We start from the raw sequence: 124,310 nt of genomic DNA on the forward strand, positions 1-124,310 counted from the left end.
GGGGGGGGCTTTAATTAATAGTCTGTTAGCCATGTTGGCTATCCCATGCCATTTCCGGGATCAAGAAGCAGTTTTCCACTGAATGACTGCAATGCCTATCATCCCCAATCACCACCACTGTTGATGCTGTAAGCCGTGGAGGGGCAATGTAGTCCACCACATCTGAAAGGACACCAAAGGCAGAAGGTGGAAATCACTAGTTACAAAGAACTACTTATTTGGAACTAATAGTTTCCCAGTGATGAGACACTGGATCACCAGTGCAACTTTAACAAGGGGGAACTTCACTCCTTGGTAATGTAACTTTTTCAGTTCGAGTTACTTTTGAAAACTATGTTAGTTTTTTAAAAGAAAATTTATGTATTTTATTTATTTATTTAACTTATTTGCCGCCCACTCTACCCAAAGGTCTCTGGGCGGCTTACAACAATGTAACTATCATGGTAACCAATTCCTTTTGGGAGACTTGGAACTAAACTGTAACTGACTGGAATTTTCCAGATTCTGAGCCGAGGTGTTTTTCCTAAAGCTTTCCTACACTTTTAGATGCTCCCATCTCTGCATAACTGAGTTTTTGAAATATAATTTATATGTACAAATAAACACAAGGAAAGTAAATAAGATCAAAGATCACTTGCTTGGGTTTAGAGAGAGGAGCAGAAATATTATTTAGAGACCAAAAGAAATGATTGCATAAAATCATAATTAATGTTTCCCTTTGCTCTTCTAGAAAAGAGGGAAGGTGAGAGACCAGCTACTTCAAAAAGGACAAAAGAGAGGAATTCTCAATACGATACTGACAGTCCATACAGAAGGACTGGAGATGAGTGGAACGGTTCATTCATTAGACTACAATTTAGAAACAAGTGGGGGGAAGAAGATGAATACAGTGGTGCCTCGCTAGACGAATGTCTCACGGCACAAAGACGAATGGCTCTGGCTAGGTTTTATGTGCCTCGCAAGACGATCGTTCCTATGGCCCTGCTTCACAAGACGAAGCCCCAGGAGGCTTATCCAAGGGGCGCTTTGCTGGGCTAGCCTCTGCAAGCATCGCTCACCGGCTTTGGGGGTCCCCTGGGGCTTACCTTGCACCATCCCATTACTTGCGGGAGTCTCTCCGCGCAGCGATGGATGTTTGCAGAGGATTGCCCGGCACCATTTTTGAAGTTCCTGCCCTCTCCCCCTGCCTTCCGCAAGCCTTGGAAGGTAAAAAGGCTTTCTTTTTTTCTTTTTACCTTCCGAGGTAAACACCCATTGCCACGCGGAGAGACCCCCACGAGTCCTGGGATGGTGCAAGGTAAGCCCCAGGGGACCCCCAAAGCCGGTGAACGGCGCTTACAGAGGTTAGCCCAGCACCCCATATGGCAAAGTGCTGCTTTCAGAAGCCTCCCAGGGCTTCGTCTTGTGAAGCAGGGCCATAGGAACAATCATCTTGCGAGGCACAAAAAAAACTATTTAAACACTCCTCCATGTTAGAAAGGACGGAAAGAAAGTAGAGAACAGCCCAGAGAGAGAGAGAGAGAAATCTAACACTAGTTAGACTTAGTTTTGTTAAAAAGGTTGGCTGTCGGTTTAGCGTTCTCCTTTTAGATGTGGCTTTCTTTCTTTAAGCTAGCGTTCTGTTTCTCCACTTCATTTTCTATATACAGGGCAACTTTGTATGGTGAAGCTTAAAAAAAAACAACCCCAAAAACACAACCCTGGATAAGATTCTGCCATGAGAATCTGCAAGGCACATGAAACGAGCCATGGCTGGAGGATCCATGCGCTTACTGCCCTGTATGCCTGCGGCTCTGTGTGGGTGTAATATGTCCCTGAGCATGCACAGAGCTGCATTTTAAGGTACTAGTTTGGGAGTGAAACACTTAAAAGGAACTCAGCGTTACTCAAGGCAGAGGACGTTGAGTACTTGAAAGATAAAACAAAGGCCGCACCCTTCATCCGGTAGGTCTGTTTCTGGAGGTCTGTTTCTCCACGTACAACTGTACTGCTCAAATTTAAAAAATAATAATATTATTATAATTATCGCACAAGTCCAAAAAAAAAAATTGGTTGAGGGAAGACGCAACGAAGGCGTTCGCTCTGTTTTGTGCAAAACTACGGTTAATGCTAAAAAGTTCTTATTCCCTTTCTCTCCACCGAGGGAGAAGCCGAGACGAGGCTGTGCTGGTTTTCCTTTCGTTCAGCCACCTTCGGAAATTTTAAGAGTCGTCTCCCAGAATTTCTGTGACGAAAGAGACCATATCAGTCACTTTGGTGTCGTGCAGAGTGAAGAAAGGGTGTGCCTGTAAGGGAAGGAAGGAAGAATAAGTTCAGCTCGGCAGGCGCGATGGACTTGGATCTTGGTAAGGAACGGCTGACAAAAGAAGTCGCAAAGCACTGTGGGAAGGTCCTGCTCCCACCGATAGCACACACTCACTGTACTTTAACTGCCATGGTGGCGCCATTAGACTGCACAATGCTGCAGTCTGTAAATAATGTTGTTGAGCATGCATACACATCCTAGCAAAAGGAAAGCTGCCCATTAATACCTGGTATTGACACGTAAGAACATACAGTGGTGCCCCGCATAGCGATGATAATCCATTCTGGAAAAATCGTCGCTATGTGGATTTGTCGCTATACGGAACAAAAAAGCTCATAGGAATGCATTAAAACACGTTTAGTGCGTTCCTATGGCCAAAAACCTCATCGTTATGCGAAAATCCTCCATACGGCCGCCATTTTCGCTGCCCGACAAGCAAGGAACGGGTGTGAAAACACAGCGGGTGGCCATTTTAATTACCCGGTGGCCATCTTGGAACCGCTGATCAGCTGTTCTAAAAACATTGCTATGCGAAAATCGTTAAGCGAAACAGCTTACCAATCATCGCATAGCGATGTTTTACCATTTAAAACATCGCAATGCGATCACATAAATGATCACAAAAAAATCATCGCTATGCGGATTCGTCGTTAACCGAAGCGCTCATTAAGCAAGGCACCACTGTACTTGAAGGGTGCACCTTCTGGATCTGAAGAAGTGGAATGTACTCCCCAAAAACTTGTGCAATGATAAATCTTTTCATCTTAAAGGGGCCATGAGTATTTTTTTCTCTTTTATTTTGATATACAGGTTACACAGACTATGAGAAAACCATATAAATACGTATGAGATCCAGTGTGGTGCCGTGGATAGAATGGTGGATTAGGCCCCAGGAATCCTGGGTTCAAATCCCTACTCAGCCCCAGAAAATCACTGACGAGTGAAAACTACCCCTGAAATATCTCCCACACCTTTGAAAACCTCTCTTAGGGTTGCCATAAGACCGAGTCAGCTTGATGGCACATCACCCAGAGAGCAGAAATCCGTCAATATGTATGTGGCAGGCGAAAAAGGGGTCACGAAGGGAAGAGACTTACCATAAGTTCCAAGTAGCTCATTCGTTCTGCAGGGTTTTTCCTCAAACTAAAAAAAGGGGGGAAATAAAGAATCTCTGTCACATTCTAGTGTTTAAAAGTTTTAAAAAATCAACTGGAGAAACAGAGTGCCACAGTTCTCCTAGCACTCAGGACTCTAAGCTGCTATTCTATTTTCTCCAATTCTCACACTTCCCAAAACTCCCCAGATTGATCATGGATAGAGGCGGGCACGAACTGCGGTTCAGCCCAGTTTGGCACAACGCCTGCGCAGGTGTTCTCGCGGATGTCACATGCTGCATCCCTCCCCAGGCAACCGCCCACGCACTGGCAACGGTGCACTTCCCTCCTCTGCCTCCTCCATCAGCTGCCCACTCAGATGAGGAGGTGAGCCAGGGAAGCCCACGGCAGCGCCTCCGAGAACGATCACCCAAGGAGGCGGAGGAGGGAAGCGTGCTGCCGCCAGGGAGCAGCTGATCACCTCAAGAGGGAAGCACACGGTGCCCACGGAACACCCATGTGGGTGCCGTGCTGAACCACAGTTCACGCCCATCATGACATCTTTCCTTTTTTTCTGTGACTAGGCGTGAGTTGGATTGCTTGGATTCACCAGTCTTGAGGCTCAAAGCCTGCAGTGCGGTGGGATCAAGGGAGGAAGTCTGCAGGGGAAAGGACGGCGCACAGTAGTGGAACCTTGCATTCTTCAGGGGGTCCCCAGTTCAATCAGCTGCTTCTCCAGATTTTTTTTTTAAAAAATATTATCTGAATGCTGGAGACCTATGGCTGCTGGTTAGCATTGGCCACACTAGCATAGCTAGACCTGAGGATCTCGGTATAGCTTTCTACGTTCTTAAATCTGAGGTTGAGGGTGGGAGACGCAGCTTGCCTCCAAGACCAACGAGCGCCGAGGTACGAACATGCCCGAAGACGGAGTTGCCGCCAGCGGCCATTTCACTCGCTGGTAAAGTCTCTCCATGAATGGCTGTTAAAATGGTGTTTCTCCAGCTCATGTAGGGAACATCAGCAAAAAGGGAGCCCAAGGGAGAAGCGAAGAAGGCGTTATCGGCCCACTTAAGAGGGGAACCCGGAGGTCTCTAGGAGGAGCATAACCCCCGCTCCTGAAAAGGTTTTACGAGGCCAACGTCGTGATCCAGGTGGAGAAAGGAGGGTCCCAGGCCTGCCAATGATTTGCAAAATGCCATTCATGCCGTTCAGCATTGGAACATAAGCCCACGCTCTTCCACAAAAATAAAAAGGTGGAAAATGCTTTGGTTTCGAGGTGGCCGGTGGGAGAGGAGAGTTCCTGGAGGCAACCCAGGCTGAGCTGCGGGGAGAAGACAACAGACTTCGGACAAACACGAAACCTACCAGTGTGCGGTGAAATCCACAAAGTCCTTCGAGAAAGAATCCGGGAGCTGAGGCGAGGGCTCTTCCACCACCTGTTTGAGTTGCTGGAAGGGGGTCCCCCAGGACTCGTAGGGGAAGCGGAGAATGGCCAGTTCAATCTGAGAAAACGACAGATAGAGCATCAGATCGCATCATGCGACATATGCCCCACTCAGGCAGGCCAAAGCAAAGGCTCGCCTTACAGAGACCAGTGGATCGCCCGATGCCTCTGGAAAGTGGATTCCTCCCCCGCCGTAAATGGGATCCACTCTTCCCCTTGCCCAACAAACTGGGGCTTGCTGGTGCGCTACCTCTGAAACTCACACACCCCATGGAATGCAGCAGAGACCCTTCCAAACGTTAGGGGTCCCGTAGCCCCCTTCAAACCATTGGTGGGCTCCCTCTCTGCTGCCACACTTAGGATGGCAGGGGTTAAAAAGTCAGTGAGGGTAATAAACGTTAAAATAAAACAACTTGAAATGTGCATTAGGTTTCTTACCAAAGTAATCCCCAAGCTCCAGACATCTGATTTCACATTGTACCCTTTGTGATTCACTTCGGGGTTTATTCTCTCAGGCTGCACAGGTGAAAAGGAAAAGAGACCAAACGTTTGAACCATGACCAGGGAGAACTGAGTTCTAATATCAACTCCGTTATGAAAAACAGTGGGTGATTGGGCTGTTGACTGTCTTTCTCCCCCTTCCCCCAGCAGCAGGCAGGTCGTCCTTTTTCCTTGCAGGAGTGGAACATCTCTTTTGGCCCAAGGTCCAAATTCAATTTTGGAGACGTTGGCCGGGGGGGGGGGGACACACCAACCCAGGGATGGGCAGAACCAATGGGCAAAAGGGGTGAAAGCAAAACTGCCCGTTGAAAAGCGCAATCTGTTAATTTCTAGCTCTCTGTTCCTGCTAGCTGGGAGCTTCCTTTCTAAACAGGAAGTAAGACAGAACTAGGCCTAGTTAGGGCGCAAAAGCCTTCTGGTTTAGGCCTTTCTCCTAGGCGAGTTGTATTTCGGTGTCTGCAAGATGTCTGTCAGGTAGCACTCGCAGAATGGAGAATTATCGGGCTTGTAGTCCCAAAGCGCCCATCCCTCCTGGGTTTTGCAGTTTGGCAAGGGACTTATGCTAGAAAGATCTAGCAAAGAGGTATTGCAACAGGAACTTTTTAGGACCTCAGCACGCTAGAAATCCCAGGCTTCTATGGGACTGAGCCCTAACACTTAAAACTGGTATCACACTGATATAACTCTGCAACATACAGATGTTCTGAACCCACTGATGCTAGTTCCATTGGAAAAGAAAATCTAAACATATGAACAAGTGAAAGAAGGGATGGATTTACAACGGATAAAATGCCCCGTTGGCAGAAAAACTCACAGCCATGTACGGTTTGCAGCCAGCATCCATGGTCTTGGCAACCGAATCCACCAAATAACCACTGATTCCAAAGTCACACATTTTCACGTGCCCCTGTTTGTTGACAAGGACGTTGGACGGCTTGACATCTAGAAGAGAAACATATAAGGAGCGCATTAATACGTCCTTTTCTGGATCAGACTGGAGCCTTTGCTCTAACACGGGGGCGGGGGGGAGAGCACGTCTGCATACAATTTTAGCCAGATGTTCAAAAAAGCACAGCTGGAATTGTGGGGCAGCCAGCTACAACGTCCAGAAATCCCAGGCGTTTGCTAAAACATCAGACTATGACCACAGAAAGTAATAGGGGTACAGATAACTATTGGAATCAAAAAGGGTGTTTCTTGGGGGGGGGGGTTCCACAAGAATGGCTTCAGCAGGCTGCATGGAGCCTGCAGGCAGCCAGTTGCCGACCCCATCTTACAAAGCACACAAAGAGCAGAATATTCATAGACAATACCTACCTCGGTGAATTACGGAAAGCTTGCTATGCAAATGTTCCAGTGCTCGTACAATCTGGGAGAAAAATGAGAGGAGTGGTAAGATGCCTCTTAGCTGCCAGGCAGAACTTTTTTAAAAAAGATATGCCCAATAAGTTTTCAAAATGTTTTAAATAATACCCATGTGCCGTCAAAGTCAATTCTGACTTATAGCAACCCTTTTCAGGGTTGTCTGGGTAGAGAGTACACGGAGGTGTATTACCATTCCCTTCCACTGGAGGCACCCTGGGGCTGTGCAGCTTGCCCAAGGCTACCCAGGCTGGCTCTTCTGGGAGACGCAGTGGGGGAATTGAACTCCGAACCTCTGGCTCCACAACCAGAGACCTAAATGACTGAGCTATCCAGCTAGCTATTGCTCAGCAGGCTTAGGCAACGACATTTATATTCTTCCCTCAGGGCCTTGTCCCTGGAATTGATTCGCTGTCTCCCCGAGGCAAGATGTGCTACTCACAGACACGGCTATTTTCCCAAGGATATCCTCAGGGATTGTCTTCTGCTTTTCCAGAACCTTCTTATAAAATTTATCCAGGGACGTATCCATTAATTCCATGCAGATCCAGACATCCCCCTGAGAACAAGGGCCAAAAGAAAGAAAACTTTCAGACTTAGATTGCAATATATATTTTTTTAAACAATAGCCTAATCTGCTTTTCCATACCTCAAAACGGTATTTAAAAGGCATCACCTCAAACCACAGAGTTAAGGAAACAGAGCAGAGTTTGGTATAAAGCCTGCACTGAAGAACAGAATGGGAAATCGCGGTCTTGGGTCACTAAGGGAACGTTTTTACCTCGAGAAAGGCTATTAAAAAAACAACAACCTAAAAACATACTTCAACCATGTCAAAAACCAAACAGTAAAGTCTAGGGATCTCTCTTGTGAAACCAGACCGGCTTTCTCAGGCCCCGAACGACGGCTGCATTTTTCCTACCCCTCGCGCCTACCTCTCGGAAAAGGGCCCCGTAGAAAGTCACAGTGTAAAAGCAGTCCACTGTCCTCATGGAGATGTCCAGATCCATCAGAAGCCTCTTTTGTTCCTGAGTATTCACAGTGGCTCGGATCCTCTGGGGGAAAAAAGAGAGAGAGAGAGAGAGAGCAAGAAAAGCTAACCAGGCAATGCAAAAATCAAAGCTCTTCCCAACTACCAGACTCAACAGCTCCTCAGGGTGGCAAAACGCCTGGGAATGTTCCTCCCATTATTTTCCCCTCTCGTCCCTTCTGTCTTTCTTTCAGCTGCTTCTCCCCTTGGGGGGAAAAGTGTCCACTGTAAGCTCCCTGGGGCAGGTACATGATGGGTGCTCTTTGCATTACTTTGCACTGCCCCTCTTCCGGAAGTTCACTGAAATCCTATTGTGGACCTTAACACCAGCCAAGCGGGCAATGTCATCCATTGCAGGGGTGTATTTACTGATTTTTGTAAATTAAAAATTCCCGGGGTCCCTCCCACAGGATCGGTTTCAGGTGTGCACGGGGGACATGTGGCTTGTGGTTTCTGCGTCACCTACGCCTGCTCTACCTAAAGAGTCTCACGCTCTCTTTCAGGCAGAAGGCCCGAGGGCTTGGCCTTACCTTCACGGCCATGGTGGTGCCACTCTGCGCGTGGTGCACCTTCTCCACTACACCGTAAGCACCTCTCCCTAACTCGACAAGGCTAACCAGGTCGTCAGCCTCCACTTCGAAGTTCTGTTGATCGGGGAAAAAGAAACGACAAACGAGGCAGCAAGTTAAGAAGGAGAAAAGGGGACGAGGCTGAGCGGGGACCTTCGTCCAGACTCACTTCATCATCAGGCACTGAAAAGATGACTCCATGCATCAGGCCAAAGTAACACAAACGAGGGGCCTTGTTGTGCTCCTGTCTTGCTTATGGGCTTCCTGGGAGAAGCTGATTGACCACCCCAAGCACAGAATACTGGGCCAGATCTGGTGGTTTGATCAGTGGTTTCATTCATTCATTCATTCATTCATTCATTCATATCCCACCCAACTAATGGCAGAGCAGAAACACAAAATGCCCAACAGACTCCATAAAAAATCGCATTAACATCTCCACAAGGTCAGGAGAATAGAGCAGATGTGAACTCCTAACTAAGAGATGGAACGATACCTTGGGAAGAATCTCTAAATTAACCCACAGGTCTATTTCCAGCATTTTAGAGTTTTAGAAGAGGCAGCCGTGCGAGACCGTGCAAGCAGATCAGGCAAAATCTAAAGAAGCAAAAAGGCATAAACACATGGGCACTTTAAAGATGAATGATTGTATTTTAATGTGAGCTTTCGTGGCAGACTTGTCCACGAAAGCTGACGTTAAAATACAATCGTTAGTCTTTAAGGTGCCACAAGTTTTTGCCTTGTCTTGTCTTGTCTTGTAGTGTTTGCAAGGGCTCCCTTGACCCCTTGCAAAAGCTACAAGCACTTTTAGATGGGGTCTCTCCATCAATGCCCTTGGAAACTGTCACCTCGGTGGGTAGAGTAAGGCAGGGACTCTTGTCACTGAACTACAGTCCGTGAAAAGACTCACATCTTCACATCCCAGCTGCTTCTCCATGACCAACACGTTGCTTTTGAAGGGAGAGCCCATGGCCAAAAAAATATATTTGGAATATCGTTCTAAGTAGCCCAAAGACGCTTTGCCTTCAACTGTTCTACGTTGCCGACTTTTGGACCATGAACTATGCTAGCTGGATTCTGGACAAAGTTAGCCAAGAAGATAAAAGAAAACAAAAGAGGAAGGAAGGAAGGAAGGAAGTAGACTTTCCACAGTGTTTCTCCTTCAGAATTCTCACTGCTCTGACAGTGGCTGCAGAAGGGCCCCCAGATCACTATACTTCTGCATTTCTTATGGCTTCCTAAAGTGGCACACCATCCATGTTTGCCCTCTGCATGTGCCCAAACTACAAATGGATAGAAAAGACCACATCCCAAGAGCCTCTATTTCCTTTTGTCCGGAAAAGCTAAGTTTCTAGTCCTTAAGACTTGGAGAAACAAACCGATGTGTGGCAAAATTTTAGCAGCTGCAAAGAGGAGGGATCCCTAGCCTTCATAATGGGCTCCAAGCTACAGGAAGCCAGATTTAGGCTGAATTATCAGGATAAACTTCCTAACTGTTAGAGCAGTACAACAATGGGATGAATTACCCGAAAATTGGACAACCATCTGTCAGATCTGCCTTGATTTGTATTCCTGCACTGAGCAGGGGGTTGGACTTGATGGCCTTATAGGTCCCTTCCAATTCAATTATTATATGACTCAATGAGTTGGGGAGCATATACTCAGCACAGATGTTTGCTCCTCCATGTACTCTACAGAGGCTGACTTTGAATGGACTTTGTTCGTTCATTTACTCATTCATTCATTCACTCATTCATCCATTCAATCATTCATTCATTGTTACATACTGCCCCATAGTGCTTGGAGTACTCTCTGGGAGATTTACAACAAAATTGCACAAGGAACACTTTGTCTCCCAGCAAGCTGGGCATTCATTTTACTGACCTTGGAAAAATGGAAGGCTGTGTCAACCTTGAGCTTGAACCTGCCATGATCAAACTCAGGTTGGGGGAAGAGGCTTCTCTCAGTTTGGCTTAAACCTGAAACACACTTGGCTGACCCAAGATTCTGTCACCAGAAAATCTATTTCCCATGCACAGCCACAGTGCAACAAGAGGGCTTCAGTCACCATCTTCAGCTTCATAAACCATAATTAACCATAAACCATGGTTAACTATAAACCATGGCTAACCATAAACCATGGTTAATCATAAACCATGGCTAACCATAAACCATGGTTAACCATAAACCATGGTTAACCATAAATATGTCACTCCTGATTTCACCAAGTACAGCTTCAGCAAATGGGAAAAAAAACTACTTCTTTGCATTGCATGCCCCTGAATCTTCCAGCCGGCAGTCATGCTGAGTGAAGGATTCTGGAAATTGCCCCTCCAGTAACTTTTCCATACTCTTTCCTCTGCTATCAAAGCAAAATAACAGAAGTACAGAATCCTATATGTAAAACAGTGACAGACAAAAAACAGCCACGTACTTTATCACCAACGGTAATAAAAGTCCTGGAATCCAGGTTCCTGGGAGGTCTATAAAAGAGACAGAGAGAGAGTAAAGAATTGGACGAGACAGCAGCCACTGGTGAGTATCCAACACATATGCAGTATTCAAGGAAATCTCCATTAAGCCTATTTATTTAGTCAATAAATCAAGGGAGAAATCCAACCGTGGTGAGCATCACTATTGTACCAAATAAGCACTGCTCAATCCTTGACCAAAATATTTCAGATCACCTGCATTTGGACCATCAAATCTTGGCCGGTCTAGATGACAACGTAGGACTTAATACACTAGATAGAAGCACAACTAGAATATTCCCTTTGCTCAAGCTAGCAAGAAAACAAACTGGGAGGTCCTCCTTCCACAAGTATCTTCCCCGTTTCGTCTGGACTGTGAATCCAGGATCAGACCAAACTGGAAGAAGAAACCAGTTTGAAGTTGGTTTAATATTCTGGCTTGCGCTAGATCGGTTGGCCATGGTTTTCCAGTCTATACGAAATGGGAAATAAGAACAAAGGAAGATCTCTTTGTTCTTTCCTTCGGCCCATAAAAGAAGACCAAAAAAACTGTATCAATATTTTTTTATTTAAACTATTTATACTCTGCCTTTCTTCCCATAGATATCAACTGGTACTGTTTACATCACGGCTGATTAAATCGAGAAGAGATCTTAGCAATAACAGAACACTACGTTAGTTGCTTCTCTATTAAACTCAGGGGGAAAGGAATTGATGTATCTGAAACAGGGCTTCTCCACCGTAGGTCCCCAGATGTTCTTGGACTACAACTCCCAGAAATCCTTGCCAGCCCAGCTAGGGGTGAAGTTCTTCTGGGACTTGTAGTCCAAGAACATCTGGTGACTCAAGGTCGGGAAGCACCGGTGTAGAGTAATGCTTGAAAACAATTTTAACCCTAGCCTACTCTTTCTGAAAAAAGGGACGTGGTGGCACTGTGGGCTAAACCGCAGAAGCCTGTGCTGCAGGGTCAGAAGACCAAGCAGTCGTAAGATCGAATCCACATGACGGAGTGAGCGCCCGTCACTTGTCCCAGCTCCCGCCAATGAAAGCATGCAAACGCGAGTAGATAAATAGGGACCACTTCGGTGGGAAGGTAACAGCGTTCTGTGTCTAAGTCGCACTGGCCACGTGACCACGGAAGATTGTCTTCAGACAAAACGCTGGCTCTACGGCTTGGAAATGGGGATGAGCACCGCTCCCTAGAGTCGAACACGACTGGACAAAAAATTGTCAAGAAGAACCTTTACCTTTACCTTTATTCTTTCTGAAACCTTATCTTCTTAAACCTCAATGAACTCCTCCCTATTGTAATATGCAAGCAGCATTCACTTAACGCGATATTTCCAAGCTCTGGTTGGTATTGCAAGTCTCTGATCGAACCCACTGTGTCTGATGGGACTGTCAGAAAAATATTAGGAATAAAAAAACCCTCCTTTTTAAGGAACCTATGATAAGGAGCCAGACCCTTGGTAGAACAGCTTAAGAACAGGCAACAGCTTTTTGAGGCTTCAGGAGGAGGTCTCCTCTCCTAGGACTTTCCTTGAACACATTTTTGCCCCCTTTTTGTCCCATCATCAGCCCCGCCATCAGGTGCGGATTTCAGTGACCCCATTCCTTCTGTGCATGAGGGTGAGGGACAGCAGCATCCTCCCCCTTGCACAATCTCGACAAGGAGTCTGCAAGCACTCTTTGGAGATTGTTCCCCGCAAAGGGACGCACGACAAATCATGCGCAAATTTGTACAAGCTGTGTAAACCGTGCAAAGTGCAGACACGACGTGATTCATGTCCAGGGAAGACCACGGGTGTTTTCTTGCACAGGTATTTAAAAGTATGTACCTTGCCTGATCTGATGAATGCCCTTGTTCTGAAAGGACCGATACATTCTATGGAAAACCGAAAGGATGCTGACTATTTCTGTTTTTGCCACCAAGTGCATGGAAGAAAATGGGGGGGGGGAATCAATAATGTTAAAGAAGCAATAAACCTGCCCGCTACCATCACGGATCTGTGCACCCTGCACCTTTCAGGTTTGCTTTTCTGAACAACAAGACCTGATGAGCTGAAACAATTTATGTTCCGTCAGATCCGATCTCTGCTCTGAGTCTGAATCAGTTTGCAAATTCCTCTTTTGGCTCATCCCGGAGCCAAATCTCTCCATTATGCTTCAATCTAGACACGTCGGACAAATTGCTCTGAATCTGGCCCGCTCGGTTTGGAATTTGGGACTGGTCCAAAGCCAGTGCATAGCTCAACCTGGAAACAGTATTTCTGGGTGAGAAATCCTGCACCCAGCAAAGCTGGTGGGTCGGCAGACCCCGGGAGCTGCAGACCCAAACAAGAGCACCTTTTCCAAACTCTGGCTTAATGGGCGGGCGGTGTAGCTTCCCCTGTTGCTTTTTGCAAATGCCAAGAAGCCTGTGCAAAAGGTATTGCTCGCCTGTGATCACAGATCCCGTCCTAGAGCTTGCAAAACAAAGCAAAAGCAGATCTTACGTTGCAGGGACGGAGGGCTGCTTGTTGGCTGAAGGCATTCTCAGGATGGGAGGCCTTTTCTTCTTGGTTCCTGGAGGTGAGGAAGAGGAAGAAGAAACAGGGTGATGAAGGAAAAGGCCAGCCAAAGGGTCGCCATTTGGTAGGGTGCTGCAATTCAACTGGGCAGGTCCCCCGTTCAAATCTCGACCCAGCTACAATGCAGCAACCTCTGCCTTGCAGGGTTGTGGGGAGGAAAACGTAAGGGGAAGGTGGACAACTGTCTTCCGAGGAAAGATGGGAGAACACAATGCAATCAATTTGCAGCATGTACCTCTTGAGTATGCCCGCAGATGGACAGACGGACAAACAAGTGGGTTCAAATCAAGCCTGGCCACTCTCTAGAAGCAAACATGATGAAATGGAGGCTCTCCTCCTTTGGGCACATCCTGAGAAGGTAGGCTTCTCTGGGAAAGACAGTAAGGCTGGGAAAGGTGGAAGGCAGCAGGAAAAGAGGAAGACTTAATACAAGATGGACTGACTGCCTAAAGGAAGCCACAGGGTTGAGTCTGCAAGAGCTGAGCAGGGCTATTGAGGACAGGGCAGGATGGAGCGTGCTCATTCCTAGCGTCCAGGGGACAACAACAGACTAAGCCTTGCGATGTTCTTTGGGGGCAATGTCCAGGAAACTGGGAGTACAACTACAGCCTCAAGTCTTCGGGCACAGTTTGAGCATTGCTCACGATGGGAGTTAATGCCAAGTATCCACTCGGGGGCCATGATCTTGCGGGTGCAGAAGCCAAACGGAGCATTTTCAAGACTGGCAGCAGCCAGAAATGCAATCTGCTCTCCACAAACACACTGGCCAAGACGCGTCTCTCCTTCTTGACGGACATCCATTTGAGCCTTCCTCACTGCTCGAGACTCAAGCTTGGAAAGAGACCGAGGTCACAGACCGGCCTCTCTGGATCGGGAAGCAGAAATCGCACGCCCTGCATGAAGTCATCAGGGAAAGGCTAAGTTAAATCCTTCCTTGCAAAGGACTGAGATGACCAGGGAGAGAAGAAAGATGGGGTTACAAGGATAATGACGTGTTTAGGAAGTTTATAGCTGGCCAGATAGCTCAGTAGGTTAGGTATCTGGCTATGGAGTCAGAGGTTCAGAGTTTAATTCCTCACCGTGTCCCCTGGGAGGACAGCCAGCCTGGGAGGCCTTGGGCAAGCTGCACAGACCCATGGTGCTCCCCCCCCCCAGAGAAAGGGAATAAGAAACCACTTCTCTGTATTCTCTACCTGGAAAACCCTCCACTATAAGCTGGAATCGACTTGATAGGATGCAATTATTGTTATTATAGGAAGCTTATGCCTTACCTCCTTTTCGCTTCTCCAGGGATCCTTTCGGATCTAGAAAAGAAAAGGAGAGAAGACATCAAAGATTAAGAGAGCAATCCAAACACACCAGATCTCCCAGCTGGAGGGGGCACCACTTGCTGATGCTATGTCTTTAGCCTACAAATCCCAGAACCCTTCAAAGACATCATGGCCATCCTGACTGGGAGATTCTATAGTGGCTGATAGTTGTTGGTTTTTTTTTTAGTAACTTTCCCAAACTCCAGTGCGCCCCAACGCTGATTTGCAAGTCAGCTTCCAACCATGCTGGTTTGACGGCCATTTGCAAACCATGGTATATCAAGGAGATGCTGATTCATATGTCACAAGAAACCATGGTTTGGCTTAGCAAACCATGGTTTGGCCGTTTTCTCTGTCTTAAAAACTTGCCAGCAGGTTAAGGGTTAACCAGAGAAAGAACACACACACACACACACACACACACACACACACACACACACACACACACACACACACACACACACACACACACACACACTCCCCACTCGACTCCTCGACTCCTCTCCGAAACTTTCCAAGGATTTTTGGACTTCAAATCGATTAGACCCACATTGCTTCCTTTTGCCATGTCTGTGGCACCTGAAGCCAAAAGAAGGGTCTATTTTAATTTTAAATCAAGGACCTTCTTTAGGAACCTTTCCTTAAAGCCAAAATGTAACTCCCTCCCCCCTTACGATTATTTCAGTGGCATGGCCATGCATGTGGAGACGGCTGTCGGAAAAAGATGGGCCGACAAATCAGAAAAAAATTTTTCTTGTTGAAGCCAGTTAGTGTGCTCCTGAACTGACACTGCGTAGGGAGTGCAACCTTTTCTCTTTGCTCCAGAGTTAACGTAGAGTAATACATAGTAAAACAAAAGAAAAATTAAAAATAAAGAAGAAGAAAATATTGTGGCACTTTTAACTGCTGTCCTTCAATGTGAGCTTTCGTGGATAAGTCCACTTCTTCAGACTCGTCCACAAAAGAGCACACTGAAATTATAGTTGTTAGTCTTTAAGGTGAGATGACTTTTTTGGTTTGTTTGTTTGAGAAACTAGCATAGACGAAGATGGCAACCTCTTCTAAAACCACAACTAATAAAAACAGAGACTTTCTCGCCGGTGGGAAGCAAACAGATCCTAAACAATGGTCATTTAAATCTAGAATATGGGGAGTGAAATCAGGAGTGACTATGGATTGAAGGAGGATTAAGACAGGACGTGAAGATCCGGTCCCCAAAAAGACTGGATTTCTCCCCTCCATGTGCACCTGGTTTTAATGCAGGGTAACTTCCACAGGCATGCTCTTTCTCTGCATTGTTTAAATAGAAAAGAAACAATGAAGCCAGCAAGATATTGCCAGCATCCTGAATTTCTGCACCCTGAAGCAGCACATATTTATTTATTTATACATATGCTTCCTGGAGGAACAGACACCTGGACCAAAATGTTTTTTTAAAAAACCCACAAACAAACAAACTTATTTACAACTTCTGACTGTGTTGAAGCTACTTTTTAAGTGGCTGGTTTCTGTTATGGAAGAGCACAGTGCCTCGCTAGACGATGATAATCCGTTCCACTGAAATCGCTGTTTAGCGAAATCATTGTCTAGCAAAAAGCATTTCCCCATTGGCCATAGGAAAGCTGCTTTGCGAACCGCCAATCAGCTGTTTAAATCGCTGTCTTGCGAAGCTTAGGTCCCGAAAACACCCGTTTTGCGAGCGCGGAGGGAGCTGTCAAAATTGTCGTCTAGCAAAAATCAGTTTGCGAAGCAGGGACCAAACATTGTCCAGCGAAATTCCCCCATAGGAATCACTGTTTTGCGAATCGCTATAGTGATCGCAAAAAGTCAATGTCTAGCGAAAAAACTGTCATGCAGGGTATCTGTCTAGCGAGGCACCACTGTACATGCTCAGAAATGGAGCTCGGTTGCAGAATATTCTCTGCAATTATAAAGGTACAGTAGAAACCGGTACAGGTTTAGTTTACCACTAACGGAGAAAGTAAGTTGCCCCCAGAGTCTCCTCCTATGATTGCCCGCCAGGCTGGTCCAGGGAATAATTTTCCCTGTACGTCTTCCCACAGTGAAAGTCACTCATTTGCTGTTCCGGCTTTTCAAATGCCAAGAAAAATCCTTTCTATTACCCTGTATCCAGCTGCTGGTATTTCAACTTAAGTGTGAAATGCTGACCTATATTCAGAATTCTCATCGTAAGGCCATCGGCCACATTGGGCAACCTACAGGAAGAAAGATAGGCAAAGACGTTCGGAGGGTTTAGCAAGCCTCACCCACAAGCACCGCCTCAGAAACCTTGAGGTCTAGAAACTTGTGATTCCTTGTTGCTGTGCCATGCAGGCAGCTTTCCAAATTGTCTCCGCTCGGGGTAGGCGAGGCAGGAATCTTGAAAGTCGGCTGCTGAATGTATTAAGCGAATGAACGAGTGAACGGACGGTTCGCCCTCTTCCTGCCCTTCCTCAGAACCCTGTCTCCTCCATGAGGCCTAGCCTCGTGTTTTCAGACAAAAAGTCTAAGGGCACGATCCGACAGCTGCAAAGGCGCAGGCTTGATTGCCACCAGAAAGCGTCGCTGGAAGGGGAGCAGTTTTCCATCTGTAGGGGACTCACTCGAACCCAACCCCCAAAAGTAGAAGCCCTATAGCCGGCCCAAAAAACATCTAGCTAGGCGTAGATCGGTGTCGCACCGGACTGCAGTTCCCCATGCGTCGTGTGGCTGCTGGGAAACAGATCACATACTGCGACCTATTTCTCTGTGTAATCACGCCCTCAGTCTTCTGGTTTCCAAAGTTTAGATTGTTGTTTTGCGTCATCCAGTCACTTCTGACAGGAATAGGGTTTTTGAGGTCTGTGCGACATTCAAGGCGTGGCTTGCCACCTCCACCCCTCCCCAATGAGTCTTCATGGCTGGTCAGGATTTGAACCCAAGGCTCCTGAATCCTGGGGTCTGACACGGCATCCGCTAGACCCCGCCATCTCTCAAAAAAAAAAAATTCAGATGAGAGCCATCGTTATTCTGCAGAGACCACGGCTCACGAGCCTCTCGGTCTCCATTTACTGGTTCCACTTATTTCTTCGGAGCTCCTGCCACAGAAGGGAGTCAAGAAGATGCGCTCTGACCTTTCGTTGCACAGCCGTCTCCACCCTCCTGAACCCAAAGCACAGTGCAAACACCGCCAGCCAGCCTGGAGCATGCATGAAGACGGGCACATCGGCCCCAACGCTTCCTAACCAAACAAGCTGTGCTGGAAATTCCACCTTTTCACCCTGCAGCCTTTCCAGCAGGCCAGTCTCGAGTTGTTACACCAAGCAAACTCCGCTGCAAACTTCCTCCTGGGGAGACAGCCGCACACACATGCACACACACACACACATGCGCTAGGTGAAGTTATAAATAGCGCAAGGAGGTTTGCACTCGGCTGACACTTCTCCAAAATAATCGGGTGAGCCAGAAACAACCCAGGGGAAGAAACGGGAGGAGGGAAAGGCAGGGGGGATTTAGCCGGTCAAAATTCCCCTTCCAACTGGAATTGTGCATTCACTTAAAGCCCCTTTTTAAAAATAGATCGCTACGGAAATCACACAGCTATGAAGGCCGTCCTTCCGTTTTCTAACCCGTTAGCAGACCCTGGAAAACACCTTTTCTCCAGCCCGCGCCCTACAGATGCGGCGGACTGCAATGCCCATCATCCTTGGGCCAGAACCGCCCGCAATTGGGGTGATAGCAGGAATGGGGGACTCAAGCTTTGTTGTCAAGTCAGACTTAAGTTGCACCAGTGACTCGACTCAGGTTTTTTAACGAATGACTCGCAACTCAGAACCTCCCCATTCCTCCTTTTTTCTAGGGGGGGGAGTTTGTAATAGGAACTTTGCAACAAAGACTCGAACTCAGGACTTGGACCCCAAAGTCTTGCCAGCCTCCTTGGCATTTCTTCTGCCTTCCCAGCTTCTACATGGCCCCTCAACAGCTTCTGAGGATTTATTGACAGACTTCCAATCAACCTCTCCTTCCCACGACCTGACCCAGCTGCCAAACGACATCTTTCCCTAGTCATGCAAACCCTCCAGAACTTTTGAAGCCATGGAAAGAATCCAGGTTTTCTTTCTTTTTTTCTTAATGAATAGGGGGGGCAGAAATTGTGTGCGAGAGAGAAAATCGAAGTATATGTATTACAGTACTTGTTTCCATATCAAATTGAAACTTCTTTTACCACTTAAAGCCACACAAAAGCCAATATTTAAGATAACAGAACAAATACGTGTGTGCAAAGCAACACAATAAATGTTGATTTAAATGTAATAAAAGCAAATAATGAATCAAGAAATGAAAAGGTGTCGTTCCTAACGTAGCATGTGAAAAACGGCAGAGGTATGAAATGTAAAAATGGAAAGGCCTCGGTTTCACATGAGCAAAATTGGGAGGAGATTAAGAACAGAGCTAAAAGTTTCCCAGCTTTTCTGTGCATTGCAATTTACAAGTAAGGAAGTGTGTGTAGACACACACACACACACACACACACACACACACACACACACACACACACACACAAAGGAAGCGAGGAAATCCTAACAAGGTTTTCACATACCTTGTTCTGACTTTCCCCCCTAAGCTTGGAAAAGGGATGAGAATCAATAGGGAACCCACCCCTAGCTACACCTTCAAACGTCACCTTCCAGGATCCTGCCTCATCGCCTGGCAGCAATACTCAAGTCGCCCTAGGAGACCAGTCCAGCTATCATTTTACATGCCTGGAACCTGCAATTCTACTAGGGTTAAGCTCTTCACGAATAAACAAGCTTTGGTCCACTGACTAGTTAATTACATCATTCAAGAATATCTAAGCTTTTTACAAATGTAGCACATTAGAAGGAATAAACATACAGATCTTAATCACCAAAGACGTTGATGCTCACATTGTATTATTAGTTGAACAATGGCAAGGAGGACATCTATTCAAGCCATGGGCAGAGCACCTTGAATTAATTAATTAATTATTGCAAATTAATGTAGTTAGAATATAACTTACAATCCTGTAAGATCACTGCCCATAAAACTGATTCAAAATTAAACTATAAACATGATGCAATGTACAAAGTCCAAGAGCAAAATCAGATTATTGAGTTCCATTCATTCATTCATTCATTCATTCATTCATTCATTCATTCATTCATTCATTCATTCATTCATTCATTCATTCATTCATTCATTCATTCATTCATTTTTGGTCCTATGAATACGTGTTTAATGATAGCTTGAAATGTATCAAACATAGAGCTACCATGTTTCCCTAGGGCGGGAGGGACACTAGGTATCAACCGTACAACTAAAAATATGTTGATTTTTTTTTGTGAAAAATTGACTTTTTTTTTTTTTAAAGAAAAACAAAATGAATTCTCAAATAATATCTGATCTTCTCAGGAGCTTCGGCGATGAGGTAGAAGATATTTGTAAGGCTCTCACCAAAAGCAAGATACAGTAACTATCTTATAGTCTTCATCATCATCATCTTAGCACTGCAGAGCTAGGGGCAGTTTTAGCAAATGTACCATTGCTAGAGACACATGTGTGCAGTTTACAGCAGACAGTCAATTCAGGAACCTGTGTACGCTTAGGAGGAAAGCAGCGGAGCTTGGAAAAGTTATTTTCTGGACTACAGCTCCCATAATCCACCAAGCAGCATGGTCAAGGACTATTCCTGCTGGAGAACTGGGTCTTTGATCATGTGCAAATAACAGGAAAACTAACAAGCAACATCGGATCAGTCCACCGGCTGGTATACCCATTCCTAGATCAGATGTAAAAACGCAGGTGGCCCTCTCTATGCGGTTGGATTACAACTCCCATCAGCCTGGATTTGCAACAAGAAGGCGGCCTGCTGGGAATTGCAGTCTAAAAATATCTGGAGGACCTTGTGTTCTCTACCCTTTGGTCTTGCAAAACCTGTCCAAAATATGGCAGTCAGTGTTCAAAGCATACACTTGGCCGTTCCGATTTTGCTTCCGATCTACTACCTTTTCTTTCGCCCAGCTCCCAAGAGTCTGACACCTCTTGCTCCAGGAAGCTGCAGAGCCTCCAGGAAGGCACCTCAAAGCACACAGACCACATCCTCCGGCTTTTGTATCCCATTGCTGTCAGGCACACAATCAGAATGTTTGCTCCAACTCCTAAGAGTCCAGAATTAAACACTTTCACGGCCAGTATCCACTGCATTGTCAAGTTTTTTCCAAATTCCTAGAATTTTTCTTGTTCGGCTTTCTGCTTTTTGTCTGCTTTCTTTAAAAACAAAACAAAACAAAACCACCAAGCATGCATTTGGATTTTTTTCCCTCCAGTCTTCCTAGGAGAAAAACCACTCCAGAATATTACCGCCAGGAAAGATCTGTTATTTATTCTGGGAAAGGGATGTCGACAGGAGCTGGGTTGGAGATTTTGCTTGGCATTTTTTCTCCCGCTTGCCGATAAAATGAACTCATGGGAAGGTTCTGAATCACAGCACGGGACCACAGCCATGCTCATCCACTCCTCATGTGATCGGAAAAGATCAGTAGAGGGCAGGAGACTGCTGTCACCCACTTACAAAAAAAAAAAATCGAAAAATCAAACACACCCTTAGCACAAGATCCTGGGTTTCCAAACAGGTAGACTCTGGCGACTGCAAAGAAAAAGACAGACAAGGCGCATGTGTGCGCATGCATGCACCTAAAAACAGAAAGAAGCAGCAAATATTTTGCTAAAAAAGCAGAAAAATCGGGGCTATGCTTAGCAAATCTGGACCATGAGAGTACAAAACGAGCAGGAGAAATCTTAGCGAAACAGGAGACCTGGGTTCAAGTTCTGGGTTCAAAATATGCCATAAAGCTTCCCAGGGTGATTTTTGGATCTGCTACATCCTCCCAGGACTGCTGTAAGAAAAAGTGGGAAACTGCAGCCTGCGGAAGATGAACGGCGGCAGGAATGACACCAATAGAGAAGCATGAAGTGTCCATGTTCAGGATCTCAGCCAGTCTTATCATCCTCCAGAGAACTCCATACCATCTGCCCACCCTGCCTAACTCTGGCTCCCATTCTGCTAGTGGTCAACACTACTCTACAGCTTCAGCTGCTTGGCAAGGGGCAATAAGGGTGTAGTGAAAACTTACAAATTTGCAGTCCTGCACTTTTTTCTTTTTGAATGCATTGCATTTTTTATTGCACTGAGTTTTTTTGCATATATTTTGCATTTGACCAACTCTTGTTTTTTGGCACAGAGAGCATTGGTTTTTTTCAGCATGCTCTGCAAAACAGTAGGGGTTTTATGCATGCACACACACAGGGGTTTTATGCATGCACACACACCTTTTTGCAAAAAAAAAAAGGGAAAAGGAAAAAAGTGTAAGAAGAAATATATAAAAACCCTTACAATCTTACCCAGAGAAAGGGAAAAAAACAACTTTTGAATTTTTCATAGGTGACGATTTACATCACTAATGGAAAATCCTGACAGAGAGGTTTTCTTGGTATCCCCTTAAAATGTTTTCAAGTTTAAATAAAATAAATAAAATCATGTACCTGGAAAGGGGTGGGTGTGGGTGGGGAAACAAGATACTTCCCAAATGTGGTTGTATCAAGAGAACAATGGTTTTTTCCCCCTGTTTGGGGCCTTGATACTAACTTTGTATCAAGGAAGAATTACTGTTAGTGCAAGAACTCTGTAGCATTCTAAGGCTGACACAGGCATCGTATTGAAAGACTCACAGATCTCTTCACCGATTTAGCTGCTACAGGTTGAAACAATTTACAAGGACATGCTTTATATGGTATTGCTTGGGTGAAAATGCATGATGCAACTTAAGAACGAACAAACAAATAAACATCACATTTAAAAAATAAAACTGTTTTTTAGATACCCCAAAATGTCTGAGATGCTGGCTGGCAGGACGCCAGCTCTCTGCTGGTTTGGTGGTTTAGGGAGATCAGGGATTCCCCCCCCCCCATTTTTTTTTAAAAAATCCACAAGGTCTTTTATCTTGGATAACTACAAATTTGATGTTTATGTACTTCAATTAACTTTTTTTTTAAATGTCCCAGAATTTTTTGTTTTTTTCTGGCGCTTGCTCCACCACGTTTGTTCAGAAGGGGGCAGAGTTTCTGCTGACTGTCCATTTTCCAGAGTTTCCTCAACCAGGACTAGAAGCCTAATGGGTGGGAGCAAATAATAAGAGAAAGCTAATCACTTCCTTTGTTGCAGAAATTCCCCCGAAAGGATCACCATCCATTGTGTAGGGCAGCTGTAACCCAGATGCGTGGATTCGTGTGGTGGTCAAGAACATGGGTCATTTTGATGGAGAGACCTTCTGTGTCTAATCTCAGCTGTCCATAAGCCCACAGGCTGAGCTTGGGGAAAACTGTGCCTCCCAATCTATCCGCTTGTAGCAGGAGAATAAGAAGACACCACGCTCCGGAAGAAAACACATAGCAAATTTATGACAAGTCAGATTCTTTGTGATGGGACCCAGTTTTGCCAGCTCTGACTGGCAGCCGTGACTAGCCTGGATCTCAGTTGGATTCTTTCCTAGCTGTAGCCCTAGCCGGAAATCCCTGGTACCCTCCCATTCAAATACCACCCAAGTCCGAACCTGCATAGCTTCCAAAAGATAGAGTTTAGCCAACTTGACTTGCCTTTGCAGATGGACTTATGCGTCCTGGCAGTATTTCATGAGAGGCATTCAGGACAATAAAACCACTTCTAGAAATGCAGCCCATACAGAAGGTCAGAAAGGGACACGGCAGAATAAAAGCAAAGTGCTTAAAGTACTCTCTAGGCGGTTTGCAATTTAATTATGCAGGCTACACTTTGCCATCCCTCTCCCCCACGCCCAGCGAGCTGGGCACTCAATTTATCGACTTCAGAAGGATAAGCCAACTACCTGGGATTGAACTCAGGTTGTGAGCAGAGTTTTGGCTGCAGTACTGCAGTTTAATCGCTGTGCCATGAGGCTCAAACAAGTCAAAACAAACCTCGGTGAGCCTCCTACACAATCTGCAGCTTATGCATAGCCCGCACAGCAGTGTCACAAGGCCCACGGTCCAAGCAGCTGTGCCACCTCTGGCCACTAAAAGGGGGCCGACAGAACTTTATTAAGACCATGAGTGAAATTTCCGGAAGGCCCAGGACAATTCTAGGCACGCCTACTCAAGAGTAAGTCATTGCAACCGTCCATGCATCGGCTTTTCTGCTTGGCAACAACAGCTCAATCCTATGCAGGATTTTATTGCTGCTGCTGGTCTTCAAAGCAATTATACGCAGCTGCTGATCTGCATCCTGAAACCCCCAAATCACCGATTTTGCAACCATGTTATCCGACCCCACTGATTTTTAGGACCTGAGTCCTGATTTCGGGGCTTGATGCATCAATCTGCCCACAACCACCATCAATGCTTAGGAAAAGGAAGTAAAATACTAACTTATAATGCTTTGTTATTCACACCGACAAATTACCGTGGTTAGCAGCTGCAGGAGTTCATAATGCGGATTGGGATCTATGCAGGCCGGCAAAATTTCTCCAACCCTGCCTTACCAACATCACGAACTTCCTGTGTTGTGTTTCGCATCATGAATGGGGCAAGCCACACACTTTGGAGCATCGCCCTCTCCTGCTTCGGCTACGAGAGCGGGAAATTTGGCCAGCCCCTGAAAACGAACGTGCCACAAATTCTCGAGAATTCTGCCACGGCTACCTAAGGCTCTGCAGTTCTGTACTCCTTTGGCAGAAGGGCCACGGCTGCGCACAGCTTGGAGCATCAAGAGGGTTGGGGGCAAAGAGGCTAGACTGTTCTGCGCATCGGCTTTTCCAACGTGCCCTGTCAAAGAGCACGACCCTCACCACAAAAGCTCAGCGCAAACGTTCAGGCCGCGAGGCTGGCGTAGAACCACTTGCACCACAGTCAGGAAGGCCTCCAGATTTCCAGCGCTGGTAAAGGGGGAAGGAGAACAGGTTCCAGCCAAAAGAGCCATTTTAATATACAGTGGTGCCTCGCTAGATGATGACAATCCGTTCCACTGAAATTGCTGTTTAGCGAAATCATCATCTAGCGAAAAGCATTTCCCCATTGGAATGCATTGAAAGCTGTTTAATGCGTTCCAATGGAGAAGAATCGTCGTTGTCTAGCGAAGATCGCCCATAGGAAAGCCACTTTGTAAACTGCCGATCAGCTGTTTAAATCGCTGTCTTGCGAAGCTAAGGTCCCGAAAACACCCGTTTTGCGAGCGCGGAGGGAGCTGCCAAAATCGTTGTCTAGCGAAAAACGGTTTGCGAAGCAGGGACCAAACATTGTCCAGCAAAATTTCCCCATAGGAATCACTGTTTTGCGAATTGCTATAGCGATCGCAAAAAGTCAATGTCTAGTGAAAAAACTGTCATGCAGGGTAACTGTCTAGCGAGGCACCACTGTATTTAAGCATAAACCAAGAACTGTAAAATTGGTGTTACATCCCACTGCCCTTTTAAGATCTTAAATGACACAGATCGCTGTATAATTTCTTCTCTTTATCCAACTGCACGGGGTTTCTCCCCCCCCTCCGGCTCTGCACCTTTTGGGTCCAACTGCATGCTTTGAAAAAAAAAAAATTAAAATGCATGTCAGAGTTCCTCTCTCTGATCATGCACACCTGCATAACGAAGGTGCGGGGCCTCGCATTCTGCAGCCAGCATGTTTTAGAAGTGAAGCAAATACCCGGTCCTACAGCCCATGCAACTAGCACGGCCCAGAGACATCCTGGATGCTGGGGCAAAAGAGGGAGGACACCAGACCCACCGCCTAGGTGACCCGGTCTCAGTTTTAGACTCTGGAGGTGCCAAAGGCACACGGCCTTCTGGGTGGGGCAGAGCGCTGGAAACGGTTCTTTCTCACTGTGCCTCCTGCCCCTGTTAGAGCCTGCCAGCTGTCAAAGTTGTCCTCCTGCCCTGCCAAAAAAAGGGTCTCTCTTTTGCAAAAGTTGCTAAAGGGGGGGGGGGAGAGGAAGGGGGAAGGACTGAGAGAAAAAACACAGGTCATTTGAGAAAAAAAAACACACAACACAACCCACCTCTCTCGGAGTCACCCGTGGCCTGTGTGGCAGAGAGAGGCGTCCATGCACACACACACACACACACACACACACACACACACACACACACACACACACACACACACACACACACACACACACACACACACACACACACACACACACACACACACACACACACACACAACGGCAGCTGCAAAACATGACCTGTCAGTTTACCGAGTTAAAATCCAAACTTTCATGAGCCCTCCCCTCCCCCCCACTGGCAGATGCTTTGAAGGATGGAGGGGGGGGCTTGTGCAATGCCAAGCACCGGGAAGGGGGGGACCCTCACGAGAAAGCACACCGCCCGATCTCTGTGCAAATATATATACTGCACACTCCTGTTGCAAGGCCGTGCACGCCAGGCTGCTCCCCCGTGCAAATTTTTTTTTGGGGGGGAATAGCAAAACAGTGCTGCAAAAGCAGAAAACTAAAGCAAGCGAGGCAGCGATTGCACGGGGGGGGGCTGCAATGATTTTGAAAAGTAGCCAACTTGCACTGGATCGTCTCCCTTCCCCCCCCCTACCCTGCAGCTTTTGAGGCTCTTGTTCTGCACAAACCCCCCCCCCCCCAAGGCACAACCCGTTGCAACATCCCTCCCTACCTTGTTTTCTGTCCATGGTGGTTTCCCAGAAGTCACAGAACAGCAAACGGCACGCCTCGGACTGGCAGGAGGAGGAGGAGGAGGAGGAGGAAGGGGGGGGAGGTGGGGGGGACCTGGGGGGGGGGAAGAGACTGCCGGTCTTGCAAAGGCAAGCGGGGCTGGGTGGGCCAGTTGCAATGACAGCAGGGGCCGGAGGGGGGGATCCTCTAGTTTCTTAGGGACTAGGATCTTGGCAGCCCATGGAGAATTCCCCTTTTGCTCCCCTTACTGTCTTCCCTCCCTCAGTTCCGCCATGCAGGCATGCTCAGAGTGCAGAGGGATTAAAAGGGGGGGGAGAGAAATCCAGGATCAACCCCCCCAGGAAAAAAAAGATAAAGGTCAGAAAGAGAAAGAGGGTGCCGAGGGAAGGGCCCGGGAGCTGGGGAATTTTAAAAAAACTTCTCTCTGCAGTTGCAAAGTGCAGCTTGTTCTTCCCAGGCAGTTGCTGAGAGTGCCCCCGATTGGCAGGAGCGCGCAAGGGGGGGGAGGCGCGCCCCCGTCTCCGGTTACAGCTGAAAGGCAGCCCAAGTTGTAAAAAAAAAGTGCTGCCCGGGCAGCAAGAGCAGCAGCAGCCGCCCAGGGAGGCCGGCCAAGCGGGTGACGTCAGGCAGGAAACTGGAGGGCAGCCCACGGAGGGAGGCGAGCCCGGGAGGGCCAACAGCCACCCACTGGAGAGAGGAGGGAGGCCTGCAACCATGGGGACTCTCCACAAAAGCCCACCCTCCTCATCATGGGATCTCCCCCCCCCCCAGGATGGCCAGGATCCAAGCTGGATGGAGTCCAAAGATAAATCCATGCAAGGGACTTTGGCCGGGCCTTCAGCCCTGCATGCATCTTGTGCAAAGAAGGGAGAACATGGGGTTTTTTTTGGGGGGGGGGAATGGGAAGGCTCTCAAGACACCCCTGTCCTAGGAGCAGGACCCCCCCCCAGGGAAACCAGCTGTGCCTGCATCAGTGTCGGCCCGTTTGGTTTGAGTCCACCCATTCATTCTCCATTAATTAAACTTGCCTGCCGATAAAGGCAAGAGGCGTTTGTGGATCAATACTTGGGTTGCGTGCATTCATTCACCGGGGAGCTTTTGTAAATATAGTGGTGCCCCGCTTGACGATTACCTCGTTAGACGAGGAAATCGCTTGACGACTAGTTTTTTGTGATCGCTATTGTGATCGCAAAACGATGATTGAATGGGGTTTTTCGTTTGACGATCAGTTCCCTGCTTCGGGAACCGATTTTCGCTTAACGACGATCAAAACAGCTGATTGTTGGGTTTTCAAAAAGGCCACCCACTGTGCAAAATGGCTCCCCGCTGTGTTTTAGGACGGATTCCTCGCATTACAGTCACTGGAAAACGATCGCCCTATGGAGATCTTCAGGTATTTTGCCCATTGGAACGCATGAACCGGGTTTTAATGCATTTCAATGGGCCTTTTAATTTTGCTTGACGACGATTTTGTTGTACAGCGATTTTGCTGGAACGGATTATCCACGTCAAGCGAGGCACCACTGTAGCTCGATTGTCTCCTGATCGCTTCGCCCATGCAAAAAGTGACTGTGACCGGGAACCAAATCCAGAGAGGTTTAAGTCATAACTGCAAGAGAGAGCCAAGATTGTGCTGCCTTTGGATAGGCCTCTCCTTTAAACCTAGCCGGGGGGGGCAGCCCTCCAGATGCTGATGGACTACAGTTCCCATCAGGCTAACATAGCCCATGGTGAGCAGTACTAGGACACACACACACCAAGAAACTCATATTCTGCTTTAAACTTGTCCTGGGTTACTTTTTGAGAATGAAAACGTGTTTTAAAGAGGTTCAAGATTTAAAATAAATTCTGGAAGGGTGTTGCTTTTTTTCTTTAAAAAAATAAAGGCATTTAAAAAACCGCTACCCCTGCCAAAATTCATGGCAAAGTCGCTTCCTGTCCTTCCTTCCCTGTTTGGTTAGTTGAAAGACTGGTATTACACAGATGTAATTCACAATTCGAGGAAGGCCTCCATCCCATGCTTTTTCATGATCGTCCTTTTCACCTAGAGAATATTGCTATTTTCATCCAGAAAGAGAGCATCAAGTGGTACGCCATCCAGCATCTAGCAGTCAACCTTGACAATAACGAAACTGAACTTGTTAAAAGATTTCATATATTTTGGTTCATCCATCCATCCAAAGGGAGGCTGCAGCCAAGAAATCAGAAGAAAATGGAGACACGGAAGGAAGGGTGGCAGTGAAGGAACTAGAAAAGATCCATCAGGCGGAAGGATGGGTCACTAGAGGCCAAGATCATCCACACTCTTGTATTCCCAGTTACTATGAGAAAGCTAGACAGTGAGGAGGGATTCCCACCCTGGAACACCACTCAAATGTCTTCTTCCTGCCCCAGTGTTTGCTGGGAGCTTTCCCCCCCCCCTCCTAAGCAGGAAGCCGGGTGGAGCTAGGCCTAGCCAAGTTCAGGCCTTTTCTCCAAGGTGAGCCACAGTCAGAGGCCTACCAAGTGGAAGTTAAACAAAACGGTCAAAACGGAGAATTTTGAGACTTGTGGTCGGAGAAATCCTGTCCCTACTGATGGCCCATCACTTCATCTTCGAACAGAAGAGAAATAACAACCGATAACACAAGTTGTGCAACAGTCAGAAGGGGCAACACAGAACGACAGTCCAGGGGCTGCAACCGTGCATATATGAATCTGGGGGTAAGAACCCCAGCACTCAATACTTCTGAGCAGACATGTAGAAGATTATATCACAGTCAATCTTTTGACACTTTGTTAGTCTGTTGACATCAAAAGGAGGAAAGAGTTTCAAATACAAGGAATACAGATTGTCCTCCACGCATGTGAAAAAGCACCGCAGTTCCACAAAACCACATGCTAAATAAAGCTAATTAGTCTTAAAAGTGCCACAAGAGCCTTTGCGGTATACACTCTTCCCACGCTGGTTACCATCATCCTCAACTCCCTCTGTCACCTTCCCGCCAGTGAAGTCTTCCAACTGTAGACACCTTGGGGCACAGACCTGCCGCTGTGTGCTGTATACAACACCCTCCGCACGCCTGATGTGGCAAGAAATTAGTCCTGTGGATGCCGCACTTAAATTGCTTTACCCAGAAATGAGGAGGATGCTTCCAGATGTTGTTGGGAGTATAACTCCCAGCACTGACGCAGGCTGTGGCTGATGGGAGTTGTAGTCCAAGAGCCATCTGGGAGCCCTTACTTTGAAGGAAGTGGTAGATTCACGCCCTTAAAACACTTTGATGGTCCTCCATTCAAGAAGCATGCAACTTTTCCCCGCTTTAAATTCTACCCCAATGGCTTAAAAGAAGCCGATCTCAAAAAAGCAGTGGAGACATCTCTGCATTTTATTTTAAACCCTGTGTGCATGAAAGGTTTGGTTTATCTGTTCAGCCGTAACTCAGAGAGCCACGAAACCCCTCTGGGGCAGAGAATTTTCCTTCAGCTGACCGCAGGTTGTCGGTCGGTTTGTGCCGGGGGGCCCCCCCACCTCACCCTTATCCCAACCTGCGTCAGAAGAGAAATAGGACCTCCTTTGGAACCAGGATGAGGCAGCTGCCAGGAGGGGGGGGGGAAGGAACGGTAACCTGATGCCGGCGTCCTTGTGTTTTGAGTGGGGAGAGAAGAGGGAAAAGCAACTAGGACTGGCCGGCTCAAAATTAAGACAGGCAGGCCGTGGAGTCCTGTGTGACGTGCAGAGGATTTCAGCCGGGAGGATCTGCGCTGGCCTTTATTACCAGAAATTCCACTCCGGACAGGTTGCATGCATGCGGACGAGTGTCATCCAGCCGTGTGCCCTGAAGGTGTTCACACACATACCATTCAGGACTTTTGGGCTGCCTCTAAGCGCCATCACCACAACAAACAAGAGACACTCTGCCTGGATTACTCTACGAAAGGACACGGCTCTCCGACAGACGGCCACTCCGGAAAGACAGCAGAAGAGTAGTGTTGTAAGCGGCCAACTGAGAAGCAGAAATCTAGCCTGGCTCTTCCGACTCTCATTATTTAAGGCTGGAATGTTTATCATCTGGAAGAATTCCAGAATTGCAATCAAACAACCATTTAAAATCAGCTAAAAGAACTGGATTGCTCAGTGGTTTAGGTCTCTGGCTGCAGAGCCTGAGGTGAAGAGTTCGATTCCCCCACTGTCTCCAGGAAAAAGAGCCAGCCTGGGTAGCCTTGGGCCAGCTGTGGCGTCCCAGAGCTCCCCCTAGAGGAAGGGAAGGGGAAACTGTTTCTGAGGACTCTCTGTCCCTGGAAAACCCTGGAAAGGGTGGCCAGAAGTCAGAATTGAATATGATGATGATGATAGTGCTTAAAACACTCTCTGGGCAGTTGACAAGCTAATTATGCAGGCTACACATTGCCCCCACGGTGAGAAAATCATAATTATTATTATTAACATTTGGAGGTGTGCAACTGTTTGGTTTGGAGTACAACTCTCAGATGCCTGGGGGATTTTGGAAGTGGTAGTCCAAAAACACAAATCTAAACATGCCAAAGCTCTATCTTCTGCAGATCTACAGAGAAATAAGCCAGACAGAATCCAACAAGGTCTGCTCCTACGTAAATGGGTACAGGATTTTACCCGAAGACTGCAATTCAAAAAAAAAACATGGGGTGGGGTGCAAAACGTATTGAATGCAGCTGCCAGAATTGAGTATTTCCAAGCCAACCTGTATTCTGCCTTGAAGTCCTATGTCCGGTGTCGCGTTTATAGTAATAGAGTGAGGAAACTTGGGAGATCTGGGTTCAAGTCCTCCATGAGCCGTCAAAACATATGGTTGGGTGGTACCTGATCTGCTGCAGAACCAGAGGTTGGGAGTTGACAGGGGCTGGACTTGATGACCTCTAGGGACCCTTCTAGCCCTGCAGTTCTAAGAGGAGGATGAATGCAGAAAAGCAGCTCTCTGCCACAGCTCGTGACGCATGTGCAAGAGCTAGATGAGCTATGGATCTGGAAAATGGGTTAGCTCCTGGCCTGGCTCCAGTTTTATCCTAGCCTAGTACAGTGGTGCCTCGCAAGATGAATGCCTCGTGGGACGAAAAACCCGCAAGACGATTGTTTTTTGCGATCGCTATAGTGCTTTGCAAGACGGCTTCTTCGCAAGACGGGTTCCCCCCCCGAGACCAATGCTTCGCAAGACGAAAAAATTCATTCGTCTTGCGAGGTTCCCATAGGAATGCATTGCATTGCATTCCTATGGTAAACTGCTTTTCGCAAGATGATTTTTCGCAAAACAGCGCTTCTTGCGGAATGAATTACATTCGTCTTGCGAGGCAGCACTGTACTCTGTAGCTAGGTTGGGCTACCGTTTGCATCAGGCTCAGCCATAACAACAATCAAAGAGCAGAAAATCTTAGCTGGGGCCAGTTCTCCTGCAAACAGGGAGTCTTCTCATTTCAGAACGGGTGTCAGGAGGCAGAATTTATTTCAGCTCGCCCAAGGCTGACGGGAAGTCAACTCACCACCCTGATTAAAGCCCAGAACTCTGAGTTTCAGTCCAACTGGAGAAACTTGTCCATCTTAGACGAAAAAGAGGGAGAGAGCCTCTTCTCAGATGAGTCAGTCTAGGAAACTGGGAACTAAAAGTGCTTCAGCTTCAAAATGAAGGGGCAAAAGAAAGGGGGCTAACATTGGGGGTGGGAAGGGGTTTTCTCATCTCCAAAACATGCCGTAATTACATCATGTTCAGTTAAGCCATATCCACGGAGTCTTGGGGCAGAGTAGGCGTAAAAAGAAGATTAGGGCTGAGGTAACCACAACATTCTTCTTCCATGAAGCGCTGCGTTCGAGCCCCTTCATAATGGAACCCAGATGGGCCAGAAGGAAGGAGATGTCCGTATACAGAGGAACCAAGGTTCGTAAAGCATGCCGTATTTTGAAAGTGGGTATCGGGAAAATTCCCCTAAAGACCGGCCCCATCAAACGTTTTTGCTGATGGGGTTTGGGGACTGTCAGCGAGCAAAGGGAGGAAGGAGGAAAGGATGATGGCTCCAGTTGGAGAAGAAAACCTGGAAGAAGAAAACTCTCATTGAATCCAGAAGCTTTTGTTAGAACTTGAAGATGGAAGGAAGGGAGGCCTTCCCTTCCTCTAGGGGGCAACCTTGGGACTGTGCAGCTGGCCCAAGGCTATCTAGGCTGGTTCTTCTCCCAGAAGGCATAGAAGGAAATCAAACTTCTGACCGTTGGCTCTGCCATCAGACACCTAAACCACCGAGCTATCCAACCAGCAAAATAATCGTCTGTCGTCAAGTCAATTCTGCATTGTGGCAACCCCTTTCCAGGGTTTTCCAGGCAGAGATGACTCAGAAGTGGTTTGCCCTTCTCTTCTCCTGGGGGCGCCCCGGGACGGTCCAGCTTGCCCAAGGCTACCCAGGCTGGCTCTTCTCGCAAGAGAAATGGAATCGAACCCCCAGCCTCTTAGAGAAGGTGACCCGGGGCAGAGTTCAAATCAACGGCTAGCACGGCTTTGGTTTCGGAAGGCCTCTCGTATGTGTTTGGGTGCGAGGAGTGTGGGATCCGAGTTGAACACAATTTCTCAGTCCTTCCAAATGAAAAGAGAAACTCTGAAGAAGCAAAACTGAAGGGTGGTACCACCCGCTCGGGAAGGAGAGGAGAATGAAACAAAAGCCAGCTTGGAGTGAGATGCACCGAAGTCAGATCGTCAAGAGATGAAAGGCGGGCAGACAATGACTCAGCTTCTTTCTCTGCAACTGTTACGGACACAATTCAAGGAAAGCAAGCTATGGACGGAAACAGCCATTCATTACCAAAACGGTGTGCCTCCGCCCAAGAGTTTGGGGCAGGTCTGGTCTTCTTCTGCATCTGATGTTTTCCGTCGGATCAAACACTGGCATGGAGAGAGGATCAGAAGCCCGTGGCCCTTGGCACCTCCAGTCCTCTTTTGCCCGTCCGTGGACACCATCTGTAAAGACGGAAGCCACCTAGAGTGGCATTTTAGGCCAGATGGGCGGGGTATAAATAAAATAAAATAAATAAAATAAAATAAATAAAAAATAATAAATAATGAATGAATGAATGAATGAATGAATGAATGAATGAATGAATGAATGAATAAATAAATAAATAAATAAATAAATAAATAAATAAATAAATAAATAAATAAATAAATAGGGCTGTGGTGAACACCTTCTCTCCAGGTGACCCAAGGAAGCATCAGGCACAGGAAGCAGGAAAGAGGCCCATTTCCCGCGTGTCATTCCATTCTTCACACTGATCAGTGCGCCAGGATTCCAGACGATCCCAATCCATGGGGGCGGCTTCATGCCACCTTTTCTTTCCATCTTGACTCCTCGAACCAGGGGAGAGTAACTAAGTCACAAGCAGGCCCCAATGCGGCCCCGTCCCATTGTTATGGATCTTGTAGGGGCCGCCAACTTCCTGTTACCACCACGGCCAAAAATCTGGGGATGTGTGGAATGAGGTGAACTGGGCTTTTGACCGAGTAATTCTCTTGGGAAGCCAGTTTTGCTGTCTTGCTTTTCCTGAACATCTGAAGGAGGCTTTTAAAACCAGAAGTAAATTTACATTAGGCATCCTTCAGTCTTGAGAGACTAGGGTAACGTGCTCTGTACGGAGGACTTGGAACAGCGTCTCGTGTGGCTGAGAAGGCCAATTCAGGAGTGACAACCCCTTCCACACTGAAGACAAATACAAGTAAACAAAACAAAACAGAGGGGAAATGAAGAATACAAGCTGTAGCAGGTCCAGGGGTGGGGTGGGGTGGGGGTTTTAACATGATTTGATTTTTATACTAGAAGAGGCAAGGCGGCTAATATTAAGTCTACAGCTATCAAACAGCAGTAACCCCTCTGGTAAATGATATTCAGGTCAAAAGACACAGCAAATGTTTATTGCATCAAGAAATCCATGTAGATATAGTGCAGGAGGGAAAGAAAAATCCATAAATGTCATTACAGAAACCCCTGCGAATGACTTCTTTGCAGGGGAGTATGCTGGTACCCCAGATGGAGTAGTTAATGTGTGATGAGCTTTCCTCTAACACACACAAAAGGAAGTTAGTGCATGCTCACTTGAACACACGCACATGCACATGCACATGCATGCACAGGCACACACACACAGAGTGAAAAAGATAAGCAGGAGGGAGAACTTCAGCCTGTTCCCATTCACAATTTTGCCACCCACACAAAGAGCCCTTTCGTCTAGCAACTGGCTCACATCCTCTCTTTTTATAGTGTTGCTTTATTTGGCTGTCTAGGAAATACCCCGTTCCTCAGCCAATCCGGGAGGGAATCAACAGGAAGTGCAGGCGGCGAACCTGAGTTTTGAATTAAACGGGCAATGTCAGGAGGAAACTGAGGCTGACTCGCTTTTACGTCAAGCAAGGAGCTGGCCCCTCCGCCACTGCAGCAGGACACGCTTCCTAAATGATTTTCTAAACGGATTCGACGCCAGTCCTGGGAACCCTTTTTACAAATATGCTCCATGAAACCCATGTGGAGCATCTGCCAGATATGTCTCACATGCTTTCTAAGCTTTCTCAAACATTTGTTAACTATAAGATACTATTTGTATATTTGTTAGCTATAAGACACTATTTTGCTAATGTTTGCAATTGCCATCTTTTGATTCCAAACACCAGTCTCTCTCCTCTGGGCTTTGATGTGCTCTGTTTCTAATGCTCATCAAATGTTTAACAACGCTTGCTACCTGTTTTCAAGTTTGTTTAGCTCTCTGTCTTGATCCAGACACTTTCCCCAATCTCTTTATATGTATTTCTTGCAAGAGTTGGAATTTATCTTTTTTTTTTTAATTCCTTTTTTGGAACATGAACAGGGCTAAGGGGTAAAAAAAAGCCTGCTCTTTCTCCTCTCTTTCTCTGGACAACCTAAACAGCTCAGAAAGAAGATTATGAGCACCAACGTTCAGAGCAACCTCCACACCCATCAGCCACAGATAAAGGGGAAGGAAGAGCCAGTGAGTTTCAAGAAAAGCCGCAAGTGCATGCTGAAGGGTTTGGGAGCCCTCCTGTTTCTTAGTCTTTCCTGTCTTGCCAGAGAATTTCAAACCACGAGAAAATGCGTTTCCACTATTTTCAACCGCCATCGTCACCAAAATGGATCTTAACCCATCTCCGGCGCAGTTCCTCTGCCTCTCCTTCTACCCTCTGATTTCCTGTTCACAGACTATCAAGTTGGTTCATCAAGTTCACTCGAAAAACATCTGCTGTTCTGCGCACCTCTTACGGATGGGAAGCAGAGCCCAAAACGCCTGGATCGGAAGGCACCGCATTGCCCGTTCCTTCATGCCACGCATTCCTTCTAGAAAGTCCCTGCCGGAGTTTCCCACAATGCACTGGGGTGATGCTGAGCCAGACAATTCCAAAGGCATTGTGGGAAACGGAAGAGTTACCTTGACTGGGTGAGACCACCGGGGGAGACTTGCTGACATCAGAAAGGGAGAGAAACAGGGAACATTTGCAAGGAGACAGACACCCTTATTCTCTCCGTCTGCTCCCATGCGCATTCTTATGAATTTAAGGGTTAAGCTACACGATCAAAAAAACCAATGTCTGACCTGGGTGGGTGAACTTGTACAGTCCAATACACTTCCAAGCAGAAATCTCTGAGCCTCAGAAAACCAACATGTAATGAAACAGGCATACACCGAGTAATTATCCTAGCATGCCATAGCTCTTGGTCTGAAGATATTTTTATACCAAGGGAAGCTTCCAAAAATAGAAAAACAAAACCCCATCACATACTTCACCCCAGCCAGAGTTTTCCCCCATGTGACCCTACTGTTCATGCAATAGTCCTAAACAGCAGCCAGCATTTACAGAAGTTACTCTTTGAAGAAACCTTGCTGCCACCCCCCCCCACTAGCTTCCGACGTTGTGCAGAAATCTGACATCCGTGGTACACTGTCTACGCGTTCTGCGAAAGGAACCTTTCTTTTCTGCTAGGTTTATGAACACTGGTCTATTTGGGCTGGGGGGGGGGGTAAGAAAAGAAAAGGAACCCCACTTCTCTTCCATTCTACCTGCCACCATTGTGTCCAGAAACCTGCAATGAGACCATGTCCGAATCCATTTCTAAAAGCTGCAGAATATGAGCATGCAACATAAAAGGTCTACTGGAATGATTTGCTGTCCAGAGTCGCACAGGTCTGTACAGCTGAAATGTTCTGCCCATCCTTTGTCTTACACCCTGATGAGACTCAAGCGCAGGTATTGGCAAATGAGGGGTATGAGGAAGTACCCCAAAAAGCCAGCTCATATGGCTCTGAGCCTTTCTTAGGGGTGGTCTCTTCGTTCCCAGGCAGAACAGGCTCAAGAGCCCAGATTTAGCAGCTCCAGGTAAAGGTGGGACAGAAATCTGGAGATATGCTGTTGCCTGTCAAAGCTGGCTATCTTGGGCTACAGGGACCAACTGTGTGACTCACGTTTCCTGCATCCTCCTTCCTTTGGATCTGCCCAAAGAGCACATCTAAAAAGAATTCTGCCCAAGCCAAACACGGAAAACAGACAGCATCTTAACATCACCTCTTCTCAAGTGCTTGTCCTTTGGTTTAAATACATGTTCATTCTGCAACAGCAAAAGCACTCAAAACAAATCCTAAAGCTGTAGAAAGAAGAGTTACAGTGGTGCCCTGCATGACGATGCTAATCCATTCCATAGAAATCGCTGTTTAGAGAAATCATCGTCATGCAAAATCCGTTTCCCCATTGGAATGCATTGAAACCTGTTTAATGCGTTCCAACGGGGAAAATACCTCGTCATCCTGCAAAGATCGCCCATGTGTGTGTTGTGTGTTTAGTCGTTTAGTCGTGTCCGACTCTTCGTGACCCCATGGACCAGAGCACGCCAGGCCCTCCTGTCTTCTACTGCCTCCCGGAGTTGTGTCAGGTTCATGTTGGTTGCTTCGCAGACACTGTCCAGCCATCTCATCCTCGGTCGTCCCCTTCTCCTCTTGCCATCACACCTTCCTAACATCAAGGTTTTTTCCAAGGACTCTTTTCTTCTCATGAGATGGCCAAAGTACTGGAGCCTCAGCTTCAGGATCTGTCCTTCAAGTGAGCATTCAGGGTTGATTTCCTTTAGAACTGATAGGTTTGTTCTCCTTGCAGTCCAGGGGATTCTCAAGAGCCTCCTCCAGCACCACAATTCAAAGGCATCAATTCTTCGGCGGTCTGCTTTCTTTATGGTCCAGCTCTCACTTCCATACATCATGACAGGAAAAACCATAGTTTTGACTATTCGGACTTTTGTTGGCAAGGTGATGTCTCTGCTTTTCAAGATGCTGTCAAGATTTGTCATCGCTTTCCTCCCAAGAAGAAGGTGCCTTTTAATTTCAGGGCTGCTGTCTCCATCTGCAGTGATCATGGAGCCCAGGAAGATAAAATTTGACACTGCCTCCATATCTTCCCCTTCTATTTCCCAGGAGGTGATGGGACCAGTGGCCATGATCTTAGTTTTTTTGATGTTGAGTTTCAGACCGTTTTTTGCACTCTCCTCTTTCACTCTCATTACAAGGTTCTTTAATTCCTCCTCACTTTCTGCCATCAGAGTGGTATCATCTGCATATCGGAGGTTGTTGATATTTCTTCCGGCAATCTTAATTCCGGCTTGGGTTTCTTCCAGTCCAGCCTTCCGCATGATGTATTCTGCATATAAGTTAAATAAGCTGGGGGACAATATACATCCTTGCCGTACTCCTTTCCCAATTTTGAACCACTCAGTTGTTCCATGACCAGTTCTAACTGTTGCTTCCTGTCCCACATATAGGTTTCTCAGGAGACAGATAAAGTGGTCAGGCACTCCCATTTCTTTAAGAACTTGCCATAGTTTGCTGTGGTCCACACAGTCAAAGGCTTTCGCATAGTCAATGAAGCAGAAGTAGAGAAGCCATTTTGCGAGCGCCGATCAGCTGTTAAAATGGCTGTCCTGAGAAGCATGGGTCCCAAAAACACAGGGAAGCCATTTTGCAGAGCCACCAATCAGCTGTAAAAATCATCATCTTGTGAACAAATGGTCCGCGAAACACAGACCAAATCATCGTCCAGCGAAAATCCCCCATTGGAATGATTGTTGTGCGAATCGCTATAGTGATCGCAAAACCTCATCGTCGTGCAGATTCATCGTTTTACGAGGTTGTCGTCTAGCGAGGTACCACTGTATTCTCACTTTTTTCATGGAAGCATAGAGCTGGGGATAACCTGGGGTCATCAAGTCCATCCCTTCACCAAAGCATGGTATGATATGTTCCCTGATCATATCTTCTGCAATTAGCAACCTCATCTCTTCCTCCCAAAGGGTAGAGTGAGGAACTCCCAGCCCTGGGGGGGTCAATCCAGACCTCCAGAGTTCCCCGGGTGGCTTTCTCTCACACAGTTCATCCATCATCTGGTCGGTTCCTTAGCTTTTGTCCCCGAGGTTCGCCCCACCCCCTGTAGAAGCCAAACCATCTCTTTCAAGAATCAGTTCTTGTACCAATCTGAACTTTAAATTAAACCACCAATTTTAGTCTTATCTCCAAATGGGCTGTTGGATTGCTCATTTGTTTTATGAAACAATGCATTTTCTAAATTTGGAAGATTTCCTACCCACACATCACTGATTGTGCTGGACTGCAACAGAAAGTTCACATCTCTTTTAAAAATACCTTTACACAAGCAGAAATATTAATGGCATTAAACAGCGCATTGGTTTCCATCCTTGCCTGCTTTTTTTAACAACTGTATTAAAAAAAAACATTGTTGTTGTTTTTTGTTTTTGAAGTGATCAAGAATAATTACTCTGTCTCGTTAAGTGCCTTCCCATACCCTACTGAGGCATTCCCATCAGTCTACAAGATTTTTACAAACATGTCAGAAGTGGGTGAGGACAGGGTCTCCAAGTATGGGCTGAAAGCATCTATGTCACAAAGTACCAACACAACACCCACTTGCTTTTGATCACAGCAACAGCTGCAACATGACCCGATCTTAACCGTTATCTCAAATCAAAAATGTACACAACAAAGCAAGAGAAGTTAATCCTAGAACTGCAGACCCGGAAGGGACCCAGTGGATCATAAGGTCTAGCCTGCCCAGGAGTCCCACAGGGGAATTGAATTCCCAACCTCTGGCTCCACAGCCAGAGACCTAAACGACTGAGCTATCCAGCAATTATTCTGGCTAGGATTTCTCAGAGCTTCAGTCCAAGAACATCTGGGGACTCAAAGTTGGGAACCACAAAAGCAAAATTTTCCCGAACTGTAAGATAACACGGAATGGCCAGTCAGGGCATCAACTGAAGACCGACACGAGTTCTCAAACGTCACGGACTCTTGACACCAAACAAGTGGTACTGCATGCTAAAGAAAGCATCCGCCAGGTAAAAATATTTATTGGATTTTAATTTGGCTTAAATTGACTGTTCCTGGCGATTTCACAGAATTCCTAATCCCAACTCTGTTAGAGGCAGGCTATGCTCCTGGGAATTCTTTCCTCCTCTAGCCAAAAAGAAATTCCTTGAGTTTCAAAAAGGCAGAAAATGGGACATAAATTCCAAGCCGCTAGCTGAAACCAACTCGCATTCTGCACTATCTCCATCTAAGAAGCGAACCTGGCTTAAATATCACCAGCCGTGTGGATCTGGGACATTAATAATAGCATATGTGTTTGCAACAACCGACAAGAAAACAGCTTTGAAGATTTATGATTGAAAATTCACTGGTTTTGGTTTTGTATACAGTGGTGCCCCGCATAACGAGCACTTCATGTAATGATGAATCCGCATAGCGATTAAGTTTTTGCGATCGCAAAAGTGATTGCATTGCGATGTTTTAAATAGGGAAAAATCACTTTGCTATGACCGGTAAGCTGTTTCGCTTAACGATTTTCGCATAGCGATGTTTTTAGAACAGCTGATCGGCGATTCCGAAATGGCCGCCGGGTAAAAAAAATGGCCACCCACTGTGTTTTCGTGCCGATTCCTTGCTTACCGGGCAGCAAAAATGGCGGCTGTATGGAGGATTTTTGCTGAACTGTGAGTTTTTTGCCCATAGGAACGCATTAAACGTGTTTTAATGCATCCCTATGGGCTTTTTTGTTTCGTATAGCCACGATTCCACATAGCGACGATTTTTCCGGAACGGATTATCGTCGCTATGCAGGGCACCACTGTATATATTCTTAATAGTGGATTAAAAATATCACCTGCTCCTGTTTTTGTCCGGTTTCCATGATCATGTGGCCTTTTCTTGATTTTTCACTGTTTTAAGACAGTGGCTTCGCCAACCACCTCTTTTTAAAATTAGGGAGACTGCTGTATCATCTGGGCCAAAGATCCATTGAGTATATTCGTTCAGCCAAGCAGTGGTGCGGGACAGGGTGAAATCCATCTCCCACGTGTTTTACAACACACCTACCAAAAGTCCTTCTCATGGTTGAGACTTGGAGGGAGGGGACTCATGTTCTGCTGTGCAAAGCATCTGGAAGATCAAAGCTCCCCTACCTTTGGTTGAGTTCCACAAGCCAGGAGTAAGCCATTTAATTATTTGAATTATAGACTGGTGGAGCGGGGGGGGGTGTTGTACCCCTAACAATCATCTAGTCTGACAAAAAAAAAAAAACCCCAGCAAAGAAGAAAATTCACAATGAAGGCATCCCAACCCATCTTTCAAAATCTCACTGGCATGTCCCACTTGATGTTCAATGGGAAAAGTTGATCTCAACCCGCAGATTACACTGCCAGCTTCCTGGTGGCTAAACCAATAACTCTCAGTCCCTGGGCCTCAAGATTTAGGGAATTCAAGATCCAGAAATGTCAGCCATCGGAGTCATTGATCCAGGATTCCGGTAGCTGCAGTTCAGAGTCTGTAAGCCGCTAAACTATTGGGCCGCATAAAACAGTCAGATTGTAGTGTGGTTTAGAAGATGGCTCAATAGCTCCGTGGTTTAGGTCTCTGGCTGTGGAGCCAGAGGTTGGGAGTTCGATTCCTCCACTGTGCCTCCAGGGAGCAGAGCCAGCCTGGGTGGCCTTGGGCCAGCTGCACCGTCCCCGGGATGACCCCAGAAGAAGTGAACGATAAACTACCTCTGGGTATTCTCTACCTGAAAAACCCTGAAAAGGTACACCGTAAGTCAAAATTGACTTGAAGACACGTAATATTTTTTAATTAGACTCAAGACCAAAGAATAGTTTGACCTTACCAGGGGGTCATCTGTCTGCCCATGCATACCTAGAAGTTGAATCCTATAATCATTAATCTAGAATTAGCTTCCATTTTAACTCAACAGGGTGGACTACTTCTCAGAAGGCACGTATAGGACTGGACTGGGTGGCGATGCCCTAAAATAAAACTGGAACACTCCTCCAGTCTTCCCTAGTTTCATCGCCCGGAGGAGTATTCGCAAGTTAATCGGAAAAATCGTTATTTAGTAGCCGGCCATAAAGCAGGCCTTGGCAACAGGCAACCCAAAACATGAGAAGCGTTTCGGGTATCTTGACAACTATCTTCTCCCGAGTTACATAAGTAGTAATTACTCTATTATGCTTAACTATGCAAACAATGTGCGTTCCATACCTCAATAGTCATTAATCCAGTACTTTAAAGGGTTTCCTGGCCTTTGATGCGGGAAGCAAGCGAATAAGAAAGCACTTCTAACTTTAAATTCCAGGCGAAGGGACATTCCCTTCCAGACAATAAAAATGATTCAACACAGAGAAAAAAGAAATAAAATCTCTTGCCTCATCAAGAGCATAGCTCCAGCGCCTGGCGCAACGCTGGCACTGAATCTCTCGCTTTGTTGACAAGAAGATGGCCATGTTACTCCGCACCTCTGCCCTGAGCCCATTCGTGCCTCAAGCTAGGGAGCGGGAACAATCGATCGCCAGCTCCTGAAATTCCACACCATGCAGACAGGTGAAGCGTTTAGGAGAACTCAAAGGCTTGTCCCTTTTGTGATACATTCATCCTCATCGTCCTGTGCTGTCAAGTTGATTCTGACTTGTGGCGACACTCTTCCAGGGTTTTCCAGGTAGAGAAGACTCAGAAGTCATTTCCCCTTCCCTTCCTCTAGGGGGAGCCCTGGGACGGCGCAGCTTGCCCAAGGCTACCCAGGCTGGCTCTTCTCTCTGGAGATGTCCAATGAGCTGGGGTGCTGCCCCTTGGTGCAAACATTGGCAACAATTTGCTTTTACAGTGACGCGAAACCTTGTCCTTTATGTCTGCTGCCAGAAGGGGGCAAACCTGCCCAATTTTGAGCACAGGCATCCCTTCACGGATTGCTGCCTTGTCGTGGTGAAGGGGCTTAAGTAATTCAGAGAAGCTATGGGCTATGCTGTGCAGGGACACCCAAGACGGACAGGTCATAGTGGAGATTTTGGACTAAACGCGATCCACCTGGAGCAGGAACTGGCAAGCCACTCCAGTATCTTTGCCAAGAAACCCCCATGATCAAAAACAAAAGGCTAAAAGATATGACGCTGGAAGATGGGCCCCTCAGGTTGGAAGGCGTCCAACATGCTACTAAAGAAGAGTGGAGGACAAGTAGAAGTAGCTCCAGAGCTAATGAAGTGGTTGGGCCAAAGCCGAAAGGACGCTCAGCTCTGGACATGCCTGGAAGTAAAAGGAAAGTCCGATGCTACGAAGAAAAATACTGCATAGGAACTTGGAATGTAAGATCTATGAACCTTGGGAAGGCGGATGTGGTCAAACAGGGTGACGTGGTTGGACAGTGTCACTGAACATGAATTTGACCCAACTCCAGGAGGCAGTGGAAGACAGGAGGTCCTGGCGTGCTCTGGTCCATGGGGTCACGAAGTGTCGGACATGACTTAACGACTAAACAACAACAACCCCATCCAACCACTTCATCCAAGGGAGAAGGAACTAAAAACCCAGCTGGGCAAGTCATGCAATCCATACAGCCATGTTCAGCTACAACACAGAATTCATCTCCGTTCTTTGTCACCTTCCAGCATCTGTCAAGAAGGCAGCCAATCCCCAGGTACCAAAAGGATTGGTCACCACTCTGTCCAAGACACTGGGAAACAGCTGAAATTCCCCTGACAATCCATCTCAAACCAGTTTGGACTGGATTAACCATTAAACCAGATTAAATGAAAACTACAGGTCCCATCATTGTTTGATGGTGCAGCCAGGACAGTGAAAACTGAATTTAAATTTCTGGTACAGTGGGACCCCAATATCCAGGAGATCCCCATCGCTGACTCGCTTATTCACTGCCCGAAAACAAATGACAAAACCTCTTCCCCCTGCTTGGAAAGCCCTCGCTGACATGCAGACCACACAGAGACACGGTGGACCCGTGGGCAAAGATACAGCTGGCTGGGATGAGGCATCCCAGGCCGTCTGAAGATCCCTTGCCTGGCATGTGGAGAGCGATAGATTCAGTCCTGGGCATCCTTGGCTAAAGGAGGCCACAGGGAGGACTACGACTCCTATCATCCCCAGCCACTTGCTTTGAGGGCTGGGACCCAAAATGAGCCAGACAACATCTGGAGAACCATAATGGCAACACGCTTAACATCAAGCAACGGTTCCAACGGAAACGACGGCTCTCCCAAAGCAAAGCCGACCAAGAATCCTGTAGCATCTGAAAGCTGAGACAGTTTTACTTGGCAGAAACTTTTATGGAAGTAGAGCTTTCTTCTTCTGAAGGGAGTGGCCATCACAACAGGCACTCATTGCCTTCAGATCACACCCTCCACATCAGTTGGGCTCTCCAAGAAGCTGGCTCCCAACACAACCAAAACAAAAAGCTTGTGTTTTTAACACATACACCCAGGAAGGATTTCTTTGTCATTTACAGGCATTTTATCATTATTGTTCTCATTTATGGTGAATGGGTGGGTAGGGGGAACAGAGTTTAGGAGAAACAATGAGTCATCATCATCATCATCATCATCATCATCATCATCATCATATCCAATGGTACTACTAGTGTGCCCTAAAGTCACAGATGAATCATCTGTAGCAGGTTGAAGACACAGCATATAAAACATGTAGGAAGAAAAATGGTGGCTGAAGAGAGAGTGGATTTTTCATTGTGGTTATTAAACGCCTATACCCAACTGTGGTGTTTCTGTGCCCTGCCAGAGGAGAATGTCCCATGGATCACAGCTTGGAAATGTCGGTCAGGATCCGATTGCTGGTCTCACCTAGACAGCAGATCCATAGGACTAAGCAACAGGATCCGGGCATTTCTTTCTTTTGGACTACAGATCCCAGCATGCCCCCCCAGCCTGCAGGACCATACGGCTGGGGACTTTCTAGCACTTTGTAGCCCCCCCAAAAAGGTAATCTGCCGCTCATTGAGGATCATGGATACAAATCTACCGAAAGGATGCTTAAATACAAATGGCCCTTTTGTCATAAATACAGTGGTGCCTCGCAAGACAATTGCCTCGCGGGACGATTAATCCGCAAGACGATTAGTTTTTGCGATCGCTGCTGTGCTTTGCAAGACAATGGTTTCCTATGGATGATTTTTGCAAGACAACGATTTTTCCCCATTGGAACGCCTTAAATAAATATCACTGCATTCCAGTGGGGAACTGCATCCCGCAAGACAATGTTTCCTATGGACAATCGCAAAAACTTAATCGCTATGCGGATTCATCGTTAAATGGGGTGCTTGTTAAACGAGGCACCACTGTACTCAGAAGTGGTTTCCTATTCCCTTCTTCTGGGGGAGCCCTGGGACTGTGCAGCTTGCCCAAGGCCACCCAGGATGGCTCTTCTCCTAGAAAGCACAACAGGGGAATCAAACTCCCAACCCCTGGTTCCTCAGCCTTATGCTCCAACTCCTGAACTATCCAGCCAGCTGATTTTCTTATAATTGCACATATAAATCCATGTTTTCAATCTTTCTCCTCATTCCAAAGGCTCAGAAAGGTTCTCTCAGTCTGGTTCACTTCTGCACCAACCCTGTTCATTTTTGGGGTGTTTACACAGCACAAGAAGAATGAAAGAATGCAGTTCAGTGTTTGGAGAACCAACTAGGAAAATCCAGTTTTCCATCTCTCTATGTGGCCTACCTCACAGGACTGTTACAGGGAAGAGTGAAGTATGTTTCCCTTGAGCTTCACACCCACTTTTTCAACATAACAAACACACACTTATGGGGAATTCATTTTTTGCCTTGGCCATGCAGAAGGTCCACAGATTTAAATGAATATCTGGGGGGGGGGGAACAAAAGGGAAATGAACAAATAAAGGATACGAAAACTTTGTGGCACTTTAAAGACTGACTATGATATTTCAATTGTGAGCTTTTGTGGACAACAGAGCAGTTCATTGGTCTTTAAGGTGCCACAAACTTTTTATCTGCTTTATAGTTCCTTTTTTTGTTTTGGCCTGATATGCTAGCACAGACGTACACGCCCACCACTTCTAAAACTACAACTGAATGAAATGACGTTTACTCCTACGTAAGGGATGCAGGGGCTTGGTACGGCTGCCGTTCACCATCTTTCCATCCAGCCGAGGGCAGAGAACAAAACCTACTGCGGGGAATGTATTGGATACCATTTAATCTCGAACTCAGAGCTTTCTACCTTTCTTGGATTGTTGCAATATCATCAAATGGGCAAGCTTTCAAGTTGCACAGGGCTGTTCTTCAGGCTTGGACCCCGCGGAGCATGCAGGAAAGGGGACCGAAAATTGTAAAAATCAGGACAGTTAGATAATCATCTAAGGGCTTTCCTCTTCTCCTCTCCCACTGTAAAGACCAGAGGCACACATTAATGAAGATTCCTGGGACTTGATATTTTTTAGCGATCCTACAAAGGCATCATCCGGCCCTAATTTTTGCATTTTGCTCACAGACCGTAAGTTTGGGTCTGGGGGTTTTTTAAGACATAAAATACAAGGCTTACAACCAGGTGCAACCCAAGAGGAAAGATGCTCAACCTGTTCCTCTAAAGAGGATGCTGGTCTGAACAGAGAAAGGGTGATGCCCGCTCCATGTCTCTCTGCTCAAGCCTGCAAAAAACGCACTCCAAACTTTTTAAATCAACGAGGCCGGGGGGGGGGGGGAGGATTCATGGCCCTCTCAGCTGTTGTTGATTCCCGGCTCCCATCAGCCTCTGACAGCAGGGTGACAGGTAATGGGATTTGTAGTCGAAGGCTCCGCCTTCGCCCCCCCCCCTTTGCTTTCAGGTAACCATGCTAACGCCCGGCTTTCTAAACTCCATCCGAAGGCCGCCTAAAGCATCATCACAACGAGGCAACAAAGTAACAAGGGCAAACCACAAAAAAGAAACAAACAGGCGTTTTTTAAAAAAACACCAATTAAAAACCAGCCTCAACGCGGGCAATGTAACTGATTTGAAAAAAACGAGGGGAGAAATGAAAGGCGAAAGAAGAAGAGCGGAAGCAGGTCCGTCTGTAATAGGTTTTTTTTTTCATTTCCTTTTTGCACGTTGTTTCTAATTTAATTTTAATTTAAATTTAATTTTAATGTTTTTTTTAATTGATTCGTGAGCCGCCCTAAGCCTAAGAAAGGCGGCAGAGGAGCAGGAGAAAGAGGGTGAGAGATGGAGATAGAGATGTCCCAGTTTCCAGGCTTTCAGATGCCTTAATAGGGTGACACGGAGAGGCGCTCCAACCTACCGAGTTGAGTCCCGACTTTCTCTCTCCCCCCCCCCCTCCAAGCCCCTGCTCACCTTTGGGCAAAGACATCGCTGGGAGACTAAGTCCAAGGGTAGGTCGGCCCAGCGCGGGGACTTGCTCGCAGGCTGCGCCTTCTTAGATCCGGCTATAAACGCCCAGGTAAGGCGGCAGGTAAAAACGGGACATGTCCAAACACCGTCTCGGGCCCCTGCCAAGCCTCGGGAATCCAACACTATCTTCTTCCGACTCAACCTCCAAACAAACAAACAAGACTCACAGCCGACCGTCCTACTCAGGCTCAGCCCTCTCTCCCCCTCCCATTGGCTAATTTATTTAAAGAGGTGCGGCTTTTGTAAAAAAAAAAAAGTTTCAGCTACGAAGACTCTTGTGTCATCTCAAAGCCTACACATCTCCCTACCATGTAAGGCATTCCGTTCTTACTCATACCTCTGGTGCTATTCTTTAGTGTGTTTTTTTTTCTTGCTAGCCCTGACCTTTGGTTGAATATTTGAATTTGCTAACGTCGCCACTTCTTGCTTCCTTTTTGGCTCTTTAAAAAAAATATGAAACAGTGGTCGTGTTCTGGTTTTTATTATTTTTATATAGTTCTGCACCACCCGCGAAGGGGGGGGGCTTTCCCAGTTTACATGGCCAAGCAAAACAACTTAAGCAGAGACAAGATGTTAAAATATTGGATCTCGAGGAGATGAGAATTAAATTCCGTGCTAGCAGCAAAATGATGATCTGGATGCTTGATGTCATCATCAAATATGTTAGGTTTCAAAACGCCACAAGACTCTTTGTGGCTTAAAAAAAAAACACATTGTTGCTGTGCTTTTTGCAGCTTGCGATCCATTTTGGATACTTCAGCAGAAACTCTCCAGGACACGATCCCATGCACGAAGCGCCACCTTTTGAGTCACACCTTGCCTTTTCCGCCTGCCTTTTGCCTCCACCCCAAATTCTTTCTCAAGCGCCCTTAGAGGAAATTCCAGCTGTCATCCTTGGGCTTGTTACCATTGTTGTTGAGCTTCACTAGTGACACATCAGAACGTGCTCGGCCTCAGGGCGTCACAGGAGTCTTAGTCAGTTTCATGGGCCCGATCCATCCGTAAGTGCCTGTTGACTGTTTTGTTTTTGACTTCTGGGGCCGGCCGATGGCTCACTAAGGTCAAGTTTGTGTGTATAGGACACCAAGAAGCATTTTCTTAGTGCTGCAGCCACTGGGCAGAGTCTGGGAATGTTATTTTCTTTTTTGGACTACAAGTCCCATTCTCCATGCCTGCTAGACAATTCTGTAAGGAGCAGCAGCATCAACCAATCAGTCAGCATTCTAGAATCAGCACCAATTCTAGGTAGCCCTTTAGAAAAGTGGCTGGATCCAAGTATTCTTGTACAGCTGAACCTGATTTCCATAGCATTGCACGCACGCACAAGCATGCACGCACCAAGATACATGGGTTAAACAATTTCCAACCTCAGTCCACATTGTTTCTCTTGGTCTTGTGACTTCTCCTTGCACTAGAACGGAGTCACTTTTGCGTGGGGAGGGGGGTTGAAATGTCCCGATTCCTTCACAACAGCTTCCCCTTGGCTGTTCGGATCGGCCCGTTCAGTGCACAAACACAAATGTTATTGTCTGTGGCACACTCGCTGGATGTGTCTGACACACCCCTTATGGCGCTTTGTTTGCCCCCAAATGTCAACATGACTCAGGTTTAATTCACCGTCTCTCGCACACAAAGAGGATGACTGTGACTCCTTGAAATCTATGATGATTTTATGTGTCGTTTTGTTTTTTCGAAACAACTTTCAGATGGTATGCAGGTTCAGTAGAATTTGCAGGCATGCTGAGCGTGCCCCCACCAGAGCATGGAAAAATTATTTTTTAAAAAAACTACAATTCCCAAAATCACCCTGCTTTGGCCTGGTGTCACCCTAGGGTGCTTTTAGAAATGTGTGTGGTGATCAGCCTCCAGACAAGCCAGCCCAGGTTAATCTGGGTGAGCAGCAATAAGAATAAAGATGATTGGTTTAAGGGAAAACATATCCATGTGTAATTGCCATGACAGTCATAGAACTGCAGAGTTGGAAAGGGACCCGGATGGATCATCGAATCCAACCTCTGTCAAGTAGACCCCGTGGGGGATTCAAACTCCCACCCTCTGGCTCCACAGCCAGAGATCTAAGCCACCGAGCCACCTCATTACTTCTAAACGCATTCCTGATGTGTCATGAGATTGCATCACTGTCGAGCATCCTGTTTCAGGACGAGCATCCCATTGCGTCCACATATATCACAGCCCGTCGCGGTGCAACGCATGCGAAACTCCTGTGCATTGGAACAGCCCACGGAGATTCCACCCGAATGTCCCTTTCAGCGCATCATGACTTGGGAAAATGTTGCTTCCCAATCGAGGGGCCGGTCTGGCAGCATGGATGAGTGCTGGAGCAAAATATTCTGTTTCTCATGACACATCCATCATCCTTTTTTACTCACTGGAGGGTGTTTCTGTGTGCTTTCAAAAGGCCATTCCAGCCAGCTATGGGGAATTCCAGTGAGATTCCAGAACCAGGTGCATCAGTACCGTGTTTCCCCGAAAATAAGACAGGGTCTTATATTAATTTTTGCACCAAAAAAATGCATTAAGGCTTATTTTCTGGGGATCTTTTATTTTTTTCATGTACAACCACCTACATTGATTCAAATACAGTCATGTCATCTTCTGGTTGTTGCACAAGGGTGGAGGTTGGGGTTTCCCTTAACTGGGGCTTATTTTGGGGGTACGGCTTATATTACAAGCATCTTGAAAAATCATACTAGGGCTTATTTTCAGGTTAGGTCTTATTTTCAGGGAAAAAGAGTAGAAAACATTTTCAACTTCTGGGCTTCTGAAAGGTGGGGTACATTTATGCAGTGGACCTTTCTTCATATCAGAGAGTTGCACAGCTTAAAGTTACGGACATATATGAAATACGGGTATAATTAAAAACAAAGTTAAATATTAATATAATTAGATAATCTGGTGTTTTTAACCAGAAGCAAGCAACATCAACAATACTATATCAGCCCTTTGCTGGATCTTCTTTTGTACACGGGATGGGGCATAAATTGTGTGCACACAAGAGTCGCATCGATTGAATTTCTCCCCAGTCACAGAAAAATTGCCCTGTATCCAAATAGCCCCGTTTCACTTGACTATTCTTTGATCTTCTTACTTGTCTTAACACAAAAAAGGCTTAAAGAACACTAATTAGTAATAACGGACAAATAAACCAACCAGCACTTAAAGCTCTCTCTGGGTGTTTTACAATCTAATTCTTCAGGTTAAACATTGCCACCACCTGCCAGCAAGCTGGATACTCAATATATAGTGACTGGGAGGATGGAAGGCTGAGTCAACTTCCAGCTGACTACTTGAGCCATTGGATTTGAACTCGGCTCCTGAGCAGAGTATTCACTGCAGTACTTCAGTTTAAGCACTACACCCCAAAGCTCTTCTAAATAATTGCCACCTAGTCAGTCCTTTACTGAAAAAATGTGTCACAGTGACCACACTCCTCTGCGATACGACAAAGTCTGCTTGTGTGTCATCAAGACGCAGAAAGGCAGGAGAAAAATTATCTAACGGGATATCCAGATAACTTCAAAGAGACTCTTTTCGGTCTGTGACCTAAAATACCTGCACCGTCGTGGTGAAAATGGACAACAGAGCTAAAGATCTCTTGCACCCACCACCCCAGACACCTTGCTCTAGAGTTTGGCAAAGCTGTGGATCTGCCGGGTGGAAAATTTGGAGTATCAAGTCCACGAGAGAACTTTCCAGAACCCTGCCTCTTCCATATTGGCAGATATTCATAAGAACATTAGCTGCAATATTTTTATTTATTTATTCATTCATTAGATTTCTACCCTGCCCCCCTAGACAGCGTCTACTCGGGGCGGCTTACGAATATCATAAAATATTATTTTAAAAAATATAAAGACATCAAACATTAAACAATTGAATCAATAAGATGGAATATTCAAGATGGGAATAATAGGAAAAAAAGATAGATCCTTTTTTTAAATCTGATTTTTAACCTAGGCATATTTTCCTTCTATATTGAATGTGATTTATAGAGGCTGGGAAAGGACTTTTTTGAATTATAACCCCCCCCCAATCATCTAATGATAACAATCTTAGAACTGCAGAGCTGGAAGGGTCCCTCTGGGTCATCTAGTCCAGCTCTTCTCAAAGCGGCATAGTGGGGAATCGAACTCCCAACTTTTGACTCCACATCCAGAGATATAAACCACTCCCTCCACCAGTACTGCCATAGGCTACATTGGCTGGTTTTGTTTCTTGGGAGTTTGCCCAATATGCTTACACAAACTAACACAGCTACCTCGTCTAAAACTATTGGCAAGACGTTCTGGAAGCTACGGTCTTAAAAATGAATGCTTTCAAGATCTGCCTCCTTTTCCAAAAACAAAAAGCTAAAGCCAAAACCAACCCCCCCCCCACAGAGAACTGTGAGATCTGAAGCACAGAGTAATCTAATGGAATAACCTCATACAGTATCCTTTCTAATTCCTCCTTCTTCTCCAAGTCAATCATCATCTCAATGCAAATTCAGCATGTATGTATGGAGCAAACGCTCCCTCTTGTGTAAAATGCAAAGCCTGGATCAAGCGGGCGAGAAACAGCATGCACTTGCCTGCCAGCTTTTTCACTCTTTTTGGACCGAACTGGCAAGGAAGGTTCGCCGGAAGAAGGGAGAAACAGGGCGAGCCCAGGGTGGAAATGGTATCCGTGGGCGTGGAATTACTCACTACAGGAGGAAAGGTAAGGAGCGGGTGGGATAAGCTTTTAATTTGCAAGTCTGTCGAGTCTTTGCCTGTCTTCTCGTAGCTAAGAAGAGGGAATTGTAAGTGATTTCTCTTCACTTGCAAGAGGAAAATACAAGTGGTGCCCTGCATAGCAACGATAATCCGTTCCGGAAAAATCATCGGTATATGGATTCGTCGCTATGCGGAACAAAAAAGCCCATAGGAATGCATTAAAACATGTTTAATGTGTTCCTATGGGCAAAAAACTCACCGTTATGTGAAAATCCTCCATACGGCTGCCATTTTCGATGCCCAGTAAGCGAGGAATGGGCGTGAAAACACAGTGGGTGGCCATTTTGTTTACCTGGCAGCCATTTTGGAACCACCAATCAGCTGTTCTAAAAACATCGCTATGTGAAAATCGGTAAGCGAAACAGCTTACCGATCATCGCAAAGCGATCTTTTACCATTAAAAACATTGCAATGCGATCGCAAAAATGATCGCAAAAAACACATTGCTATGCGGATTCATCGTTAAACGAAGCACTCGTTATGCGGGGCACTACTGTATACTTTGTGTTGGACCCTGCAAGAGTTTCTCATTCACACAAACACCATTAATGCAAAACTGGGATAGACGCTGGTCTTCTTCAAGGGCTATTCAGAGTTTGAAGCCTCGGATGGGCTGCTTGAGTCTTTCCTAACAACTGCCCACCCTTTTTCGCTCACTGCTTTGTTTCCAAGGACTGAATGGGTTGTTCGAGTCCTTCTGAACAACAGTCTATCCTTTGATGGTTACTCTGTGCACGCATGTGTATATAGGTGTGCTGTGCTTTTCAAAGGGAAAAGATACCAGCATTGTGCAGAAACATTTGGTGCAAATTGCAGAGACTTCGAGGGCCAAGGGAAAAAACTTCTCCTTTGGCTCTCGTATTCCAGGCAAAGAATCTCACGGGGCTTGAAAAATCCTTGTTGATGCACCCCAGTGTGCCAAGATGGCCCAGATAAATAAAAGGTAAGGAATTTAGCAAGCATTTGATCTTCTAGAAGTCATAGACTACGTAAACCCTATTCAGTTGTTTAAAATGTGGAAAAGGTCTCGCGCATAGAGACGAATGGTCTAACTCCACCAGATCTTTCCACATTCCTGTTATCTTCCTGTATATGGAGACAGATGTCTATGAAAAAAAAAAACACCCTCCACTATTTCTGAGGGTTCTGGATGTGAATCAGAATCAGTGTCTGCTGGTGAGGAACCCGATTTCTCGAGCTGATTTTCAGAGGCGATTACACTCTATTTACATTCAACATTTTTGTGGTCAAGTAAAGATGTCTCTCACCCTTAATTCTGGATTTTGCACAAGGACTAGAGTTTTGATTTTTTTAAAAAAAGCATATATCATTACTTACTTACTCCATTAATTAAGGGCTGCCAAGTAAACTCTGACTTATGGCAATTGGTACCAGGGCTTCCTAGACATTCCTTTTCTTCTCCCCCCCCCTTTCTTTTTCTTTTCCAGTTCTCCCCAGATCTTCTGAAGGAGGCGGTAATACAGCCTTTAGCCCTGCTTCGCCCTTAAACACACGGACCACAAGATGTCTCTTAGCTATAAAGCACTCAGAAGCGGTATGACATTCGGGGTGTGCTCTGTGACTATACAGCTTGCCCAAGGCTACACAGGCTGGTTTTTCTCCCGAAAGGAACCGTGGGCAGTCAGATTCCTGACCCTGGTGCTCCATCGCCAGCCAGCTCTAGAAAAACACCATCACTGTCATTCATTGCCTAATTTCGGATGCCAGGATTCGTTACGCTGCATCCTCATTTCCCCCCCCCCCAAAAAAAGTAACACATTTCTTCGGAAATGTATTTTGTTTTCTTTGGAAATGAGGGAATAGCTATTTTAACTCTTTTTCACCCCCAGTTTGGACTCCACATGCCTGATTTAAAAAACAAGAGAAGAGGAAATAGTATTTGCTCGAAGGTGGGTGCTGGGGGGGGGGGGGAAGGCCATGAATGATTCTGGCGGAGGTGAGCAGTTCAAGTTCAACACTTCCTACCTTGCTGTGGCCTTCCAGAAAGTCCCTTTACTGACACTGGTGTTTTGCAGAAAGTGGAAATCCCCAATATTAAGGTATCATATTGATGCTGTTGCGCCACTCCTGGGACCTGTAGGGGACATAATCATCATCACTGCCTTCTCTCCTCAACCCCACCCCCAGCCGAAGCATGAGCATTAAGTTACACTCAGATAGCGCTGCTGTCTCCTACTCCCTCCCAAATACCTCCCGGGCATGACCGTCCTCTCCTGACCCTTGCTCTCTCGCCTACTCTTTTTGCTTTCCCCAGGCTGCAATCCAACTGGTTCGGTGGTTGAGACCCGTGATAAATTATGAAATGCAGGCACGCACGGTGGACAGCCACCTCTGCAAGGAGAGTGGCCAGAAAAAGCGCAGGGGGGTGGGTTGGTCCTTTCCAACAAAATCCCCTCTTGCTGTTTTTGGCCACCACCCCAGGCAGGTCTTTTGGCAAGCTAATGGGTCATAATTGCCCAACCAGGGACCCGAGCACGGAGGGGGGGGGCTTTCTTGTGGTGGCACCCTGATTATGGAGCGCCCTCCCTCCCTTAGAGAACCAGGAATCTTGCTTAACAACACCTTTTTTAAAACCTAGTTTGCTAACTGCCGTGAACTACTAAGGAGGAAAAATGGGGTGCAAATTAAATTGATGGTGAGGATGATCGTTTGTACAGCTGTTGCAGGAAAACAGCAAGCCAGAGGCCATAATTTGCAGGCCCTGCTGTTCATTCTTGAAGAAAAAAGGAGGGATCAAGGGGAGAGTAGGCTGAAACAACCGAGAAAATACATTTATTTTTTCTCCAGTCGACTTAAGGTGTGATCACCTAGGGAAACAGGTGGCATTTGGGCCCAACCTCGCTGTGTTCAAGCTGGACTTTTTTTTTTGGTCCAACTGTAGGGATGCTACTTCTTGGAGGTGATTCCCTGGCAGACTGAGGGGTCATAGTAAAAGAGAGAGCACTCCCATTAAAACAACCCTTTCTCGTGAGATCAGCTGTGGGCTTTTCCAGCCCCTTTATTACTTTTGCTGTCAGGCAGCTGTTCACCTGTAAAATGGAAACCTTCGCAATCTACCCTGGAGGGTTGTTGTTGGAAGGACGGGAAAAATTAAGACTTAGAAACCCTCCTTTCCTGTTGCAATTTAAAAGGAACATTCTCCTTGGGAGAGACGAAGTTATTTTTATAAGGGAGGCTTTTTTTAACAACCCTTTTCTCTGTTGAGTACACTCTGCCACCTAGTGCTGAATGATTGATTGATTTAATTAATTTGCTCCACTTCCCCAACTTTTTTTGCTGGGAATGACCAGATTTCTTGCTGAAAGTTACCGCCAATGTTTATTCGATGTTAAGATGGAGAAGCTTTCGAAAGAGGATCCAAATCTTTGGCAGGACGAAGTGCTATGGAAGCTTCACATTTGAAGCTTCTGGTCTTGAGCCTTTAAAACTTCCTATGTATTTTTTTTCCCTGATGGGAGTTCATGATTTGTTTGTGTGGTTTTCGCTTTGCCATTTCCCCCCCAAAGTTTTGGGAGCAACCCCCCAGGAGGGTAACGTTTCTTACGCCCCATCAGATGTGCCTCTGAGGGTGATGGAACTGAAGGGATATGATCAAGAGTCTCTGAACACAATGGAAGCTAAATTAAAGCAGGGGGGGAAGGAATATGGGAAAGAAATTTTTAAAAAATGGTAAAATAGCATTTCACTATGAATACTAGCAGCAACATGAGCTTTCATGGATCAAAATCCACTTCTTCAGGTGCAAGAAGTGCAAATACTGGCCCTTTATACATATCCTTATGGTGGTAATGGCTGGCTGGATAGCTGAGTGGTTTATTTTATTTTATTTTTACCCCATCCAATTAGTGCCAAAGCCACCACTCTGGGCAGCTAACAAAGCAGGATCAAAATAACATAATATAATAATAATAGAAGCAACCATAAAGATTCAGATAAGGTATTGTATAAGGCACGATCCCTAAAATAACAATAACTTTAAGGACGATTAATTATAGGAATAATGGGGGACGGGTGGCAGAGAGAGGTCCACAAATAGAAAGGCTTGCAAAAACAGCCAAGTCTTAATTTATCTCCTAAAACCAGGTACTGTATGTCACTGGTTCTTAACGTTGGGTTACTCAGGAGTTTTGGACTGCAACTCCCAGAAGCCTTCACCACCAGCTGTCCTGACTGGGGTTTCTGGGAGTTGCAGTTCAAAAGCATCTGAGTAACAAAGGTGAAGAACCACTGCTGTATGTGAATTTGAGAGTTCGATTCCCCCACGGGGCCTCCTGGGAGAAGAGCCAGCCTGGGTGGCCTTGGGCCAGCTGCACCGTCCCAAGGTTGCCCCCTAGAGGAAGGGAAGGGGAAACCACTTTGTTGTGTTCTCTACTACGGCTATTCCATAATCTTCCCAGGGAATTCTGGAATTTGACATCCAAAGATGCTATGCTTCCAGCTACACCAAAAGGGATACCCCACCTCTGAAAATAGATGGAACCCGGGGAAATTCTAGCCCCCTCCCCGTTCACAGGGGAGAAATGCGTTTCTTGTTAGCCACTTAATAGGCTAGGAAGTGGAGTTGGCAGAACCAAGGTGAACTTATGAAAATGCTGAGTTTTGCAGGGACCCAGTCCCTGGGAAGCCCAGAGAAGACCCACCGAAGTTCACACCAATGTCTCTCGAGATGCACCTTGGAAGCTCTGCGTCCAGCGCTCTTGATGTCGCCCGTGCTTGGGCGAACTGCCGGATAGAGATCAGTGGTTTAACGCAGTGGTTCTTAACCTTTGTTACTCTGATGTTTTTGAACTGCAACTCCCAGAAACCCCAGTCAGCACAACTGGTGGTGAAGGCTTCTGGGAGTTGCAGTCCAAAACTCCTGAGTAACCCAAGGTTAAGAACCAGTGGTTTAACGCAGTGGTCCCCAACTTTGGGCCTCCGGATGTTCTTGGACTTCAACTCCCAGAAGCCTTCACCACCACCTCTGCTAGCCAGGAGTTCTGGGAGTTGAAGTCCAAGAACATCTGGAGGCCCAAGGTTGGGGACCACTGGTTTAACGCATCTTCCAAAGGTTGGGGGTTCGATTCCCAGCTGCGCCTCTTTGACGGGGGCTGGACTCGATGACCCGGAGGGTCCTCATTTCTGAGATGCAGAAAACTACCCGATCTGTAACCGTGGGGCGGGGGGGGGGGAAGAGGCTTCGAGAGGGACAAAGCAAAGCACGGCGGGACCCCCCCCCCCTTTGCAAACAGACGGACCCCCCCCCGGTCCCTTTAAGAGTCGAAAGGAATGTATGAAAACAAAACAGACAGGAGGCCATTGGCTGGCTGGGGGGCACGTGAGCCCACAGCTGATTTCCTGGCTTTTTATGTGTGTGTGTGTGTGTTTGTGTGTGTCTTGTGTTCTCCAGCCGCGGTGTGTCAGTTTCGGTGGCCGGAGTGGGATGCTGCGCCGGGGCCGCCGCCGGTGGGCTCTCCGGGGACTTACCTGAGCAGGTGGAGGAGGAGACGCAGCCAGCCAGGATCGATCCCCAGCCTCTCCCCCCTAAAAAAAAAAAAATCTGAATTAATCTTTGATTGGGGAGATCAAAGCCCCCCACCCCACCCTTTGGTTATTATTATTATTATTATTGATTGGCCACGGATCGAGGGCTTGAGGAGGGGCATCCTCGGGAGGAGAGCCGCCTGCCCCCTCCCTCCGCGACCCCCCCCCAGCCATGGCCCAAGCGGGGGCTCAGCTCAACCTCCTGGAGCCCACTTGCCCCATCCAGGTGGAGCACGACCGGAAAAGGAGGCAGTTCACCGTCAGGCTGAATGGTAATGAGAGGGTGTTTTTTTTGGGGGGGGGGTGAGTTTTTTTGGGGGGAAGCCCAGGAGAGTGGGGGGGAAGAGAAGAAAAATTGTGGCTTGGAGGAATGCGCATGCGTGAGGGTTTTTTTTTGGGGGGGGTCTCGCTCCTTTTGCTGCCTTGCCAAAAGAGCCGCACTTTTGGCAGCTCTGAATGTCCCCCCCCCCAAAATCATCTGTGCAAGAATCCAGAAACCCCCCTTGCGATCTCTCTCCCTGCATCTCCGGCGTGGGTTTTGTTTGGGGGTGGAAAGAGGGGGCTTCTGAACTATTTGCACTAAATTGGGGGGGGGGTCCTTGCTTGGTGAGATCCCTCTCTCTTCTCTCCTTCTTCTTCCCAGATCTGCCTCTTCTTCCTCCCCCCCCCAAAAAAAACTCCTCCTTCTGCAGCAACTGTGGTTATGCAACAGATTATAGCTCTGGTGTCAGCTGGAGGGTGAGGAGAGGGTGGGAAGAGAAGGTGTCAGCAAGAATTTTTAATTTCTAGACCCCCTTCTCTTCCCCCCCCCCCACCGTCACCCCAGCCCAAAGGGCCCTCCTTTTTTTTTTGGGACCCCAGCCGTCCCTGGCAGGTGCCCACCCTCTCCAAAGATGTGGCTGCTGTGTTGGTTACTCTCCGGTCGGTCACTCGGTGAACACCTGTCCTGGCTGGAGCTATTTTTAAATAAGCTCCCGAAGTTGACACGAAAACCCACCAACACTGTTTTCTTCCTCCCGTTCCTTTTGCGCAAACCTGCCAAAACTGGGTGGCCGCCTCCTTTAAGCTCCTGAATTGAATAATGATGTAAAAACCTAATTCTATTTTTTTTAAAATCTGATTTCTTTCTTATTTCTCTTTTAGGGCCCCAGAAAGTTTTTTTTTTTTAAAAAAAGTTAATTCCGGGGCTTAACAGAACTCTGTTTGTGGCCTACACCCACTGAGATGTGTTTATTTGAAAGTCAAATTGTCCCGACGTTTAAAGAGCCGTGCTTTTGAGTAAGTGGGCAGAAAGAACGCTAGTGGAAGCAGCATGACATGTAGTCATAAATGGAGTGTTGTTCCCTTCTAGGCCAGTTTTGACCAGATCTGAAGACCTTCTGGGGTTATCAGAAAAGTTGCGTATTCACTGCTTCTGGAGGCGAAGCTAAACAGACAAAAGGGTTTTGGAAGGGTTCGCCATCTGTAGCTAGTCAAAGGTAGACTGTATATGGAAAATGAACCAGTAATCCTGCGTAGCTATTTATTTATTTATTAAATTTATACCCCGCTCCTCTAGACCATGTCTACTCGGGGTGGCTTACAACATAAAAATCAATATAAAATGTATATAATCATTAAAAATACAATTACTATATTAATTAAGACAATTATTTTAAGAAAAAAAATTGCCAAGATGGGGTAGGATAAGGAAAGAAGAAATAAAAAGACTTAGCTGACTGGAGGGAAGGCCTGCCTAAATAGCCAAGTTTTTAAGTGTCTTTTAAAAACCCCCAGCGAGGGTGCCAGCCGAATTTCTGTTGGGAGGGCGTTCCACAGGCGAGGGGCCACTGCCGAGAAGGCCCGGTTTCTAGTTTTTTCCTTCTGAGCCTCTCTCGGCATCAGACCCCTCAGCCGTCCCTGCTGGCTATGGCGGGTGATTTGGGTAGATCTGGGCGGGAGAAGACGATCTGCCAAATACTGAGGTCCCAAACCATTTAGGGCTTTATAAGTGATCATTAGCACTTTGAAGTCGACGCGGAAACGGATGGGCAACCAGTGCAAAGCAGCCAGGGTGGGGGAGATGTGTTGGTGTTTTCTCACCCCACTAAGGAGCCTGTGAGTAAATCCGCGTTCCTATGTCCGAGGTTCTCAACTATGAAAAAAAGAAATAAGTTAACAAAATTACATTGGATTTTACTTCTGCTGGCTGATTCAAATTTTCCCCATCTAGCTAATCACAGTGAGGGTTGGGCAGCAATGACTTAATGGCCTTGGCCAGTGAGGTTAGACGCCCCAGTCTGAGCCTCCCCAGATATGGTTGGATTATAATGTCCATCATCCCCAGCCAGCAGGCTCAAGACGATGGGTATAGAACTGCAGAATGGGCCCTTGAGTGCTTGCTTGGCTTCGGAGCCTTTTCTCAGTCAAAGAGTGGCCGGTCTCACAAGAATCCATTTCCACACAAACGTCACCCCCTGTTCCTAAAGTTTTCTCAAATTTAGACTTGACCGAGGGTCTTTACAGCATCCTAAAGAGCGCTAGGCTTTTATCTAGCATAAATTTTTAGTGGATTTCTTCAGAGGTGGAGACTGGCACTTCAAACCAACATTTATACCCACTGGGGTGGGAATCGGAAGAGAGAGAGAGACGCAGAAAGGATGAAAGCCAGTGGAGGGTCTTATCCGGCAACCCTTCAGGATTGTTGAAAAGTCCAACAGAGATCTTAACAGTGGTTTCTTAAGAATCGTTCAGAAGTTGTTGGTGGGTTACAAGCAGAACTAAACAGAGACTCTTCCGAGTATGGATGAGGGGAAAAAAAGGTCTTCATGGCCACTCTTAAGATCATCATCAGTATTCTGATAATCTTTTGGATGGGGTATCAATGAAAAAAAAACCAAGAATACCACGCTTGCTTGGGCTCACGCGTGTCGAGGCCACGGGTCAGACGATTTAGGTTTAGGGCAGTGGTTCCCAACCTTGGGTAACCCAAATGTTCTTGGACTACAACTCCCAGAAATCCTGGCCAGCACAGCTACTGGCGAATGCTTCCAGACGTTTTCAGTCCAAAAAACACCTGGATGACCCAGGGTTAGGAACCACAGCTTTAGGAATAACCAGAAAAGAACTGTGGATCTCTTTGGGTTCCTCTTTTGGAGGAAAGGCAGGGTGGAAATAAAGTATGTACATAAATAAATAAACTTGGTAGAGGAATGCAAATGCAGGAGCAGATGATATCTTTCTTAGACCACTAAAAAAAATCAAGCAAACAACAGACAGCAAGCTTTCAATGATAAGTCATCTTCCTCAGGCTAAACAAGTACCGAGTTCTTGTTCAGAAAATGGTGTACTGTACTTTTATTAGAGTCCCAAAGTTTCATGGCCGTTGTCAGGGCCAGGTTAGCTTTTTGAGATGTTGAAGCCACATCCTGCAAGCTTTTTGCAGACTGCATTGGTATCCATCTAGGGAAGCTAACCTGGCTCCCGCAACAGGTTAGCTTTGGGATTCTAATAAAAAGCCTATAAATCTCTGAACTAGCCACAAGAACTTGCTGTACAGCCTGAGGAAGATGAATGTCTCTTGAAAGCTTGCTGTGTGTTCGGTTAATTTTTTTTAGTGCTGTATCAACAGATGTGCAAGGCAGTCTGTCTCTGGTAATGGAGGTAATCTATAAGCATCCTGCATAGTAGCCACTGGTGATTCTAGCCTCTATGAATTTATTGTTTTTATGTGCCCATTTATGGCGATCCTAATAGGGTTTTCCAGGTATATTACATGTTCAAGGACAGGTTTTACCATTTAACACCCTATCTCGTGAGGTTTCAAGGAAGTCAAAAGTCAGGATTCCCAAATCCTAACCTGACACACACTCCCCTGAACCATACTGACTCTCATCCATCAAAATGTATTTCATTGGCACAGATTTATTCCTTTCAAAGCTGCCCCCGTTGACAACCAGCTGTTACTCCAACTGGTGGCATTGAATTGTGGTCTGGGCTTAAAAGGGCCAAGTCAACCTTACAAATCAATTAACCGAAGCTATTAACATGCCTGATCAGAGCTGGATTTGAGTGTTCCATGGATAATCTGGAAAGGAAAAGAAAACTCAACTTCCCTCTGGTTCATAAATATTTCCTACACTGGTCGCCTGTAGGAGATTGTTCCTCACCATAGGCAATCAACTACATAGCGAATTATCATTAGCTTGGGCAAATATGTAAGTTGCATGGCTGACTTTTTTACTCTGCAAAAATCTGTGTCGTACATTTACAACACACCAATGTTCTTCTCCCTTTGCTAACATCTGTTTTTATTTTTAAGCAAAGAACCACAGTTTTGGGGGGTAGTTTTTTTTAAAAAAAAGACAAAGTGCTGGGTCTCACTGAAATTGCAGGGTATGTTAAAATGGATAAACAATTCAAAAATTATATACCAGACTGCCTGGTATGAGACATTGTTCATAAACTGCTAAGAATAGGAACACTGATTTTAATTTTTTGGGTTTTTCTTCCCTCCCTCCCCCCCCCTTTCCTCTTTTTAAACCTCTTCCCTTTCCACCCCAAGTACGATGTACTCTTTTTCAGGCTGAACAATGGGTAAAAGTAAACAGCAAATGAATCTTGCATTAGGCTGGAGAAAAGACATTCAAACCAAACAGACTCTTTAAATAGCACAAGGTTAAAATTGTTTCATAGTGGTGGATTCCCATAGGAAATCTGCTGAGCCGTAAATCAGTTTTAACACACACACACACAAGGGGGGGGGGGGGAAAGGATTCAAAGTAAACAGTATTGTAATAGGGGGTTTGTTTCTCTCTGTTTCTGAAAGGAGATTGTGAAAGAGTGTGGGAAAAGTAAGATATATTTAAAGAAGAATGGAGAAAAACTGGAGATAGAACAGATGTTAACATTCACTTAAATAAAACAAGACATGGAAGGAACACTACAAGAATGATGTATATCTGCTTTCAGTAGTTTTTCCCTCCCATCAAGCATCTGTTTCAGCTGTGGAACTCAGGGCCACATGATAACCAAAAGCTTAGCTGGATGCAGAAGAGGAGTGCATGCAGTTACCATGGGCTATAACAGGCACATTTTTTTTTGTTGAAAAGGCAGTTCCCTTGTTGGGAATGGAATATTATATTATGGACTGTTATCCCTTTCATTGCCTTTTCGTTCTTAGGGTTTCAAGGAGAGATGTTGTCGATGTGAGATAGGTGGGGTGATGGGGAAGAGACATTTCCAAATGGAGATTCTTTGGAAAGATGCAGTCCTTCAAAATGTGGGGGTTTTGGACTGCAGCTTTTAGAATTTCTCAGACAACGTGAATGGGCACAGCCTGACTTTAACTGTAAGCGCTGGCTTTTCCTTCCTCTGACTTAAAGGACTTAAGGTTTGCCATTTCTCTAGAGGGGTGGGGTGGGCATCCTATAGCCCTTAAGCTTTTGCAGCCCTTTTCCAAAACCCTCGGAAGGGTTCACGAATCAGCAGGAGTGATGGCTCTGTTTCCCAGCAGGCTTCTGGGTGGAGAGGAGAGTGTGAAAAAAAAAGGGAGGGGGAAGAGTGGGGAAATTTAATTTATTTGTTATGTGCCATCAAGTTGCTTCCGACATATGGTGACCCTGCGAATGAGCCATCTCTAAAATGTCCTGGTCCTCTACAGCTTGAAACAGCTCTTGTAGATTCAAGCCTGTGGCTTCTTTTAAGGGATCAGTCCATCTCGTATTGAGTCTTCCTCTTTTCCTGCTGCGTTCCACTTTTCCCAACATTATTGTCTTTCCCAGAGAATCTTGCCTTCTCAGGATATGCCCAAAGTAAGACAGCCTCTGTTTCAACATGTTTGCCTGCAGAGATGGTTCAGGCTAGATTTGATCTAGGACCCACTTGTGGGTCTTTCCTGCAGTCGAGGGTATCAGCAAAGCTCCCCTCCAGCACCACATTCCAAGTGAATCAATATTTTCCTGTCAACTTTCTTTATTGTCCAGCTTTCACACCCATACATGGTGACAGGAAACACAAGAATGTGGATGATATTGGTCTTGGTCTCCAGTGACCCATCTTTACACTTGAGGATCTTTTTATAATTCTTTCATTGGCTGCCTTTCTGAGTCTTCGTCTTCTCCTGATTTCTTGGCTGCGGCCTCCCTTTGGATGGATGATTGAACCAAGGTATACAAAACAACTATTTCAATTCCTTCATTGTCACAGCATGAAAGTTATGTAGTTCTTCTGTAGTCATGAGTTTGGACATTCATATCCCATATTTTCTCCAAAGCCACACAAGATGGCTTAGAAAGTGATTTTTAAAAAATGGATTGAAGAATATAACAGCATGGGAGAGGGCCTTCTCTGTGGCTGCTCCCAGAGACTCTGGAACTCCCTCCCACTGGAGGCCATGCTGGCCCCGTCTTTGCTGTCCTTCTGCAAGCAGGCAAAGACCTGCAAGCAGGCTTTCAATGAGTGATTGTCTGGGAGGGGTTTTTAAATGGACTGCTGCCCTTTGTTGCTTTGGATCTGTTTCTGGTGTTGAATCTGTTTATCATTTTAGTGTGCTATTTGTTTGAGTCCTTGTAATAATTATATACAGACTGTTTTTAGCTTTTAAGCCACCTTGGATCCACCTGAGTTTGTGAGGAAGACCAAGTACAGAGAGAGAGAGAGAGAGAGAGGCACTGATCTCTGCCTACTCGAGAGCTTCATTACTTGGTGTGGAGATTAGAACCCAGGTCTCCTGGGCCAGAATTGCTCCACCCACTGTACCACACTGCCCTGCCAGCTTTGCAATGAGCTAAATGCACCCAGTGTGGATTAAATATGTCATTGGTCTGTTCCAGCATGCCTCTTCTTATCTGTATGCCAAGTCCGGCATCATGTATCACAGAGTTTTAAAATATAGTTCCCGAAAGTAGTTAATTACAATTTTGAGTCTGAGATTCCAGAAACCACGCTTACACAACTTGTAATAGTTTAAAAATGGTGTGTAATTATGTTTGGTGGCTATAAGAAGTAACCACAGATTATTTCTTTTCTTTCTATCGTGCATGTCAACAGTATTTTGTCTTATTTTTTATGGTCTGATTTCCCTTTATTGTAAAGGAAGGGTTGATTTATAAAGAAACAACTCTTCTGAAAAGTAGTCCCTAAAAGTAGTTAATTACTGTTCTAGTCCTAATTTTTCAAGTAACCACACATGCCCATTTCCCAGGAGTTAGAATAATTGCTTCCAGATGTTTAAAGCATCTAGAAACACCTGGATGTTTTCATTCAAAGCACAAGTTAACACTTGAAGTATCGGGTTATCCCACCTCTGCCCTTTAAAAGTAACTTGAAGTTACCATTATACCAAGAAAAGGGAAGTAAAACATAAGAATTTGGAATTCTTAAAACTGGCTAGATGTTTTTGTCATGAGATTGACAGTTAAACCAGCCCCGGGTAGGAATTTGCGGAAATTACTGCTAAGAACAAAGTTTTCAGAGTTGTAGCTACCTTAGTCTGTGCAGGTACAGTATTTCAACAAGAAACACGAAACAAGAGCAAAGCCAAAAGGCAACTTAAAGACTAACTGCTATCTTTTAATGCAAGCTTTCATGGAACTTGGCCCACTTCTTCAGGCCTGTGAATTAGAATACGGAGACGAACTGGTAGAACATTCATGCAAGTGAAGTTGACCTGGAGGCATCAAAAGGTACCTCACTAAGCTTGTCAGAAAGGAGGGAATATAGTGGGTTCTCTCACCTGGACAACACAAACGGCTCACAGATCTGTCTCTTACTGTAGGCCAAAACACACAGGTTCCTGAGGCGCAGTGTTCAGCAGAAGCACAAAGAAACAATCCTGTCCTTATGTAAGCAAACCTGGAGATTACCTTGGAGGTAGTGAATTATGTCGAAGTGTCAATTGAGGCCAACAAGAGAGCACTGCCTAGTGGTTAGTCGTTGCCTTTTCTGAGGATGGAAGAGCTCTCCTCAAGGGCGAAGGAGTAAAGCGATGCCTCATTAAGTTACAGTGGCGAGGCAGTTATGCCTTTGTTAGTGGGAAAAGGAATTAATTACAAGGGAGTTGTTATTAGTAAGGACTTACTTCCAAGGTCAACCGGATACCTGTAAGAAGCCATGTATCAGGCAAAAAAAAAAAAAAGCTGTGGACTTCTCCTGTAGCTTTCTCAGTTCTGGCACTCAAATATGTCATGTTTGTGACTCTGGAGTTGCATGCATGTATCATAGCTAGTCATGTATATCATGGCAAGTAGCCAATAGTATGGGGCTATCTGTATTTCTGTTACAGCTGGCCTGCAAGGAAACCTTTTTATTTATTTAAACCTATTTATTTATTTTAAATATTTTTAACCCATCTTTCTCCTAAAAAGGACCCAACCTTAATAACTGTGTGCTGTCAAGTCAAGTCTAACTTACGGCAACCCATTTCAGGGTTTTCCAGCTACAGAATACAGTGGACCCTTGACTTACAGACGGCTTGACTTACAGACTTTTTGAGTTACAGACTTCTCTGGCCGCAAAATTTAGGTTTGACTTGCAGACTGAGATTTGACTTAGAGACCAGAAAAAAACCAAAATGGAACAAAAACGGCCTGTTTCGGGATTAATCGGTTTTCAATGCACTGTAGGTCAATGGAGACTTGACTTACAGACTTTTTGACTTGAGAACCGCCTTCCAATACGGATTACGTTCTCAAGTCAAGACCCCACTGTACTCAGAAATGGTTTCCTATACCCTTCTTCTGGGGGTTGTCCGGGATTGTGCAGCTTGCCCAAGGCCTGTTTCCTGGAAAATAAGACCTAACCTGAAAATAAGCCCTACTATGATTTTTCAGGATGCTTGTAATATAAGCCCTACCCCAAAAATAAGCCCCAGTTAAGGGAAACCTCGCCCTCCACTATTGTGCAGCAATCAGACGAACATGGCATGACTGTATTTGAATAAATATAGATGGTTGTAGATGGAAAAAAATAAAACATCCCCTGAAAATAAGCCGTACTGCATTTTTGGAGCAAAAATTAATATAAGACCCTGTCTTATTTTCAGGGAAACACTGTAGTTTATTGCTTGTCATCTCCAAAGACCTTGCTGGAGCTTTTAACAAGTTTCTTGCTTGCTTGCTTGCTTGCTTGCTTGTCATCTCCACTTGCCTTCTCTGATTTGAATGTGGTTCATCCCCCGAAGAAGGAAATTTGCATTGTAAAACATGTCCTCTTTTTCAAGCCAGTTTTTTGTTACTGAAATTCTTGGCTTTTGGCTTACTCCCTCCTGCCAGTCGCTTGGGACCCAGCAGAAATAGCCCTCTTAAAAAAAGTTTTGTACTAAATCTCATGAAGGAAGCGGAGAGCTTCTCAGAACAAAGTGTTTCTCCTTATTCTGCAACCTGACCCACCTTTTTTCTGCCCGTGTTGTTTGCTTCTTGGATTGCATTTTTTGGCCGATTAGAAATAATCTGTGCCTGTTGCTAGTACTCAGTAAGGCAGGACTTCTAATTTGTCATTTAAGTACAAACAAGGCGAAGCTTGCACGTATAGGAGAGATAAAGTACAACAGCGGTTAAGCAGCACACATTTAAACCATCTTGGGAAAGTTTTGCTTGCTCTGCTGTGCTGGGCTCACAGTCTTTCCTGTTCAATGGCCGCTGAACTGAACTGTGTCATCCCACACACATCTGGGGCTTGTTCAGCCTTTGCACAGGCGAAGTCATGGCCCTGATCCTCGAGGGGGTGGTACCAGCCTCCTCCACCTCCTCCCCCCCACCCCGTATCTTCTCAATACTGGATGGACAAGAGTCATCGTGGTACGAGGATGCCATTCAGTGTGTGTGTGTGTGTGTTTCTCTTTCTGTGTATGCGATCTGAATGCTTTTTTTCATTCAGCCGGGAATAATTAATTACAGCAGATAGATGTCTGCATCCCATTCACAGCCCTCTTTCCTCCCTCTCCCCCAAAACCTGCGCCCTTCTGAGTCAGTACAAAGTGTGCTTTTACACTGAGTTCAACCCGTCGTTTTCTTTCTTTGCAGGGTGTTTACAGGGTCTCTGTGTCAGCTAAAACAGGGATTTCATTTTAATTTTATTTTGCAGATGGAGTTAAGAAACCAGAGGGCTCTCCAAAGTAGTTCTCCCCCCTCGCCCCCGGCAATAGTCACTTTTGAGATCCATATAGCAATGTGTCCCAGCAGGAGGAAGTGTTCTCAAATCGGTTTCTCTCTGTAGTTGTGACTCCTGAAGTCAGATTTCGGTCTATTCGTTCTTTTGTGCCGAAATTGTCCCGTCGGTCTCGTGTTGCGAGGAGGGGGCACCGGTGGCAGAAGAGGGCGTTAATCCCAATGCGGGAGGAACTAGTAAATAAACCTGAGGTGTTGAGGGTGACATGATCGAAATGCCAGTGTGGATCTGGGGGGACACCTGGCGTCAAGATTTCCGGTTGGGGCTCCTTCCTGTCTCCGTCCCCATGTTGTGTTGTCCGTTGGGTCAGTGATGGTCTCACCCGGAGGGATTGTGTAGGCAGGTTTTCCGTGTAAGCTGAGAAAACATCTGATGTTATTGTAGATTGAGAACTGCTAAAAAGGAAGGTAACTAACAGGGTGTGAAAACCCTCTGTAAAAGTTCCTAAGGTGTGTGTTTTTGTGTGATGAGTGGGTTTCTGTATGTCCATCCCCGAAGGAAGAAGACATTTGCCTCTTGTGGAGATCAAGAACCCTTCTTGGTTTGCCTGGAAGATCTGTAGGTTGAAAATGGAGAACAGCTTTGTTTAGACATGTTGATAAGCTGCCCCGAGGATCTAAATATTTCTTATTAATTCAAGAGTACTTGCCCTTCTGGTTCAGCTTATGTTGTGTTATTATCAGCTGTGTTTATTTGTCATATTCATGCCTGCTTTTCCTTCACTCAGCTAAAGGCAGCGTGCACTTCACCTCCTCTTCCCACTCGGTCCTCACAATGGCCTTATAAGGTAGGACAGGTTGAGAGAGAAGTCACGCAGCACAAGGCATGGCTCAAGGAGTGACCCCAACCTGGGTCTTTTAACCCCACGCCATAGGCTGCCTCCCATGGAAGAAAGACGCCATGCCAAGTTTAGAAATGCAGGCGTATGAAGCATGTCAATAACCCAGTGAATAAGTAGATAGAAATCAAAGTTAACATTAAAGCTGCAGGAGAGTCAGTAGGGCCAATCAACATCAGGACCAAAGATCTGATGAAACAAACTCAGAAAACGTCCTCGGTAGCAGTGCTATTGGAGAGGGCCAAAGGGATGTCCTGAGTCAGGGAGTTCCACAGTCTGTTGTTATGTTCCACCCCATTGCCTGTGACTTATGGTGACCCCAGGACTGATGCTCAGTGCTTGGCAAGGCTGTGGCTTCCTTTAGGGCAGTGGTCCCCAACCTTGGCCCTCCAAATGTTCTTGGACTTCAACTCCCAGAAATCCTGGCCAGCAGAGGTGGTGCTGAAGGCTTCTGGGAGTTGAAGTCCAAGAATATCTGGAGGGCCGAGGTTGGGGACCACTGCTTTAGGAAGTCAACCCGTCCCTCAAGCCTCCTGATCTTTACACACAGCCTGTCCTGCCCCCCGAAACCAGTGTGTTGTTGCCAGACGTAGTTGGGGACCCAGTCTCACTGCTATGTTGAGGTGAGGTTCACATGTTTTCGGACATGACATGGAAGGGAGTGTCCGTGTTCCTTTTGCCAGCTTTTCTGTGTTTTTCTCCCACTTGTCTTGTCTTCTTTCCACGGAAAGATGGAGTCGCTGCACGGCCTCGTTGCAGTTGTCGGAGGGTGAAAAGCCCTCACGTGTGAAAAACCCTCACGGATCTGTTGGTGGGCACGTGAAATGCTTTCAGTCCTTCTCTTTCATCCCGCAGGTTGCCACGACAAAGCCGTACTCTTGTACGAGTATGTGGGGAAAAGGATAGTGGATTTGCAACATACGGAAGTACCTGATGCCTACAGGGGGAGAGGAATAGCGAAGCATCTTGCAAAGGTACGGACTGTCGGTTGTACCACTGCTTTACAATCTGGGTCCAGGTTGCTTTAGCCATTGCAGACACGGTGTGTGTGTGTATGTGTGTGTATGTGTGTGGGGGGTTCAAACAAGGTGATACACCCTGGATGTCATTGGCACCACAGAGGTGAAAAAGAGGTGTAAAACATTTGCCTATCCTAGCATGAGCTTTCCTCACCCCCGTATGGTGCAAACGAAAGTTTTGTGTTGTGATTGGTCACTGGGAAATCAGCACAGACTTCATGTGCAAGTCCAATGGCTGAGGCACAGAGCTTTGAAGGAATGACGTGCATAGAGGTAACACATGCTGATGGCTTTCTAATTGTGATGTGGGAGTTGGTATGGCTTGAGTCTTATTTTATTTTGAAATTGGGTTTCGAGCGAAGCTGTGAAGGTTTGTGTTTTTGAACTACAACTTCCAGAATGTTGTTTGAGTTCCAAGCTGTGCCCAGGGCATGGAAGTAACGTCACTTACAAGTTACTTTTTTGGGTAACCAGGACACAGTTACCAAAAATAATACACAGTTATTATTTTTGACTTATCAACAATAATTATATGAGTAGGAACGGGGCTTATGAATGATATTTCCTTGGCACTTTTGAAAGATACTTCAAGAGAGTACTTATAGAGGGTTTTACCATCATTTTTGAAAGTTGGTTCCATTTCCCTGTCAATCCTAATATTTTTTTTAAAGGAATAATGCAAAAAGAAAGCTGAATACTGTTTTATTTGGTGTATTTTTTTTTCATGGGCTGCTGTCAGCTTCTTTGGGTACAAACAGGGTGCAGCTATTTGTAAAAGGTATAGCAATGGGCAACAGTTCCTCATACAGTGGTGCCCCACATAGCGACGATAATCCATTCAGGAAAAATCGTCGCTATGCAGATTCATCACTATGCGGGACAAAGAAGCCCATAGGAATGCATTAAAACATGTTTAATGCGTTCTTATGGGCAAAAAGCTCACCGTTCTGTGAAAATCCTCCATGCGGCCGCCATTTTCACTGCCTGGTAAGCGAGGAAAGGGCACGAAAACGCTGCAGGAGGCCATTTTATTTACCCGGCGGCCATTTTGGAACTACTGATCAGCTGTTTTTAAAACATTGCTATGCGAAAATCGGTATGCGAAGCAGTTACCGATCACATCGCAATGTGATCGCTTTTGCGATCGCAAAAAACACATCGCTATGCGGATTCGTCTTTAAACGAATCTTTATGCAGGGCACCACTGTAAACTGAACTACAGAGCTGGAAGGGACCCTATGGATCATCGAGGCCAGCCCTTTTCAAGGAGGCCCGGTAGAGAATCGAACCCCCAACCTCTGTCTCTGCAGACAGAGATCCTAAGCCACTGAGCTAAACATCTTTAAGACCCACACATTTTCTTTGACACAAACTTTCATAGACCTGGTGTTCTTCTTCAGATGCAGGGTTTCCTCTTGTATTATGAGACTGGGAGCCCATGAATTCAAAAAAAAAATCTCTCCCTACTGCTCACCTTGAGATTTGTCTTTCTGCACTGGAGACCTGGACAAGTATCATTACTTCCCAAGGCTTCAGCCAGTGTCTTGAGATCTGATAAGCTTAGAATCATAGATTCATGGAGTTGGAAGGGACCTATTGAGTCAAATCCAAGTCAAATCAGATCTGACCAATGGCTGCCCAATTTCTTCCTCAATGCCTCTCGTGCTGGAGCACCCACAGTTTCCTGAGGTCATTGGTTCCGTTGTCGTACTGCTCTAACAGTTAGGAAGTTTTTCGAACCAGTGCTCTGACTCGGCATAAAGCAGGTTTCTGTATTCAGATCAGGTGGACCATAGGGACATAGGCTGAGAAGAAAGTCGGCTGTAGAGGTGTAACATCTGGATAGCCAGGATGGAGAGAGATATCAAGAGGGTGAAGGAGGCCATCAGTAGGAGGTGAAGGATGTAGGGAGGGCCGTATCTCTGATTACTGCCTGTACTAATCAACCCTAATGAACATCCATGCTCCTTCTCCATACGCTCTTCCTCTTTGTGGCTCTACAAATACTATTTTTAGCCACCCCGTTTAAGAGAAGTGTGGCTAGGTGGCTTTGGGAGGAGCACCAAGATGAACACTGTGGCCATGCATCATGAAAATCGTGCAGATATGATCGCACAAAACCAGCATAACTCCCAGGAAGGGGGTGGTAGAAGGCTTTGATGTCTTCATGCACTGTGTATTTCTACTCTTATTTTGTTTTATCTGTGTGGGAGTATAAGAATCCTTCCTTGAGATGCCTTTGTTGTTTAGTCATTAAGTCATGTCTGACTCTTCTTGACCCCATGGACCAGAGCACGCCAGGCCCTCCTGTCTTCCATGGCCTCCCGGAGTTGGGTCAGATTCACGTTGGTAGCTTCGATGACTCTGTCCAGCCATCTCATCCTCTGTCGTCCCCTTCTCCTCTTGCCTTCACACTTTCCCAACATCAGGGTCTTTTCCAGGGAGTCTTCTCTTCTCATCAGATGGCCAAAGTATTGGAGCCTCAGCTTCAGGACGTGTCCTTCCAGTGAGCACTCAGGGTTGATTTCCTTCAAAATGGATAGGTTTGTTCTCCTTGCAATCCAGGGGACTCTCAAGAGTCTTCTCCAGCACCACAATTCAAAAGCATCAATTCTTTGGCGGTCAGCCTTCTTTACGGTCCAGCGCTCCCTTCCATCCATCCCTACTGGAAAAACCAGTAGCGATGTATGGAAGTGGGATGCCTAGAAATGGCTAATTAAGCTGATCTTCTACAGTCAAATCAAAGATGCCATTTTGCATCTTTGTTTACCGAACCTTTTGCCTTTGATGGCCACTGGGCAGGTAGAAACGAACTAGGGCGGAGTATTCTCTCACTGAAAATATAATATGGTGATAAAAGCATTACCTGTTGACTTTCTGCCACTTTGGATATCATTATGACGGCACCGAGTGAGATCTAGTGCAAAAGCTTGTGAGTCTGTTTGAAATAACAGCTTTCAATTACAGTGGGGTCTCTACTTAAGAACTTAATCCGTATTGGAAGGTGGTTCTCAAGTTGAAAAGTTCTTATGTTGAATCTGCATTTCCCATAGGAATGCATTGAAAACCATTTAATCTGTATCTGCTCTTTTCCGTCCATAGAAACTACAGTGGAACCGCTACTTAAGAACTTAATCCGTTTTGGAATGGTGTTCTTAAGTTGAAACGTTCTTAAGTTGAAGCAAAATTTCCCATAGGAATGGACTGAAAACCAATTAATCCGTTCTGGCTGTTTTTTGTTATGTAGAGGTGCGTTCGCACATTGAAGCATTAGTTCCCATAGGAACTAGGGGGAGAATTTTTTTTTAACCTAAGATGACCTAAGGTTAAAAAAAGAACAGGAAAGGTTTTTTTCCCTGTTCTTATCTTGGATTTCTGTTCTCAAGTAGAAGTAAAATTTAGCAAATGGAGCTGTTCTTAAGTTGGATTGTTCTTAAGTAGGGACGTTCTTAAGTAGAGACCCCAATATATATGGTTGTGTGTTGGTCTTTTTAGGCCATTTAGTGTCTCTGTCTCTCTGTGTGTAAAAATGAAGCCATCTGGTGTCAAGAGAGAGATTATAAAGTACCTTCATTTTTCTTGCGCAGAAAGTGAAGGAATTTTCCGACTGTTGGAAAGTGCTTTTTCTGTGTTTATTTTTTTAAATGTAATTTTAGGTGGTTTTTTTTTTTTTAAATGTCTTTGTTTCCACTGCTCTATTTTTGACAAGTGAAGAAATCCTGCCCTACTTTATTTACAAAGTGACAGTTAAAATTTATTATGTGAGAGTTTAAATTCCCCCCCTTGCTGTCTGGGTTCATTTTGTCAACTGAGGCAAGTTTTCCTCAGCATTGGAAAATTTATTTTTAGGGAATACTGCTTCTCATTCTCTTTCCCTCGTCAGACTGAAAGATCATTTAGCAAGAGCTGCGAACAAGTTAATTTTTTTTGGTTTTTGAAACTTGTAGCACTGAAGCCTTTAAAGACCATCTCTTTAGAACTTTAGGTTGCAATCCTAAATATGCCTGCTAGGGTTGAATCCAGTGAAATTTTCTTCCAAGGCAGCACAAAGCAGTATGGTATAATACATTAAATATTTTTTTTCCAATAACTTTAAATAAAACTTTGGGTTGAAAGCTTTACCCAAGGAAGGGAATTCTTAGGAGGGAAATCTGATCAAAGGGATTCACAATTTTTTATACATTGCTGTCTATGCCAGTGGTTCCAACTGTGAGCCCCCAGATGTTCTTCCAGAAATCCTGGCCAGCACAGCTAGTTTTAGTCCATAAACATCTGGGGACGTTTTAGTCCATAAACATCTGGGGACCCAAGGCTGAGAACCAGGGCTCTATCCTCTATCAAGAACTTCATGATGGAATCATGGAGTCGGGAGGAGCCTACGAGGCCACTGAGTCTAACTCCTTGCTCAACACAGGTATCCAAAGCCTAGTGTCCCTCTTTCCTCACCCTGGGGTATTGCTCTTCATGTCCTATATTGCACCTTGGAGATGCTTTTTTTATCAGCGTGAGTAGCTAATGGTTTCTTCCTTCAGCTTGCAGCCATCTTTCTTGAGTCTTGAGATTTTGGCGGGCAGGCTTCAGATTTGCAGCATCCTCCGCTTTGAGTGCGAACCGTCTGATGGCTCCAGAAAGGGTTGCTTTGCTGGGAGCAATCTCCTTTCTATCCTTGCAGGAAACCATCCAGCCCAGCCTCCCCCCCCCTAAAAAAAGACTAGCCCCTTTGCTGGACTGCAGTGGTCTAGCTTTGGTGTGAATCAATGTCAGGTTGCTTCACAATCTCCCAATGAGTCATGCAACCACTGGAAAATCATTCCTACCAGCAGTTTCAAGTGTTATGATAAAAAGCCACACACAGAGTAAAAATTGTGTTCTCTCTTGTGTGTGTTTGTGCCAGCAGTTGAAAGTAAATAAAATGATCACTTGGTTTTCTTTAATAACATGAAATAACTGTTACTGTTTAAAAACACAGGCAGTATAAAATAAACTCTTAGACATTTTTAGTACTTGTGACAGTAGCTTGTACATTCGTGCCCCGCTGAACGATTACCCCGCTCTATGACGAATCCGCTTTACGTTGACGTTTTTTCAATCGCAGATGTTTTAAATGGGTTTTTTTTCGCTGTGCGATGATTGGTTTCCTGCTTTGGGAACCGATTTTCGCTTTACGACGATCAGCAAACAGCTGATCGCCGGGTTTCAAAATGGCCGTCGGCTGAAGAAAATGGCCCCTCGCTGTTTTCTAAGACGGATTCCTCGCTTTAAAGGCACCGAAAATGGCCGCCATATGGAGGATCTTCGCTGGACGAGCAGGTATTCAGCCCATTGGAACGCATTGAACGGTTTTCAATGCGTTTCAATGGGGTTTTTAAATTTCATTTGACGATGTTTTCGCTCTACAGCGATTTTGCTGGAATGAATTAACGTCAAGCGAGGCACCATTGTACTTAATTTAGTAACATTAGTATATCATGGTTACCTGAATAAACAACTAACCCTAACACTATTCCATATTTATCCCTGTTTACTATCTCATTTGGTCCCTATTTGCCAGAAAGCTATCCTATCACAGATCCAACCCTATGGCATATTCTAAATATTTTGCTAATTGCCACTTGCTTTGTATACCTATCTGGCAAATATTACACTCAAGTCCTTCCCAGACAGATGCATATACACACACATAAGGTCCTTGATCCTCCTCCTCCTTTATTTTTAAATCAGACTTGGATGGGACTGCCTTTTCAAATGAATAAAACCTTCATGGAATCATATCATAGAAAAATAGAAAAGTGAAGTTGGAAGGGGCCTACAAGGCCATCAAGTCCAATCGCCTGCTCAACGCAGGAATATAATCAAAACATATCTGCCAGTTTCTCTTGAATGCCTCCAGTGCTGGAACACTCACCACCTCTTGAGGTCAATGGTTCCATTGTCGTACTGCTCTAACAGTTCAGAAGTTTTTCCTGATATTCAATCGAAATCTGGCTTCCTTTAGCTTGAGCCCGTTGTTGCATGTCCTGCACTCTGGGGATGATCGAGAACAGATCTTATCTTCGAAATGGCCACTGTCAGACCTTCAAAATGATCCTTTACAGGATCACAGATATGTTCAAACAGAAGAAATGTGCCAGAGTTCCCCAGAATTCTTTGTTTGAAAAGTTGGAAGAATTGGCACGAAGGTTTTAAACCCATCTTTATACCATCTTTTCCACATGGAGGGTTCCAACTTTTCTTTGTAACTTTTTTTAGCAAATCAAGCTTATATTTAGTATGGGGATTTTGTTTCTAGGGGTGGGTCACACCACCACTTTTCTCTGGCTCCAGTCTGCCCTTCTTTATTAAAAAAGAGGGTCAACCTGGGCCTGCCATTTCGGTTTCTACCTGATCCTGGCAGCCATTTTCTTATACCCACCCAATGGCTATTAGAATGGAGGAGAGCTGCTTCTTGTGGTACAGTGGTGCCTCGCTTGATGAGGATAATGCGTTCCATTAAAATCGCTGTTAAGAGAAATCCTCGTCAAGCGAAATTAAAAAACCAATTGAAATGCGTTGAAAACCGGTTCAATGCGTTCCAATGCGCGAAATACCTCATCGTGCAGCGAAGATCCTCCATAGGGCAGCCATTTTCTGGTGCCTGTATAGTGAGGAATCCGTCCTTAACACAGCGAGGAGCCATTTTGCACAGCGGGGAGCCATGTTGAAACCAAACGATCAGCTGTTTTTAGATCGTCGTAATGCGAAGAATCGGTTCCCGAAGCAGGGAACCGATCGTCGTGAAGCGAATTTTCCCCACAGGAACATCGTTTTGCGATTGCAATAGCAATCGCAAAAAAACCATCGTAAAGCGGATTTGTCGTTTAATGAGGTAATCGTTAAACGAGGCACCACTGTATCTGTGTGGGCAGCTTTCCTTTCTCTTTATTGGTCATCTTCTTGCTCTTTCTTTGGGCTCGCTTTCTCTCCCCCCTTGGCATCAGACAGAGGGCACGTGAGGACATTTCACAGTTCTCTTCTCCTGCATGAGGACATGATGAAAGGATGTACGTCATGCTAAGAGGGAGTTGCTTCCCTTTGGCCCATTTCAATAAAGCAGACACTCTGTGTATGCAGAAGCTTTTTTAATCCTTAGGGCTGTTACGTAGGGAATCTGTTCTGTAACCTTTAGGTCTCCCATTGACCTTCCAAGTCCTTTAGCTTTTTTCTGTCCCTTTTCTTTGTTTCTTGTTATGTGCCATCAAATTTGCTTCCGACTCATGGAAACGCTATAAATGAGTGATTTCCCCAAACGTCTTGTCCTCAACTGCTCTGCTCAGCTCTTGTAAACCCAAACCTGTGGCTTCCTTTAAGGAATCAATCCATCTTGTATTTAGTCTTCCTCTTTTCCTGCTAACTTCCACCTTTCCCAGTATTCTTGTCTTTTCCAGGGAATCCTGCCTTTTCACAATGTGCCCAAAGAAAGACAGCCTCAGTTTCAACATTTTAAATTCCCGTGCACGATAGATCCCATTTTTTTGCAGCATTTGGACGGGGGAAGCTATTTCTGAATAATTTTGACAGTGTGATTCTACATTCCCTTCAACCAGGCAATGCCATTTCACCAAAGGATCATGTCCCTTCCTTTATATTTTTATTTATTTTGGATTTTTCATTGTATGCTCCTGATGAACTAATCATTGATTATGTTACCCCTCTCCTATAATGCACATGAGGAAGATTAGGGTACACGTGTAAAAAACAAACAAACATCCATTTGTTTTATTGACAATTTCCAAATGTACAGAAACATTCTACAGTATTCTAATCTACATGTATGTAGGAAAAAAGTCAAATCCATGTTTGTTATGTCTGAAGATAAAACAGAAAGATGGCGGCTGGGGGACAAGGTCAGTAAGCATATAAAAATAAATATATGGTGTTTTTTTTTGAATATTTTAGCTGAGTTTAAAAACTGATTGATTAAAATGGATAATTTTTCCTCTCCGACCTTCACATGTCACACTCAACTTGAGTGATCCTGAGAATTTTTAGTCCAGACGAGTAACTTTTCTAAGCTGTATTCCAAGTTAGTTAGTCATGTGCTGTCAAATCGGAACCAACGTATAGCGACTTGCAAAATGCTTATGGTAGTTCTTTCCTTTCCCTTCCTTTCCTCAGGCGGCCTTGGATTTTGTGGTTGAAGAGGACTTGAAAGCCCACCTCACGTGCTGGTATATTCAGAAATACGTCAAGGAGAACCCACTGCCGCAGTACCTGGAGCGTTTGCAATCTTAATACCGGAAAAAGGACAAGGATCTGGACTATTTAGATGCAAGCGGACCTGAGACCCTTGAGGATCCAACACAACGTTTGCTGCTGTCCTGTTTGGGAACAGACGCCCCGACCAAGGACGACACATGCTCAGAGTTCTTATTTTTGTAAAGACAGACGTGTGACTTCCTCAACCATCCTTCCATTGAACTCTTGCAATATTTTGGCAGACTTGGAATTTATTGTTTACAATGGCTTTCTCTTCTAAGGAAACGGGGCGCGTGTCTAAAACTGGGGCTTTTGCTCCGTTTGTGAGCTTGGGACAATAGAAGTAGGGTGGGTAGGAGAGCGGGATGGGGGGAAGAGACCCTTTTTCAGTAGAGGTATATCAGGCAGACTTCTTTTCTCCTTGGATGCTGCCTTAAGGAGATAAGTATTGGCTGACCCTGTTTGGGACGGGCACCAGTTTAATTTGAATTCCCAGCGCAGAGTTGGGGAAAGTCTCAATGACGATCAGTTGCTATCTTCCTAACCACATGTCTTCATGTGAGGACAGGACAGGAAGAACACAGGATATATCAAGAGAGTTCCACAGGCTGGACCAGGAAGAGAAGTGAGTTCCAGGCGGTAAATGCAATAAACATTTCACTCGAGAGGCAAAGAAGACTGTTTCACCTGGATATGTCTCCGCGATGGACATGAGACTTATGAATTGAGGGAGACACTGTGGACCTCGTATCTCGCCCCTCACTCGACAAGGATATGAATTAGGTCATGGCAACCATCCCGGCACAGAGCTGTAGAGAGCAACGTTATGATCTGTTTGGTTTGGAATGGAAGGCTTCAAAACTCTAGTACAAACTTCTAAGAAAACGGGCTGGTGTTCCCTTCTTCTAGTTGGATGCCATCATCTCCACTCTCAGCAGAGGACACTTACCTGTCTTTGAGAGCCCCTCGTAAGGTCCCGCACAAAGAGGAGCGAAGCGGAGTGAAGGAGTAGCAAGGGAAAGGCAAACAGCTTGCAAAGAAGGAGATTCGCCTTGCAGTTTTGAACCAAGTATGCAAACGGTATCGCACATACCCAACGCCAAGACTTGGCTGGTGCTCCATCTGGCTTCGTTCAAACTGAGTAGCATTTGCGTGAAGGGGGGGGGAATAGTTTCTCATTTGGTTGTTGTTATGTGGTATTACTCCTCTATAATAGAGGCTCTACCATTTCCTCAGCCCTTCAATTGTCTGCCTTTCTTCCTTGTAATGCATTCCCCACCTAACGGGGCTTGGTTAACATATGTGAGGAAACTTAAGCTTGACTTAAGAGCAGGTCAAGAGCAGGTTGCTAGCTGTGGGCTTCTCTCTCTGTTCTGGCTTTATGGAACCTGCTTCTTCCACCATGTCCCATTCAAGCCATTTCTTCAGATACGTGGTTGGGAGGCTTTGCAGAATCAATGACAGCAAGTTAGGTTGAAATGACTCTATGAGGAGAACACGTGTGTTGCTAAATTACACTGCATTTTGTTTCTTTTGCCTGGACCCTAGGATGCTTTGGTGCTCTTTGGAAAGACCCTTTTAAATGTCACAGGCCCAGCTTTTGGTTTTTGTGAGGTAAATCCTCCTTAGTCTATCCACCAACAACCATCTCACAGCCATGACTGCCAAGCCTTTTGACTGCCATTTTGGTAAGGCAGACATTCAAGGTGCTACTCATAATTACTAGAGGCTGTTGGCATTTTAAAAATGGAGCGAAACCGTGAATGTTGATCTTTTGTCCAGCTATTTCTGTGTAGGCAGTACGGCTCTCAGAAATCAAGTGTGGCACTTCCTGCGTGAGGAAATCGCAGCTGAATGCGCAAGATTGTTGGTGCACGGTTTGAACACATGATTGGGTCCTTCCAGGGGGAGATCCGGAAATGGGGAAACAGCCAGAACCCTCATGGGATTCTGGAAGCGGTGGTCCAAAAGACTACAAGAGTTTCCTATCACCAGCATTGGACAGCCCTGCCTTAAAAATGAGCTCAGTATGTTAATAGTGCTGTTGCTTTCTTTATTAGGTGCTACAATTATCATTTCAATCTCTGATCTGATGGAGACGTTTTTAACAGTAATTCCAGATAAACTGCTGCATCCATCTCTTCCTCTTATTTTTCCTCATCCTAGATTTTATGTCCAATAAGAATGGCTTCCAGCTGAAGTCTAGTGTTTGGTGGTAACTTTTACTGTTGCCACTACAGGATCCATGAAATCAATAGCGGTAGAATGGAAATAGCCTTCCCCCACCCTTTTCTTCCTTGTCTTTAAGTAGCTCATCTCTCAGCAAGACCTCTAGCAGCTTGCTGAGGCCAAAACCACTCCAAGGACGAATTTACGGAGAGAATAGATCATGGGAGTAGCACTTTTTACAGCAAAGGCTGGTAATTCTGATTTCGTGGCTGTAACAAGTCCTCTCTTGCTTTTAAGCTGGAAGTTTTAAGAGCTATCCAAGTTACTGAACCCATGGTTGTTGTGGGTTTTTCGAGCTCTTTGGCCGTGTTCTGAAGGTTGTTCTTCCTGACGTTTCACCAGTCTCTGTGGCCGGCATCTTCAGAGGACTGGAGTAGGAACTCTGTCCATGCACTGTTGGTGTTTGTTGGATAGTATTTATAGCTGTAGGAACTGGCTTTTGTCTGTTTTCAGGAGATAAGGTGATCAGCATGTTTTTGTTGTGATAAGGGGGGGCAGAGATTATCTGTCACTGTGATTGATGGGTGTCTTTTTTGTGCAGTGATCTACCAGCTAACAACAGCCATCAATGACAGTTACAGATAATCTCTCCCTCTCCCCCCCATCACAACAAAATCATGCTGATCACCCTATCTCTCCTGAAAAAAGACAAAAGCTGTTCCCACAGCTATAAATACTATCCAACAAACACCAACAGAGCATGGACAGAGTTCCTACTCCAGTCCTCTGAAGATGCCGGCCATAGAGACTGGCGAAACGTCAGGAAGAACAACCTTCAGAACACATCCAAAGAGCCCGAAAAACCCACAACAACCATTAGATCCCGGCCATGAAAGGCTTCGCAAATTACTGAACCCAGTCGGGGAATTTGGGTTCTGTTACTTGGGTAATAGCTGCTAGACAGACCGTGAGGTGATCATCACCAGCTTTGCATTTCTGATGTAGTCAAGGCACAACATCCACGTTGAGCTATAAAGTTAGTTGGGCAACGACAAGGTAATTGTAAACGTCCAAAACCGATGGGAAGACCCACCTGTGGCTTCTCTCCTAGTGTTTTTTTTTCCACTCAAGGTGGGACTCTTTTATTCCCCTCCCTTGACTCTTTTATAGTGGTAAATGAACGTGCCTTTCCTACTCAGGACCTCTTGAAATGACCTTTCTGTTGTTGTTTGTGTCTTATCCTTCCTCAGTTGCCATGTTATTAATTGATCCCAGACCCTGTTGCATGGAATAACAATAAAAAAAAAAGTGTGGCTAAAACCAAGTGGTGCTGACTTGTCTGCTGGCATTTGATTCAAAAAGAAATGGGAGTTAAGGCAACAGGTATACCTCAGATCAATTAAATTCTATCTTTCCAATGTTAAAGGTCTCAAAAGGGCTGGAGGGCAGCGTTCTGAAGGTATATCCATATTGACCAGATAGGCGGGATATAAATAGAATAAATAAATATCTCAACCCATGGACTGCAAATGGCTTTACAGAAATTGCTTTCCCATTAAATCCCACATACAGTATTTCAGTGGAGACAAGAGGGATATTTTGCTACAGACTCCCAACTCCAGATCCTAGGATTGAGGTGTCTTTTAAGATCTTTTTTCCTAAGCCTTAGTGTTGCAGTCTTTAAGGATAAGACAAAAAGGCAACATTAGCATAGCTTTTTCTGGCTCTTGTTTGTCTTTGATCGATGGTTCACAATGGAGAAGATATTCCTATATAAAGTGACCTCAATGACCTTAAACTAAGGAGGTTGTGAAAGGGAAGAATTAATGGAAGAATAAATGGAAATTGGTGGTGCAGAGCAGATGCATTTGGGGGGCGTTAAGGCTGCAAGTGTGAAGTTTATGAGACATACAAAAAACAAGCATTTAAAATAATGAAGATTTATTCTGTCACAACTCAGGAGGAACTCCAGACTTCTTGAAAAAAAAAAAAGAGTAGGGCAATGGGCGTGGCCGTGTCCTGAAAGGCGCGGGCGCTGATTGGCGAGCTCCCTCGGAGGGGGCGGAGCAAACCCACCATCTCCCTTCACCCTCTGCGCCCGACCCGAGCGTCCGCCACCTCCTCCCAGCCCCAACACCACCACCACCACTTGCCCCACCCGATGCCTCCCGGGAAGTGTAGTCCCTTCCCTCCTCTCCCTTCGCTCCCTCTCCTCCCCAAAGGACCCCATTTCCCAGGAGGCGGAGCGCGCCTGCGGGGAATAGACCGGATGAGAGGTGGAGCCCTCCCCTCCCAAGCACCGCCCCTTCCGCAAAGCCTTTCGGGGGTTGTGGTCCCAGCGCCCAGCGGGACGCTTTCCCGCCTTTCCCCCACCCCTCACACCCCCTTTTCCCCTCAACTCTCCAGAGCAGGCCTCTCCCTTCCCCCCCTCCGCCCCTCCGCCCACGCCCCTGGGACTACATCTCCCGTCAGGCCTCGGGCCCGCCCCGCCAGTCCTTTTTTTCCTCTCCCGCTTGTTCTTGTCTCCTCAGTCCCCTTTCTTTGCTGAGCCTCCCCTTCTCCCCCCCCCGCCGCTCCGCGCGCGCTCTCCCCTCCCTCCCTCCCTCCTTTCCCCCCCCCCTCCAACCGTTACTTTTTGGCGGAGGCCTTTGCGGCGGCGCGAGCCTCCCTCTTCCCCTCCCAGGCGCTCTTCTCTCCCTCGCCCTTCCTCCGTGTCCAAGATGGCGGCGTGGGGAAGGAGGCGCGCGGGCCCCGGCAGCTCCAGCGGTGGGGCCTCCGCGGCCGGCCCCCGGGAGAGGTGAGTGGAGGAGGAGGAGGAGGAGGCCCCGGCGCTTCCCCTCAAGGGCCGCCGGACCGACGGCTCCCTTTCCCCCTTTCCCCCTCGCTCTTTGGGGCTAGGCCTCGGAGGCCCTGAGGGGGAAACAAAGCGTGTGTGTGTGGGGGGGGTGACAAAGTGGGGGGGAAGCTCTCAAGGCGCTAGTCCTCAGTGGCCTTTCGGGTTGTGGGGAAGGGGTGAGGGAGGGAAGAGGGGGACAATACGAACAAGCCTTGAGGGGAAATAGGGTGGAGGACAAAGGGGGGGGGGAGCCGTCAAGGCGCTAGTCCTCAGTGGCCTTTCAGGTTGTGGGGGAGTGGTGAGGAAGAGGGGGGCAATAAGAACAAGCCTTGAGGGGAAATAGAGAGGGTGGAAGGTTTGGGCAGCGGGCCCCTGAGGGGGAGAGGCAAGGCAGTGTGGGGAACTGAAGGGGTGGTTGGTGGTGTGCAAATGACGTGCTTGCTGCTATTCCCCCCCCCACCCCCATTTCATCAAGTTCCAGAAAGGACCTCGTTAGTCTTTGCTGAGAAAAACCTTTGAAGGGGGTGTGGGTGGGTGCAGATGGATTTTGCCCTGTCTTGAAGCCCAGGCTGGAAGGACGAGGGGATTGAGGGCGGTGGTGGTGGGGGGATGTTGCTGTCTTTAGCATTTCCGTGAAATTGAGGACGTGGCGGACACAGAATGCTTTGGAGAATGATTTAAATCCATGTTATTGCAAGAGCTGCATCAGGTAATGCCAAGCGCTGTGGAGGCCCACGAAGGAGTAGGGTCAGGATGGGATTTCACGGTTGGAGGGGTCAGCAGGGAGGGTCCTGGGCAGGAGGAGAAGGAATTGGGGTCGCGTTGGTCGGGTGAGGGATTGAGTCCAGAGGAGAAGAAAGGAAGATCATGAAGGTGGAGGGCAGGAAAGGGATGCAAAGGGAGGGTGGGGGGTGTTATAACAGTTGGCAATCGGGTGCCCTGTGTGAGAGAGAAGGGCGTAGGTCCAAATAGAACTTGTTATATAGGGCAGCAGTGGGTGGGAGGTGCAGGAAATGGAGGTCCAGAGGCTGTTGAAGTGGTTGCTCCAAAGGCATTTGCTTGTGGAGTTTGTGCCTTCCTGAATGGAGGGCAGAGTCCGGCTCTTGCCTCCATGGCACACGTTTTGGGTTCAGAGAGAAAACAGTGCAGCTTGGCCAAGTGTTTTGTGTGTGTGTGTGTGTGAGAGAGAGAATCACCCCTGCTGCTGCAAGAAAGAGTGGCCTTGGGCAGTGGCAAGAAAGGGAAGGTCACTCCAGATTGGCCCTTGGCATGGAGGAGACTTTCACCCTTCCCAGATGTTAGGCCCAGAGTTTGGCTCAGCCTGGGGCTCAAAATGTCCTTGGATGCTCTTAAAAATCTATTTTTGAAGACGGCAAATAGTCCCCCAAAGTCCTTTGAAAGTGACCTCTTGGTGCACAGCTGTTAGTGCTGGTTGAGTGATTTGTGTTTTTTAGGGTGTTGATGCATTGTTCTGGATTTGGTGCACTTGGGAGCTGGTGTTGAATTAATCCAGGGGCTGTTGCGGGCTTTGGCATTTTCCGTCCTCTGGCTGCTTGCTTTGCTTCTGTGGACAAAGGAATGAAGTGGTGGAACTCATCTCCGAAGTTCTGTGGCAGTATTTCAGCTGGCTCCATTTAAATGTCTTAAAACCTTTGGAGGTCAAGTGCTGTAATTCATTCCTTTGAATTTTAAACTTTCTTACATCATCTTAAACATTAGTCATTAGAACTTTTACCTGGCAGTTGCCATTTTTAACTTTTATTCTACTGCACAGTTACAGAGTTTCCAGTAAGCAGCCCTGATTTTTATTGTGGTTCATTTCATTTCTCACTTTGAGGACAGAACAAGGACTTCTTAAATATCTAGAATTAGGTTTTGAACACTGAAGAAAAGTGGCATTGTTTTGAAATATAGATTTGAGACCTTTGAAATAAACACTTTGAAGTGTATGTACAAATAGTTGCCTCTTGAGAAAGAACAGTTGAAATGCGTTTTCAAGATCAAAATGAATTTAAAACTGTCAAATTGCCATAAGAAGAATGTTACTCAGAGTAAGTGAAATATCTGAAAATGGTTCTGTGATCTTTTAAAGCATATGGAAAACTGAGCTGTCTAAGAGGAAGAATGTGTAGACACTTATGTGTTCAAGGGGCTCCCCCCTCAGAACATTTAATTTTAGAAATTGATGCATTTGGCTGTTGTTTAAAATACTCAGTGTGGATAGAAAATGAAAGATACAGGTACCTAAATTGTGTAAACGGTTACAAATAATCATTGGATTGCATATCTTGGGTTTTGACTATGATTGGTTCTAAATTGGCAGTAGGCACAATTAAGATTAAAGCTATTTGCCCAGGCATACAGTGTTTTCCCCAAAATAAGACCTAACCTGAAAATAAACCCTAGTAGGATTTTTCAGGATGCTTTTAATATAAGCCCTACCCCAAAAATAAGCCCTAGTTAAGTGGAGCTCCTCCCTCCACCGTTGTGGAGCAACCAAAAGATGGCATGACTTTGAATAGATGTTGATTGTTGTACATGAAAAAAAAATCCCCTGAAAATAAGCCCTAATGTGTTTTTGGAGCAAAAATTAATATAACACCCTGTCTTATTTTCAGGGAAACAGGGTAAATATTTAGAAGAACATGAAAGTGAATACTTTGGCTAATAATAGTTGGGTATTGTTTTCAGCACTATTTCCATGTAGCTGACATAGGCCTGGTGTGCTCTGTTCCATGGGGTCACTAAGAGTCGGACACGACTAAACAACAACAACATAGGAGCCACCCTGTGTTATTCATCATCAAGTTCCCTTTGATGTACGTCAACCCTATGAATGACTATCTCTAGTATGACCTGGCCCCAATAGCCCTGCTCAGTTCTTGAGAACTCATGTCTGTGGCTTCCTTTTGGGAGTCCATCTCACATTGGGTCTTCCTCTTTTCCAGCTGCCTCCCACCTTTCCCAGCATCATTGTCTTTTCCAGTCTTGCTTTCTCATGATGTGCCCAAAGTAGGACAGCCTCAGTGTCAACACCTTTGCCTCCAGAGATAGTTCGGGCTTTATTTCATCCAGGACCCACTTGTTTGTCTTTCTGACAGCCCAGGGTATCCATGAAGCTCTCCTCCAGCACCACATTTTGAATATGAATTAATGGTTTTCTGTCATCTTTTTTTACTGTCCACCTTCATACCTGCACGTGATGACCAGAACTTGGCCTTTATCTGCTTGTTCAGATGGTTGTCCCTGATTTATTCCACCAGTAGAATTGATGAGTAAATGCACAGAATAAAGATTGACAGGTTTATTAACAGATTCATTGGCAGAATGAAGAAACTGGCATACCTGACAAATGGAAATTTGAGAGAACTATTAAAGGTATCCAGGTATTTGCATGTCCTTTTCCCTTCAGGGTGCTTTAGATTCCAGTCATGCACATAGTTATTTGGGAGTAAGCCTCAATGAATACAGTAGGACTTCCCCCCCCCCCCCCAAGAAAGCATGTGTAGGATTGTGTTTTAATGAAGCACACATGAAAACCTATCAGCCTTTCCCCCAGAGGTACTAAAATGCTACAGCTGAATGATGTTTTTGCAGCCACAGTGATCATAACCTTGAAGAACAGAATGCTGTTTGCTCTTGCGGAGGAAGCACATTCTAGCTGCTGCAAGAAGGTACAGGAATGTCCTTGCAACCGTTGGATCTTGAAATTATCCCATCAGATCTGCATGTTTTGTCCGTAGTTTGAACAGCTTGTAGTTTTGATTGAATCAAACATTATGGGTGAAATCCTGTTCCATAGCTGTGAGAGTATATAATGCAAATCTGCGGAAGTGTTAGAGGAAGTCATGGCAGGATAGAAGTAATATCCATGAAATTCTTCTTTAAATGTTCTGGGCAACAGTTGCATTGTGAGCCTTGTGATCTGTTGCACAATTGTGCAATCTTAGCTGCCTGGGTGTAAGGCCTGGCACACTTCCAGAGGTGTAAATTTACCTTATATCACCTTGAAGGGGATTTCAATCACTGTCTCTACACAAGCTAATGTGTCGTTAGTAGTGTACATCCAAAGCCTAAACAGGTTTGGTCAGAAGTCTTAAATCTCAATTAAGTGGTGACATAATGGCAGTGAAGGTGGCTATGAGTTTTTAATCAAGAAAAGACCTGGTCCATTTCTTGGCTTTGACCATGAACTCACTAAATTGCACCTTATACCATGGTAGTAGGATACTAAGGATCTGCTTTATACAGTGTTGGAAGCTTGTCTATAGAGTGCATTTAGTTTATCTGAAACCATATATTCAGAAAAATAAAATGTCTGGCCAGGAAAAAAAAGGAAGGTATTATTTCTAAAAATGACAGTGAGGTGGGGCCTTCCACATGTATAATTTATTCTGAATAATCTCCAAGATGCCATAGTTGTGCCTATAGCCCTTTACTTGTGTGATACACCAATTATTCACTCATTAATTGTGAACCTTCAAGTTGGGTAAGCTTCACAATAGCCGTCCTTTATTTGGCTCTGGACGTAGGGCTTCTGCATGCTAAGTGAAATTTTACTGTGCCAGTTCACATTTATTGCTCTGTTCTTCACTCTGTTGTTTTCCCTTCATGTGCATGCGATTTCTGTCTCCCTCAGTCTTTCTTTGAGCATAGCTTTGCATGCCAGCACTGATATTAATGGGCTGACAATGGCAGACTATGGCTCAGTGGCTCTGGGAAAATTTTTCTTGCTGCTCTCAGCACTGATCTTCTGTTCCCATGCTATTGTTGTAGTTCGGAGCTTTCTCAGAGAGTATTGTCAAGCCCACACTGGTTTGATGACAGTGAATTCTTCAGCCACAGCTAATGCTGAAACATTCTGTATGGAGCACAATAGGATTTGAGCCTGGTTTTTCAGACAGAGAGAACAGTCCATTTGTATGCGTGTTTGATTGGTTCAGGCAGTGCAGTCCCATCTAAAAAGGTTGGTTACAGCTCAGTCGTGAGTGAGACAAGCAGATGTAAACTGTCAGTGCTGTAGAACTGTTGGAATGTAATGACATTCCAAAGTTCACGGAATTCCTCTGAAAAGCCTTTTTTTTAAAAAAATGCACCATGTGACATTAACCTTGAAAGTCACCAGTAATAGCTTGGAAGGGAGTTTTCGTCTCTTCTAAGAGTCACAGGAATCCATTGTTTTTTTGTTTGTTTACTTGTTTGTTTTACTCTCAGTTGCTGTTCATTAGAATAAATCTGTCTTATTATCTAAATCGTGCATTGACAAAAAGTGGATCTAAACATCATTTAACAATGGTTGTGTGTACCAAAATATAATGATGGTATTTGTACAGAATGTATATGTAGATATTAGTGCTTCTTGTTGTGCTCATGGTGGTGCCTTGACCTTGGAACACCCTTCCTGGAGATGTAATTGGCATCTTTAATTGTTTCGGGGGGTCTGTGATGACTGAATTTTATTTTTCTTGAGTTCTTAAGGGAATGGGATGTGCTGTTTTTAAAATGCCCCCCTTAATTAATACAACATGTATTATTATGTGTTTTAATTTTACATTGTAAGCCACTTTGAATGGGGAAAAGGAGGTTAAAAAATAAAAATAGGATTAGGAACTTGATAGATTTCCTTCTAGATGAGAAAGCATATAAAATTCAAAGTAACCATTAAAAAGGCAACCCTCAGAATTAGAAAAGAAAGCCAGCTTCACTATTTTCATTCTGTTTTCTAGGTTTATTGTTGCTGCTTTTAATGTTTTTGTTTTTGTTTTCTACTATATGTCTACTGCAACTTTTAATGTACGTTTTTATTTTTGCTTTCTACTTTATTTATTTATTTATTTATTGGACTTATATGTGTTGTTGTTACTTGCCCAGAGTAGTGCCTCAAAGCTAATGGGAGCAGGATACAAAATGAATAAATAAATACATTTATTCCCTTTTATTGTTATGGAGCAAAATGGCTTCAGACCAATACCCTGTAGCTTCCACTTGTGATGATAAAAATTTGCCCTGGTCAGTTAATTAAAGCTTTGCATCTTCTGTGTGAGCATGCATATACAGTGGTGCCTCGCTTAGCGATGTTAATCCATGCAGCAAAAATCGCTGCTATGCGATTTCATCGCTAAGCAATTTTTAAAAGCCCATAGAAACGCATTAAAACGCATTTAATGCGTTCCTATGGGCTTAAAAACTCACCTTATGAGAAAATCTTCCATAGGTGCGGCCATTTTCGGTGCCTCTAAAGCGAGGCAAAACAGTGGGTGCCCATTTTGTTTACCTGCGGCCATTTTGGAACTGCCGATCAGCTGTGCGAAAATGGGGCCTTTGCAATGATCTCTTCCCCGCGATCATGGCAAAGCCCCTGCTGATCAGCTGTATGAAAATAGGGGCTTTGCGATGATCGCTTCCCCGCGATCATCGCAAAGTGAATTTTCCCCATAGGGGCCATCGCAAAGCGATCCTTCTTGCGATGGCAAAAAGTCCATCGCAAAGCGATTTTGTCGTAAAACGGAGCAGTCGCTATGCGAGGCACCACTGTACATGGTCAAAGGTTGAAGAGAGGAGAACATTTAGATTTTTCAGATCAGTCCATTTATAATTCACCAAGAATTATTCTAACTCAGTGTGTGTGTGCGCACGCTTGGCACACTTGTGTGTATGCTAGCAAGTAAGGTTTGCCGTCTTAGCTGCTGCTCAATATTCTCTTCCATCTCTAGCTAGGGGGATTGGGGTTGTGAAGAGGTCATGAAATTCCCCGAGTCAACAAGCTGGTGTGTTTGTAGGTTTTTTATGTTCTTTGCTTGATACCTTGTCTGTGGATAATATGTATGAGATTTAGTTCTCTGGAAACTGTGGACTGTTTGAGGAAGCCATGGGCAAAAGTGGCGTCTTAAAATTGCCCAGGAGGATGTTGTAGGGAAGTGAATATCTTCTTGTCTGTTTCTCTTTACATTTCTTGAGATTTGCATCCTGCTGTGCTGAGAAGAGAGGGTTGGGTGTTTATTTTTGTTCTTGCCATTCTGGTAAAGTTCACACCCTTCCTCTCAGTGTTATTGAGCCATACATTATTCCAGATGGATTCTGAACATGAACACACGTGCACACACATTGTCCCAAGTACCACCATTAGAAGGGTTTCTTCAGTCTCCAATTAGAACGACAGCAGAATAGGTTTGCAATATCTCTGCATAAAAGATTTTGTTCACAGTTGCTGCTTTGTTCAATAAAAAACTCCAAAGTGAGGGTGGTGGGGGAGCCATTCTTTGCATCTTGATATCTCTTTGAAAATACACATGCACACCCACTTGCTCCATTGTTTGCAGAGTCAGATAAACAATAGTGACCATCAGCTCTTGATATTGTGTCAAAATTGGCTGATAGCCACTTAGCAGTGAGTTTTCCTGGCTTCCCAGGACAGAAAGTGGGGAGTCCTTCAGCTATCTCTGAAGCATCTTAATATTTCAGTCCTGTGTACGTAATCACTTATTGTTCTCAAACCTGAGACCTGCTTGTGATGATGTCGGACAGCTGTATCCTTGGCCTGAGGTCATCCGTAAATATATTTTGTGGTTAACAGGGTTCCCAACTTTGCCTCATCTTCTTCCCTGTTGGGATATAGTTGTTTAGATATTGCACATGGGAATAAGTCTCACAGAAAATGTGTGGGTCCAAATTTATTTATTTTATTTGTACCTGCCCATCTGGTCCTACGACCACTCTAGGCGGCTTGATATTGCCGGATATTGGGCTAGTCACAGTCTCACAGGCTGACCCTGTTTTTAGCTTTAAATGTTGTCTTTTAAAAATGTAAGCTGTTTTGGGTTCTTTTAAAAGAGAAAAGTGGGGTAAATATATTTTAAATAAATAAATAAAATGGATTGGCAACAGTTGATGACAGGATGAAGACGGTGGAGCCATGTACACAGCTTGAGTTTGTTGAAGGGAGGGTGGGAAATAGATGCAATTAATAATATGGAGCAGTAAACTGGAAATGACCTCTTCCCATAAACGTAGAGCAGTTGATTATATCTTGTGTTTTGGGAATTGTATCTCATCACATAAAGTGTACATGTTTTAAACTCAGTACAGTTCTTCTCTGGCCAACTGGTCTCTGTCAACTTCCTACCTATTAAATAAGTAGAATAATTGTTTTTTTTAAAATGAACTATACGCTAAGCGTAGTGAGGGAATGCAATATTTGCAGCCATCTCTAATATACCAGTGAACAGAGCACAGAAAAAACTCTCTGCCTGTAGGCAGTCTTCCTTACTATGTCTTAAAAGCAAAGAGCCACAAAGTCCATAAAATAGTAAGTAATTTTGGAATTAAATAGGAAGGCACTATTGATGTCAGATTTGGTGGGGAGAAAGTCTGAATTTCTTAGGGCCAGCGTCGTAAGAGAGACAGAACAATATTTTTGTTCCTGTCTCATAAGAGATGAAGATGATAAACATAATCTTAGAATTGCAGAGCTAGAAGGGACCTTATGGATCATGAAGTCCAGCCCTGGTCAAGGAGACCCAGTGGGGAATCGAGCTCCCAACCTCTGGCTCTGTAGCTAGATACTTAAACCAGTGAGCTATCCAGCAGTTTTAATTGTGACTATAATAACAGTGGGTGTGGTAGTCCTAAGTAATGGGAGGTCATGTTGTTCAAGTTTTTCTCCTTCCTGCTTTTTTGTTTACCATTTGTGAATAACCAGATCACCTGTCTTTCCAGCTTTGCTAAACAAGCACCATATGTTTATTTGTTTATTCATTTATTTTGCAACCTTGCTAATTTCCAGTGAGAATGTTGATTGCTCATGGTGTAAATTTTAAAAAGTGATTTTTTCTGACAATTTAAATTTTAAAAAAGCAATGTTTTTGATTTAAATAATGATTTAAATCAATTTGATTTTTTTAAAAAAAACCCAGTGATTTCTAACCACCCTGTCTGCCACCCTTTCTGCCCTATCCTGATTACATAGGTCCCCCACCCGCAAACCTTTAAAAAAACAAAAAAGCATGAGATGAATGCAAAAGACGGGTTTTGCAGAGAAGGTGAACAGAGGGGATGGCCTGTTCACACAACCCCATAACTCTCTGTCTCTCCTTCTACCAGGGTCACCTTGTCGGCCACAGACTGTTACATTGTTCATGAAATCTACAATGGGGAGAATGCTCAGGACCAGTTTGAGTATGAGCTGGAACAAGCCTTGGAGGCCCAGTACAAATACATTGTGATCGAGCCGACGCGCATTGGAGACGAGACGGCCCGCTGGATCACCGTGGGGAACTGCCTGCACAAGACCACCGTGCTGGCGGGGACCGCCTGCCTCTTCAGCCCGCTGGCCCTTCCCGTAGATTATTCCCATTACATCTCCTTGCCGGCCGGTGTGCTGAGCATAGCCTGCTGCACCCTCTATGGGATCTCTTGGCAATTCGACCCCTGCTGCAAGTACCAAGTGGAGTATAACGCTTATAAACTTTCTCGTCTGCCCCTGCATACGCTCACCTCCTCCACGCCGGTAGTGCTGGTGAGGAAGGATGACCTGCACAGAAAGAGACTGCATAACACGATAGCACTCGCTGCCCTGGTGTACTGTGTAAAGAAGATTTATGAACTCTACGCTGTATGATTGCTGCAGGGGGGAATAAGGGGGGGACGACCCCTGCAAAGACAAAAAGCATACTAAGACTCCCACAGTAACATTTAACTTTTTTCCTCTTGAAGTGGCAGTGCCTGGGAAGCAGTTTGGTTTTTCCAGATGTTTTTTTTCTTTTTTGTTATTTTTAAAATACAGCATTGGTGCATCAAGGTTTTTTTCTTTCCTTTTTTTGGCCCCGGGTTCTTTCTTTCTTACACCTCTGATATGGATCTGCAGTGAAATGGAAAGCTGTGGGAGCTGAAATCAGGAATGGAATGTCAACGAAAGGCAATGAAAACAGGAGAGGGGGAGGAAGTGTTAGCTCTTTTTTTTTTTTTTTTTGGAAGAAACTTTTAAGTATACTGTCTAATTGTATTCTACAGAACCAGCTCAAAAGTTATCACTGACCATTCATTAAAGGATGAGAATTTCACATTGTTTGCTTTATTTTTTGGTTCCAGAGTTGCTGGTCAAGGAGGAGGGATAATTTATGAGGAGGGCTGCAGTTCTAAGATCAGTTATAATTTTGAGAGGCATTGTAAGTAGGCCGCTAGAAAGACTGTCCTGATACCCCACCTCCCTGAACAAGAGTAAAGGTGCATTGCCTTCTTTAATGTTGTGGGTTCAATGCCCTTGTTTCCCCCCAAAAGTTTTCCATTTTTCTATTGTTGTTTATACTTGAATGTAAGAAAATAAGCCATGCCCCTTTTGATGGGGTTTGCCAAGAGTTCAGTGATTGTTGAAATGGAGAAAAGTTTAAGAAACATTGCAAGAGTTACACTGAGCAGTAGGTAAGTGGGCCCATTGGTGTTGAGTGCTGCATAGGGGGGAAATGGGCCGTCACGTGCTCATGGACCACATCTCCTGCCAGCTCCCACCTCTGGCTGTTCTATCAAGAGCTGGTGGGAGCGGCAGTGCAAAATCTGAAGAGCCACATGTTGTCTGTTCAGCCTGGTGGAATAATTCTCCATGGCACGTGAACGTGCTTGAATCAAATAGTTGTTACAATGAGTTTGGCCGTCCTGTGAAAAATTCTTTCACGTGGCACTTTTCATTATGTCCTGTAGCAGGTTAGGTTTGCGGGTGCTATTTGTGAATAGAGTCCCAGTTGTTTTCAGCTCTGAACACCCAAACCCAGTGAATCATGTGCTGTTTGAACGTTTCCAGACAACATGAGGGAGCTCTGTTCATTTTTCCTCTGTTTTTCTACCACAGATGTTACAAGCAAGCAAATGAATTCCCCTGAATTGCCACCGCTTGTCACTTCTTCCTTCCTTTTCTAAGCTGTTTGGAGCTGGGAGCGCTTCTATATTTTCTGAAGGAGAAAAAAAAAAGGATAAGCAATGTGGACCTAACTACAAAATTTGGCTTGAGTTGTTCCTATTCATGTGTGCTGATTTACCTGAACTGCTGCTGAGCTCTCACTGCACAGAAAACAAAAATCCATTCTTTAGTTCTCCCCTACCGTTCTCACATCTACTCCTCCTTATATTGCATCCCATAGGTTGTGCCTTTCTCTCTTCTCACACTATGTAGAATGAATTGGGAGGTTGAGGGAGAGCTGCCTTTGAGATGCATTTATTTCTGTGTTGCTATGTGCAGAAGTTGCCTTTCACTTTTAATTTTAGTTTAATCACCCAGTTTTTAGCTGACGAACCTTAAAATAACTTTAGCAACCCCCGCCTTTTTTTGACAAGGCTTTTGCCTGGGATCTGACTTTCTTTAGTGCAGGATTTGAACCCGAGGATGGAAATGGGTGATCTGGACTCTGCCTCTATACAGGTATGTTTCCTTGCTTAACATGGTAGCTGCAACCTGACCTTTGTGCTATGAAGAGAGTTGGCCTTGAAATGGCATCTCTCTCAAGGCCAGAGGCGGAACACGAGGCTATCTTTAGCCCCTGAGATGTTGTACAGCACGCAGGGAGCTTGCTGTCAGTCCTGTTCAGTAGGTCAGTTTGACTTAAGGCTTGTCATCTGGTAGCTTTTTTGGTGAGAAGGCTCCTGATGCCATCATTCTAGGGACACAGATTCCGTTGTTTTGTTCTCGTGCAGTAAATGGAAGACAAAATTATTCTTGTTGTGAGACAATGACGATTTGGGGCAGTGGTTGCTGCAGATTTTTTTTAATTGTTTTAATTTTGTGTGCAACGCTTGAAGCTGCTGTTAAATGGATGTTTAAAACATGTAAGTATTGGATAGTCTGTTTGCCACATTTGAGCAAAACAGACACATTCAGGCTAGCAGAAGGAAAGCGCTGGTGATATCACTCTCGTCCTGGAGGTGGAAACTCTTAGGGTTGTGGTAAATTCTTGGTAGGCCTTCCTTGTGTCGAGACATCGTGTCTGGCCAAGAAATGCAACATTGGTGAGAGTTCTTCGCATCACTACATCCCTGAAAAGACATTGTGCCGCTTCTCCTTCAATGGATTTTCCCTCCAAATTTTATCTTTTTGTTGGCAGGAAGCAGCAGAAAGGGAAACTAGGGATGGTTTCAAACAAACAAAAAAAATTGTATCCCTGTCTCCTTCCTACGAATAAAAACACTGTCTGAAAGCAGCCATCATATCGGCTGCATGAGTCTACTTGAGTACCACTGTAGGGCTAGACATTCCTATAGTATTCAGTACAGCATTTCCCTCTATAATACCAAGGTGGAAAATGCAACAAAAGATATATTTCAGGCGTGATTAATGTTCACTTATATATACTCAGTTTTTTTAAAAAATGCACAATTCTATGTATTGTCACAAGGTACTCCCAGTGCAGGAAAGCAGATGGTAAAAGGGTGACGACAGAAGGGACTGGGTTTTTAGTTTTATACGTATTACTGACAGTACAGAGACTGTGTTCAAAATATGTTAGGAATGAATTATTGTATTGGTTATGGAAAATTCTGGTTTTGAAATAATTTTTGAAGCTGGTAGCAGAAAGCGTATGGTATATGACTGTGGAGAGTTGCCAAAATGGAATCAGCAGGGAAGGCTGATCCTGCTACCAAAGAGTGTGGTGTGTGTGCCCCCCCCCCAAACAAAGCAGAGGCGTTTAGGGCTGGTAACAACCATCAGGCAAGCTGGCATTCTTGCCTCCATAAGCACACCAAAGGATGCCCCTTTAAGTTTCAGCACTGATGAAGGAATATTGCCCCCAAATGTCAACCGTTCTTTGTAGCAATTGAGACAAAAATCAGTCCATGTGCCTGCCCATATTTATCATGTCAGACACAGCATAATGTGGTAGTCCTTAACAGTTGCTGGGCTGGCTGATCCAGAGACTGCTCTGGCCTAAAGTGTAGTAAAAGTCTTCATGGTGGAGTTAGTATGCTGCTAACCGTGTCAAGAGATTCAGGCACAAGATGCTGGAATTCTTACCTTGCCCACTAAGTCCATGAAATTGTCGCATGAAGAGACAAAACCTTTTAAAAATGTTATGGTGGGTCCTTTAATCTGTTAAGTTCTGCCTTCCCACCTCACCATAATTCTAGCACACATGATTCCTCAATTCCTGTGTCACAGAATTCTAAGTACATCCCTTTCCAGCATTTATCCTGCCATGCTTCCCCCCCCCCTCCCAGGACAAGCCCTGAAGTTAAAGAGGAGCACACGGCTCCTCGGGCTGTTCGAACAAGCACTGTGAAGTGGAGGAGGGGGTGAGAGTCACAGTGAGGAGTGACCTGAAGGGGGTCCCTGGTTTCTAATTACTGGATAAAAATGTACAAAGTGCAACAGGGCAAAGATACATAACATGAACTGCTTTAATTTCAGCTGTTTGCCTGAACCTCCCTCTAATGTAAAGATCAGAGCTTTGGAGAAGCTGCATTTGGCCATACTGGCTGAGGAATTTGGGTAGTCAAAATAATAATATAAAATGTTCTTTCTCTGGATACATGCCATCTGCAAAGGGTTCTGTTTGTTCAGGAGAAACAATGGTAGAGACAGCAGGAATCCTGTACTTTCCCCTCATTGCCAGGGCTAAATGCAGGCAATGCGAACAGCCAAGAAGCTGTTGAGAATACTAAGCTCTTACTAGCAAGCTGTTCGCTGCATCAGCCCCAACATAAGTGATTGGGAGGTGAGCTATGAGGGCAGCCGTTGTTTATTTCAATGTGCAAACTGCCCTCTGGTCAAGATCTTTTCCTCTCAAGAGATAAAATCTTTCTTCTGTCACGTTCTTCAAGATGGCATGCTGTACAAGCTTGGATTCAACTGTTCACGAAAAAAGGGATATACAAGGCACACCATGTTCATGCCTCTCATGGACCCTTGACAGCTCGGTCTTGCAGTCAGAAATTTGACAGAGGGTTGAGCAGATTCCCTGTTGGGCTAAGAATCCTTGGCTTTCGTCTCCTTTCGGGCTCTAGATGCCATCAAGGTGAAAAACAACTTGGGCCACAGCGCTCGGAGGTAGACCGCCAGGGAAGGGACAATGCCAGCCACCAGCACCTCCTCCTTCTTTTCTCCCACCGCGTTGAGAACCGCCTGAGCCACATCAGCAGCTGCCTTGCCTTTGCTGGTCGTCTTGTCCATCACTGAAATGAGGAAAAAACACATGAATGTCTCGGAACCACAAATAATAGTTGGATGTAACAGGCCATAGATAGAAAAATCTGTTTTCTTTGGAAGGTGGGTCCCAGAACACCCCAGCCTGCATGAAGTTCCAAGAAAAGTCACTTCTGATCTCCACAACAGGCAACTGACTTGCCTCTTGCCCCCAGGGTCATGATCTTGGAATAGGCTGTCTCATTTTAAAAAATTCAGCCCATAGATTTCAGGGAAGGATAGGCAGGAATCGCCTTTGCTGTTCCGCAGGGGCTGTCAAGCATCCCTGAAGCAATGAGAAACAAGCCCAAGAGAGGAATTGGCTTCTGTATGATTATTTCTGGACCTGTGTCAACAACCCGGGGAATTCTCTCTCTTCCTCCGCTCCCCCAATGGCAACTTTTCTGTCTCAGCAGAGATACTTGAATGACACGGGCAAAAGCAGTCCTCACCTCCATACTGGGATCCGTCTGCTGTGATGGCATTCAGGGACAGGTTCGTCTGAATATAGCTGGGGCTCACGACGGTCACATCAATCCCATATTGCTCCACCTCCGCTCGCAGGCAGTCAAAAAAAGCTTGGGTAGCGTGCTTGGAAGCTGCATCTAGAAAACCCAACACGGACACAATCTCGGTCACCGCTCTCTAGGTCTCTGGCCAGACACGGCCGTCTTTTCTCACACACAGTGTGCAACGCCCTTGCGGTGGTGGCTTTGCAAGCAAAGGATCATGGCAATTCAACCTTGTTCCCTTCTAACTAGAGATGGGCACGAATTTCGGTTTGGAAATTCATGCCAGTTTGTATGTGTCGCATGAACCTCTAGCGTGGCCCATCTCTATTTCTAATTCTCTGGAATCAAGGGAAGCTTAGCCTGTCCACCAAGAGGCGCTGCTGAGAAGTAGCCAAGAGGGGGCTTTGACTTTGAAGTCCTCTCCTAAGGTAAGTCGGGCTGGCTCCCGGCTTGCTGAACTTGTAGCAGGTGGCCAAAACTTATTTTGTTTGGCCTGTAGAAGAGGTGGTTAAAATTGTGGTTTTTTTAAAACAGTTTTCAACCTGTTTTAGGAAGAATGTTTTAATTATATTATTGTACATCCCTTTGGGAGCCACAGCAGGCAGAAAAGTGTAAATAAATAAAACTTTAAATAAAACACTTTAAATAAATACTGCTGTTCTAAAAGTGATTGGGTTGCTTGTGAAGTTGGCTGCAGAAGCTACACACAGTTCCTTGAAGACGTGCAAGTCTCAACTGTGCGGATGATGGGAGAAGGTGATGTCCCCGTGCTTGCCCTTAACGCTAGTAATCTGTTTAAAGCACAGGAAGGAGCTTCTTGCATGTTGGCGCTTCAGAACCAACAGCATGCAGAAACTGCTGATGCTCAAAACCTCCTAAAGCTTATGCCGGAAGGACTTACATGCAGACCGGAAAGGCAGGCCAAATTTCCCTTGAACGCTGCTAATCACAACAAGGTGTCCTTTCCTCCTCTTGATCATGGATGGCAGAAGTGCTAGAGAGAGAGAGAGAGAGAAAGGGGTGAGAGGTGAGGAGGAGGAAAATGCTATATTCAGACATTGTCCCCATGTCTACTCATGACAAATTAAAAAAACCGGATGGCAATATGTGTCAGAAATTGCTGATCCGTTAAATATTTGTCCATATTCGTGGATTCCCGAGACCCTAACAAACGTGAAGGGAAGAATATTACCCCATTTTTATTCGTCCTCCATATGAAGAGAGGGAAGGCTAGTCTTCCCTATCTTCCTACAGCTTTCCCATTCTGCCTACCCGCCCGCTGATCAGCTGGCCGACAGGCAGCCTCCCGCCCCCAAAGCCGATCCCCCACCCCCTTCCTCTCCCCACCTTAAGGGAGTCCAGGCTGCCCTTTGCAAAGATGGAAGTCATTACTAGGAGGTCTTCAGCTAAGCTCACAAGGAGCAGGGAGGTCTAAAGGGGGTGGCAGATGGACATCAGTATCCCTATTAATTGGGAAGCCCCAGTGCTTTGATCCTGCGAGAGCTGAATGTAGTATAAGATCTTTTATGTACAAGTTCTGTGCTGTATCTAGCAGATGATGAGGTGCAGCTACCAGTGAGGAGTTGTGTGCTCCAGCTGCATTCGCTAGTGTCAAAACTGAACAAAATAAGATGTATTAAAACGTTTTACCTTTGGTCAAAGCCACTGGGCCAAAGTAGTTGGTTTCCATTACTTTCCGATCCACCTCCACGGCCGTGTCCACAATGGTTCCCCGGTAACTGATCCCAGCGTTGTTGATCAAGACGTCCACATGGGCCACACACTTCAAAATCTCTTCAGCACCACGGACCACCGCTTTGATGTCTGAGAGATCAAAGATGACTGTGTGATGCTTATGGGGCTGTTAAGGCAGAAGAGGTGGAAGAACAGTCATTAGTTGTATCTGATGGTTCAGCCACAGACTTAAGCTTGCAGTCCTTGTCCCCCCCTGTACAGTAGGACTGTGGTATCTGTGCGGTACCGGTTCCAAGCCTCCCTCCCTGCAGATGTCAAAAAAAAAATCTGGAAATCGGGAACACTATACATAGTACGGTCTCTTGCTCCCTCTAATGGTAAGTTCTGGTAAATACACCATGGATATTTTTATTTAATATTTTCAGACAGTGGGTAAGTGAATCTGTGGATACAGTATACTGATTTCTGTTTTTGATCCTCTTCTGTATTTCATAAACCTTAACAGAGAGCTGTGTAGAAACTAAGAATCCTGATGTTCAGAGTTGAGGGCCCTTATATGTTTTTATATGACTCCCAGGCAATCCCCTCTTAAAGGGATTCTCAACAAGATAAAATGGGGGAACTACTCACATCCCACTCTGGGCAAGAAGGTTATGAGGATCAGGCATGCAGCAGAGAAAAAGTTGTTTTGCTTCCTCCTCCCAACAGCATGCAGGACTACACAACTCTTATGATCCCCCAGCTAATGGGGGAGACAGTCTAGCAACGTAAGAATTCCAGACTCTTCTCCAATCATGCTAGAACGCAGAGACGCAGCACAGAATTGATAGGCAGCAGATTCGGCACACGTCTCCAATGCATAATTGACTTTTGGAACACTGTTTCAGAAAGACTGATGCCAGCATAAGTGCTGGGCTAAAGCTTTAGCCTAGGGATTACAGACTGACCAGGTTGTGGCGTCTTGAGGCAATGGACATGGTTCTAAATCATTTTATACTACAATGCTGTCTGCATCCCAATGTGAGATAATAATATAATTTTAATCTTAGAATGGCAGAGCTGGAAGAGACCCTCTGGATCATTGGGTCCGGCCCTTCTCGAGGATGCCCAGTAGGGGAATCGAACTTTCAACCTCTGCCTCTGCAGCCAGAGATCAAAACCATTGAGTTCCTCCAGCTGTTCATCTTTCAAAATAGTTAAAATACATGAGCAGTAGAACGGGCTGCTGGCTTTCTGTGGCCTTAAAGATGACTAGTTTCAGGATGAGGGACTGGGTGGTCTTAGAGAAGATGCCCTCCATTGGCCCCCTCCCCACTTTTGCCCCAAAGGCCTGCCTCTCCCTCTTGACCCCAGGCAGCAGCAGCAGCAACAACATCCCCTCCTGGAAACGGCGGCGGCTGAGGGACAAGACAAGAGTGGCTTACGTTTTGGACGTGGCCAGTGGTGGTGGAGAGCTCTTCTAGAAGATCCTGCAGCCTCTCTCTGTTCCTGCCACACAGCACCAGTTTTGACCCGGCTGCATGGAAAGCTTTGGCGCATTCTTGGTGGGAAATAAGCAGGAAAGAGAAAGACAGAATGAGAACACACCCTATTGAAAGAAACCTGGTCTCTCTGTCCCTTTGTAGATAGAGCAGCATTGGTTTTTGAAGAGGATCTGCACCATTTGTGTAATGCCTAAATCCAGCTCTTTGTCCCAACTATAACAGACCGGCTGAATCAATGATCAGGCAGTGAATCGATGTTTACATAAATCCTGCTGAATCCATCGGTCTGCTGTAGCAAGGATTACCAACTGGATTCAGGCTGTGGAGTCTGTTTCGTTTATTTACGACATACACAACCTGCAAGGAGGCTAACGCTAGAATAAAAGACACACTGTAAAAGATGGAACTCAAACAAAAATGCAAATTGGTTGAAAACAGCAATAAAAGAGAAATAAAGAAATAACATCTCTTTCTGCTAGCCCTCTAAAACAGCCATTCTCAACAGAGCAGGGGGGCCAGGCCCATTTGAAGGGGGCCACAGGCTGGAAACAATTCTTCAAATACCACCCTGTAAGGTTCTTTATGCAATGGATATGGTCCTGATTCAGCCTACATTTCTTTCATACTGTGTTTATGGTTGCGACCAAAAAAAGGTTGAGAACGGCTGGTCTAAAAGCCCAAAGCGTTGTCTGAATAAAAACCATATTTGCCTGCTCGTGGAAGAAGACAGTGGGTGGGTGGGTGAGTTCAGCCTGGGAACAGCCACCAAGAAAGTCTTCTACAGTTTCTTCAAACTTGGCAGAGAAGCTTCTGAGACTTGGTTTTAATTTCCACATTAAGAAATGTTTCCTTTCCCCTGGCCAGCTTTCCATGTTTTGTAGGCAGAAAACAACTTTGTCGTCCTTACTTTCAAGGAAAGCTTTTTAAAAAGATGGGCAAGTATTTTTTCCCCCTCTATGATATACTCTGTGGTTCGCGTTTTTTCCTACCAGGACACGTTGTGTTACTCCACACCCACAGGATTGGTAGATCGCACATCAACCCCTTCTCTCTCTCTCTGGTAACCAAAGAACGCTTTGTGGGCCTTAAAGGCTGGGCTGCCGTGCTCAAGCAGGTGTGTCACCGGGAATAAATAGCACGGAGAGAAAAGAGATGGCATGAATTTAGCGTCTGTGTCTCAAGCCACGAAACGTCTAGATCCAATGGGTTATGGTTGGAAAGACAAGTCACCGAGACTGAAAGGATTACTTTGGGTCTGATCCCAAGAACAAAATGAGGATTCCCCCCACCACAAAGGGAGATAGATGAACATTTTTGCCCTGACCGCCCAGTTCCAGGGACACCATCCCTCCCCTCTGCAATGCGAGGTTTCTCTGAACCCACCTTTTCCAAGTCCAGAGGTTGCTCCCGTGATCACCACCACGGCATCCTTGATGTAGGCTTTCGCCCGCATCCGCCGGAGTAACCGGAAGAGGCCAAAGACCCCCAGGCTGCCAAAGAGCAACGGAAGAGCAACAGTAGAGGTGATATCCATAAGTTTTCCCTTATGGCCGTGCCTCCTAGATTTACAAGAAACGGACAGGGCAGGGATAGGTTAGGTGGGCAGCCGCAAATCTCCTACTTCATCGCTTTTCACATGCAACAGAACCAACCCAGTTTAGTTTTCTTGAGACATGTTATTTTGCAACGTTCCGCACCATTAATAAATGAGGGTCAAGGAGACAGCTGGCCAAATGGCCTTTCGGTCTCTTTTGCTGCCATCCCCCCACTCCTTCAATCACAAGCTCTTCAAGCAGAAAAACGATTACGGCCACAAGGAACCCAACCGTTCTATTAGGGAAGCCAATATTCAGATGCAGAGCCATGCATTAGATCAGGCGAAACCAGGATTGCTCGGGGGCACCCAGTAAACAGATTCTAACCCCACCTCATGTGCTGTCGGCGTGCCAAAAATAACAAAACGGAGTTACAGGGACAGACGGGTACACGTGACTATTGGGTGGGTCATTATCTCTGATAGATTTTGGTGCAAGGCCCCCCCTTACAAACATGCCTGGTTGTTAAGATCTTAGGTCAAGGCTCTGGAGTGAAAAGGCAGTGACTGGAGGTGGGGAACGTTGCCTTCTCTGTGCTGGCACCCAGGCTTTGGAAGGTGAAGGTTCCCCTTGACATTTAGTCCAGTCGTGTCTGACTCCAGGGGGTGGTGCTCATCCCCGTTTCCAAGCCACAGAGCCAGTGTTTGTAGAGTTTCTGTGATCACGTGGCCAGCGCAACTAGACACGGAATGCCGTTACCTTCCCACCGAGGTGGTACCTATTTATCTACTCGCATTTTTACATGCTTTTGAACTGCTAGGTTGGCAGGAGCTGGGACAAGCGACGGGAGCTCACTCCGTCGTGTGGGTTTGATCTTACGACGGCTGGTCTTCTGACCTTGCAGCACAGAGGCTTCTGCGGTTTAACCCGCAGTGCCACCATGTCCCTTGAGGCTTTGGAAGTCCTTCTTAAAACATAATTATGTGGAGTTTGCATTTGAAGACCAAGAGAAAACTCACTCTCTCTTTTTAAACTGAGGATCTGTTGTTTTCTGTGTTGTTTTAAGTTGTTCTTTGGCTAATATACCGAGCTGGCAGTTTGCTTATATTTTACTGTAAGTCAAGAGGAGAGACCTTTTTGAGCCTCAGGTCTGAATTCAGTTTCAGAGAATATCTTGGGAGGCCGCATTCATGTTTCGAGCAGCACCCAAGGCAAAAGGACAGGGCCCAAGTACCCACATATATTTCAACCTGCATTTCTTATTCCTAGCCCCCCAAGCATGGAGAAAAATGCAGCAATGTTTTAGAAGGAGAGGGAAGCTCCATATAACAGCCAAGAAATGCCACTGACTCTGCAAGGTGTGTAAATCAGTCAATGCTTCCTTGTGCAAGTAGGCTTATTTTGCCCTGGATCCCACTTACACAAGAGGAGCGGAGAGAACTCTTGCTCCTGTAAGCCATCATCTTGATCCTCCCTGGCTTCTGAAATTTCAGAATGCCTTGCTCAAACATGTTCAGGTCTACAGGCTTGTGTATGTGTGTGCTTGTTTAGAGAGGGTGTAGGTATGGAGAGAAAAGAAGTGAAGGTTCCCAAAGCGTCGAATTGCCTGCCTCCAAGGGTGCAAGTCAGCACCTGTGTTATGATCACAGCTCTGGGGGAGATGACGAAGAGCATGGTACACTGAGCTATCGGTCTAACCTGCTGTATCATGCTCCTATCTTGCAGAAACCAAGACTCCGCGGTGCGGCTTTTGCTTTGCACACGCTGACGTGTCAGAAAATCTCCACTCCAGGAGATTTTGCTCGGTCTGAGATCCTGGAGAAGGTGAGCTGGTTCGAAAAGAATAGGCCTCACTCCCTGACCAAGCCAGTGTAAGGGCCACAGGACAATGGCCGGTACGGAGTCACACAACGCAGCCCGTGGGATGGCCCTGCTTGAGTTCCCGGTGGTGTCACTGACCAGCCACAAAGTCCACACACACTTCGAGAGCTCTCCGCCACCACTTCTACAGCAACCTCAAGCTTCGGGTTTGTTCTAAGTGTTGACATCTAAAAGGATGGTGCATCCTCATGATCTCCTTCTCCCAGATCATCAGGACGCAAGGTTATTTTGGTGTATAAAGGTTCGCCAGAGGGTGGGGCCTCTTATCACAAATGTGTATCCAGAGGGGCAACTGAGGTCAAAGGCCACAGTTGCTCGTCCCTGGCCTACCATCTTCCGAATAGCCGACACTGAAACAGCAGGCACAGGTCCCACATAGGACAGCTGCTCTTTGAAAAACAGCAGAATCACCCAAGCGCTACAGGAAACAAAAGGAGGAAAAAGCCTCTAAGGGCTAACTATACATCACATGAGGTGTGCTTGGAGGCTCTACATAAAAGCCAAATGATCATGTCAGGAGGGTCGCCAACTAACTTGGGGGGGGGGCTGAAGAAAACCGGGATGGGGATGGCAACTGAAAGCCTGGGGAGGTCACCTGCTGCTCCAGCATTCCCTGTGGCCCCTCCCCACCATAAGAGGGAAGGAACCTAACCACTTGGCTTGCTTGCTGGTTCCTTTTTCAGCATCTTAGAACTGCAGAGCTGGGAGGGATATTATGGATCCTGGGAGTTCAGTGGGGGGATCAAACTCTCCGCCTCTGGCTCCGCAGTCAGCCAGAGACCTAAACCATTCAGCTGTCCAGCAGGTCTTGGCTCAACAGACTTAATCTGTGTTGGCTGGGATTGTCTTTGGCAGAGGAATATTATCCTCTTCCATTCCTTGCACAAAAACACGTTGGGGGCCACTCTGATGACCCTTTGGACATGCCATTTCCCCCTCTCTTACTCCTCCCACTCTGCCTCTTGTTCTGACACTATAAAGTCCCCGAGTTTGCTATTAAGGGAGCAGAGGTCAAGACAGAACAATCCCAAAATCAGATTTAACTGTGAATAGTAAACTCCGTTTCACCCGAATATCAACTTGTGCGTATTTAAGGGTATCGCAAATATGAGACAAACTCCGATCAAAGCAGAGGCCAGCCACATATGACAGGTAAGACGGGGTGGGGAATGGAGAGAGCGGCAAACCACCTTGAGAACAGCCGTGTGCTGGTGAGACAAGTCTCTGGATCCACGGTCAGAGAGAGCACCTTACCATACTCTGGGACACTTGACTCTGGAGAAAGGTTTGGCCCACCTATACATGGTGCCAGGTTAAGGAATTCCATTCCGCCGGTTTAGACACTTACGTTCTCTATGGGGAGAGCGGTCAATCAGCAACAGAAACTCAGAACACAGGAGGAAAACCTTAAACGTTGTTTGTTGCAGGCCGTGGGACTTTTCTGATACCGCCATGCATAAAACAAACTACTTCCATTTCACACCGTGTTGAACACTGAATTACTCAGACGGCTTGGCAAATGAACCATGCTCAGTTTTTTTGCATTTCTGGTTTATGCGAGGAAATCAAATCAGTTGCTTGCAACAGCGGAGAGCAAACGAGAAAATAGGGTTTGATTGATTAATTACCAGGCACCAAGGAAAGGCCAAGTATTGGTACCTTCCAAAATGAAGCACTTTTAAAGCCCATTGATTTCGAGAACATGTTCCGCATTCCCAAGACGCCAGGGGCCTCTAAATGCTTTTATCTTTCAGGCCCTGGTACCGATGTCCTTCAGCCCTGGCCAGAGGAACCTCTGCCCCTCCCATTATAATTGCACTTCAGTTCCCATCAACCTCTGACTGATGGTAAGGGATGATGGGATTGGCAGCTCATCAAAAAGGATTTCAACACAGCAAAAAAAGTGGTTCAAAGAGAAGGGAGACCAAGGCACAAATTCTGGCTACGTACTTGCAAACAGTGAAAAGCATACTGAAAGTCAAGGTGACAGGAGCCCCGTGTCTCGGAAGAGTGGGTCTCTTACAGCAGCTTGCTCTGGGTACCTTCACGCTAGCGAGGAGCCTGGGGTTTCATCATTTGCAATATGGAGATTGTCCATACTGGCCTATCTGATAAAAACCATTGTAACAGTTCTAGAGCAATGGGTCCCAAGATTGGGTCCCAAGATGTTCTTGGACTGAACCTCCCAGAAGTCTTCACCACTGACGGTTCTGCTCAGGATCTCCGGGAGTTGCAGTTCAAAAACACCTGGGGACCCAAGATTAGAAAGCACTGCAAGAGAACGCGAGTGTTCAGAGCTTATCCAGTAAAAATGTACAGGATGCGCGATAGCTATATATTATGATTAATGCCTAGATACAGACCTAGGACAGAACTCTGTCCCACAGTGAGATATTGGTGTTCACTCTTGCAATGGAGGTGGCATCAACTCATGACTTAGGCTCCTAAGCACTGGACCAGTGACACTGACACAAGCCTTTGCTGTGTGTTTTAAAGTTGCCCAAGCCCTAAATTATTTGTATGTGGTGGTGAGAGAGCAGAGAAAATGATTGTCATTCAACGCCCTCAAAACTGCCTCTTTGCTTACATGGTGGTTTGGGAGCAGCACAGAACACAGATTTGAATGGGCAAGATACTATATCTTACCACTGCACTTGTCTTCCTGACATTTTAAACTGGCTAATTACGTGGCTGAATATGGCCGGGACTATTCATGGAACACACCTCCGTCTTGCTTTACATGCATCTAAGTCAGCTCATGTCCGCACGTGTGAATTGTATGCCTTTTCTTCCTAAGGTACTGAGATAGAGGTATAAGGCTAAAGGCAATTCCTTTTACAAAAGGAACAGTAACAGTTAATAAATAAATGAAAAGGGGGGGGGCAACACTTATTCTGCTAATTCCAACCTGTTTACGCTGATCTTCTAAGGTAGTGAAGCTGAACGGAATGCACTGAATTTATATCTAAAGCAGCCCCAGCTACAATCAGATGTTCAAGGTTTATGCCCCTCTGTTCTCCATTTTGGAACAATCAGATATAGTATTGTTGATACTGAGACATCCAAAAGCAATCGTATTTTTTTAAGAAAAATGGAAGCAGAGAGAGGCAGATATCGGAGAGTTTAGAGGCACCATCAGAAAAAAAAGAGAAAGAAATACCAGAAGCCCAAACCCACTCGCCTTTCTCCATTTGTGTAAAAATAGCGCAAGGCCTTGTCAGGTCACCACCACCCCACTCCCGCAGCGTGAAGCTTGTGCAAGATCATACCTTTCTGAAAAGAACTCCCTTTGCCGCAGCATGTGGCACGCTGGTGTCAGTCTCCGATGGGTAGACCGAGGGGCTGGGCCATTTGAAGCGGGAGACAACCAGCTGCTAAGCTGCCACGTTCAGTCCGACAGCGGCACAAGCAGGGAAGGCTGGCCTCCAAGCCTTGGGAACACTCTGTAGCATTCCAACAGAATGAGGGGAGAACTGGGAGGGGGAATCCCGAGGCCTGCCTTTCTGCCTGTGTGCCCCTCTGCCTAGGCTGTGCCTGTCCAAGGCAGAACTGTGCTGGGATGAAGGAAATGCCATTAGCTGAAAGCCCAGAAGCAGAGTGGGTTGCTAGCAGGTGAGCGCTGGCCACTTGTTCTTACGCCACGTGTACCTCCTGTCCTGCCCCAGCTGCAGCGAACAGATAAAACAGTCCCGGAACAAGTTGGGCTGTTTGTCCATCTGTTCCCAGGACTGTTTACTCATTCAGCAGCTCTTGTTCACAGCGTCTTCCTGCATGGACCCCCTGAGATCCTCTTTACCCAGAGACAGGGTGGATTTGATTTAAATCACGATTTAAATCACTAGTCAGTAATACTTGATTTAATCATGATTTTTTTAAATGTAAAGGCTCATTCTGGCTGGTAGTTTATAATCTTTAACATTCTCAACCAGATGAAGATTTCATACTTAGATTAATAACTTGTCAGATGAGGAAATCAGCTACATCAGAGCAGATTTTAGTTTAATAGGTTTATCACACATATTTGGAGAACTACTTAAATTGTTTTATTTAGCTAAAACAATAACATTATATAGCATACACATTCTTGTATTTGCTTAAACATCATTGTGTTCACTGTTCGTACATAATTTGTAGAACAGCAATGGGAATACAGTCTTTTCCTGAATTGGTTGATTTTATAGCATTTTTGCTGTGAAAAAGTGCATGTTCTCTCAGCTTGGATAACTTGGATTCATGGAATTGATTTACCATGGAATTGAATTAATTTACCAAAAATGTGAACACTGCATGAATATACCACTTCATGCTACATAACTAAAATCTATTTTATGCTGAATAACCTTTGAACTATAATGTATCTTAAATAGGTTTTTTCTCTAAAAGTATTTGACTAAAATAAATCTGATTTAAATTTTTAAAATCCAATTTACATTTTTAAAATCCAGTTTCTTCAATTTTTTTTTAAATCACTGATTTTAAACCACCCTGCCCAGAGATGCCAGGTGCTCAGCTCTACCTGTGCTCTACCGCTGTAACCTGAGTCCTCTTGCTGAATACAACAACATTTTCGTAAAGGTACAGTACTAACAAATCTCAATTCCACAAACCCTTTTTACAAGCTTGCCTGTCTGTGCATCCAAATTTAGCTTTGCATGACCCGTAGCAGAAACCCCCCCCCCTCGATGAACAGGAGTCCTTTTCGAAGGCTTTTGAGGCAGTTCTTATTACTCGTTGGCCATCAGGTAAACATTTATTTACAGGCACATGATATACAAACTAAACCACATACTCAATCTCGGGGTGAACTTGGATTGCACTGCATAAGAACATAGCACTTTTTCTTAGAAAAAAAATCCTTCCCATCGTCTTTGACATCACTACACATTGCTCAGTTCCCGTTTGTGGCCATCACTGGCAGAACTCCCATTAATCTGTGCAGAGTTGGACTGTACTAATAGGTGCTTAAAGCTTCAAAACTGCTGCAGCTACCATCTTCCAGATGGACGTTCTGCTCTTGCTCGGTAGGCTAAATTTAGCTCTACGCTTGACCTGTTGGTCAGGTTCTGTTCTGACGCCTGTCCCTCCATCCTTCCCTGCAAAGACCTGTGGTTGGAGTGGAAGAAGCCACTCAAGGCAAACAACATGGTACTGGAATTAGAACCACAGAGCTGCAGCTACAGCATCCTGGTAGACTTAATTAGCCCAACCCTGACCAATACAGGAAATTTAGAACTACAGCACATCCAACATTTGCCCAGCCTCTGCCTGAGGCTCCCCACTGAAGGAGAGCCTAATCAAAATCTCTGGTTCAACCATACAGCTGGTCGTATCATCAAGGCATATCTCCTAATGCTCTTTCTAAACCTACCCCACTGTAATTTAAAGTCATGAGACCTAGATTTTTCAGCATGCAAAGAACAAAATCGTTGTCCCCTTGCAAGCAAGAACCTTCAGGTATATCAGGAGAGTTAAAATGTCCGTCCTATTTTCTCCAGGCTGAACACTCTCAGTTACTCTGCTACAGAGAAGTCCTTGCACATTCTTTCTTAACTACAGTATTCCTCTCTTAACTAACTGAATTTTTGTGACAGTGACAGGTAAGCCACCTGCTCATCTTCCATGCTGCTAGTTCTCCACAGTAATACATTTGGAGAAAGTGTTCTTGACTAACTCTTCATCCTCCATTGTCTGAGCTTAAATGGCCAATAAAACCCATCGTTTATTTCCCAAACACCCTTTCAAGCACCTGCAGAACTGTGCCACTTTTCACCAACATGTTATATAACATGCGTTACGCAGCGGATGATTCAGTGTGTCAAGACATAACAAGCACCTACTTGTAAAACAGGAAAAACAGACAATGGATAAACCTTCAGAGAATTCCCAAACTGGATCATTCATAAACTCATTTCCCCCCCATAGATGTCTAACCCACGCCTTCAGGAGACGTAACATCCCAATTAAAGCAATGTAAAAACAAGTTTGAGGCCGCATAGCCGGTTTCATTAAATAAGCATAACCTATATGACTTGGCATCCAATTTCAGAATCAAGAGATATTTATGTAGAAAAGGGTTCTTTAACTTTATAGTCCTATACATGTTACAGTTTGGGAGCCAGCTCTGTTGAACCTCAAGAGATTTCTGGTCAACATAGTTAAGAGCAGGCTAAAAAATGATGAGAGGAAGCATATTTTCTAGAAATTTAAAGCCTACTAAGTTGAGTAGGGCAGTGGTGGGGGAACCTGGTACCTTCCAGGATATCTTTGAATAAACATGATTACAATAGAACCAGGAAAATCCTCTATTATTAACAATAAACCTAATTTTGTGTCTGTGCATCTCTGTGTATGTACAACTACTAGACCGTTGCAATCGCATACCCATTTACATGGAACTAAACCCCACCGAAAAGTCTGACTTCAGAGCTGAAAGGTCTAGAACGACACCGTCACAGTGGGAAAGAATCATTGGAAAACAGGCCAGTGGCTGCTGGAATAGCTCATATATAACACGGGCAGGTGATATGGAAACCACACCTCTTCCCCAGAAATCATCCTCCCCAACTTCTCCTTAAATAGGGTCACAGCCCCCTCCCCACAAAGATCCCAGGCATTTCCTGTCCCCAGACATTTTTTACCAACTCCTTGCCCTTCTATATTTGGTAAAAGGCTGTCTTTTCCCCCCCACTCTGTGTTACAGGCTGGGATGGTGAGCTGACTAGCCACTTCCTGGGTATCAACCTATAATCAGGGCACCCAGAACCCACAGGAACCTCCTCACCCAACTAACTTCACCTTATATAACCTGCTTTCCCTTTTCCATTCATTTTTATCCTACTCTTCCCAACTGCTGGCTGAGGTGTCTGAAATCATACCCCCCATCCCTCCAACAACCCTTTTGCAGACCACTTCTGTATCCACCTCAGAAAGCTCACTAAGGCCCCAAGCAACGGCCACGAACCTTTGGGACTCTAATACAAAGTCATATAATAATTTTCTGAACACAAAAACTTGGGCCACAGCCTGAGAAGGAAGGCAAGGCATTGTAAGCCCCCCCTTCTGTTGTATACCTGATTTTTTAAAAGCAATCTAAGAAGGGTGTCGCCTGCTCCTGCATTTGCATTCCTCTAGAAAGCTTATTTATCCACGTCCTTAATTTATTCACACCCCACCTTTGCTCCCATTGAGGAACACAAGCATTTGACAATTTTGGGGAGTGAGTGAGAAATAAGGGGGAATACAGGTATAACTAGTTCAGGGCAGCTGTCTGGGCTGCTTCTCTGCTGCTGCTGCTGCCTTATTTCGTACAACAACCCGACGAGGCAGGGTAGATAAGGGGGGAATCTGAACCCCAGACCCAAGGACTGGCTCTAACCACTAGACCTCCACTGCCCCTGAACTCCCGGGGCCAGCCTTTGCCCTCCCTCCCTCTTTTTCCCTGGCCCAGCGGGCGTGACAGAACCGAGGCACGGACCCCTACTCGACCCTTCCCCGCCCCCACCCCCGCCATGCCGCCCCACACAGCCCAAGAACTACCTGGCAACCACGGTCACCATGACCACGCACCCGGAAGCGAGGGCACCGTTTCCTTTTTTCTCTCTCTTTCCTATCGCCCCCTCCCCGCTGGTCCAATCAAATCAGACCTTTTCCCTCTTAGGCGGAGCTATTAGGGAAGCGGCCAATAGGAAGCAAGCGCCGGCCGAAGGAACGAAGAAGCAACGGACCAATGGAGGATCGGTCCGCCAATATTTAGCTTCCCCCCCACCCCCGAAAATCTAGGTTTTTGGTATAAAGTTCCGCCTTTACAACAGTTCAGTTAGTTAAAGCAGGAGCCCAAACACAAGATAATCATGCATTCTTTCTATCTATCGATGATGCGGGAAACATTCAGTAGAGGGGTCCCTGGGTTTATAAAATCCTTAAATGGTTTTCCTCCCTGGATGGGACCAGATTAACACTGAGCTATTTTAATCCCTAGAATAACATTCGGATACTGGATATAATCTCAAATATTCAATACAAATGTAAGGGTAGGCGATACCTTTATTAAACCACTAACAAAAAATCAAGCAGATAGCTAGTTTTCACAGCTTCACGTTTGTTATCAGCCCCATCTCATGGGGAGGATGCAGTCATCAGCACAATTATCTTTACCTGGTGATTTATGGCTTTCTACTTTCTCCATGGGCTTCAAGGCGATATGAATTTCAACATATTTCATCCTACTAAACCAGCATCATCCGGAGAACTTCATAGCTGTAGCAGGAATTTAAACCTGGACTTTAAAGTCGTCAGAAGCTTTCGTCAAGCTAGTAAAAACAAAAAAAGAAGGAAGGAGGATGAAGAAAAAGCATAGGTGGAGCAAGGAGAGAAATGTCTCAGGTCTGCCACTTGCCAGACTTCTAGAATAGTCTGCGGGTAGCCCATCCTTGACGCAAAGGTTTTACATATACAGTAGAAACATGGTAGTCATGCAATTTTAGCCTCTATAGGAAAAAGTTGTTTTAGAAAGTTGCAGCAACGAAGATAGCCATGTCCGTTTGTTTTAGCATTTATAAGAAGAAAAAACTCAAAAAATTGGCAACTGCAGGCATGATTCACTTCACTCTTGTTTATTCTCAGATGCTCTTTTTTGGGCTATCTTCTCTTGGGTTTCAGCTTCACCTGCTCTCCCCCCCCCCTCAGCATTTAGATATATGATGCTTTTCTGCGGCATCACAGCTGTGGAGTCTGACCCTGCCCTGCCCTCCTCTGCTGACAACAGTTACTGTTGTGGATCACATTGCAATTTGGATTCTGTGATCGCACCACACACCAGTCATTGTATTTTGTTGTTCATTTGCACTGTGTGTAGAAACACCACCTTCTTACAAGCTTACTATCTGCCAGCGATGGCCATCGTGACCTCAGATCTGGAAGTGACACATTGCCCCTGCCTGCTACAAATGTTTTGAGAGAGCAGAGTAAACATGCTCCTGGATAAGAATGCCTAGGATTGTAGGGATAACACCTGAACCTTTGAAAGTAATGCAGTAGATGTTTCATGGTGCTTGTAAGTTACGTCAGTTGTGGCAACAAGGCTGACGAGCCAGTCAGAGGACCGGTTATCCTATTAATCAAAACGAATTGACTACCATGCAGAATAAAAGCTCTCTCACCTGAGCCTCTCTGTCAGAGGCTAGGACTGCATGCAACATCCATCCTGTCTTTTTCTCAGCAAACCTCCGGTGTTATGTGGGATGTGATGACTAGTGAACCATCACCAGTACCTAAGAGTCAGCTGGCAGTCCAGTCCACTCCAGTAGAAATGGAAAGGATGCTTTATTTATTTATTTATTTATTTATTTATTTATTTATTTATTTATTTATTTATTTATTTATTTATTTATTCATTCATTCATTCATTCATTCATTCATTCATTCATTCATTCATTCATTCATTCATTCATTCATTCATTCATTCATTTCTTCTTCTTCTTCTTCTTCTTCTTCTTCTTCTTCTTCTTCTTCTTCTTCTTCTTCTTCTTCTTCTTCTTCCTTGGGCAGCAACCATTGCCGGAAGAAGGGTGAGCAACCTTTCCCCCTTGGCTGCTCACTGTGATCCCATCCAAGGCTGCAACAACCCCATTCATTTTCTTTGCTTCTCAGATGATTTTGCCAGTTGCAATCTGAAACAGATGTGAGATCCATCTGTGCAGGACTGACTCTCTCCCTCCCCACCCCCTGCATATACATCTGTCTGTTATGAGGCTCCTGCCCCCCAATTTGACACCAGGTGTGGCCCTACGGGGCCAAAACTTTGTGCATTCCAGCACTTCAGCTTCCAACTCTATTAGTCTTAAAATCTGACATTTTAAAGGAATTCATGGTTTTGGTTACCGTTCTGCAGCCAGGCAGCCGTTGTAATTGCTCAGCAATTGGGTAGTAGGACATAAAATACAGGCAAATGGCTCTCTGTTCCCATCTAGTGGCCGGTTTTTATATTTCACTCTGGAAATATATACCGTATACCGTACTGTAATAATCAAATACAAATCTCTTGCCACTAAAGATTGGCAAAAGAATGGCATAAAAGGAAAAAAAATCCTCTAGGAATTCTAAAATTCTAGCGTTCATCAATTATAAAATTCCTAAATTACTTGCAACTGGCTGTTTCCAAGCTCTAATTATAAGTTAGTCAATCTAAGCTCTTGAACAAATCTATGCCAGTAGAGAAAACAGGAGGGTTTGGAGTAAACCAGCCTGCACATTTTTGGGAGTGTCTGTCCGGCAAAGCCCAGAGGAGAAGAGAGGAAGGAGGATTGTTTTGTTATTGTTTCTTCTTTTCCTTTAAAAGTAAAGAAGGACACTTGAGGTACTCTGTGGTCGATCCCTGCATGTGGATGCAAGGATCGTCCAAATAACACATTGCACCTCAAAGTGACCTTCTTCCGCACAATGTAGACCAGACTGGGATAACTGGCCTCTTTAGTCAGACCCGCATACATATATTTTAAAACTGGGATTTTTGTTTCCCCCTTCCTCCAATGAAGCCCAGGGATCTCTGTGGCTCTCCTTCTTTCCAATTTCTCTGCACAAGAACCTTGTGAGGCAGATCACGCTGAAAGAAAATGACCAGCCCGAGGTCTCGCAGTGAGTTTCACCACTCATTGGGGTCTTGAACCTGGCTCTCTCAAATTCCCATCCAACATTCCAGGCACCAAGCAAGCTCGCTGACTAGGTTTCCTCGCTTACCCTTCTGCTCTTAGAACGCAGAGTGTTGCGTCTAAGACCTGTCAGCTAGCCACCCCCCTCTGGCCACCAGCACCACATCTGCCACCATGTCCCTGAATGGCCAAGAGCCCTTCCATGGCATTGCCGCCTGCCTGTTTCTGAGTCTGTGACTCGATGGTGCCCCCAGAGCACTTTTCTTCCCAGCTGGCTGCTCCATATGTCTGCACGCCTGGCCAAGGGAAGGACATGCCATTAGAAATGGGGCAACCCATGCCAAACACATCAGTTGACAGGCTGCTCCTAAGTGTTCCTACACAGGAACAAGCCCTGCTTTCAGTGGGGTTTGCTCTGAGCTGAGCGTACAGAAGATTGAGCCGCCTCGGTTGGCCGATATTTGGATTTAAGCTCAAGCAAAATGAAAAACAAAAGTCACACTTAAGCAAATATGGGACAGAAATGAAAACGTCTTCTTTCTCTCCCCCATTTCCCTCCTCTGTGTGGAATTTTAGAGTAGAATCTCTGCAGGGGTTGTTCTGTGCAAAGCGCCACGTGCATGAATGCTGCTGTAGTTTTATCTTTTATTTGCATTTTTAAAGCACTTGACACCCCCGCCCTTCAAATTAGGGGCTGCCAGCTTGACTTTGCAGATCGGTTGAAAACAGGACAACATCTGGCTGCTTGCAGACTTGGAGCCTAAAACTACACAACACAGAAGGAAAAAGGGATGAGGAGGGAAGAGGAAAACTAGAAACTCAAAAAAAAACAAAAACCCCTCCACCCTCATATGAATCTAACTGGCTGTAATGCAGCTAGCCTTTTCATTGATCTGATGGAATGGCCCTGCTTCTCATCTCTCCCTTTTCTGGGTGAGAGATGGAAGCAGAGGAAGACCATGCTGTTGATTATAATTAGTGAGCCCTGTAACGCAGTGGTTAAACTGCAGTACTGCAGTCAAGCCTCTGCTTGCAACCCGAGTTTGATCCTGATGGCTTCAGGTAGCCAGCTCAAGCTTGACTTGGCCTTCCATCCATCTGAAGTTGGTAAAAAGAGTGCCCAGCTCAATGGGCATGGGGTGTGGTGGACAATGTGTAGCCTGCATAATTATGTTATAAACCACCCAGAGAGTGTTATAAGCACTAAGGGGTGGTATAGAGGTTCATTCAATCAATCAATCAATCAATCAATCAATCAATCAATCAATCAATCAATCAATCAATCAATCAATCAATCAGTACAATATTGAGCATTACTGTACTTTGTCCTTCTGTCCTGTTTGTTGCAAGCACAGATTATATTCACAGAATGTAACATCTCAACCGAACAGCCACCGCCCAGCCGCCTTGCCTGATGCTATATGTAGGTATCCAGTGAGGTGTAGTGGATTGCATGGTGAACTGGGACTCGTGAGTCCTCGGTCTGAATCCCTCCTTGGCCATGGAAACAAACAGAGGCAGCGGGTGGCACTGGTAAAACCACTCCTTAAATATCTTACTCACCTTGAAAACTCTGTTTGTTGGTATAAATTGGATGCTGCTTAATAACCCATCTCCCCCATGCAAAATGCTGTGGATTGTTATAAATTCAAGGCAGAGAAGCCTTTGGCTTTTGCAGCCCAGAGCTTCCAGTGACTGTCTTGATTCAAACAGAATGGAAGCTGGGCGTTGATCAAGGCCAGAGTGACCCCCCCCCCATTCATTGCTACCTGGATCTATTTTCAGTGCATGTACCTTGATTTGTTTCAGAAAATGTCTGTCCTCCCCTTGCACAGTAAGGTCACCACTGGGGTGGATTACATCATGGTCTGAAAGTCCAAACTCCTAATTTTTTCTCTAGTTTTGCCTAAATGCTGCGACAGTGTCCTGGTGGCAGAGAAGAGAGAGATTCTGCATTGTCTGGTTTGGGAGGGGGGGGGACACACCATGAAGAGTCCAAGATCTAGTGAGCAGAGAAAGCATAGTTTAGGAAAGGCTTTGTTTTGGACTACAACTCCCAGAATCCTGCCGCCAACCAAGTCAGTGTAGGTATATGGGAATCGGAGTCCGACGCAGGAACTTTCTGAAGCATTGAATGGGTGCAGGGCATCCTTTCCCCACTAGATGGTGCTTGTGATACATGGGCGGTTGAACTGCAGCTCTTGTTCCAGTGTGGTTCAAAAAAACAACAACCCACCACACAACACAACCACACACATACCAAACTCTCTGTTTCTGCTCTGTCTGTCTCTAAGGTGGGGGCTGGGGGGTGTAGGGAGAAATCCTCCTGCCGCTGTAGAGAGGACAGGTGTGGGACTGTGTGCCCAGGTGAGTTAGCCGCTCGCCCACACCTGCCTGCCTTTGAAGAGCAGCTTGTGTTCAAAGCACGCATGGGGACTGTTTCTGCTTTGTTGGAGTTAAATTCTTCCCATGGTTTTCTCTTCCTGCAAGGAAGCAGGCTTCATAGATGAAATCCTTTTGCTGTCCACACTTCCAAAGCCCTCTGAGGCCAGTGGGCCTTTATGGGAACCGAAAAATAGCTAAGTGAAGCCATCCTGGTCTCTTCTTCTCTTCCTTTGTATTCAGATTTAGACCACACACAAACACACACCTACGTTTTTAAAGCTCTAAGTGGCCTAAACCCAGAATTGCTAAAAAGACAAACTCATCTTATATGAACCTGCCTATTCTGTATTAGTACAGGCTGTGTTCTCTGTTACCCATCTCTCTCTCTCTCTCTCTCACACACACACACACACACACACACCTCTCTCTCTCTCTCTCTCACTCTCACACACACACACACACACACATACACACACAAAGAGAGAGAGAGAGAGAGAGAGAATGTTTTAAACTAGCAGCTTTGGTATCTATTTTCTAATTCAGGAGGCAGCCTGCCTCTTCAAGGTCACGCTGCACCTTTCTATTTGGAACCCCCCCTCCTTTGCCAGAGTTGTGCAGGGATGATGGTTGGAAATCCTTCCACCAGTTAAGGAGGTGGAAAGGCAGGCCTCTCTGCCCTCGGGTGGCTCTAAAGCCACCCCGCCTGCAGAGAAGGACATTTTCTGTTCCGTCCTGACACTGGGCAAAGGAAGAAATCTCGCAAAAGGAAGAGAGAGGGGGAACAAAAGAGAGAACATAATATTGCCCAGAAAGAGAATCTATCGCTTTGGGAGGATAACGAGGAAGGAGTGAGAGGTTTGGGCCTTTCCATCGACCTTGTCCAGCATAGTCAACAGCAAGGGATTGTGGGAGTTGTAGTCCACAGGATCTAGAGGACCAACATTCCCCACCTTGATTAAAATATGGTATATCATATACGCGGTCCAAACTCTCATGTCTTTTCCAGTTCTACCTTGTTAAGACTGGCTTCTTTCATCCCAGGTCCCATCTTGGTTTCCTTGTTGCATTCCTAAGTTTGTATCCTGTACATTCAGTGCCACCGTGCTCCGGAGAGACAGGTGGGCAGGACACTAAAACATACCAAGCGCAGACAGAGTTAACAATAGATTAAGAGAGGGTAAGCCGAAGACATTTTGCTACCTGAGGCAAAAGAGAGGGAGAGGCCCACCCCATTTCACAGAAGGTGATTCCCCCCAAGGGTAGCTGCATCTTTCTTGGTGGGACAAGATCCGCTTCTGTACTAGAGAGTCCAAAGCTAACTTGGTGGATGAACGACACACAGGGTGTGGTGTTACCCAGCCTTGTCTCTCAGCACTTTCCAACGGCTCGCTAGCAATTGTATCATTTGCCATCAGAGGCCTTTTCTCGCTCTGCCTCGCGGTAGGGCCGGCTTTGAACCAGGAGAGAAGTCTTGAACGAAGCTACTGCACAACATAAGGAAACATGGTTACCGCACATGCTTCAAACCTTGTTTTTCTTCCCTTCCAAAACAGTCGAGGACGGACAGGGGCCAGCAGGACATCCGGTGTTGACTCAGAGGTGTCAGAATCACACCAAAGTAGGATCTACAAGAAACCTCCACAGACAGAGCTTTGCAAAGACCAACGGCCATGGTAACGAGAAGTCTCTCACTGATGGACACTGGTTTCCTTTCAGCCAATTTGGGGGTGTGTGTCTTCTAGTTACACATTCAAGAACTGGGTGGCCAAATCCATGGGAAGGCCACATCATATAAGGCTCTGAAGTCAAGGATCGGCACTTTGGACTGAGGTCAGAAACAGCGCGGGAGCCTGTGGGTGGACGCCACAGAGCCAATGAACTGGTTTTTTTAAACCCAGCTAAGATCCTGATGCCTGCTCCAGTTCGTGGCAATGCTGTGGATGAAAGGATTAAAGCCAGGGAGACCCGGATCCTCCATTCTAGCCACAAACGTCCACACGTGGAACCTTGGACTATGATCCTTTAACCTACCTTGTAGGCTTGTTGCCAAGGGTGTACGTGCTAACAATGGAGGGACGCCCTGGAATCAGAAAAGGCGAATTGAAGGAATATGTTGTTGAGGGTTTTTTTTGCCTGGGAAAATAATTTTGAATGTATGTCATTATATGGTGTGTTTCGCCTTGCAGTGTCTCTGGGGGGAATGGTTAGCAGGCGTGCTTTCCAATTCAGTATTTACTGTCTCGGTAGTGTGGTTGCAGAAGGCGGAAGGGAAGGTGGTATTGTTTCCCCTCCTTACAAAGATTGCAGCAGAGTAGCCAAAGCAGTGTGCAGGCACGTGCAACTTAAAGATTAATGGCTTTTATTTGCTAAAGTGTTCCAGGGAGGACAATCCACGTTTCGACCGGCCTGTACGGAAGCCTAAGAGGCAGTCCGCAAAAGATTGTACCTCTTCAAATTCTTGTTAGTATTTCAGGTGCGACGAGACTTTCTAATTCTGGATGCAATTTAGAAAGACTACTCAACAGACAGAGAGAGAAGACTTAATAGGGAGATGGGTCTGAGACACCGAGACAGCTGGGGGTGTTTGAGAGACTGCAGCCAGACCGCTTTTGAAAAGCCCCCCCGGGTGCCTGGAGATTCCCACGGGGCCTTGCTGGAATTGTCGGCGGGGTCCCTGAACGCCGTGCAGCCGTGTGCTCAGTTGCAGGCGATGAAATCAAACCGTGCATTAGCGACTCCTTAATGGGTTTGTGCAGCGAAACTCCGTCTCCTTTCATTAACTGGGAAAATCCCGAAAGCTAATGATGTCAATGCCGGGAATTAAGGCTCCTCAGATTGCTGGGTGTGCATGCGTGTGGAGTCTTTGCCTCTCTGGGGAGGCGGGGAAAAAGTTCCCAGGTACATAACATGATCTCACCTGAGGTTTCTTGGCAAAGAGACCCCTGCTCTTCCCATTCACTGTTTAACCACATGTCATGCATGCTCTTTCCCAGGCACAGTTTTTTAAAAAATGGGTGTTTCTTGATGTTTGCTTTTCCCACTGCTGAGAAACACTAGCTTTGGACTACAGATCCCAGAATCCCTGCCTAGCACATGCAAGTTAAAAAAAAGTTTTCAAGATCTGCCTCCACCTTTCCTCCCCATTTCTATCGCATCATAACTTCTAACTCATAAACTTTGTGGAGATGTGTGAAGGAGCCCAAAGGAGAAAGAAGAGAGTGAGGCCCTCAGCTAGAGCCGTCTGAGCAGGAGAGAGATCTAGACGAAGACAATAGAAAGGGAGGAGTTGAAGGTGGAGGAAGGGAAAAGAAGGGAATCAAAGGGGAAAGAAGAGAAGATGGAAATCTGTCTAGTGGGGGAGAGAGAGAGGGAGAAGGGGAGGAGGAATTAATTTTGCCTGTGTTGGGAGGAGGATATAGGGGAACAAAGTGGGAGGAGACCGGTCAGTGTACCAAGGAGAGAGAGAAAGAAGGAAGGGAAAAGAGGGGGAGAAAGAATACAAATATGATGGAATGCATGTTTTTTTGAAGACTTCCCTAATTTGAAGGTAGGAGGGTTGCCACCTGACCTGGAAAAATCTAAAGAAAAGGGGACATCGGCAGAAGTTCTAGAATGGATGGTCGTGGTCTTTCCGTGGGGACAAGGTCACTAGAGGAAGGTGATTTGGCCGGACCCTTCCTTCAACCACACACCACCGGAGGGAGATTGGACCAGGCACCCTTGTTGTGGGACAATATGCGCGGTCCGGAGTGCTCCGCCAAGGAAGCCCACCAATCGGGAACGTTTTGGGCCAGCCCCTCCATGAACCTTGTCAATTTCCGGACAGAGTGATCGTCCTCACAATTTGGATAGTTACCACATCTTAGCTGTTTTGAACCAATTGAAGTTGTCGTAGACTCACCTCATGTTAAACTAAATAAATCTGTTAACGTTCAAAAAGAGACTCGGTCGTCATTTCCCGCCAAAAAGGAGGAACTGCTTCAGATCTTTAATGAACCCAATCACAAGATGGTTTCATTGCTTCCTAACAAGTGCTTTATGTAGCAGCTTATATGAATCCCCATCTCGACCTAGAAATTTCAGTTTTATACCATAGTCTCTCGAGACTGAAAGATGCCTACAGAGGCAAAAGAGGCTTGTTCTCATGGCGTCATGAAAATCTGAGGTGGAGACAAGTAGCCTGCTTAATATATGATTATATTTTTCCTGTATTGGTGATGCAAATTGGATTAACCTATTCAGGTGCCAAAAATCTTAGGTCCAACCCCCTTTGGGATCAGAACAATTCATTCTAAATATCCTTCTCTCTCTCTCTCTCTCTCTCTCTCTCTCTCTCTCTCTCTCTCTCTCTCGAGCATTTAGCATTTTTTTTAAATTATTTTTTAGCATTCTAGCATTCTGTTAGTTCGCTTTTTAAAAAAATATTTGCATGGAAATGTTACCTGATGGTTGGTTGGTTTGTTTTGCATAAATGTTGCAATTTGTTCATCATTGTTCTATCTCTTTACATAACATAATATTTATTTATTAACAGAGAAGAGATTTTCCCCATATTGATAACTGCACTGACAGCTTCAGCAGCTGCCGAGAGACCAAGCGTAGCTTTCCAGTGCCCTAAGCATGTTCCGAGGAGCCTTTTTCAAAACCAAAATAGGATCTTTTCTGAGTCTCAAAGTACTTTAAATGTATGCAAGCTGAAAACTAGTGGTTCCCACCCTTGATTCCCCAGATATTATTGGACTAAATACCACCCAGGAGTCTTCGCCACTGGCTCTACTGGCCAGAATTTGTGGGAGTTGCAAGTTCAAGAACACCCGGGCTACCACTGGGAAAGAGGGACAGACTAGGATTCAGGTCTGAATCCCTGCCCGGAACCATTACTGGGGGAGTGGAACTGGGAAAAATGCTTCTTAAATACCTCACTTACCTTGAAAGCTTTATTAGAGCCACTATAAATTGGTTGAGATTTGATGGCAACAGAACCCACACACAGCTATCTAGACAACTCGTATATTTTCTCATGAATGGCTCAGGCCCAAGTGAATTACCACATTAAATTTATCAGGTCGGTTGCTTACATTTTTATCTTAACTTTGGACTCCTGGCATACAGACAGGGACAAACTACAATACTTTGCTGTCAGAGGCATAGCGTGGGCTCCACATCTCCACCCAGCTTGAGATGCACAGTATCAGAAACCAGGGACAGTACTTGAACACAAGGAAAAAACCACCCACATTTCTCCATATTCCTAAGAGTAAAAATACACACCACTTGAAGGCCAAGAAACGATAGTGAAAATAAAATAACCACCATTTAAATAACTATCTTGTAGCCATTTCACAGTGCATGGAATCTGCTGCCTGAAACATCCACTTTGTCCTGCCTAAGGATAGGGCCGGCCCTGGAAGCAGAGATTGAGCAGTGGGTTTGCCTAAGACGGAAAATAAGTACAGTAACAGGAAAATGTATTCGCAAAGGCTTTCATGCCCGGGATCTAATGGTTGTTGTGGCTTTTTCGGGCTCTTTGGCCGTGTTCTGAAGGTTGTTCTTCCTGATGTTTTGCCAGTCTCTGTGGCTGGCCTCTTCAGAGGACCAGAGTAGGAACTCTGTCCATGCTGTGTTGCTGTTTGTTGGATAGTGTTTATAGCTGTGGGGACGGCTTTTGTCTTTTTAATGTGTGTGTTGTCTGGTTTGCTACACAGATGGAGTGGCAAGTATGTAGTGAAGAATCCTTAAACCATGCCTGTTTAGGTAAGTCTAGTGTCTCTTTTTCTATAATATTTCCGGAGAGCCCGAATGAACTCACCTTTGCTACTCAGGTTAGCCGCCAGCTCTGCTCACTGGGACCTTTCGAACGGGCATAGAAAACACAGGCTGCATGCCAGAGTTGTTTTGGGAGTCCCTGACAGTTTTTCGGCTTCCCAGAGTTGATTCTTCTCATGTTGCCCTATTTGCAGCAGTCTGACACTGGAGGAAGAAGCTGGGGTGTGGTGGGTGGGAGAGGAGGCAGTGGGGGAAATCTGCACGCCTGTTTCTGCATAGGTCAAATGCAAAGTGACAAGCTGTTAAAGCTAGTCTGCTATCACGCTAGCACAGCATTGTTTGGAGGTGGTTCTTCAACGCAGGTGACTCTCCAGAGTCTACAGCATTCTTCCCACTTTGTTTTCAGCTTGAGCAACATGTATTGTGCTGTCCAGCTGTACAAACAGACTGGGACCGGAAGTATCAGATCCTCTTGTACTATGACTTCATATTCTACCTTTCCATCCTGTTCACATAGTTTTTCTTTGGCAGAAAGGTAGTTTATATGCCATACTGTTTTACTCAAGTCCAACAGGCAAGGCTTCACATTCATAAATGAGCGAACAGTATGATGGACTAGGTCAAGGCTAGGAAGAACGCATTGCCAATTTTTTTTTTACATACTGACAAAGCCCTGCCTGAAGTTGCAATTTTTATTAGAAATGCCAAGATGTTTTTTTTTCTTGTTACTTTCTTTGGAAAAATCACCCTGATGTATTTTAGGGTTGATGAGAGAATGGCATATAACTCAACAAATTATGCTTAAAAGACCTCTAAAAAGGTGAATTTAATATGACTAGCATTTATTTTTTTTTGATCACAGGAGAAAATTCTGCAACTTGAACTTAAAGAAGCAATGTTTTTAAGTGTTGTGAATAATAACCAAAAGGCAATCCAATCATGGGCGATCATCATAAGGCCGGGGAAAATAAGGGTGGGGGGAAAAAAACACCCTACCCACCAGGTTGCACAATAATCAAATCAAATTTGTTTTTTTAAATGCAGGGGAAATATTCTAGAGACAATAAAACAAAATAAAAAGTAAATAAAAAATTTAAAGGGGGCAGCACATAAAAGGCAAAATTTGTGGATTTTGATCTGCCAAACCTCAGGTTGAAATAATTTGGTAAATTAAATTGGTAGACTTATTTTGCTTTTACAGTATTTTTCTTTTGCAAATAGACAAGACTGCTGGGATGCAGCTTGAACCCAGCTGGTCTGGGACACACACACTCTCTCTCTGATGTCATTTGATCAGGGCTAATTAGCCAGCCCCAGGAGACCGTCCAGCCCCTCCCCTCTTTGGAAGAAATCACTGGGGTAACAGCAAAGCTGCTAAGCGGATATGACACTAATTTGGTTTCTCTCCCGCCTCCTCCTCCTCCTCACTCGGCGCCGTTTTCCCTTGACATCCTCCCGCTCAGCCAATCCGAAGCGGCGCTTCCACATTATGACATCAGAGCGGCGGGCCGCGCCGCCAACCCCCGAATGGGAAACCGCAGCACGTGCCTAATCCCCTCCCCACGCTTT

At 45.6% G+C, this 124,310-nt stretch overlaps 4 protein-coding genes across 6 annotated transcripts; 2 read left to right on the plus strand and 2 right to left on the minus strand.

Annotated features, from left to right (window-relative positions):
* Positions 1–1,562: 1,562 nt before the first annotated feature.
* On the minus strand, positions 1,563–47,279 carry MAP2K3 (mitogen-activated protein kinase kinase 3). Of its 2 annotated transcripts, none has more exons than XM_020808721.3 (13): positions 47,058–47,279; positions 14,621–14,653; positions 13,275–13,344; positions 10,743–10,791; positions 8,270–8,383; positions 7,645–7,764; positions 7,152–7,268; positions 6,665–6,716; positions 6,162–6,289; positions 5,285–5,362; positions 4,768–4,904; positions 3,403–3,448; positions 1,563–2,285 (listed from the first exon to the last, which is right to left on the minus strand). In XM_020808721.3, exons 1-13 carry the CDS (start codon positions 47,071–47,073, stop codon positions 2,202–2,204), a joined length of 1,044 nt encoding a protein of 347 aa, XP_020664380.1. In that variant the 5' UTR covers positions 47,074–47,279; the 3' UTR covers positions 1,563–2,201. The 2 variants fall into 2 exon arrangements, with proteins under 2 accessions (XP_020664380.1, XP_072838494.1); XM_072982393.2 differs by lacking the exon at positions 47,058–47,279 and adding an exon at positions 26,347–26,848.
* A 9,892-nt stretch (positions 47,280–57,171) lies between these two features.
* Positions 57,172–81,164, plus strand: NATD1 (N-acetyltransferase domain containing 1). The gene is made up of 3 exons (XM_020808715.3): positions 57,172–57,705; positions 69,273–69,391; positions 77,591–81,164. The coding sequence occupies exons 1-3, from the start codon at positions 57,606–57,608 to the stop codon at positions 77,705–77,707; spliced, it is 336 nt and encodes a 111-aa protein (XP_020664374.3). The 5' UTR covers positions 57,172–57,605; the 3' UTR covers positions 77,708–81,164.
* A 998-nt stretch (positions 81,165–82,162) lies between these two features.
* TMEM11 (transmembrane protein 11) lies at positions 82,163–92,734 on the plus strand. Its single transcript, XM_072982807.2, has 2 exons — positions 82,163–82,637; positions 91,776–92,734. The coding sequence occupies exons 1-2, from the start codon at positions 82,561–82,563 to the stop codon at positions 92,290–92,292; spliced, it is 594 nt and encodes a 197-aa protein (XP_072838908.1). The 5' UTR covers positions 82,163–82,560; the 3' UTR covers positions 92,293–92,734.
* A 3,296-nt stretch (positions 92,735–96,030) lies between these two features.
* On the minus strand, positions 96,031–112,056 carry DHRS7B (dehydrogenase/reductase 7B). 2 transcript variants are annotated; one of them, XM_020808725.3, is made up of 7 exons: positions 111,481–112,056; positions 101,912–102,087; positions 100,469–100,584; positions 99,000–99,210; positions 98,251–98,343; positions 97,290–97,442; positions 96,031–96,827 (listed from the first exon to the last, which is right to left on the minus strand). In XM_020808725.3, exons 1-7 carry the CDS (start codon positions 111,498–111,500, stop codon positions 96,622–96,624), a joined length of 975 nt encoding a protein of 324 aa, XP_020664384.3. In that variant the 5' UTR covers positions 111,501–112,056; the 3' UTR covers positions 96,031–96,621. The 2 variants fall into 2 exon arrangements, with proteins under 2 accessions (XP_020664384.3, XP_020664383.3); XM_020808724.3 differs by lacking the exon at positions 111,481–112,056 and adding an exon at positions 107,214–111,432.
* Positions 112,057–124,310: the final 12,254 nt, after the last annotated feature.

This window comes from Pogona vitticeps, chromosome 13, assembly GCF_051106095.1.
Source record: "Pogona vitticeps strain Pit_001003342236 chromosome 13, PviZW2.1, whole genome shotgun sequence".
Taxonomy (NCBI): domain Eukaryota; kingdom Metazoa; phylum Chordata; class Lepidosauria; order Squamata; family Agamidae; genus Pogona; species Pogona vitticeps.

Excerpts from the sequence above, each read along its gene's own strand:
- DHRS7B (XM_020808724.3), bottom strand. The coding sequence starts at position 107,245 with ATGCTGCGGCAAAGGGAGTTCTTTTCAGAAAG. Across the intron at positions 99,211-100,468 it reads CCACTGGCCACGTCCAAAAC|CCCCATAAGCATCACACAGT; the intron begins GTAAGCCACTCT and ends CTGCCTTAACAG. Across the intron at positions 97,443-98,250 it reads CCTGCCTTTCCGGTCTGCAT|ATGCAGCTTCCAAGCACGCT; the intron begins GTAAGTCCTTCC and ends TGGGTTTTCTAG.
- MAP2K3 (XM_020808721.3), bottom strand. Across the intron at positions 13,345-14,620 it reads CCTGGAGAAGCGAAAAGGAG|GAACCAAGAAGAAAAGGCCT; the intron begins GTAAGGCATAAG and ends CCTCACCTCCAG. Across the intron at positions 8,384-10,742 it reads TTATTACCGTTGGTGATAAA|AACTTCGAAGTGGAGGCTGA; the intron begins GTACGTGGCTGT and ends CCCGATCAACAG.
- NATD1 (XM_020808715.3), top strand. The coding sequence starts at position 57,606 with ATGGCCCAAGCGGGGGCTCAGCTCAACCTCCTGGAGCCCACTTGCCCC. Across the intron at positions 57,706-69,272 it reads GTTCACCGTCAGGCTGAATG|GTTGCCACGACAAAGCCGTA; the intron begins GTAATGAGAGGG and ends TTCATCCCGCAG. Across the intron at positions 69,392-77,590 it reads TAGCGAAGCATCTTGCAAAG|GCGGCCTTGGATTTTGTGGT; the intron begins GTACGGACTGTC and ends TCCTTTCCTCAG.
- TMEM11 (XM_072982807.2), top strand. The coding sequence starts at position 82,561 with ATGGCGGCGTGGGGAAGGAGGCGCGCGGGCCCCGGCAGCTCCAGCGGT. Across the intron at positions 82,638-91,775 it reads GCGGCCGGCCCCCGGGAGAG|GGTCACCTTGTCGGCCACAG; the intron begins GTGAGTGGAGGA and ends TCCTTCTACCAG.